General features: G+C 40.7%; 2 protein-coding genes across 3 annotated transcripts; both read left to right on the forward strand.

Moving 5' to 3' along the window:
* Window positions 1–29,198: 29,198 nt before the first annotated feature.
* KPNB1 (karyopherin subunit beta 1) lies at window positions 29,199–57,667 on the forward strand. Its single transcript, XM_074224125.1, has 22 exons — window positions 29,199–29,665; window positions 29,771–29,829; window positions 32,233–32,415; window positions 35,610–35,810; window positions 37,573–37,725; window positions 38,737–38,796; window positions 39,602–39,691; window positions 40,858–40,968; window positions 42,255–42,356; window positions 43,925–44,149; window positions 45,310–45,501; window positions 46,261–46,391; window positions 47,808–47,955; window positions 48,194–48,265; window positions 49,297–49,441; window positions 50,703–50,785; window positions 51,291–51,398; window positions 52,657–52,800; window positions 52,903–53,008; window positions 53,729–53,843; window positions 54,304–54,465; window positions 55,445–57,667. Coding segments are annotated over exons 1-22 (2,631 nt in total). The 5' UTR covers window positions 29,199–29,625; the 3' UTR covers window positions 55,446–57,667.
* A 9,609-nt stretch (window positions 57,668–67,276) lies between these two features.
* TBKBP1 (TBK1 binding protein 1) lies at window positions 67,277–92,396 on the forward strand. Of its 2 annotated transcripts, none has more exons than XM_074224127.1 (10): window positions 67,277–69,622; window positions 69,794–70,056; window positions 70,608–70,730; window positions 71,297–71,401; window positions 71,879–72,059; window positions 72,620–72,807; window positions 73,658–73,719; window positions 87,969–88,087; window positions 88,305–89,041; window positions 89,688–92,396. In XM_074224127.1, the coding sequence occupies exons 2-10, from the start codon at window positions 69,832–69,834 to the stop codon at window positions 89,814–89,816; spliced, it is 1,869 nt and encodes a 622-aa protein (XP_074080228.1). In that variant the 5' UTR covers window positions 67,277–69,622; window positions 69,794–69,831; the 3' UTR covers window positions 89,817–92,396. The 2 variants fall into 2 exon arrangements, with proteins under 2 accessions (XP_074080228.1, XP_074080227.1); XM_074224126.1 differs by having other exon boundaries at window positions 67,277–69,199.
* Window positions 92,397–135,337: the final 42,941 nt, after the last annotated feature.

Raw genomic sequence — 135,337 nt, forward strand, 5'->3', positions numbered from 1 at the left:
TCTGTATGCATTGTGCTTTGTACTGGTTGAATGCTTAATAAATAAATTCTTTTTTTATTCTTTCATCTTCCTAGAGATGATAATTGAACCAAAGTAAGATCACCAAAGGAAAAAGTATAGAAAGAAAATGGGAGGATCAAAGACTTAGGAGATAGATATCAAAGCCTAGTTAAATGGGAAGTGGATTTTGATCTATCCAAGGAAACCAAGAAGGCATGGTCAAAAAGCTGTGAGAACTCTGGTGTGTTGTCACAGAAGGCAAAGGAAGAAAGAGTATTCAGGTGAAAAGACTGATTGACAATGTCAGAGAAGTCAAGTAGAATGAGAACTGAGAAAGCTTCTAAATTTAGCAGTTAATAGATCTTGAAATGAACAATTTTCATGGGATAGTAAGGTCAGAATTTAGATAAAAAGCTAAAAAGTACATGAATTTTCACCCAGGTCATTCTCACTAACCGTGGACTTCTCCCAGGGTTCTTTCTCTCCTGGGTATTCTTCTCTTCTTTTCACTTGGTGATCTCATAAGCTCCTGTGGATAGAATTATCATCTCTTTTCTTATGAGTCTCTGATCTACTTATCCATCCCCATCTCTTTCCTGGCCTCCAATTTTGCATCTCCGACTACATGTTAAACATCTTGAATGGAATAATCTACAAGCATCTTAAACTCAACATGTCCAAAACCGAACTCTGTATCTTCCCCCCCCCCCCAAAAAAAATCTCTCCCCTTCCAAATTTCTCTATTATTATCTAGGGCACCATTTTTCCATTGCTACAGGTTATCAAAGTAGATGGCATCCTTCACTCCTCTTTCTCTCACACTCCCTTTCCCTACATTTCCAATTTATTGCCAAGGAATATAGATTTCACCTTTGCAACAAGCAATGTGCATCCTTCTTGCTACCATCCTGATTCAGAGCTTTATCTCCTCAAGCCTAGATTATTATAATAGCCCCTACTCCAGTCCAGCCTCTTCATTTAACCACCAAAGTGATTGTTCCTAATGTGCAAGTCTGAATATGTCAATAAATTCTATAAATGCCAGTGGCTCCCTGTCACCTCCAGGATCAAATACATGCTCTTCCATTCAGTGGTACTTATCTCCTTGCTTTTCCTCAAACAATACATCTCATCTTTCAGCATTTCCACTACCTGCCCCTTTCCTAAAATGCTCTCCTTCCTCAGCTCCTCATCTTGGCTTACCTGGCTCCCTGAGGTCTCAGCTAAAATTCAGACTTCTCCACTACAGGAAGCCTTTTCTCAATCTTAATTTTAGAGCCTTCCTTCTGTTGATTAGATTTAGATAAAAATATATTTTTAGATATAGTTAGGAATATGGATACTGAAATAAAAATGTTTATAGATATGGATATTGATACAGATATATCCATACAGATATGGATAGATAGAGATATGCACATGGATCTGTGTTTTGCCTTTCTTTGTATCCCAAGAACTTATTTCTCATGACTTACTCCTTCACTTCATCTCAATTATACACAGAGATGGTCAGAAATCTTGCCAATACAAATGCATCATTTCCATGTTCATGAACACTGAATTGAGCACAATCTGTTGTTATTCTTTTCCTTTTGCCTTAAGCCCTCAAACTCTGTCCTTCACCCTCACTGTGATCTCCAACGCCTCTTCCCTCTCAGTTCTTTCCCAGGCCATTACTCCTACATTGAATACACTTTCTTACCTTCCCTAACTTGAACCCCTGATGAACTAGTTCAACTCTACACTATCCTCTTCTCTCAAGTTCTTTGTCCTTGGATCTTATCAAACTTCTTGCTCTGCCAAGTCTAAGCATTGGATTACTCCCACCATCTGCTACATTCAGTCCTACTCACATGCTGCTGAATAAAAGTAAAGAAAATCCCCACATGTACAAAAATATTTAAGGCAGCTCTTTTTGTAGTGGCAAAGAATTGGAAATTGAGGGAACCCCCATCAATTGGGCAAGTTATGATATATGGATGATATGGAATACCATGGTTCTGTAAGAATTTATAATTGGACAGGCTTTAGAAAAGTCTAGAAAGACTTACATGAATTGATACTGCACAGTGAAGCAATTAGAACCAGGAGAACATTGTATACATTAACAACAACACTGTGAGATAATCAACAATGTTGGATACAGCTCCTCTCTGCAGTTCAGTGATCAAGGCTAATCCTCAGAGACTTCCTATGGAAAATGCCATCCACATCACAGAAGAAAAACTATATAATTCGAATGCAGAGCAAAGTATACTATGTTCATTTTTTAAAACTTCTTTTATGTTGTTTCTCTCTCATGATTTTCTCCCCACCTTGGGAGAGTTGGGGTTTTTTTTTTAGTTTTTTCAAGGCAGTGAAGTTAAGAGACTTGCCCAAGGTCATGCAGCTAGGTAATTATTATGTGTCTGACACCAGATTTGAATTTAGATCCTCCTAACTCCAGGGCCAGTGCTCTATCCATTGTGCCACATAGATGCCCCTCTAATTCTTTTTCCACAACATAACTAATATGGAAATATATTAAAAATGATTGTACACGTGCAACCTATATCAGATTGTTCACAGGGTTTGATGTGAGGGAGGGAAAGGTGGTAGAAAGATGGTAGAAAAAGGTGAAATTCAAAAGGTTGCAAAAGGATGAAGGTTGAAAACTATTGTTGCATGTAACTGGAAAAAATTAGAAAGAAGAAAAAAGTAAAAAGAAAATCATGAAACTATATTAATTCAATTGTACTCCCTCCTCCTCCAAATTCTTCTACCTTCAGGATCTTCCTATTACTGTTGAGGGTATGACTCTTTCTGGTCACTTAGGCTGTCAACCATAGGTGTCATCCCTATTCCTTACTCTCTCAATCTGTTGCCAAGTTCTATCAATTTATCTTTGAATATGTCCCTTCTCTCCTCTGATACTGACACCACTCTGGTAGAGCCCCTCATTACCTCATATCTGAACTATTTCTGTAGTCTGACAGTTGGTCTTTCTGCCTCAAGTCTTTCCCTACTTCAATCTATCCATCTTCCATGTAGCTGTCAAATTAATCTTCCTAAAGCTCAGGTTGAACTATGTCACCCCACTCTTTAATTAACTCCACTAGTTCCTCATTACCATCAGGATCAAATATAAAAATCTTCTTTTTTGGTATTCAAAAGCACTTTACAACTTGGTCACATCCTACCTTTCCAGTCTTCTTACACCTTATCTCTCCTCTTACACTCCACCATCCAGTGATACAGTCCTCCTTATTGTTCCTCATAGGAGATAATTTACCTTTCAACTCTGGGCATTTTCACTGAGTGTTTTCCATCCTAAGAATTCTCTCCTCACTTCTGCCTCCAGGCAATCCTACCTCCCACAAGAAGCCTTTCCCAACCCTCCATATTGCTACTGTCTTTCTCCTGTTGATTATCTCCTATATGTATTTTATTTGTACATATTTCTTTTCATGTTGTCTCCCTCACTAGACTGTTGAGCTCTCTGAGAGAAGGAATTATCTTTTGTAGATTGTCTTTTGTGGATGCTTAATAACGTATTTTTATTTTATTGGACTATCTATTCTAAGCTATGGCTACTTTAACCACCCAGATTCACAACTTAAAAAGCAAAAAGAAAAATTTAATAGAATTTAAGATAAAAGCACTATTCCCTTTTCTTCCAGAATTAGCACAGCAGAGGCAGCCGGGGCAGCTAGGTGGCACAGTGGATAGAGCACAGGCCTTGGAATCAGGAGTACATGAGTTCAAATCCAGCCTCAGACACTTAATTACCTAGCTGTGTGGCCTTGGGCAAGCCACTTAACCCCATTGCCTTGCAAAAAAAAAAAAAAAAACTAAAAAAAAATTTAAAAATCATGAAGGCCTTCCCAGGAGGATAGTAAGAGAGTGGATGAAGCTTTGGGTTCAATTTTTCCCAAGGCTAAGCCTCTTAAACTTCATGTAACAAAGGAAAAAACACAAATGGTCTCCTCCATCCCCTTTAAAATGTAGACCCATAACTCTGCTCTTAGCAACGGTTGTTGATTGATAGGTTGCTTAGTTCCTAAAGAGGACCAAACTGCTGTCACTTTGTTGGGGTCAAAATACTGTATGTTCAGCTCTGGCTGATCAGAGCAATACAAGCTTGGATGACTTTGCCAAAGGTCAGGCAAAAATAGTGCATAGGAAGTTTTGGAGTGTAGATGTCTTATAGGCCTAGTAGCAACTTTTCAGTGCATCACTCTTCACTCACACACAAAAAAACACTCACAGAAAAAAATCAGTGGTGCTCAACTACAAAAGGTAAGAAAATAGGAGCACCAAGTATAGAGAACTCATCTAGGAGTTTATCTGTGAATGGAAAAAGGCATAGGGTAACTTGAAATGATAACTTTGAAAGATTGGAGAAGAATTTTATGAAGAATTTTAAATACTAAATAAATGCATTTGTATTTCATACTAGCTACAAGGGCTAGTCAGACCCTGAAGATTCTTAATCAGGAAAGTGACATGCTCAGAGCACATTTTAGGAATATGAATCGGCAATAATGTGGATGATGGATTGGAGAGTGGAAATACCAGTGGTAGGGAGAACAATTAGGAGGAGGTAATTTCAATAGTTCAGGTGAAAAGAAATGAAGGTCTGAATTAGGATAATAGTTAGGAAAGAAGGGAGAAGATAGGAAAAGCAGATAAAATCAATAAGACCTTGCAACTGATTTGGTAAGAGAAATGAGGAAGAGGGAAGAGCAGAGAATGACTCTGAGATTGCTGATCTGGGTGATTGAAAAGATACCATTGTCCTCAGCAGAAACAGGAAAGTTAGGAGGAGGGGAGCATTTAGGGGAAAACATAATGTTTTCTTTTGGACATCTTGAGTTTGATAAACCTGTAGGACATACACTACCAAGAACCAATCTTCCACAATTGCTAAAGTGTTATGGGAGAAGTATTTCTATTGTGAACTTTCATCCAGGATCCATCTGGAACAACATGGAGCAATATTACTAAAAAAGGAGAAAGGATTTTGTAGAGGACTAGAAAAGAGAAGGCTTGGAATAATCTTTATGGAAGTGTGATAATCAGAGAAGAGCACAAGATTTGCTGATAGATGGTGAAGGGTCAGTTGAGAATAGATAAATTGCTTTTTTTTTATCCATCAGGGTTCAGGACCACTTCCTACTTCCCTGACCATTTTCTAAATGGCTTTGCCAGTTGTCTTTCAGTTCTGACCAAAATATTAAGAACCTTAGAGATTTTAAGCATTTCATCTCTGGAACATTTGCCCTCAGACTCCAGTCTCCTTTGGTAATTGATTTCCCTGGTCAAGTGTTTCAAGGAAGTCTCAGTCATGCTTTCCTTTACTCTCAACTCTCCAGTCATCTTCTGGTCAATTTTACCAGATGTTTGCTAAATATCTCCTTTTCTCCTTCCCCTGCCCTCCCCTTTGGGATCCTTTGGAACCAAGGATCAAATCAACTCAGCTATTGTTCCTCTATACAGTTCCACTTACCAAAATTCACAAAATTCTCCCCCTTCAATTAATTACTCTCCTGTGTATATTATCCATCCCTATTACAATATAAGGGGAACTATGAAGTGCAGTGAATAGTGCAATGGACTTAGAGTTAGGAAGACCTGAGTTCAAATCCAGACTCAGATACCAGCTGGGCAATCACTTAAACTTGTTTGCCTCAATTTCTTCATCTGTAAAATGGCCTGAAAATGAAAATTACAAACAAGAACACCTCAAAATGTGATCATGATGTGTCAAATATGACTAAAATGCCTGAACAATAAAAAAAATTGTAAATTCTTTGAAGGTGGAGACTACATTTGCTTTTCTATTTCTACCATGCTTGACAATTAATGCCTTCCCATTTATTTATAATGTAGCCCTGCCTTTTAAGATGAATATGAGTAAAAAAGGCAGGTGATAGTCATTGCCTAGGTTTTGGATTTGGTAAAGTATGAAAAGAGATTGGATTAAGGGCCAGGGATTCAAGACTAGAGGACTGCATAGAATTGATCAAATTAACCATAGCTAATGACTATGGATGGAATGGAGTCAGAACAAGGGTGAAGGATGGACTAGATGAACAGATTAAAGTAGATTTAGTTCTAAAATTTATAATCCTGTGATCAGCAGTAGTTTTAGGAGGAGTGAAGCAAAGGGAAAGTTAGACAAATAGGAAATTATGATCAGAGAACAGAATTTTAGAGTTTTAATTGTGGAACTAGTATAATGAAGAATGATGAAATCAAAGGACTAACAAATTACCTTGGTGTTAATCTAGAGTGGAGATAATATATTATAGATTCAGAACTAGAAAGGACATGCATACCCTTTAATCCAGCAATACCACTATCAAATCTGTGTGCCAAAGAGATCATAAAAAAAGGGAAAAGGATCCATATGTACAAAAATATTTATAGCAGCTCTTTTTTGATGGCAAAGAATTGGAAATTGAAGGGATGCCCATCAAGGGCTGAACAAGTTGTGGAAATGGTAATGGAATACTATTGTTCTGTAAGAAAATCATGTTCTTTAAGAAATGATGGCGCAGCTAGGTGGCGTAGTGGATAAAGCACCAGCCCTGGAGTCAGGAGTACCTGGGTTCAAATTCTGTCTCAGACACTTAATAATTACCTAGCTGTGTGGCCTTGGGCAAGCCACTTAACCCCATTTGCCTTGAAAAAAAACCTAAAAAAGAAAGAAAGAAAGAAAGAAAGAAAGAAAGAAAGAAAGAAAGAAAGAAAGAGAGAGAGAAAGAAAGAAAGAAAGAAAGAAAGAAATGATGAGTCAGCAGTTTCCAGAAAAACTTGGAAAGACTTACACAAATTGATGCTGAGTGAAGGACCAGGAAAACAATGTTCAACTTAACAGCAACACTGTGTGATGACCAACTATGATAGACTTAGTTATTCTAAGCAATACAGTGATCAAAGACAATTCCAAAAGACTTGAGATGGAAAATGCGGTCTACATCTAGAGAAAGACTATGATGTCTGAATGCAGATCAAAGCAAAAGATTTTCGCTTTTTAAAAAATTTTCTTTTGCTTTCTTGTGGTTTTCCCCTTTTGTTCTTTCACAACATGACTAATATGGAAATATGTTTAATATTAGTGTACATGAATAATCTATATCAGATTGCTTACTGTCTTGGGCAGAGGGGAGGGAAGGGAGAAAGAAAAATTTGGAAAAAATACTATTAAGGAAAAAAATTTCATAATTTTTTTTAAAAGGAGTAGAAAGGACCCTAAACACCATCTGATCCAATCACTTCACTTTTACAGATGAGAAAAATAAATCCCACTGAGTATACATAATTTGTTCAATGTCCCCCAGTGAAGGAACTGATGAAGTAAAGGTATTCTACAGGATATTGATATTCATATTCTTGTGAATGCAAAAAAAAAGTTTGGGGTGGTAAAAAGAGACTAAACCAAAACCTGGGCTTCTTTAAGAAAAAGGAAGAATGACCTGGAAGCAGATAAATGACTGTGACAGAGATCTGGCTTCTGTGATAGAGACAGATGGAGTAAAATTCAAAGAAGAAGAGGTGGCTGCATTATAGTGACAAAGAGACACTCTGGAAATGGCAGAGGAAAAAGCAAGAAGTGTGCCTATTTCTCCTACTCAACAATGTGTTTTCAGCACCCAGTGCTAGAGAATAGAGAAGGGTGAAATGTCCTTCAGAGAAAGTGAGGTTTCTATTGAAAATGAGAGTGTGAGGTGAAAAAGATCTAGGATTAAAGCAACAGAACAGAAGGATCTGGATGGAGGATGGTAAAGCTAAAGAGGATATGGACCATGGAAAAGAAGGGCTGAGAGTAGGAGGAGCAGAGAAAGGAATTAGCTTTCTCCTCACTTTATTGTTATTCTAAATAAATTTAAGATATTTAAAATTTTACCCATACTAATTTCTAACATAGAAATATTAATAGATATAATCCATGTTAACAAAAACTGTAGTATCTCATTACTTTTTAATTGAAAAAAGGATCCTGCAATCAAAAAGTTTGAGAACCAGTACTTTAGAGTAATTAGTTTTGGTTCATTCAATTTCCACTTTCTATATACTTTTGGGATTCTTATGTAAATGAAAAGGTGAGAATATAGTCTATGCCCTGGAGCACAGTTTAGTACTGGCTGACTTTTTCATATGCACTTAATGTAATCACCTCCTTTTCAAGGTAAAGAGTTTCTATTTTGCAGACAGTTTTTTTCTGAAACCTTTCTGGGCATGATGAATAAAGCACACTCTTAGTCATTTGGGCACAAGTTTTTTTTTCCTTGTATTTTTCTGTATCAATATTTTCTTCTAACTTCTCTTGTGTATGCATCTTAGAGCCATCCCAAGCTAAGATTGTCAATTCTTGGAAGACTAGGACTGCATGATCTTTTAAAAAATTTTTAATCACCTGGCCATACCTACAATTATTACTATTATTTTTTAAATTTTAATTTTTTTCTCTCCCCTTTACTTTATTGCTCAAGCAAGTCTATATTTATGGGGGGAGGGGGTATTTTGTTTACACTTAAACAAGAATATTTTATTAATGTATAAAAAACATTATTTGTACAAAATGAGAATAAATATTAAATAAAAAAATTACTATAAAAATCTAAAAAAATTTTTCAATCTTCAATTCTGAGAATAGAGCTTTACTTTCTTTTTTAATTAATTTATTTTTCCAAATATATGTAAGAATAATTTTCAACATTCATTTTTGTAAAATTTTCATCCTCCCACCCCTTCCTGTCCTCCACCTTAAGATAGAAAGTAATTTGATATGGATTATATGCATATACAATCTGTTACACATATTACAATATTAATCAAACTGTGAAAGAAGAATCAGAACAAAGAGGAAAAACTACAAGAAGGAAAAAGGAAAAAACAAATTTTAAAAGGTGAAAACAGAATGCTTTGATATGCATTCAGATTCCATAGTTCTTGATTCTGGTCGTGGACGACATATTCCATCACAAGTCTTTTAGAATTCTGATCACCATATTGCTGAGAAGAACCAAGTCTATCAAAGTTGATCATTATACAATAATGTACAATGGCAGCTAGGTGGCTCAATGGGTAGAGCATTGATCTTGGAGTCAGGAAGACAGGAATTCGAATCTAACCTCGGACACTTACTAGCTGTGTGACCTTGAGCAAGTCACTTAACTCTGCCTGCCTCACAACCAGGCCATCTCCAGTAGTCCTGATTCCTATCTGGCTACTGAACTCAAATGGTTCTGGAAGAGAAAGTGAGGCTGGTGACTTAGCTTAGACCTCCCTCACTCAAATATAGTTCAAGTGCTTGTGATGGCATCACCTCCCTGATGTCATAGTCTTCTTCAAGAATGAAGGACAGGGGTGGCAGCTAGGTGATGTACTGGAGAAAGCACCGGCCCTGGAGTCAGGAGTGCCTGGGTTCAAATCCGGTCTCAGACACATAATAATTACCTAGCTGTGTGGCCTTGGGCAAGCCACTTAACCCTGTTTGCCTTGCAAAAAAAAAAACAACCAACCTAATTTAAAAAAAATGAAGGACAAACATTATTATAAGGTGTACTGATGCTCAGTTCAAGTCTTTCCAGGCTTTTCTGAAGACATCCTGCTCATCATTTCTCATAAAGCAATAATATAGCATTGTATTCATATACCAGAACTTGTCCAGCTATTCCTCAATTGATGGGCATCTTCTCAAATTCTAATTCTTTGCCACCACACACACAAAAAAGCTGCTATGAATATTCTTGTATATGTGAGTCTTTTCTCCTTTTCTGTGATCTCTTTGGGATTTAGACCTAGTAGTGGTATTGCTGAATCAAAGGATATGCAGTTATATAGTCCTTTGGGTATAGTTCCAAATTGCTCCCCAGGATGGTTGGATCAATTTGCAACTCCACCAACTGCATTAGTGTCCCAATTTTCCCATAGCCCCACCAACATTTATCATTTCCCTTTTCTGTCATCTTAGTCAATCTGATAGGTGTAAGGTGGTACCTTAAGGGATTTTTTATTTATTTTTTCCAATTATATGCAAAGGTAGTTTTCAACAATCATTTTTTTTACTAGGTTTTGAGTTTTACATTTTCCCCCTTCATCCCTTCCCCCTTCCCTCCCCTTGACAGAAAACAATTTAATATAGGCTATAAATGTATAACATAGAACCATATTTATCATGATGTGAAAGAAGAATCAAATTGAAGTAGAAAAAAATTAGAGAGGGAATAAAAAAAATAATACCTAAGAGACTTTAAAAATTGAAGATAACAGATCTTGGTTTGCATTTAAACTCCACAGTTCTTCTCTGGATATGGATGATATTTTCTATCACAATCTTTTAGAATTGTCTTTGATTATTGTGCTGCTGAAATGAACAAGTCCATCATGGTTGATCATTGCCTAATGTTGCTGTTAGTGGGTGTGATGTTCTTCTGGTTCTGCTCATTTCACTCAGCATCAGTTCATGCAAGTCTTTCCAGGCTATTCTAAAGACCTAACACTTATTAAACAATACTGTTCCATCATATTCATATACCACAATTTGTTCAGTCATTTCTCAATTGATAGGCATTCCCTCAATTTCCACTTATTTGCCACTATGAAAAGAGCTCCTATAAATATTTTTGTGCATGTGGGTTTACCCTTTTTTTTTGTGATCTCTTTGGGATACAGACCTAGTAGTGATATTTCTGGATCAAAGGTTATATACAGTTTTATTACTTTTTGGGCATAATTCCAAATTGCTCTCCAGAAAGGTTGGATTAGTTCACAACTGTATCAACAATGCATTAGTCCCAGTTTTCCCACATCCCCTCCAACACTGATCATTTTCCTTTTTAGTCATGTTGCCCATTCCGTTAGCTATGAGGTAGTACCTCAGAGTTATTTTAATCTGCATTTCTCTAATTAATAGTGACTTAGAGCACTTTTCATATGACTAGATAGCTTAAATTTCTTTATCTAAACACCTCTTAATCATATCCTTTGATCATTTGTCAATTGGAAATGATTTGCATTTTTATAAATACGATTCAGTTCTCTATATAGTTTAGAAATGAGGTCTTTATCAGAAACACTGAGTGTAAAAATTGTTTCCCAGGTTTCTGCTTTCCTTCTAATTTTGGTTGTTGGTTTTGTTTGTGCAAAACCTTTGTATTTTAATGTAATCAAAATGATCCACTTTACATTTCATAATGTTCTCTTCTTTGGTAATACATTCTCCTTTTCTTCATAGAGCTGACAGGTAAACAATTATTTGCTCTTCTAATTGGCTTACAGTATTGCCTATTATGTCTAAATCATGTATTCATTTTGACCTTATCTTTGTATAGGGGTATGAGATGTTGGTCTATTCCTAGTTTCTGCCATACTGGTTTCCAATTTTCCCTGCAGTTTTTATCAAAGAGTGAGTTCTTATCCCAGAAGCTGGAATCTTTGGGTTTATCAAACTGTAGATTACTATAGTCATTTAATGATGTGTCTTGTGAACCTAACCTATTCCACTGATCCACTGCTCTATTTTTTAGCTAATACCAGTTTTGATAACTGCTGCTTTATAATATAATTTTCAATGTGGTATAATGAGCTTTATTTTCAATAAATATTTTTTGTTTTGTTAAATATTGGAAGATAATTATATCTTTACATCCCCAGTACTTAGCATAGTGTCTGACATATATCAAGCACTTAAATATTTATTGATTAATTAAAGAAAGCTTAATGGAAAAGATGAGACATTTGCTAGGCATTGAAAGATGGAAGAGTTCTAATAAGTGTAGGAAAGAGAAAAAGAAATAATGAATTACATGTAGGGACAGTAGCATGAATAAAATATAGAAGCAGAGATGAGCATTTCAGGGAGGTGAATCATATAATTGGATGCATGTTGGGGAGTGGTGAGAATAATGTTGCATTGGCAAAGTAAATTCAAATTATGGAGAGGCTCAAAAGCCAGGCTGGGTTATTTTTATTAGGAAGTATGTAATAAATTTGGGGAGGATACATGATCAAGGCAACAATTTAGGAAGATTAGTATTATATTGAACATGAATAGACAGAAAGCAGGAAATGATATATGTGTGGAGTTTACTACACTGTAAGTCCTTGAGAGTAGACTCTGTCTTCTTTCATCTTTATATCCGCATTACTGGAGCAGGAAAAAAGTTCCCTAGTACCTTGGGTGGAGCCCTTATGTCAGATTTATGAGTCTGAGATTAAGGACCTAATCAAACTACTCCTTACCACTTAAAGTAAAGCAATAGATGCCTTGGTATCTAATGAGGTGAAAACAAGGTGAAATACATCATAGGCTTTAGATTAAGTCTGAAAAGTCCTTAGAACTGGAATGACATTGCACATGGCATTACATAAGAAGACAGAGAAAGCTTGGTCATGCCCAGGAAATCATCTTTTTCAAGCCTGTTGAAAGCTTAAGTCATTTCAGAGATTGGAGCCTGTATAGAGTTGTGATTAAACCTCTTAAAAAGGAAAAGTTTGAAGGGGTGAAATAGAGGATGATGGTAAGGAGATTGTTGGCTGAGGTCCTCTTTTTATTACTCTCTAGTCAGAGAAAGGCATTCTGACCTTTGAAGAGTCCAGGGAATTTTCTATTTCCACCTTCCCATCAATGTCCTAGTGGTACCCCCACACCAATTGATGTCAATATTTGCACTGGGAACCAAAGACAGATTGGATGTAGATTCATGATTGCACAAACAGGCCAGCAAAGAAGTTAGATGATGCCCTAAAATGTTTAGTTAAAAACTCCTAGGAACAGGATCTATTAGTTACACCCTTTGAGATATATGATCTCTAAGCTTGAACCCACTTTCCCTGGACTCTGTATACAGTTGTGGAAGATTATGCCATAGACTTTGGGAAGGGATGTTTCATAACAACTGTTTTTAAAGAAGTTACCTTAGTTACTACCACTCTAAAAACTAATTGAAGGGCAGCTAGGTGGCACAGTGGATAGAGTACTGGCCTTGGAGTCAGGAGTACCTGAGTTCAAATTTGGCCTCAGACACTATTACCTAGCCATGTGGCCTTGGGCAAGCCACCTAACCCCATTGCCTTGGAAAATCTAAAAAAACTGACTAATTGACTCTGACTCTGGAGTAAGGGCTACTCCACTGCCCTTTAGATGTGTCCTAGAACCCTGAAGGGAGATACAATCAGTTTAGCTGTGGGAGAGTGAGTTCAGAAGATTGATACTTGGAAATATATGGGCAACAATTGTACAAGATTAGAATCCTAGACCTAGAACCTGAAAATTCAAGTCAGAGTCAGGGTTGATATAAATTTACAAAGTGCCTGTTATGGACCAGTCATTTTGCTAAGCACTAAGGATGCAAAGATATCAGATAATCAACTGCCCTCTAGTTCACAACTGAAGACAAAATATAAAAAGATGCAGAAAAGGGAGAGAATGAGGGTATGAAGTCCTTCTGCTGGAGTGGACAATAAGGATGAAAGCCCTGGGAACCCTCTTCAAATGGAGGATTCCACTCTCTGCCCTTTCCAGTCAGAGGGGTGAAGGGAGCATCTTATAGCATGATGAATTCCTAGAAATGGTGAAGAACAGGAGAGCCACAGATTGAAAAAATGATCACAGAAGTCACTTAGTCCAGTCCTCTTATTTTACAGACAAATTGTTGGAAAGTCTGGAGTCAGGAAGATCTGAGTTCCAATCTAACCTCAACCATTTACTAGCTATGTAACTTTACCTGTTTGCCTCAGTTTCCTCATGTGTAAAACGGGATAATAATAGCACCTAACTCCCAGGATTGTTGTAAGGCTCAAATTTAGTAGGTGGTGTGTAAATGTTAACTTATTATTATTGGAAAGAAAGTGATGCCTAGGGTGGCTAGGTGGCACAGTGGATAGAGCACAGGCCCTGGAGTCAGGAGTACCTGAGTTCAAATCCGGCCTCAGATACTTAATAATTACCTAGCTGTGTGGCCGTGGGCAAGCCACTTAACCCCATTTGACTTGCAAAAAAAAAACCCTAAAAAAAAAAAAGAAAGTGATGCCTATAAATGTGAAGGGACTTGCCTAAGGTCACACAGGTAAAATCAGACAAGGTTTAGAAGCCAGGCTCTCTAACTCCAGAGCCAGTGCCCTGCCATTCACAAGAGATGGGTGGATTGTAATTGGCATCACAGGAGGGCATGTTCACATCTGAATGACCCATGTATGATGAGATTACAGTTTACTGGAATATATAAGATTCTTGAGTTTGTGAGAAGACACTGGGAGACAGTTGAGGAAATGTGTGTATTTTGTTAATGTTTCTGATACAATCAAGTTTATCAAATTCAATATGAAAATGTATTTAGGTTCTAAAAAATTTATTTACTGTGGAATCTTCCCTCTCTTTTTCCCAAGGAAAAGAGGAACAAGGAAGGAGAGAAGTATATGGCACTAGGACTCAGCAATAATATTTGTCCTTTACTTTTGAAGACCATGACATCAGGGAAGTGATGCCATGACATGTACATGAATTGGATTTGAGTGAGAGGGTGCTGTGCTAAGTCACCAGCCTCACTTTCTTCTCCAGTCATCTGGGTCCAGTGATCAATTTTGAATCAGGAGGACTGGAGATGGCCCTGGAAGTGAAGCAGTAAGGGTTTAGTGACTTGACTAAGGTCACACAGCTAGTAAGAGTCAAGTGTCTAGGGGCGGCTAGGTGGCGTAGTGGATAAAGCACCGGCTCTGGAGTCAGGTGTACCTGGGTTCAAATCCCGTCTCAGATACTTAATAATTACCTAGCTGTGTGGCCTTGGGCAAACCACTTAACCCCATTTGCCTTGCAAAAAAAACAAAAACAAAAACCTAAGAGTCAAGTGTCTGAGGCTGAATTTGAATTCCTGTCCCCTTGACTCCAAGGCCAGTGCTCCAAAATAACCATAGGAAGACTCTAAATTTTACTCATCATGGGGAGGGGTGGTGGTGGTAAAAAAAGTAAGTCATCTCCTAAATATTAGTTTTATGCTTCTTAAACGAAAACTAAGCTTTTTTTCCTTTGTGTCTTGTTAGTTTTGTTCAGTGAATAACTGTGAGGCCATACATTAAATGCCCTTTTAGTCTTTACTACTACCTCAGCAGCATTTACTTCCTTCTTTGACATGAAGGATTAAGAGATTATAGGAGTCTAGACCTGTACCTGACAAATCATCTGAAGCATGTCTTGCTGATGATCAAGAGCTTCCAAAATACACAATCACACACTAAAGTTCATCTAGCCACTACCTCCTTGTTTTGCAGATGAAGAAATTGAAGCACAAGTTATTACCTAATGTCACACATCATATATCATGTAGAGATGGTATCCAAAATCAAAGCGATCCAGTCATATGAAAAATTGCTCTAAATCACTACTTATTAATGCAAATGAAAGTATCTCTGAGGTACCACCTCACACCCCTCAGACTGGCCAATATGACCAGAAAGGATAATGATCAATGTTGGAAGGGATGTGGGAAACCTGGGACACTAATACATTGTTGGTGGAGCTGTGAACTCATTCAGTCTTTCTGGAGAGCAATTTGGATTTACGCCTAAAGGGCAACAAAAATGTGCATACCCTTTGATCCAGCAATACCACTACTACTGGGACTATACACTGAAGAGATGATGAAAAAGGGTAAAAACATCACTTGTACAAAAACATTCATAGCAGCCCTGTTTGTGGTGGCAAAGAATTGGAAATCAAGTAAATGTCCTTCAATTAGGTAATGGCTTAACAAACTGTGGTATATGTATGTCATGGAACACTATTGTTCTATTAGAAACCAGGAGGGATGGATGGGAATTCAGGGAAGTCTGGAAGGATTTGCATGAACTGATGCTGAGTGAGATGAGCAGAACCAGAACATTATACACTCTAACAGCAACATGGGGGTGATGATCAACCTTAATGGACTTGCTCATTCTATCAGTGCAACAATCAGGCACAATTTTGAGGTATCTGCAATGGAGAATACCATGTGTATCCAGAGAAAGAATTGTGAAGTTTGAACAAAGACCAAAGACTATTACCTTTAATTTTAAAAAAACGATTATCTTATTATGTAATTTTGCTATCTCTTATACTTTACTTTTCTTCCTTAAGGATATAATTTCTCTCTCATCACATTCAACTTAGATCAATGTATACCATGGAAATAATGTAGACTAACAGACTGCCTTCTGTGAGCAGTGGGGGGAGGGAAGCAAGATTAGGGAATAAAACTGTAAAATTAAAAAAAATCTTTTATAAACAAACAAAAAAAAGAGATGGTATACAAATACAGGTCTTCTGATTCAACACCTTTAAACTTTGGAAATACCATGGGATGATAATTTTTTTGTTTGTTTTTATAACAGTTACTTCAAGAACATTGTCTTGCTTGGAAGATTTCTTTTATTGATGCTTTTGTTTTTGCATCATGATCTGTTTATATCATGATTTATCACAAACATTTTTAGGAACAGAACCTCTTATGAAATAAGTCTGGTCACAAGTTCAGGGTATGATCAAAGACATGATGACTTACATGGTCTTCAGAACTTCACCAAGTCTGAGAGGCCCTTCTACTTATGACATTTTATGCCTTTCAGTGATCAGGAAGCTATGTAAGAATCAAGTTCAGTTTATCCAAAAGGATTAGAATAGGAAGAAACAAGGTTTCCCCTGTAGGAGGGACTACCTAAGAACTAACAAATATTAGGTCTATCACAAGATCATTCTTTCAGTTAATCCCTAACTCCAAATGAGTCCTCCTTTGTAATAAACAGCAAAACCAATGAACACAATGGCCTTGTCTAATAAGTTATGTGTAAAAGATTAATTTACTCAGAAATCTAATAATAAAATATGACGAGGTTTCTCAATCAATCTGAAATTATTGGACATTTACCATTGGATGAGGGCAAGCTCAGGGTCAGCCATGCCCCAGTGGGTCCTTTAAAAGCAAAAACCAGCTCTGAAGAAAATGTCCACAAGCCAGTCAGCTGCTGTAAGATCCTGCATGGCCCAGGATGTCATTGCACTCCCAACAGGCACCTCTGCTGGTCCAGGAGTTCCAGGGGCTTACTCCTCACCAGGATTGTGATGAATGATGAGTGCAACTCTGGTGGAAGAATACACTTTTTGAGAATTCACTTTTTCCTTTTTCCTAATATCTTTTCCAGATTTCAGCAGAAACTGGAGGGATGGTAGTAGAGATTTTTTTCCTCATCTTCTCCAACCATTGGTAATGGCATCTTGCAGAGTGAAGTCAGCAGAAATAAAGAGTTAGTTTAATCAAAACCTCACAGTTCAGTTGCAGAATCTAGTGAAGTTAGTGAGAAGAGCTGGGAACCCAGTGCCTAGAGTTGGAATCCTGCTCAAATTCCATAGTGGGTCCTAAAGCTGAGAATCTTCCTGATCGCAGGGTAAAATAAAGGTCGCTGTTTTTCCTGAAAGCAAATACTAGCAAAGGAGTTCCACTAAACCAGACACTGAAGTGGTGTACTTCTTGGTGCAGCACCAGAGTAGCAATCATCATTCATCACAATCTTCCTGGTACGGAGTAAGCCCATGGAACTCCTGGGCCAGCAGAGGTGCCCTTTGGGTGTGTAATGAAATCCTGAGCCATGCAGGACCCTATAGGATCCAGGAACTGCAGTTGCCTTGGTCATATATGTCTTTCTATACATTTGTCTCTTTGGTCATGTACACTATGTTTGTTGACACTTTCTAAGTATGTGGTGTGAATTTATGGGAGAGATGGAGTTTGATAAAGAGATTTTATGGGTAAGATGTTTTATAACTGCTTTGCTTACTATGCCATTTCAATATATATCTTTGAACTAATTGTGTCTTCTGGTTGACTATTAAGGATCATACCAGAAGGGGTTTATGAGCTCTATTTTTAAAGTCTAGACTCACAGATTACTTTTAACCTAGGCTAGGGAATACAAGGAAATAAGGGGTTTGTGAGTTTAAGGTTAGCTCTACCAGGAACACTATATATGTATCATTCTACTTGTTTAATTCTGGGTGATAATGAAGGAGGTGCTTCCATATCTTCTCTTGAGAGCCAAAATTGGTCAATATAATTACTCAGTTGAGTTTCATTTTAAGGTTCTTTTTGGAGTAAGCATGTATACAGTTTTCCTTATTTTGCTGACTTCAGTTCATACATCATTTTTTCCCATGTAAAAGGACACAGCCTTTCATTCCCTTCCCTCTTTCCTCTACATGTTATAATATTAGAATACTTTAGCCTGAAGTCCTTAGCCTCACCTGAATAGATAGATAAATGAATAATCAGTATTTACTTAATCAAATATCCTGTCTGAAAGCTCTTAAATCATTTCTTTTTGTTGTTGTTTTTTTTTTTTTGGTAGACAATGGGGTTAACTTCTGCAAGGTTACATAGCAAGTATCTAGTGTCTGAGGTCACATTTGAACTCAGGTCTTCTTGACTCCAGGGTCAGTGCTCTATCCACTGTACTACCTAGCAGCCCTTTATATAATTTCTAAAGTCAAAGTTCAACATAGGACTTTTTCTCATAAGATAGAATTCCAATGGTTACTGAATGAGGACCAATACCCTTGATTAATTCACCTAAATCTCAAACCTTTCTCCATCCTTACCTGGATTAAGGCAATGATCCAACTCAGAGAAGCAAGCAGTTTTCCATTCAATTCTTAAAAATTTTTGGAGTTCCCCTTTGATTAGGCAGAAAGAAGAGTTCTTGATGAAACCAAAGAGCAACTGAATGGTTTTAGGAAAATGATTCTTCAGGTATGCCAAAAGTTAAGGGTGTATCATGCTGTTTGGTGAATCAAAATGTTAACTAAACTTTTACCTGAACGTTGTTGTCTGGGGAATGCTACCTCACTACACACAATAAGAATAGCTCATTTTTTTCTTGTTCAGTCATGTCTAAATTTTTGAGATCCCTTTTGGGGTTTTCTTGGCAAAGATGCTGTAATGGTTTGCCATTGCTGTTCCAACCCTTCTTACAGATGTGGAAACAGAACAGGGTTAAGGGATTTGCCCAGGATCACAAAAGTATGTGACTGAGATCACATTTGAATTCAGGTCCTCCTGACTCCAGGTCCAGTGCTCTATCCAATGCATTACCTAGCTGCTCTTAAGCTCACTTAGAAACATTTAGAAAGCCTGATAAGTTAACACTATTCATGTCTCTGTGACTTCATTTATTCACTTAATGAACTATTGTTGTCTTCAAAGAAGGGTTGCTATGGGGGATAAGACACATACCTGTTTCTTTAAGTTCCCTACTTATACTTATTTCATATTTATTTAATTGCTTAATTTAGAGGACTAAAAATGAGAACATTTATGAAGCCTTTAAAATATCTATTTTAATAATCTTTTTAATATTATTGCTACTTCCTAATTATTTCTACTCACCTGTCTCAGAAATACTCCCTTGCAATAAAGTATAGTTATGCTAAACAACACATTGACTATATCTGATAGAAAATGCCTCATTCTGTACCTATAGTTTTCTAGCTCTCTGCTCAGAAGAGAAATACTTCATTTCCAATCCTGTGAAATCAAAACAGATCCCTATAACTGTAAAGTGGGTATGATAATAACATGTTCTATGACATCTAATATGCTAAGAAGCAGATAGAGTCATGAGAGTCTGGCGAGTGTGTAGATCTTATTGGCTTGCTTAGCTGAAGTAATTCCCCCATATAGAGAACTTGGGAAGCTTGTTTCCAAGGCAGTTGTAATGATGTGTAAAGTGGAAATATCTTGGAGAGACTGGGGAGCACTCTTAGGTATTGTTTCCAGTTGGTTAACCAGGTGGTTGAGAAGAGCTTTTTTATTTCCCTTATCGGCTGTGTATTTGGAACTGTTTGTAACTTGAAGGTCTGAGTCAGTTTTGGCCATCTTTTGTTCCTGAGAGATCATTAGCAACATCATGGTGTCTACTGGTAAAGGGAAGAGTCTTTGGACTTTGGCTTTTAGGCCATAGGAGACTAAGAAATGGGGTTGGATCTTGCCAATTCTAGGTGAAGAGAATTTGAAAGGTTGGAAAAAAAAGCCAGAGGAATCTCTGAATTAAAATTTAGACTACATTTTGCAGTCAGGTTAGTATCAAAACCCTGAAGATGGGAATAACCTTTGGGACCCCAGTCCAGTGGAAGGCTCATGAAGCAGTGATGACAACTTTGTTTTGTTTTTTCTTTATTAAAGATTTTGAGTTTTACAATTTTCCCCCTTAATCTTACTTCCTTCCCACCCCCCACATAAAGCAATTTGTCAGAATTTACTTTGTTTCCATGTTGTACATTGATCTAAATTGAGTATCATTAGAGAGAAATCATAAATGATGGCAACTTTGAACAAGGACTTGGTGAGAACATCATTATATAGGAATTAACCCAAACCTTGTGCCTACTTTCCTAGAGACTGAGGAGGTATAATATCAGAAGATTGGGTGAAACATTTGTATATGTTCATGATATATCTTTGAAGTAAATATTCTTTGTTGCTATATCCTTTGAGGTAAATAACATGTTGAATGGTTAAATAAACTGGTCTACCAATCAACTCATCCTTAACTAATGAAAGGACACAGGCAGTTGGGGTTCAAGCTGATGACAGTAGGGGGAAAACATCTTAATTCCTTAGGGTACCCTAACACCTTGCAGGATGGATATAGTCAGGGAGTGGGGCCAGAATGTAACTGGTTAGAATAAAGCATTTATTAAGCACTATGCTATGTACTGAGGATACAAATGGAAATAAGCAAGTCAGTCCTGACCATAAAGAGTTTATATTTTAATGGGGGAAAAGTGGCATGGAGTTCTAGGCTTCAGAAAGACTTCCACAAATGTAGTCCAGGTTGATGGTAAGACAATGGGAAAAAAAAGTTAGTTATGATTGAGAGAGAGAGAGACAATCAGACAGACAGCATATCAAGAGACCTGAGTAAAAGGCTGGTCTTCTATTGTGCTCTCTACTCACTTTAAACTATCCTTTATACTCTCATCAGATGAATGAAATCCTTGAAAATGTTTCTAATTTCATTGATAAGGGTACTCTCTCTATTGCAGCAGACTATAACCCTTCCTCAACTCATTTAGTAGTCTTATGAGCTGTTGTGCCCCAGATGGTCATCATTTGGTAATTAACCTTCCAGTGATGAGTCTAGCTCAACTCAGGCAGCATGCTTCTTATCTCAGAAGGACTGGGCAGAGTTTGTATTCCACCAAACTATAAAGTCAATACCAGAATTAGGTTTTAGAGGTACTCACCTTACTCCTCTGCTAGAAGTTATTTCTAATCTTGACATTTCTCCTAACATTGTAAAATCTTTACGTTTAAATGGAACCATGATCTCATAGATATAATTACTTCTTCAGCAGTGTGGATGGCAATGCATTCAAACTTTAGGGCCTTTTCTTGTCATGCTTCTATAAATTTCTAGTCTAGACAAAGAACTTAGACTTTTTTGAATTAGAATCATTTATTAATCCAGTGAAGTCTATGAATCCCTGATCAGAATAATGTTTTTAAATGTACAAAATAAAATAAATAGGATTCCAAAGAAGACTAATTATGTTGGCTAGAGTCATAAAAACTTAAAAAAAAATTTTAAATTACATTTAAAAACAATTTTAAACATTCTTTTCAAAAAATTTGAGTACTGGGGCGGCTAGGTGGCCCAGTGGATAGACTGGCCCTGGAGTCAGGAGTACCTGAGTTCAAATCCAGCTTCAGACACTTAATAATTACCCAGTGTGTGGCCTTGGGCAAGTCACTTAACCCCATTGCCTTGCTTAAAAAAACCTAAAAAAAAATTTGAGTACTAAATTTTCTTCCTCCTTCCTTTGAGAAGGCAAGCAATTTGACATAAATTATATATGTGCTATCATGAAAAATATATTTCCATATTAGTCATGTTAGAAATAGATCTAAAAAATGAAAAAATAAAGTAAAAAAATTAGTATACTTTGATTTGTGGTCAGACACCAGTTCTTTCTCTAGAGTGGGGTAAAAATTCTTTCTCTTAAGTCTAAGAATTATTGTGGATCTTTGCATTGAAGAGAATAGCTAAGTCATTCATAGTAATTTATTGAACAATGTTGTTGTTACTATGAATAACATTCTCATGATTCTGCTGACTTCTGGCTGTATAGATTCATGTAAGTCTTTCCAGGTTTTTCTGAAAGCATCTTGCTGGTCATTTCTTACAGCACAGTAGTATTCCATCACAATCATATACAACTTGTTTAGCCATTCCTCAATTGATGGGCATCTCCTCAATTTCCAATTCTTTGCCACCACAAAAACAGCTACCATAAATATTTTTGAACAAATGTGTTCTTTATTCCCTTTTTATAATTTTCCCTTTTATAATTTATTCCCTTTTTATAATCCCTTTGGGATATAGACCTAATAATAGTATTGATAGATCAAAATTGCTTTCCAGAATGTTGGATCAGTTCACTACTTCACCAATGAGGCTTGTTCCTATTTTTCCTCATTACCTCCAACACATTATTTTTCTTTTCTGTCATATTAGCCAATCTGATAAGCATGAGGTAATATCTCAGAATTGTTTTAATTTGCAAATCTATAATCAATAATTATTATAAAGTACTTTTTCATATGACTGTAGTTAGCTTTGATTTCTTCCTTTGACTCTTCATCAATTAGGAAATGACTTGTACTCTTTCTTCCAGTTTTCTATAAAATTAAAAAAACCCCAAACAACCAAGTTCATTGACTCCAGGTTAAGAATCCCTGTTCTACATAGAGAAACTACTCAGTGTGCTGAAATCTTTCAGCCCTAATCTCATTCCAGTCTTCAGCCTTTACCATGGTAGCAATGCTGCCCTAGTTCATCTGTTGTCTCTTGATCTCTATATGACCAGTTTACAACCTTTTATTATACATTAACGAATATCATCTTTTAAGCAAAGCAAAATTTTTTGAAACAATTCCTTAAACTTTATTTCCAAATACCAAATTACTGCACAGGCAAATCTTTAAGACAAAGTTGCAGAAAAGATATCAACAGTAGTGGTAGAAGACATTCCACACTAGGAGCTATCTAAACTGAAAAAAAAAATCCTAGGTCTGATCCATCTTTTAAGTTATTCTTGGTAATATGCTTCATTCAATGTACCCACATCATAATCTCTCTCCAGCATCTTTCAGGTTACTCACAACTTTGATTCTTTGGAGACTGAATATTTTTCAGCTACACCAGAAGAAAAGCATTTAGGAAAAAATTTGTGCTGTACACAAAATGTTTTTGAAAGTTTGCAGAAATTCATTTTCTAGACATCTTAAAAGACTGGAAGATATCTAAGTATTGGGAAAAACATCAGAGGGGTATTATTATCCAAAAAAAAGATTGAGAAGATATCAATAATTATAAAGCTGTGTCTTCTTTCTCATATCATGAGAAAGATATCCATATGCATTGAGAGTATCCTTGACGAAAATGTGACAAAAGAACAGATTAACTTGAACAAATGATATTCTATAGTTAGCAATATCATTACAATCAAGGAAAGTGAACAAACATTTCTTAACTGCTTATTATGTACCAGACACTAAGCAATGGGTGTATACAAATGAAGGTAAAAATAGACTTGGTCCTCAAGGAACTTACAATCTAAGGAGGGAGACAACATATAGACAAGTGAAAATAAGGAGGAAGAAACTAGTATTAAGGAGGACCCATCACAGAGTTGCCTAAAATATATAGAAAATTTAAGATCTCACTATATTTGAGAATGTCCAATGTATCTGCCATGCATATCAAACCTAGATTGCTTGAAATGTGCATAGAAATAATTTTTTTTTAGGTTTTTTGCAAGGCAAATGGGGTTGAGTGGCTTGCACTACACCACCTAGCTGCCCCGAAATAATTTTTTTTAAAAGCAATCTTTTGATTATCATTATTTAAGGTGACAAAAATAAAGAGAGCTAAACTGCAGTGTCTCCTTGCTTTGGACCTATCTGACCTCCATTAAACTTTGATCTATACCCACGACCTTGAGTACTGAAATCAGGGTACAGGTAGACTATAAATCTAGTGTTCACAAACCAGGGGAATTGATGAAGTATGCTATAAAGTTCCCTCTACCTTTTTACCTTCCAACTCAGCTATTCTGTTATCATTATTACTGTTCCATCATTCACATATAATGAACCTTGTGGTGGAAAACAGAAAAGAAGCTATGGCAGACCTGCCCCATTCTGAAGTAATTACTAGTTGTGTAAACTTGGTTAAGTCACTTAATGTTTTTTAGACTCAGTTTCCTAATTTATAAATGGAGTAGAATAACTTTCTAAGTCTATGTGACCTCATGAGCTTCAGTGTTTCTAAAGGCGCTCACCAAAAGTGTTTCACCACTGCCCTGGAGACTGCCTACACACAATCCACATGGAGAAGTGATTTTCTCCATTAATGGACTTCAAATAGCACTGTACAGTGATGCCATAATGTTGGTTTTCTTTAACCACCAGAATACTCCTGAGCATCCTCAATGAGATCCTTAAAAATTGCCTAACAGTTCACATGGGGAAAACCAAATGTATGAAAAATGTTTATTGCTTAGGCACACTAGATGGGCATCCAGTTGGATAGGCAGCTCATTAAATTAGTCCATTAGTAGATATCTCCAGCAGAGTCAGATCCTCTGTATGGACAGTGAGCTGGGGCCTGAACAGAAGGAAGTGTGTAGGCTGGATTGCATTTGAAATATTATACAGTGTTTTCAACAATTTTGAACTGTCTCCTCGAAGCCACCATTCATCTTTTTATTTTGCCTTCATAGGTTGCCTCTAATCTCTCACATCTATTCTTCAGGGTTAAGATTAGTCATTATAATTAATCAGAGTTTGATTGTCTCCTAGTATAATCAATCTATCTATTATCTATCTTTGCCTTCATTTGGCACATTAATTTTTCTGTGAAATCACAGGTCTCTCTCAACCAGTGCAGATCTGCTCTGTAACTTAGTCTTGGAGAACCAGTTGCCTGCAACATTGAAAGGTTAAGGGTGCTGCCTGGAGTGAGACAGTCAATTAAGAGTTAAAAGCAGGGTTTGAACCCAGGCCTCTAACTCATATTTTCATAACATTCTTCTAGTGATGTTCAATATACACGATGCTTAACTACAGTTAAGTGATTAATAAAATATTTATTGAAGTAAATCAAACTATTCTATGGCTTCAATTGCCTACAGGATAAAGATCAAACTTCTTAAGTCTTATCAAGCTTTCCACAATCCAGTGCCAATTTTATCTCAGACTCCTTCCTTTCACAATATTCTGCCCTCCCCTTAAACTAGACTCCTTGATGACCCATACACATCCTGAACTTGCCCATCTCCACATCCTTGCTGCTCCTTGTGGCTAAAGATGAACTCTACCTATCTCCCAGAATCCTAGAAGGTAAATTCCTAGATAATTTTTAAAACCCAATTCATATCACACCTTGTAAATCTTTCTTGATTCATCTCCTTAGTATTAAATATTTCCCACTTGAATCTTACTTAGTTCTTGATTGGTAATCTTATGCATACACTTAAAAGTTTCATAGATATTTTTTTTATTTACATTATAGAATTTCCCAATAGTCTCCCTCTCCCCCAAGAAATCCCTCCCTAGACAAAAATAAAAAAGACTTATCTGTCCCACCCATGTATACTTTAGCAACATTATCTCACCTTTGAATCTCTTTCTATACCTAGCATGTGGCAAAGACTTTTTTGATTACATGGGCTCCAGTCTTAGCTACTCTAATTCATTGGATGATTCTGAGTAATTCTTCCAGTCTTTTCCTACTCTAACATTCTTTGATTCTCCCTACTTCAACAGGGTGGTTGTGAAGCTCAAATAAGACAAAATGATGTTAACTTATTCATATAACTGTTAGCTTCCTCATAATTATTGGATGAATAAGGCAAAGGATATACATCTGGAAGGTATCTTAAAAAACTATCTAGTACAATCCCTTTGACTTACAGACAAGGCAGAAAAAAAATCTCAACAAATAGAATTGTCTAAAAGCAGAATGAATTCCTCATCATTTGTGTGCTTCAAGGGGATTGAATCAACTCCAGTCAGCAAGTCTTAGTCTTTCCAATTTACAAAGGAAGAAATAAAAAGAAAGAACTGTGACTGTACAGTAGAGAGCTTTATAGACTTATGTTTGTTGGTTATGGATGGACCTCCAAAGGCCTCCCAACTCTGGTGGTGGTTTGATGAAACTGAAGGCCAGAGCAGAGCCAGGATTTAAACTGTTTTCAGGTTTGTCTTGTACCCTTCCCAGTCCTGGCAGGCAGCATTAAGTTTTATAATCCCTATTTTACAGATAATGAAACTGAGACCAGAGATGTTTTCTTTTTTTTTAGTTGGTTTTTTTTTTTTTTTTTTGCTAGGCAATGGGGTTAAGTGGCTTGCCCAAGGCCACAAAGACCGGATTTGAACTCAGGTACTCCTGACTTCAGGGCTGGTGCTTTCTCCACTACGCTACCTAGCCGCCCCAGAGATATTTTCTTTCACAATTCCCTTATGTAGAGCTTGTAATTCTCTATCTCTATTAATGTCACTTTCTATGTATTTATTTCCTTCTCATCCTATGCTATACTAGTTCATATACTTCTATAAATTCTCACTCTGGCCAGCTTTACCTCCATATCACCAAAGGATAACTCTATCCTTAGATCCTCATGCTGACTGGTACAGTCTCAAGGTCCAGCCATCCTACTCCTTTTCTGGTCTGCTTCCCCTCCACACTAGTAACTTTGCTGCCCACTGTGTGTACCTTGTCTTATAAGTTACCTGAGAAAATCTTGGGGGTTTGGGGCTTGTTTTTATTCCCTACACTTATCTGCACAAGGCAAAAATGTGCTTTCCCACATTTAAGCTGTATTCAGTATCTACCATATTTCATCTTGTTTCAATTCAGATGTCATTTCTTCCATGGCCTTCCCTGACCCCAATTCAGACATTACCTTGGATTTACTTACTCTTATATCTTATCTTGCCCCCAAAGAATTTTAACTCCTTGGAGAGTCCTTTTTTTCCTTTGTATCTTCAACTTCTAGTCTAGAGCTTTGTACCCATAAAATGTATGTTGAATTTCATCATGAAAGTGAGGGATGACAGATGGACATATCAGTTACTGGTATTCTTAACTGGTTGGGTGGAAAGGAAATTTAAAAAGTTCTAGTACAATTTACAGATGAGGGAACTTCTGGGAGTACTTAACTGGTAGGTCAAATATCAAGATTTGAACCCATGTTTTCTGACACTGATCCCCAGGATCTAGCATTTTTTTTATAGCAGTAAGTATAACATTTCTTTTTCTTTATCACATTGTTTCTCACTTCAAAAAAATACAAATGTTTCCAGAACAATGGGAGACCTTCCAGGCAGTTCTCAGACTGTGTCAAAAAGTTCCACTTTGTGATGACTCTGCTCTGTAACAGAAGAGAGAGCTCTGAGGAGGGAATGGTCCCTTTGGCCCCAATAGCCAGGATGGACCAGAAATATGGGGGGAGCATTCAAGAACATAGCTATGTGACAAGTCACATAGGGAGGTGGTGTTAAGAGAATTTTATGAAATTTGTTTGTCTGGGTCATACAGTTTCCAAACCAAGTGTGATCTACAATAAGAGGGAAGGATGCCAGAAGAAGTCCAAAGAAGTATAATTTTGCCAAAGTAGTCTACTTGATATACTACCCTGACACATTTCTAGCTTCCTATGGAAACTTACAAGATGTAAATTGAAATCTCAAATGTTCTTTCTCCTGAACCCTTGGAATTCCTTCCTGCTTTGTTTTATTTAAGCTAACTTTCCTTACACCCCCAATTATTCATGCTCCACACCTGAAATACTTTGCACATATATTTTGTGTATATATTCTTCTCCTCTTATATTGAAGCCTCAAATGTTCTACTTCTTCACCATCTTTTCAAATATGTGATGATCCAGCTTCATTTAAGCTGCTTTTCCGTATTCCTTCTGCTGTTCGGGGTCCACTCACTACTTTATAGGTGCATATTGTTTTGTGGCTTTTTTTCCCTCCCTCCCCTCGAGGTCGGGGCTAAATTATCCTTGCCTTCCCAGGTCCTAGAACAGTGTCAGCATTTATTCATTGCTGAATGAAACTTTAACACGGTGAATTCCTGCAAGTAATATTAAGTATTTTAGATGCATTGATTTTACATACACCCCCAATCAATACTGGAAGAATCTGTGATTTCTTTTGCAGTGAGGCAACTCCCTTCACCTACTGATAAGCCTCAAGGCTGTGCCTCAATTATGCAGAGATAAAAGCAAGGCTCTGGTTTACAGTTAGTAAATTTAGGAATAAGTATTTGAATATAGATTTTCGAGAAGTAAATTTATTATAAACTCGATACCTCGGGCGTTCAGGGAAAATAGCTGGATGGATGGCCGTTTCCCACAGTTCTGTCTCTGCTCCTCCCTGGGATGTTTGCAGTGAACCTACCTGTTTAGAGCACCACGCCAGCCCCGACGCCCCAAATACGGCCTCCCCGCCTCAACCTTGGGTCACCCACTGGCTGAGCAGAGCCACGGCCTCAGGCCCGCGCCAAAATCAGCGGGGAAGCAGGCCCCAGTACCGCGCCCGCGCCCGGGGCCTAGAGCGACCTCACCAGGCGCAGCTCGGGGGCTGGGCGGAGGCGTCCTGAGCGCCGACTTCGGCGCTAATCTGTCGGCCCGCCTCCTTCCTGAGGTATCCCATGGTGCCCCGCGGCCCCAAAGGCCGCTCAGCGCCTCCCGCCTTTCAGACCGAAGCGACCCCGACCTCCTCTGCTCAGTTTTCTCGGGTGCTCGGCCTCAGTTCATCCAATCGATTCCCAGCACCGCGTCCAATCAGAACCCTCCGGGGTTTCCCCTTCTATTTCCCCCCCCAACCCCAGCCAATGCAAGCACAGCACCCTCATGAGGCGGGGCCAATCGGCGGGCGGCTCCGGGCAACCTCTCGCTCGTCTCCCACTTGGCCAATCCGCGCGTCCTTCCCGGCCGCCAGCCCATCCAACCGGAGCTTCAGAGTCAGCGGGCGAATCGGCACGCGGCTGCCCTCCGGACCCAGCTGGCGGGCCAATAGGGAAGTCCGCGTGGCTTCGGCGGGGGCCAATCGGATTAGAGCGCGGTGCCGCCGCGGCGAGTTCCGGCCCGGATATCCCTCCGCCTCTCCTCTCGCTCTCTCTCCCCGCCTGCGAGCCGCCGTTCACTCACCGACTCCCTCCCACCCTCGCTTCCTTCTTTCTCCCTCCGCCGCCCCAGCATCAGCCGCGCTCCGACTTGCCCCCGGGGTCCCTCCCCCGCCGCCGCCGCCACTGCCACAGCTGGAGGAGCGGGAGCTCCCGAGACAGCGGCACAGGAAGAAAAGGAGACAGGGTGGAAGAGCGAGGCCGGCAGGCAGGGAAGCGGCCAGGGAAGCAGGAGCGACCAGTAGGAGGGAGCCGGTGAATGGGCTTGTGGTGACCCCCGCCCCCCCACCCCAACCCTCCCTTCCCACCCGGCCCCCCAACCCCCCGTCCCCCGTCACAGCCATCGCCGCTGCCGTCGGAGTCTGAGAAGCCGGAGCCGCCCGAGGAGGAGCCCGAGCCCCCGTCGCCGCCATGGAGCTGATCACCATCCTCGAAAAGACCGTGTCGCCCGGTACGAGGCCGGGGCCGGGGCCGGGGGCCGCGGTGATCAGGCGGGGGGGAGGGGAAGCCCCCTCTTCGCGGTTCCTCTGACCCCCTTCCCTCTCCCTCTCCACAGATCGGATTGAACTGGAAGCGGCGCAGAAGTTCCTGGAGCGGGCAGCTGTGGAGAACCTGGTGCGTTTTGCGCCTGGCCCCCTCCCATCCCCCCCAGGCCGGGGCCTTCCCGCCCTCCCCGGGGCCCAGGCCTAGGGAACCCACCCCGCCCCATCTCGCCCCCCCTCCCCCTTCTCCCTCCCTTCCCCCCTTCTCAGACCAACCTAACCCCGCCATCGGGAAGCCGGTGGGTGTGTCCCGCCCCAGGCCCCAGCTGCCGGCCAATAGCGGAGCGCGCCGGGCGAGGGCTGCCCAATCACCGCTCGGCCTGAGGGCGGCGGTGCAGCGAGAGGGAGGGGAGGTTAGGTTGCACGGCGCTGCGTGTTCAGTAGGGTGGGGGTTGGGGCGCCGGGGCCTAGGGACCATGTGGAAGCCCTAGGAGCCGGGCCAATGGCCCCGCCTAAGGGCCTGCTTCTCCTTTCCTGTAGCCCCTCTCATCTTCCGTCCACTTCATTGAACTGGCCTTTCCCAGTCTTCTCTTTCCATAGTCGGGGCTGGCACCCCCAGATATCCCTCCACCTAATGCCAATATTTTACCCCCCTTGAGTGTGGGTCCTCTATTGCCATCATGGAGCTGGATGGCTGTAGAGTTTGAATCGGTTAGGGAATTGCTCTTAGACTAGGCAGTGTGGCCCAGCTTTGAAATGAGGCCTATTTCCTGTTGCAGTTTCAGAGGAAGTATTTTTCAAATTTTAAGAATTAGGAAAAAATTATGCAGTTGACTGATGGGGAGCTGTTTTTTTGGAGCAAAATTTAGGGTAGATTGAATGAAAAACCCATATGCCAGTTATGGTCCCCTTTTGTGTGTTTCTAATGAAACTGAGATTGATATGTCTGTGATATATACGTTTTTTTAAATGGCTGAAGAAACATAAAAATTGGAAAAAATGCATTTTTTTTACCATTTATACTAGGCATAGAATAAACCTTAATGCCAAAAGAAAAAAGTATAAATGATTTTTGGCTGTTGTTTTTAAGCGATTTTGTGTTTTTAGAAGGTCAGTGTTGATTGACACCAAAATTTTAGCTACAAGTAGGGTATTTTTATTCCTTAGCTTGCCAATGTGTGCCCTTCACGTTTTGCAGGCAAGACTTTTTATTGATATAAATGAATCATAATTGTGTTTTATTTTTGTGAAGAATTGTAGGAATTCTGTCTGTTTGACTTGTTACTTAATAATGTCCTGCTGTTGAGAAGATTAATTCTTGCATATCTTGAATTTCAGAGACTAGCTGTGTCCATTTGTGGGTTATCCTATAAACTTAGGGAATAGGGTAAGAGACTTTGGGGGAGGGCATATTTTACTGTTTGTTAAATAAGATATATCTGTGCCTTTATAAATAATTGTGGGTTGATAGAGTAACCTGCAGATTTCTAGATTTCTAGCTTCAGTAGAGTGCTCAGCTCTGGAATGATTAGAGCATTATAATCAACTGAAAAGTATAAATTAGTAATTGACATGAATTTGTTGAAGTCTTGCCCTACAGTTTTTCACTTCCCATTTTTGAAGTTGAATCCTGTGTTTTCCCTTAGTTCTAAAAGTTTGGTTCTTGTCATCAACTTTTTTATCTTTTTCCTTGCAGTCATCCTTTTCATCTTTAATTTTATTGCTCTTAATATTTCTGATTTATTTTTCCCTTACAGTGCATTTTGACAAGAATCCAGTGAGGGTTTGAAGCTGTGGTTTGCTTTGCATTTACATATAAATACAGAATTTCAGAATTAGAAGGAACTTCATTGGCTAGCTAGTCTCTTACTGTATTTGACAAGCATAATTTCACAATGTTTGTTAAGAAAAGTTAAGAAACTTTTCCTTATTTCAAGCCTAAGTTTGTTTCTTCTACTGATTGCTCCTACCTCTTTTCTTTTCCTTCCTGCAAAAATAAAGCTGACTTTGGAGGAAGTTGGGAATCCTGAATCTTCTAAAATTAGCCATGTAATCATGGGCAAGTCTCTTTGCTTATCTGATCTCTTGCATATAATAGCAAAGGATTTCCAAGATATGAAGAACTCCAATATTTAGTGAGTCAAGAACCTAGTCCCATTTTAGATGAACATTCCTAGAAGGCAATTGTGAACTTATTCCCTTCCTTCTGTCGTTGATTACCAGTTCATCAAACAAACTTTGACTTTGGACTTTAATGGGGGGATGAAGACAATTTACAAATCAACTTGGAATGAAAAACTACTATTATTTATCTGGGTATGGGAATTGGGGAGAAGAAAGATGGTAATTACAGTGTATCACAAACATCTTAATACAGTTTAAAAGAATGTCATTAGTGAACGAGCAAGATAAAGTTCTGAAGTTGATATAAGGACCTTTTTCTTGTTCCCCCATGAGTTATTAACCAAGCTGACCTTAATTTGGGAAATTTCCAGAGACTAATTCCATTTATAACTATTTCTCTTCTCCTAACCAGCCCACTTTCCTTGTGGAACTGTCCAGAGTGCTGGCAAATCCAGGAAATAGCCAGGTTGCCAGAGTTGCGGCTGGATTACAGATCAAGAACTCTTTGACATCTAAAGATCCAGACATCAAGGCACAGTATCAACAGAGATGGCTTGCTATCGACGCCAATGCTCGAAGAGAGGTCAAGAACTATGTAAGCAACTTACATACAAAGTGTTTCTTTGACCCGTGTGGGAAAGGGAGTAGGAAGCACCTTTCACAAATTCTCATTTAGCCTTTTGTCATTTGCCAGGTAGTAGAGCTCACAAGGTAAGAGATTACTCAATTCATAGACTCCTTTCAAATCATGGTTTAAGTCTTTGATTTGTTTCAGGGTCCCACCCATTATGTGTAATTGCGCTTTCCTTTCTGATAACTATGTTCAGGACTAAAGCACCATAGTGTTGAAGACTTTTTTTTAGAGAATATTAGTTCTCACATTTATTGACTGAATGAAGTTGAGAAACCAGTCTTATCGATTGATCTTTAGCCTATGTCAGTAAAAGTCTTTTTTAGGTGGTTTTAATGACCACCTTGGGGGGGGGCGGGGGGAGTTGGATGACCCCAAGGACCCTCTCAAATCCAATTTTATAAATTGAAATGTCAAACTTTTTATGTGAATGAACTGACTCAGGATTATCTGAATGATTTTTTTTAGAAATGGTTCTTTTTTTTTTTCATCTTCCCAAAAGAACTTTGGGGATGGGTCTTCTAATATTTTAGGAAAATAGAATTTCATTGGCTAGAACTTGGTTGAAGTTTTCCAATTGGTCTTGATACATGTAGTTCAATAACTGAAGTATGGAGATCCAGATTCCTTGGACATCAAAATACTTTTCATTTTTCTCCCTCTCTGTACAATTCAGCCAGCACTGCTGGTCTTATTTTCCACTGTACAAATTAGTGGTAATGTTTGGGGAAAGGTGAATATGATATTGTTATAGAGTATTTTCCCTTGTGCTCAATGTTACCTATTAAGTTGTAGAAATTGAACAGTTTAGGTGATGCAAAGCTGAGGAGGACCTTGGTAGTAGTAAGTGTATTATTCATATCACTTCCTTAAAGTTCTCACCTGTTATCCAAATTCTTTGAATTGGGTCCTGACTTTAGGTAAGTTAACATTATTCTGGAATATTCCTCTAATTTGATAAAATGAATTGCACTGGTATGGGGCAAGATCCAAGGTTCTTTTAAGTTTGTTATCATCAATCTTGAGAATACAAAAACAAGATTGTCATCTTTGGCCATGAATTCTTTTTAATTCCTTAACAATTTAACAAGTATTATCTTTTGTTGTTGGAAATCATAATGCTGTTTCCTCTCCCCTTCTCATCCCCAATCAATTACAAAGTAATTATAGATAAGATAAAAATATAAGATATAGATAAGGATAAGGTTTTTAAGTGCAAAGTAAGATCATTTAGCATTCATAGTTCAGATGAGGATGATTCTGGTATAGACAATGTTTGATCTCCTTTTTTGTAGATCATAATGAAATTGATTGGTGTTGTCTTTGACCAGATAATTGCTGTATGGTGAAGTAGTATTAATGATAGAGGATTCCTATGACATATCTTCTCAAATCCCAATCTTTGTCTTATGCTTAATGACTTTGTGTCTATGGCCATTTTGTTGGACAATTACAGGACTTTGGTGAATGATATAAGGAATTCATTTTTACCATATTAGGTAGCAGTAATTAGTATTTCCTCTTGGTGGATTGTTTCTTTGAACTAACATGGGTAGCAAAAATTGTGTAGAGGGGACACTGAATTGAGTCAAGAGACTTGAGTTCTAGAACTGAAGACCTTGTGCAAGTCATTTAATTTATGCTTCAGTTTCCTCATCTGTAAGATCCCTTCCAACTAAAAACTCCTATGATTCTAGGCATATCTTTTGTGAATTAAAAGCTAGTTTGTTCTTGGTAGGTCATTGGTACTTTTTAATATTTTTTTTGATCGTATGGATGGAATTTAAGGGTAATTGGAGAGGAAGAAAAGCTTGAGAATATATTGCTAACCACAAAGCAAGATACCTGCTGACGTAAACTAGTCAGCAGAGCTGTCCTGAAAAATCTGACAACTTTCCACTTGTTCTCTGACTAGCACTAGAAACAGTTAACTGTTTATCTTTTGGGTAGCCTGGTGATTTCATTGACAGAATTAGCTTTAATGGTAATGATTAATCTTCCCAGACCCATTGGTATTATTAGTTCCCACTTTGTTACCTTGTATCTTCATACACTCCTGTGCTTTCTCCTTTATATAAACTTTGTAAAGTAAGCATTTAAAGAAGTCCTATTTGACAGTGGGAATAATTCTGGACATTTGCAGTCGGGGTAATCATAACCTTTTTGGGCAAGCAGGAATAACTCTTTCCTTGGAAACACATTACAGGATTAGTAGTTAAAATTTTAAGGTTTTAGACTTAAATTTATTCAAGATAGGATCATCGATTTAAATCTGGGAGAGATCTTTGAAATCTTTTGGTCATTTTTATAGATGAGGAAACTGAGGTTTAGAAAGTGACTTCTCTAATGTCTCCCATTGATAGTAAATGGGAGCCAAGAGGTGAACTAAGTACTTTTTGTAAAATTCAGTGTACTATATCACTGCTTTCTAGGTTATTAGTGAATGAATAAAAAATTAGTGATCCCCCCCCCAATTCATGAATGGCAAGTGTTTCTCTTCACTAGTGGTTTGTCTCTCTTACTGTCTAGACATCTGGCAGTTGATTTTCTTGACTGCATCCTGCTATTTTACTTTTTAGGTTTTTTTGCAAGGCAAATGGGGTTAAGTGGCTTGCCCAAAGCCACACAGCTAGGTAATTATTAAATGTCTGAGACCGGATTTGAACTCAGGTATTCCTGACTCCAGGGCTGGTGCTTTATCCACTGCGCCACCTAGCCTCCCTCTACTATTTTACTTAAATCATATTTTGGGATTCTGGTAATTGGGCAGACTAACTTCATGCCACTGTCCTGGAATTTGGCAATGAGACCTGCTACTACTGCTGTTTTTTATGTATTTTCCTTGAGATTTGTTTTCTAAATACCATCCTATCCTTGTCCAGTGTGGACCCTTGGAATATTGAAAATTATTATCAATTTTAGTTGAACCTGAAGATCACTATTTGAACTGATAGAAGAGATTGCTTAATGCTCTTTCCACTCAGACAAGACTAAAAGATGAACCTTGCCTTTCTCTTAGGAATATGTGTTGCATGCTATTCTTGTAGTTGGATAGTCAAAGGCATCACTCTACTATAGAGAGAGATGTTCATAAGATAGTCTTAATTGTTTTAATGTCTTAAAAGGGATCTCAACATTGTTTTTTCTATCCTGTGAAGGTTTTGCAGACTTTAGGTACGGAAACTTATCGACCAAGCTCTGCCTCACAGTGCGTAGCTGGTATTGCCTGTGCAGAGATCCCAGTAAACCAATGGCCTGAACTCATTCCTCAACTGGTAGCTAACGTCACAAACCCTAACAGCACAGAGCACATGAAAGAGTCAACATTGGAAGCAATTGGTTATATCTGCCAAGACATTGTAAGTATTTGCTAAAGTAGGTATCATCCATACCTCTTCCTTTTTTGTTTCAGAGGCTGGATGATATTATATGATGCTCACAAAAAGTAATTTAAAAAAAACCCCTTAATCATGGGGGGGTAATGGTGGGGATATAGTAGTCATGCCAACTTATACTTATTTCTTTAAAGCTGCTTTAGATAGAAGAGTTCGCTTTTATCTTAAGAGAACCAAGTGTATAAACTTAGAGGTCTTTGTGATAAATTTTAAACTTTATAGTTATGTTGTCATTACATTTCCTAAATGTTAAAAAGAATTTAAAGATGAAATTTGGAGCATTCAAATACCAAGTTTAATGTTTGTTCTTAGAACATCAGGGGTCCTTAGAACTTTAAAATTAATTTTTTTTTAATTTTTTAAATTCAAAAGGATTCAATTAAAATCAAATCAATTCAAGGCTTCACTGCACTGCTAAAAAGGTTTCTGATACCAAAAAGATTAAGAACTCTTAAATTCATCTTAACTTATACTGTCTCCATATGATTTTTGACAGTGACTGATTCTTGAAACTCCTGAGTTTGATATTTTCTTTATTGCAGAATCCCAGATAGCTTCATAATGACTTTATTTCTGCAGGGTTACTATGAATGGAACCTTTTTCTAGCTATCCTTTATCTGCCTTAATTACTAGATTCACATACAATCATTTCCTAAGTGATCCTGTTAAGGAGCATTTAGAGCTGGAAGGGACTTGTACATTTAGAGGCTTTCTAGAAGATCCAACTCTGTTATTTTATAGATAGGCAAACTGAGGTGCAGGATGTCATGCTTCTCTGATATCCTACCTTTGTCATGTTAGCCTGACCTGATAAAAATGAAGTCAGTTTAAGTTAACTATCTCTTAAACTATGGATGATAGATGGTGATTTTTAGCCCTCTGGCATTTCATTTGTTACAGATGGCCTGAAAAGAACACTGAACTGCTGGCCCCATTTACACTAGAAAACTCGTGTAACTATACCAGTAGGGGCTTAAGATGATTTTACATTTTTAGTTTTCTATGAAAACCAAATGATCTTGGGAGGGGTGTGTGTTGGTCTGCAGTACTGTCACCAATTTTTAAATGCATCTATGCATTTAATTGATAGTAGTTCTCTCCATTAGTGCAGGTTTCAATCCAGTATTATCACAAAGTAGTATTTTCACTCTAGAAAATTTTTTTTCCATCACTTTAGTTATCTATTTCTCTCTTATGGTCAGCTTTCCTCCATTTCAGATCATGTATCTTCAGTGATATCTCTTATGTTCTTTCTTGCATCTTTATTGAAAATATATATGCCAAAATTTGATCCATCCACGTAATCTTTGTATACTCAAATTTGATTTGAGATTGGGGAGGGGGAAAGAGGAAGATTAATTGTAGCATTTCAAGATTTGCAACCATACTGCCTTTCTGGGAGAGTATTTGTATTTAAACGATTATTAGGCTTATTAGAAAGGTAGCTAAAGACCAAGGAAAGTCATTTTTTTTTTTTAAATTTTTTGTAAGGCAAAAGGGAGTTAAGTGGCTTGCCCAAGGCCGCACAGCTAGGTAATTATTAAGTGTCTGAGATCGGATTTGAACCCAGGTGCTCCTGACTCCAGGGCCGGTGCTTTATCCACTAAGCCACCTAACCGCCCCAGAAAGTCATTTTCTAATGTACCTCACAATGAATTGAATTCCATAGCTACATTACTGTTGAATTTGTTAATAGCATAGCTCATACTTTATTTCTTATTTCAGGATCCAGAGCAGCTGCAGGATAAATCCAATGAGATCCTGACAGCCATAATCCAGGGGATGCGGAAAGAAGAACCTAGTAATAATGTGAAGCTAGCAGCTACTAATGCACTCCTGAACTCATTGGAGTTCACCAAAGCAAACTTTGACAAAGAGGTAAGATTATTTTGACAAAAAGGTGAGGATAAGGAAACAAAGTGCTTCATTGATCCATCAGTGGTCTATAATCAAAGAAAATGCATCATGCTAGTTTACTTTGTGTGTTGATTGCTATCCTGAGATTTGAATTTGTCTTGATGTAAATCCAAAGATTATGGAATAGATGGGTATAAGTATTTGCCATCTCTCTGGGCCCTGCATCAACTCTGTCCAGATGAGGCTGCACACAACTAGAGACATGTTGACTTAATATGGAAGTTTTTCCTCCTTAAAATTTTTTAAACACTTTTTTTTGTGCAGCAGAATTAGTCAAATCACCTCAAGAAACATGTTTGTTAAAAGTTAACCTACTTCAGAAAATATGACAAAGAAATCCACTATCATTTCTTGGATAGAAGTGAGTTTTGTTGTCTTTCTGGATCTTTGAGGAGGACTAGGAACTCTAAACAAATTGAATTTCTAGTTGTTTAGAAAGGCAGAGACTTTCTTTTGGATCTTAGAAGACACGGTTTTTCACTAAAAATACACTATACTGTTCTCTTGTTCATAACTGATTTATCTGCCATTGTTAACCTTGTTTCTGCCTCCCCAGAGTATAAATTTATACTTCTGAAGCATATTTTGAGAATATATTTCAATTTTGATAATTATATTTACCCAATTGTAGGGAGTTATGCTAAAGTCATGTGAATTTTTTCCCTCCCTCTTTAAAACCAAGTCTTTTTTCCAATCTCACATGACCAGTTTTGAAAATTTTCTTCCTTCCATGAAAGGTCTTCCATTAGGTCTTACTGTGGATGGTTCATCTTAAAGATTAGATCAATACCCTTATGTTATGTAGCAGATTCTAAGCTTAAGTTCCTTGTAATCCTTTATAGGATTACTTTTTCCAAGTTTAGTGAATTGATTTTTATGTTTAGTCACTCAGAAGGTACTCATTGTAGGGGGGGGGTCTTCCCTTACTCTTTTCGTGCTTTCTTTCATTTTCTAAATGTTTTCTTCTTGCAGTCTGAAAGGCACTTTATTATGCAAGTAGTCTGTGAAGCAACCCAGTGTCCAGATACAAGGGTGAGTATGAAATCAAATGGGACATCTCAAATAGTCTTGGTAGTATTTTTAGGATGATCTGCTTGCTTTTAAGATTCTAATTTGGATTGAATGAATTCAAGGTAATAGAGCTGATATTTTGTCTGAGATCTGTAAGATTGCTAAAATATAGTGCTTTGTCCTTTAAAAAGATTAAACAGGTGGCTCGGTGGCACAGTGGACAGAGCAACCACCTGGAGTCAGGAGTACCTGAGTTCAAATCCAGCCTTAGACACTTAATAATTACCTAGCTGTGTGGCCTTGGACAAACCACTTTAACCCTATTGCCTTGCAAAAACCTAAAAACAACAACAACAAAAAAAAAAGATTAAAGAAAGTTACTGTATGACTTGGTAATCGCTCTGCTATGTATGATTGCTTTGAATTTTAGTGCCTAAAAGTTTTAGGGGGGTGCTGCGACTGTAAATTTTTTTCTTTTAAAAAAAGTTTTATTTATACACACCCCTCTATCCCCAAGTTGAACTTTTGGAGGTACTAATTTAAAATCCTGCCTCAGTTGGTAGGGGTAAGCAACTTAATCCAGAACTGTGTTTTTTACCCTTGAATTTGAATAGTTGCATGGGTTTCATTGATGGGTTTCAGATGGGAGAAGAAAGACATGGGAGAGGAAGAGTGGAAAAAAAAGAAAGACATAATACGGTGGACAATGATAATATAATTATTAGCCCATACCATACCCATTTCATCAGTGCTTCAGAATGTGAAGTAACCTACCATTTGTCACTTTGCTATCAGATGAATAACTTTGTATTCTCTTACTTCCTAGGTTCGAGTAGCTGCATTACAAAATTTGGTGAAGATAATGTCTCTCTATTATCAGTACATGGAAACATATATGGGTCCTGCTCTCTTTGCTGTAAGTATTCTTTGATAGATGATTTTAAGCTAATGCCAGATCACAAAACCTCTTACAGTCTGAGATACAACTTATAAGCTGTATCTAGATCTGGCTGTGTTATCAGCCTTCTTTGTTTGGAATTCAAGCCAGCTAGATGATTCAGTAATCTGGAATCAAGATATGAGTTCAGATCAGGCCTAGGACATTTAAATTCACTATTTACTATGGGCAAATCACTTCTGCCTGCCTAGGTTCTCTATTGCTCAGAGTTGTTAAGAGGATTATGTAAGATAATATTTGTAAAAAGTATCTAGGATAGTGCTTGACATACATATAAGGTTAGTTCCTCAAATATAGAAGTTGTAAATATATAGCCTTATAAATAAATTAGCCATTAAAAAATATATATTGCTGTCACTTTCCAGAAACTTCCACTGTTTTCAGAGCTCTCTCCTATAATGAAGTACAGTGAAACAAATCAACACATTGACTGTTTTTGAAAACATATGTCTCATTCTATATCTGTAGTCTTTTTACTTTTCTGTCAAGAGGAAAAACACATTTCGTGATCTTTGTATTTTTGCAAATCTGATATTTTTCAGTTTTTTGCTTTACATATTTATGGTCATTTTTTGGCCCTCTCTGGCCCTATCTTTTAAAATCAAACTAAAAAGCTACTTTCTCTATGAAACCTTCCTTGATCCCCTTAATCAGAATGATTTATTAAAAATAATGTATTTGCTGTACCGTGGAGTAACAGAGCATTGAACTTAAGAGATTGGAAGACCTAGATGTTCTACCACATTTAATAACTGTGTGATCCTTGGCAAATAATTTTATTTCTGAGTCTGTTTCCTCATCTATAAAATGAGAGGGTTGGTCTTTACAGCTCTAAATCTATGCTCCTATTTTGTCATTTAGTTGTCTATCACATTACATTCTCTTCCAGTTTTTTATCTAAATTTGAATGTTTGTTCTTCATATGGTAGGTACTTAATGTTTGTTTAATCAGATTAAAGGCTCCTGAAAGTAAAGGAAATTCCTTGCGCCAGAGCAAGCCATAATGGTGGAAGTTTTAAGTAATGCTTTTATGAACAATTTAATTACTTGTTTATTTTTTCTTGGAGGATAAGGAGAGAACTACTAGATGAATTAATTGGGATGGGGGTATTTCTTTCTTGAAGATCACAATTGAAGCAATGAAAAGTGACATCGATGAAGTAGCCCTTCAGGGGATAGAATTCTGGTCCAATGTGTGTGATGAGGAGATGGATTTGGCCATTGAAGCATCAGAGGTGAGTCAAGGTGGGAGTGGGAGTTCTAACTGGGGATGTCGGTTAGGCTTTGCAGTCCTAGTCCCTGTTGGATTTTCTATTGAAGTTAAAAACCTTAAAATTGAACACCAGGGGGCAGTAGGCCAGTGCTGTTGCAAAACTGGGATCTAATATTATTGTTTACTAGTAGCAAAGGTAATAAAAGGGCAAAGAAACTTGTTCTAATTCAACCTATTTGATCTAAAATCTCAGCTTCTCCATGTGCTTCTGGCATTCCATATATAAGCAAGGAGCTTTAGCAACTTTTCTTTAGACTGCCTTATATAATAATGGAGAAGACAGCTAGGTGGTACAGTAGATAGAGCACCAGACCAGTAGGGAAAACCTGAGTTCAAATGCAGTCTCAGACATTTATTAGCTGTGTGACTTTGGGCATGTCTGGAGAAGAAAATGTCCAGCCAAACCCCAAAAGGGGTAATGAAGAGTCATATACAGCTGAACAATAGCAAAACATGATATTGTGAATTGAGTCAGTGAGAAAGGAGATTTTCAAAATGAGAATCCTTAACAAGAGATTCTTAACCTTTTTTTATGCATTATCATGAACCCCTCTGCTGATCTAGTGAAGCTTATGGACCTTTTCTTAGAATAATACTTTCAAATAAATGCACAAAAAATACATAGACTTAGAAAAGAAAGTTATCTTAGAATGCTGTTATCAGTTTTTCTTCCCAGTTTATAGATCTTGGAGTAAGCATTCTTTCTCTCAAGGGGAGAAGTATTTCAAGCTTCCCTTACCAATAGTTAGCTTTGCATATATGACAACATAATGTAATTACTTTTAATCAGTGTTTTAAGATTTATATGGCATTTTCTTTATAAACGTGTGAGGAGGTGATAGTCTTTATTTTGTAGATAAAGAATTCTTTATATTAAAGCCCACTTTGGATCCAGATCTTGTTCCATTGTCTAGGTTTTATTTTGCATTTTATATATATATACTGTCACTATATGTCATGCTTCCTTGCCCTAGGGGTATCTGCTGTAAGATTCAGTTCTTGATAATATATTTGAGGAGTAGCCTTTTATGATACGGTTGGATACCTTGGAAACTGCATGTGTTTTGGAATCTTGCAGGTCTCCCAAGAATTATTTGATAGTAATATCAATAATAATTAATAAAAAAAAGTGTGAAAACTGCTGTTTTCCCCTCTTTATCTCCATTTATGGTCCATAGTTCTTTTATGTCACAAATTGATTTCTAAATGACTCCCTAATTAAGATTTTCTGATGCATCTTCCCTCCAGGCAGCAGAACAGGGAAGACCCCCAGAGCACACCAGCAAGTTTTATGCCAAGGGAGCACTACAGTATCTGGTCCCAATCCTCACACAGACACTAACAAAGCAGGTGAGTTTGACACAAAGTCATGTAAACAGTGTTTGGCTTGTTGCAAGTTCCACTCTGAAGGATGATATGGTTTTAATGCAAGAAGTTGGCATCTCTTCAAAAGCTTGATGTTCTTACAGATGACTCAGGAACAGCTGAGCTGGCTTAGGGAGATCCCTTAGGCTTTCTGAGTTGTTTTTGAAGGCAAATTGGGTCTGAACCCTTTAAGTGGGCAATGGGTCTTGGTCACCAGATAGGAAACAATATAAATCAATTACTGAGTTTTCCTGGGTGCCTTATCTCACTAGGTTCTTGGAATTTAGGGAGCAAAGTACAAGGTCAGTGATTCACTTTGGTTACTTGTCTTATTAGAGGGATGTAGTAATAACAGATAGTCTTTTTTAATATTCAGGGAATTTTCACCACATAATTTTGAAAGAACATTTATGTTTTTAAATATTGGTAAAATCAGGTACTGTAATTTCTTGAACTCTTAATGAGAATTGCTTATATCTGTATCTGTTCTTCTACACCTTTTGAATTTGCAATAGGAAAAAGGAATATATCACATTCTTTTTTCCTAAAGTCTTGACAGCAATACTGCATGAAGACATAGAATAAGAAGGTTAACCTTTTTTTGATCTTTAGGCTGTTCTGTCACATCTCGTTTTGGATACCTTATGATAATAGAAAAATTCTTTAGCCTCATATTTCTTTATTCTACCCAAAACACTACTGTTAACAAGGAAAATTGAATGGTGATAGGAATAATGCTAGAGATTCTGGTGCCACTGTAGACTTCTTCCTTGTATGTAAGAAAATTTACCTAGAGTCATACATAGAGAGCTAGGAGGGACATCAGAGGCCAGGTATTTCAACTTCTTCCATATATATATATATATACATATATATATGCATACATACATATATATACACACACACACACACACATATGTGAGGAAGGTTTGAACTGATTAAATGGTTGGCTTAAGGTAAATAGAGGTAGTAATTGTTAGAGATGGGATTTGAATTTAAGAACTAGGATTACAGAGCCAGAACTTTTTCTATTGTAACAAAATTGTTTGTTAATGTTAAAATTCTCTAAAGAGGAATAGCAGTGCTTTCCACTTTGTAATTTTAAAAAGCTTATTATGTAGGCAAGTTCTTAATTTTGCTAGTAATTTTTCCTTTGGGTGTTGTTTTCTCTTATTTCTGACTTTTTTTTTTTTCTTTTTTTTTTGGCCTTTTCCTGCTTGAATGATATTAAGCTCCTTGGGTCTACCCATCTGAAACTCTTCAAAGGGAATTGATTTTTTTATCTCAATGTAAAGATTGTGTGGTCTTGTCTCCCTAGAGAATATATAGACTGAATTCCAGTTGGTGGTGCTGAAAAGTTGAAATGGAGTTTTTTGTGAGCCAAGTTAATTGGCTCAGGCCAGCATTATAGAATAAAGTCTTAGAAATGAATATCTTTAAAGTTCACTTAACCATAAAGCAAATCTACAGCCTTTCTGAGGGTGGGGTCAAGGATGATTGAGAATAACTTTTTTGAAGTAGATTATATTTTAAATAGTACAATATTTTGCTAGGATGAAAATGATGATGATGACGACTGGAATCCCTGTAAAGCAGCAGGGGTTTGCCTCATGCTCCTGGCTACCTGCTGTGAAGATGACATTGTCCCTCATGTGTTACCCTTCATAAAAGAACACATTAAGAACCCTGATTGGCGATATCGGGATGCAGCTGTCATGGCTTTTGGCTGCATTTTGGAAGGACCAGAACCTAATCAGCTCAAACCACTAGTTATTCAGGTAAGACTAAGATAAATGTTTTGGAGCATTATTCCTCTTTTAACTTGCTGCTGGGGTTTTAGAAAAGAATGATTTTGAAGCAAGAATTAATTAATGCAAACTATTTAGTTACTAAGAGTTAACTACAAAATGATAAAATACAGACTCCTAGCAAGGGAGATTAGTTTTGGTGCACTCATGAACACTGGGAATGGAAAGATGATAGAATTGGTCTAAGCCCTAAGCAGTTTGATATACAGCCTTTTAGTCCTAGTTCTAAGATAATTATGGCATCAGTTAGAAGTCTTTAATTCCTCTTTCACATGATCCTTCAGGTAGGGTCATGACAACAATTGTGTATTTACCTTCAAGTCTTTTTTTTTTTCCTTTAACCATCTTTTCCCCACAGTTGTGTTCCAAATGTTGATAAATCTTCTAAAATGAGAAAAATCAGAACTGGACTTTAATAATTTAGGAGTAGTATAACTGGTAGAGAATATAGTAGACTATCATATCCTTACATACAGATGCATTTCTCTTGATGCTTCTTAAGTAAAGCCTTGTTCTTTTTTTTCCTTGATTTTTTTTTTGTTTTTACATTGATTATTTTCTGATTACTTTCACCAATTAAATCTCTGAGAATCAGGAGAACCCCATTGAAGCTATGTTAGTGGTTACCCAACATAATGTCCATACTTGGAAATATGTAGCAGCCATCTATATCTAGTCCTTCCATCTCTCCTGAGAGTAAGGTGTATCTTTGGTTCTTTAAGACCAAGATTATTATTATTGAGATAATTTTGATTAATTTTTGTTGGCAGTCATTGCATATTAAGTTTATTCACTCACTCCCTCAATCATTAGGTACCCATTTTGTTTCTAGTGTTTCAATACCACAAAAAATTGCTGCTGTGAATATTATTTTAATGTATGTGGAGTCATTTTTTTTATTTTAACCTTGTGGAGCATGTACCCAGTAGAGGGAAAGGTTTCTCAGATACAGTTCTGTCCTCTGGCATGTTAATTTTATGTCTTCTGTAATGGCATTTACAAATTAATTACCATGAATTTGCCTGAGCCATATTTTAGTTTAAAATGGCATTTGAAGTACTCCTTTTTTGGGCTGGGTGAATAAGTTTTATAGTTCCTTCCTTGCCTGTCAATGCTGTGTTGTATTTCAGGCAATGCCCACTCTCATAGAATTAATGAAAGATCCCAGTGTAGTCGTTCGAGACACAACTGCCTGGACTGTGGGTAGAATCTGTGAGCTGCTCCCTGAGGCTGCCATCAATGATGTCTACCTTGCTCCTCTACTACAATGTCTGATCGAGGGCCTGAGTGCTGAGCCCAGAGTGGCTTCCAACGTGTGCTGGGTGAGAGGTTGGCTTTATAGGGGGTGGGGGTAGGAAGGACAGAAATGGGGGAGGTGCCCCTAGATTGGCTGGCTCATTTGAAAAGATAGCAGAAGTTGAAGATAGATGGATTTTTACAAGGATACTTTTTTGTGAACACCTACATTCTCATTTCTTCAATTAACATGTGGGAGAAATGCCTTAGCTGATGGGAGCTGTTGACTCATGGTGAACCATTAAGAACAGTCATGCTACCTCAGCATGAGATCTATTTGGAGCCAGGCATCTATTCTGAGTTTCTTGGGAACTCAAAATAATGATTGAGGGGTATGAGTTGTTAGGTACAAAGTTTTTAAGGATAGAGGGAGCAAGAAGGAAGAAAGGTATGAACATGGAATGTATTTAGCCTTTTGTTTCCTGGGGTAATTCTAGAATGTAATTCATACATGGAGGCTTAATACTTTGGAGGTATTAAGACTCAGAGTTTTATCTGAATGGAAAGAAAGGTGGTAACTGGTCTTGGTTTAGAGTTGTCAAAGTCTGGTACTATAGACTGTCAGCCATAGTAGAACAACAACAGGAATGCTTTATGCTTATTTTTTTTTTTTGAAATTTGGGAAAGTGGCAAGTTGTCAGTGGCATTTACAGTAGAAATCCAAAAAATTCTTACCCAAAGTCAGTTGAAAAATGCTACTAGTCATGAAAACATGAGTATACCTGAATTAATCGAGCCTAGTAACTTTTCTAACTCTTAACACTTGAAGTGTCTGTGGGTTTCAGGCTTTCTCTAGTCTGGCTGAAGCTGCCTATGAAGCTGCAGATGTAGCTGATGATCAAGAAGAACCAGCTACATACTGTTTATCTACTTCATTTGAACTCATAGTCCAGAAGCTCCTAGAGACTACAGACAGGTAACTGATAGTCTCTGTAGATGATTTTTTTATTTTTTTTTTATTTTTTTTTTTGCATTTCAGTTCCTGGGGCTTTCTATGGTAGATAAGACATATGAAACTTGAGGCAGAATGCCATAGAAATATTTCCTTGTACTGCAAGATGGTGATCATGATCACTTTTATGGAATTTCACAAATCTCATTGATTCAACAAATTCATTTCTTTTTTGCTTGTTTTTGTTTTGTTTTTTTTGCAAAGCAATAGAGTTAAATGACTTGCCCAAAGTCACATAGCTAGGAGTTGAACTTGGGTTCTCCTGGCTCTAGGGCAGGTGCTGTATACACTACGCCACCTAACTACCTCTATAAATACATTTCTTAAGAGGTATAACAAATTGAACTCTTTCAAAATGCCAATGCCTTAGGACCATGTTGAATTTTTTTTCTCCACTTATTTATAAAAGCTAGTGAATCAGTATGAGGCAAATACATGATGTTATAGTTGATGATCATTAAGAAGCTTACTGCTTCTCTTTGTTTTGAACTATGTTTTTGCTTCTTAAAATATATGGGACATTAGACTACATGGTGCTTCCTGAACCTGTTACCTAGCCCACTTCCATTTCCCAGAAGGGGAATAGATTTCTGATCTGTTGAAAGTATGGAAATGAATTTCTTACAGAAACAATGTTATTAATGATGTTACATAAAGCATTTATAGCCGTATTAAATCTAAACCTTCAGGGTATTACCCATAAATGATGTGCAAATTCCTTTTTTGATTTTTCCTTGATTTATGAAACTTAGGTTTTCTATGATAATTTGTCTAGGGCAAAGTTAGAAATGAACTAGTAGGGGTCTTAGTGATCAGTTAAAATGATCTATCCTCTTCAGTCTTGTTTCTGATGCCATTATGAGCAGAGTGAGATTTTGTTATCTTCTGAAACTTTTCAGGGAAACATTGTAGAATTTTAGAATATCAAATATTGAGGTTACTTTAATTTGAATGAATGAATCCAGTCCAGTAGAAAGGTATGGTAACATCCAAGTCCCATAGCTAGATAGAGGAAGCCATGACATTAAACTCCTCACTCTTCAGGTCAGCACCTTTTCCTCCTTTATGTTTATTCCTAACTCATTATTTCTGTGAGATTTTAGCTCATTTCCCAAAGGGCTAGTTGAAGGTTTGACTGGTCTAAAGGCCATAATAAATATGGTTTTAAGCTTGATGAACCTTAGAGAATTTGAAAGTTTGGTTGCTTGTGGCCAAATCCAGATGTTTCTTCATTGTCTTCTGGAATCATTTTCAGTGGAAAAATAGGTCACAAAATCAGCTATTTCGCATCTCAAATCATTTTTTGTTCAAGGGAGTGGAGGGAGAGTCTTTGAGCTTTGTTAAAAAAACAGAAGGCTAATCTATTTTGTTCTTGATCAGACCTGATGGACACCAGAACAACCTGAGGAGTGCTGCATATGAAGCCTTGATGGAAATAGTGAAAAACAGTGCCAAGGACTGTTATCCTGCAGTCCAGAAAACAACTTTGGTCATTATGGAACGACTGCAGCAAGTGCTGCAGATGGAGGTGAGGCTTAGGGACTCAGTAGTATAGTAAGAGACAAGTAGGCAGGAGGAAGAGGGGCAAGACACCATACTGTATACAATTCATCAAATCCTGAAGATTGTATTTAATGACAGAGCTACATTTTGAGGACCAGAGCTCTGGGGTTTCTTGGGAAGTTAGTCAATGGCATCAAACTGCTGTTAAGTAAGGAAGGGTCTTGAGTCAACCCATGGTGATTTTTCCTTTGTCTCCTTACCAGTCTCACATCCAGAGCACATCAGACAGAATCCAATTCAATGACCTTCAGTCTTTGCTCTGTGCTACTCTTCAGGTATGGATTTGGCTTTTCTACTTAACATACATTTGGGGGAGGTAGGAGAAGAGTGAAAAAGGAGAGCTACTGTCTTGGGATGAAAAGTTATTGCACCATACTGAGCAAAGTTGTGTTGATGAAGCTGATCTGAAGCCATTCATTGGAGGCAGGCAGCCCCCTTTCTGCCCTGTGACTAATTAGGAGGTTAGAATTTGCTAGAGCCAGATCATACCCTGAAAGATATTTGCTTTATTTGGTGAATTGTGCATTTGAGGGCAAGCCAAACCCATCCCGTTCACCTTTTCCTTTTGCTAAAACTTCAGACTAGTGATTCAACCATTATCTTTTGAAATAATCTTGACTTTGTCATTCTTCTATAAAACCAGAAAGTCAGTGACAAGAATCCATCATGAGGCTTCTTTTTCTGGGCATTAATTCTCCAAAGTTCAGATCACCTGTTAGAAATGATTGAACAGCTGGAAAGTAAAATAATTTTCAAGGGGTAACTGTTAAGGCAGTGTCTGACAGCAAACAGACAAATTAGAAAGATTCAGAGATCCACTGGGGAACATGGGAAAGATTAGGGTTGGGAAAAGTGGATAAAGAAGTCAAGCCCTGCTTCCATTTGTAATAGACTAATGGTGATAGTGGATTTGGAGTGATAGAATTCAGTTGTCTGGGATAGGAACCTGGACTGTGTGGTACCATTTCTTCTACAAATTGTAAAAACAGCAACCATTGTCACATGAGAGTTTTAACAATAAAGATTTGCTACAGCTAATTTTAATTTCAGTCACAAATAAAATACAGAGAATAGTTTTTTGAACCTAGTTGGATAAATTGTGTTTGGTTTGCAAAACAGGAATAAGATGAAAACAAAGGGTATTTTAGTGAAGATGTTAACTCTGCAGGTTGGGCTAAAATAAACCCCCCAAAATAGAAATCCAAAGAGTTCATTTGAAGAGATGAGTGTGTTTAAAATAACTGAGACTTTTTTGTGTTATCAAGCTTGGAACCAGTGAAACATTAAAACTATTACCATTTCATAGAATGTTCTCCGGAAAGTGCAGCACCAGGACGCTTTGCAGATTTCTGATGTGGTCATGGCATCCTTGCTGAGGATGTTCCAGAGCACAGCTGGGTCTGGGGTGGTTCAAGAAGATGCCCTGATGGCTGTGAGCACATTGGTAGAAGGTCAGTGAGCTGACTGATCAGTGAATTTGCATGACTTGAGACAAATTTGAAGAAATTTTTTTTCTTGAATTTTGACTTATTCCTTTAATCTGTTTTTATTGGTAGATCTTTAGTCAGGTCCAAAGTCCAACTTCACTTAATGTTACATTTTAAGTGTCTATGTAACTTTACAACTGTATTTCTGGAAGTCATCAGGAAACTAATTTGAGATAAAGGTATAAGATGGCATTGGCAGCTTGCATCAGGTCAGCATGGTATTCTGAATAATGAGGTACTTTTTTTCCTCAGTTTTCATAAGGGTTGATTTCATTCACCCTAAAGTGTGCCTATGGTAATAGGCAGACTGGAGAAGTGTAGCAAAAGGATCTAGGGTCATAGAAGGAAATGCTCTTCTCCAACTCTTACTGTAATCTTACTGTAATTCTGATTTGTAAAATTGAGGTGACACATAGTGATGATTGGCATGGAGTTAGTTTAGGAATGATTTTTCTGATCTCAAAGTTAATTACGTATTATTTCATGACTGCATTCAAACACTGAAAGATCAGTGAGAATTCTTGAAGAACATTTAAGAAGCAAGAAATAGTTTTAGGGGACAGCTTTAGTGAGCCTTGACTGAGGATCTTTCTATTTCCAAGACCATTATCACCCTGAGGGGCTTATTCTCTGGAGGATCAGATATGCTTCAGACATAAGAAAATAATATGCTGGAATATTCTGGGAGCATGTGATAGCCCTGAGGAGAGAGAGAGTTTCATTTTGGATCCTAAGTAGCTTACTGGAAGGTGAAAGCCAGTTGTTGCTCTCCTGATATAGTTTGTTACAAAACCTTGGAGGCTTGCCTGTTTAAAAACTTGTCTCCAGGGCACCCTGGATGAGAAGGTAGACAAGAGGCAGAATTGCTGGCTCAGCCAGTCCAAAAATCAACTGGGACATTTCCTGAGGGCCATGCCCCTCTCTTGTCCAGACCAGAGTAAGATGCTTTCTACTGTGGAGAGTTGGCATTTTTAGGTCATTGGAACATAATCCCCAAATTCCCCTCTAGCAGTTGCAGGAATTTGGCTTGTCCTCTTAAAACCAGCATTGTTAATGTCTTTGTGTTTTAAGTTCTTTCAGTTAATTCATTTTACTTTGCAACAATTTGTATAATATACTGTAATTGATTTAAATATATATATATGAAGAATCCAAATGCTTATCTCTATGTCTAGAGCTTTCTTCTCAGTACTGGTGTAAGCTAACAGATTTTGTCTCTGTGCAGTGCTGGGTGGTGAATTCCTGAAATACATGGATGCCTTTAAACCCTTCTTGGGGATTGGTTTGAAGAATTATGCTGAGTACCAGGTGGGACATAACACTTGATAGCAACATAATACATTGAATTTTTGTGTGCCTGGCAGATGTTAGAATGCACTAGGTAAAAATTTACCACTTCATTCTCCCTATCCCCAAATCATAGTAGCAAAATAATTAACTAAATTATATTTTCAGGTTATTCCCTATATCAGTTATTCTTTCATTACACCAAGATTAGTACTTCTATGTCCTGGTACAATGGCATCCTTAGAGGTGTTGGACTTGTCGTCATCTCAGAACTACTTTTGTTTCAGTTCCTATAATGCTTGGTGAAGTGGAGATTTCCTTTCTAGCTGATATCTTTCATCCTTCATCTCCCATAGTCCCTAATTGTATCTCTTCCTACCACATTAGTTTCAAAGACATGTTTCTTTCTAAGGAGAATAATTTCTTGACTTTGGATTTTCTGAGCCTTTAATAATAAAGCAGCAGGGGTGTTTTAGTTTTGTAGGTAGTCTCCTTTGCAACTGTTATTTTATATCTTCCTCTTTAGGTTTGTTTGGCAGCTGTGGGCCTGGTGGGAGACTTGTGCCGAGCCCTACAGTCCAACATTTTACCTTTCTGTGATGAGGTGATGCAGCTGCTATTGGAGAACTTGGGAGTAAGTATTAATAATCCATCAATTCTGTATGATAGTCACTGAGGGCATAAAGACAAAAAGGAAGTAGTCTTGAGCTTATAAGTATGCAAAAAAAACTAATTTGGGGAAGAGACAGGGTTAAGAAAATCCTTATTTAGAATACAGTTCTTGAGCTGACCTAAGTTCATCTCTAAGAGGCAGAGGTGAGGCAGGAACTCCATTTCAGGATTGGGGGAGGAGGAGTAGGCTGGGAATGGTATAGATGAAAAGGTATAGAACCAGGAGATGCAGTATTATGTGGGAGTAACAAGATGACCAGTATGGCTAGAGTGTGTGAAGGATAATAATGTATATATAAACCTGAAATGGTAAATTGGGGAGTAGACTGAAAGGCTTTTAATGTTAAAGGAAGGGCTTTGTATTTGATTCCAATGGTAATATGGAACCATTGGAAGGGCATAACAGTCACTTTGGAGGATGGATTAGAGAGAGGAGAATGATGTTGTGAGGGTAGAATGACATAATTTGAAACTGATTAGATAGCTGGAAGAAGGGAAAGTGAGGACTTGAGGATGACTGAGGTTTTGAACTGAATAACTAAAAGTATGATGGTGTCTGACAAATCGGGAGGCTTGGAAAAAGGGTAAATTAGTGGGGAAAGAAAAAAAGTGAACTGTTAAGAACATAGTGAAATTGAGATCCCTTATAGAATATCTAATTTGAAATGTCTGGTAAGCAGTTGATGATAATGGCTTTAGAGCTCAAAGGAGGAAGAGACTAGGGTAGTAGCCTACTAGTTTAAGAAATGTAGGAATGCAGTTAAAGTTATACCAACTTGGGGCAGCTAGGTGGTGCAGTGGATAGAGCACCTGCCCTGGAGTCAAGAGGGACCCGAGTTCAAATTTGGCCTCAGACACTTAATAATTACCTAGCTGTGTGGCCTTGGGCAAGCCACTTAACCCCATTTGCCTTGCAAAAAAACCTTAAAAAAATAATAACAAAGTTAAACCAACTTATGGCAAATTGTATTTCAAAAACAAAGTCTTCAAAGATATTGAATGGGGTAGGGACATAAGGGACATAGAAAAAAGCATAGTATAAAATTTTGTAAAAGGACCCATTAAACTTAGTCTAGGTATTGAAAATTGGCATAAATTATGAGCTGCAGTTCTTTTTTGAAAAGGAATTCTTGAACAAAGCAAGTAATTGAAACTTTTTCTTAGTAAAACTAGGTTTATAAATTCTGACTTGTATTAATCTTTTCTTTCTTGTTCATCAGAATGAAAATGTCCACAGGTCTGTCAAACCACAGATTCTGTCAGTATTTGGTGATATTGCCCTTGCAATTGGGGGAGAGTTTAAGAAGTACCTTGAGGTGGTATTGAATACTCTTCAGCAGGCCTCCCAAGCCCAGGTGGACAAGGTAAATCAGTCATAGACTAGTTGTGTCTCCAAGCTGGGTGAGGAGATGTTGCTTTGGATGTGTCAGACCTACCTGGTGATGTCTGTTATTTGTCTCCTGTAGTCGGACTATGACATGGTGGATTATCTGAATGAGCTAAGGGAAGGGTGCTTGGAAGCCTACACCGGAATCATCCAGGGATTAAAGGGAGACCAGGAGAATGTGCACCGTTGAGTATACGTTATAATTTACTTGGTCCACTAGCCAATTTCTACAGTTGGGACAAAAAGAATCTGCTTAGATTTTTCTTTTGGAACTTTCCTTTTGTGGAGTTTATATGCTAATGAAAGGGAAAGCTTTGGAGGAAGTAGAAAAGGGGAATTGGGTTCTTTATAATCATCTCTCTTACCCTTAATCTTAGAATTAGTTCATCTAGAAAGTTGTCCCAAGACAATGGTAGAAAAGATTTGTTGTAAGAAATGCTGGCATCCTGACAGTAGTCAGCTTTGAACTACTAACATTGAGCCTTTGGTCATGAAGAGAGAAGGGTAGCAATTTAACCCCAACATAATTAGCTGTGAAGAGGGGGTAACCTCACTTGCCAGGATTTACTTTTATCTGGAACACCCTCTCTATCCCCATCCTGATCTAACAGAAGACTTTGTACCAAGCTACTTTCTTATGTGAGGTATTAGTATTGCTTTTTGGGAATTTCTTCTGTTAGAAGAGGAATATTTGAGATACAAACATCCCTTTGTCTTGGGAAATGCATGTTGTGGCTTATCTCAATATATTAGTTCATCCAATCAAGCCTTAGCTGACAACTTAGCCTCCTTTCACTTCCCTGCTTGGAGAGTTATATATAATACACTTGGAATTGTGGAAAGGAATATTGGGCTTTTTCTAATTGAGAAAAATCCAGGAAAACTCTTTTTTTTTTTTTAAATAGCTGATGTGATGCTGGTACAACCTCGAGTAGAATTTATTCTTTCCTTCATTGATCACATTGCTGGAGATGAGGATCACACAGATGTAGTAGTAGCTTGTGCTGCTGGACTGATAGGGTAAGTTTTACCTCTTGGCATTAATAATTATAAATCACTTCTATAGAACTCATAGAAGCTGACTTGTGAATCAAAAAGTGTATGTGTCTCCATTCACCATTGAATCTCATTAAGTAAAATCTTCAAGGGAAGATTAGATTCATTGGTCTGGTATCATGTCCTAGTTCTTCCCCTCTATAAAAGACATAGCATGAATTGAGGAGCTTCTTGTTTGATTTCTTGAACTTGAATATTCTTTTTTTCTTTCAAGTTTTTGCAAGGCAATGGGGTTAAGTGGCTTGCCCAAGGTCACACAGCTAGGCAATTATTAAGTGTCTGAGGCCAGATTTGAACTCAGGTACTCCTGACTCCAGGGCCAGTGCTCTATCCACTGAGCCACCTAGCTGCCCCCTTGTTTGATTTCTTAAAGGAAATAACGTAACCTGGTTTTTGGTTTCTCTTTTGTGTTTGTTCTTCTTAGAGACTTATGTACAGCTTTTGGGAAGGATGTACTGAAATTAGTAGAGGCCAGACCCCTGATCCATGAACTGTTAACTGAAGGTCGAAGATCCAAGACGAACAAAACAAAAACCCTTGCTACCTGGGCAACAAAAGAACTGAGGAAATTGAAGAACCAAGCTTGGTGAGATCTGTTTACTTTGAACCATGGTCTTGAACTCTTGTAAAACTAGTTAAACCCAGACAATCTTTGGTGGTAAAGAATAGGGTATAGCTTAGATAAGTGGTAAATTGTCTAGCTTTTCAAATTCCATTCAGGGTCAGGTATAGACTCCTTAGACTGCCCACTTGGGGCTTTTTGAAGCTATTTTTTATAGTCTTCCATTTCAAAACAGTCTGATCTCCTTGAATGTTACTCTTAACCACTTTAAACAGATGGGGTGTTTTTTTGTTTTGTTTTGGGGGTTTTTTTTTTTTGGCAAGGCAGTGGGGTTAAGTGACTTGCCCAAGGCCACACAGCTAGGTAATTAGTAAGTGTCAGAGGCCAGATTTAAACTCAGGTACTCCTGACTCCTGGACCGGTGCTCTATCTACCCCTAAAAAATATTTTCTTTAAAGACTTTTGTCTTTTGCACCCCAATCACTTTGCAGGGATCTCTGTCTCCCTCACCTCCACCCCAAATAATACTAAATTCCTCAAAACAAAACAGAAAGCTTTAAAGAAAAATTTCTTAAGTAACAGCTGATTTTGCTGACAACATTGCTGTCTTAAAGATCCTGCTTCCTTTCTTACCTTTTTAATACTCTTGGGCCTTTATTATTAACCTTGATAATGGAACTTGGAGTTGGGGTTCCCCTACCTGCTTTGTATAGTAAATTAAATTTCTTCTTAACCATTTAAAACTTATTCACTAATACTTTTCACCCTCAGCAAAATTAATAATTTGGTGTGAATTTTATTCCCCCTCTTCCCTTTATAGTTTTTAATGAATAAAGCAAGAAGGTAGAATAGTCAAAAGTAAAAAGAGAGAGAACTAGCTACCAAATAGTTAAAAGAATCTTGTGGAATTGAAGAGGACTGAATTTCTGCTAATGCACATGAGTGTACTACATTTAGTTAAGGGACAAAGCTATGTATGTTGATTCTTTTCCCCTGTTTTCAGATCTGTTACCATTGGGATGATACCCGAGACCCCCACTGGAAATCTCCAATCTTTTGAAAAACCCGGAAGTGAGGAGTGTGCACGGATGCTGAATGTTTGGGAATGAGAGGATGAGTGAGTGAGGCTTGAAAACACACCACATTGAAAATCCTGCCACGGCAGCAGCAGCAGCCAACAGCAGCGCTGTTAGTGAGCTAAGCACTGACTTCCGTAGAAAACCATAACATCGGCCGTCTTGGAAAAGAGAAAAAAAGTGACGGGATTTATGTGCTTTAAAAAAAGAGAAAGCAAGAGAGAGAGAGCTATCTCTTCCCAAGAGAGGCTAGAACTAGCTTTTCTGTCTTTCGGCCAGTGCTGAGCGGAATGACTAGTGTGGGAGAAAAGGGACTGGGTTCAGCTGTGGTGCTTTGTTGTTAAAGGCCTGGCCTTTGCTACTGATGAGAGAGATGGAGCCTGGGTCTCGAGCCCACCTTCGGTGTACCTTTGCCACACGGTACTGTACGCGTGCGGGCTTAAAGGAGGGTGAGGGATTTTTTCAGTCTAAGAGTGAGTGTGTGTGAATGAGGCGGTATCCACATTCTCAACTTCAAGTCATTGCAGTTTATCTTTTTCCCAGAAAAAAAAAGGGGTTAGACGTTACATTTCATAAAACTAACCGAAGTTCTGTCTACTGATGCAGCACAAGAGATGTAAAAAGGAAAAAAAAAAGAGGAAAGCCGCTCTTTAGGGTCTTTTTTTATTTTTAATGTTTAGGGAAAACACTGACACGTTCAGTTCCCATCCCAAGTGACGCTTTTCATGATCTCTTTTCATCAAGGCGCCTTTCCTAATATGGTTCAACTGTGAATGTAGAAGGGGGAATTGGGGGGGAGGGGAGGGGAAAAGACAACTCTGGTTTAGAGGATATAGGAAAAATGAGATTGTCAAAAACAGACTTTAAAAGACACCCACAACCCAAACCAAAATTTCAATGCTCAGAATTGGCAGCACAAAGGGAAAGCTCTCTCCTGACTTGTACTGTGACAGTCTGAACGCCCCAAAAATTGTGCCAAAGAGTTAAAAAAAAATATAAACTCAAGAAAAAACCCATAACAAACTTCAGGTAACTATTTTGGATTGCAAAATGAGGATAAATTTAATGTTCAAACAAAATCTGATAAAATAACCATTTGGAAACTGCTTGGCCTTCTGTTCTTTATTTAATTGACTCCAATGTAGTAATGGTCTCTTGCTGCACTTCAGAAACCAACCAACCGACAAAACAAAAAAGGAAAAAAAAAGAATTTATATAAATATATATATTATATATAGACATACTGACAAGCTCTCATGATGAAAATGGCACTTGTAAAAGGTTATATTTTTCCACTGCAGTTGAAGATTAATAAAAGTGTCAAACATTCCCTGAAATTTACTTTTTTGTATATTTGGTCTTTCCAATTAAGATCCCACTCACTGATCTTTTTAATTTAAAAGTATTAACAACAACAAAAAAAGATTCAGAAGCCCAATGGACAGTTTAATCTGACTGGACAGGGTGTTGCTGCTTCCCTAATTAGCCACTTGAAATTTTTTTTAAAGGTGTGATGCATCATACTATTTTCATAAATCAAGACTATTATTTCTTAGTTGGGAAAGGAGCAACCTTAATTTTCCATTTTGGCATCAGCAATAAGAAGGCATATAGGGAGCTTAATTCCCTTTATTTGTTAAAACAGTTGTGGTTTTTTACCAGCATCTTTATTGTGCTGCTTTGAAATAATGAAAGATGGTCTTTGGGTTTGGCAGGTAAAAACAGGATTCCTCTTCCCTTCTGAAATAACCTTTAATCCCTATGGCTTCCAAGTAAAGGGTCTTAATTTTTCTATCCTTTTCTCTTGACATCCTTTTTTCCACCAACCTGATTTTTTTTTCATCCATGAGAGGGATTGGCTAAATTTTGCCCATCTGCACTGCAGCATTTCTAATAGCTCTTGTACAGGGTATCAGATATTGTGCCTTTTTGGTGCCAGGTTCAGAGTCAAAAGTGCCGATCTAGGAACCAGTGTGCAAAACAAAGCAAACCCAGGTGTTAGAAGGAGAGAAGCTCCATATGTGAAAAGAGCTTCACAGTCTCCTGAACCCTGCTCAGAAAGAGGCCTGGCTCTTAATGCCTTTTTTTTTTAAATTAGAGGGGGTGATGTTACTTACAAACCATTCCTGAAAATAAGGGGAGGGTGGGATAGAGCTTAAGATGTGGGGGGAGCAGGGGGAATGGGGAGAGAGATCTGATCATTCCTCAGTGCTACCCATTTCTGTCCCCTGTGTGGGCTGCTCAGCTGTAGACAGCAGGAGAATAAAGTACACTGAGAACCATAGTGAAAACAAAAGCTTCCGTGTGTTTGTCATGTTTTGTTCCAGGGAAGCAGTTCTGAAAGCTGCTGTTAAAGCTCTCCCAGACCCAGTCAGTTATGGAGAGAGGAACGGGTGGGGTGGGGTGGGTGGATGGGAGGCTCACTCGGGAAATTACAGTGATTGGGTTTTGGTTTTAGGCTTGGCACCTATAGGTTTATGTATTGAATTCTGCTTTCTGCCCTTGGTTGGTGGATTTCCACATTATTTAGTATCTTTTAATTATGCTATCTTGAGAATAGGATGCAGAATAAATTTTTAGCAGAGCATCCTGTCCACTTGCTGCCTGGGCCCTCCCTATGGCCAAATCTTGGCATGAGAGTGTAGTTACTTCCTATTGGGAAAGACAGTATTGCATAAGACCTAAGAAAGCAGTTTCCGGACTGGTCTTTGGTTACCTATGTGGGGCAAGCTGCATCATACCCTGTATCAGTTATTTCTGTCACTTTTCATCTATTATCCCAAGTAATTGACCATTGTGATGGCTGTCAAAGGCACCTATGTTGCCCTAAGAACCAAATTATTTTGTGTGTGGGCTGGGGGGGGGTTGGGGAGGGGTGGGTCGGGGAAACCTGTGTCAGTGTACTCTTTGGGAGTGTCCATTTTATGCAGCTCTTAGCATTTTAACTTTGAACCCAGCAACTGTCTTAACTTTTGTCACTCTGTCAGATGAGTGTTAGTCCAGCATAAAGAGGAACCCAAAGTCCAGACATTCTGAGCTTACGATTGCATCTTACTTTGGGTCCAGCTTCTGTAATCTCACTGGGGGGTGCTTACCCCTAGTGTGCCATTTCCCTATGATGGCATTAGTGACGTGTTATAATTGAGCCCTACTTTACTAACCAAAACTGGTACCATCATCTTTATCTTCAAAATAAAGTCTGCTTTATTTTTATTTTCAATATTTTGCTGCTTCTTTTTTGTCTCATTATTCCAGATATTGACATTATTTCTTTGAGGATAAAATTGGTTAGGAATGTCATGCTTCATTTAGGGTTTGGTGAATATTTTGAAATCTATTTCAGTATGATTAGTTTGTAGTACTACATATATTGTGAATTTAAAAATCAGGAGAGATCCATAGACCTCATAATACAAAAGAGTATGATACAAAAATGCTCAAAAGTGAAGTAGGAATTATGTTTGTGACTTTTAAGTAATAATAGTATAAGCAAGAATAAGCTAGTCAGAAATGATTGCCTATTATCGATTATTAAAATGGGTAGCATGTGACTTGTTTTGAAGCAAATCCTACCAGGAATTCAACCTAAGTCAATGTGGTTAAGAGACTTGGCCAAGGTCACGTAGCTAGGCAATTAAGTGTCTGTGACTGGATTTGAACCCAGGTCCTCCTGGCTCTAGGGTTGGTGCCCTTTCTGCTACACCACCTAACTGCTCCCTGAATTCATTCTGTTTTGAGGAGATGTTGCTGATGACTTTATTGCCTAGATGCAGAAACGATTCCCTATCCAATACTAGGAACTTGTTTCCAAAGAAACCATAAGGGAACTTGGTCAATATTAGTGGCTTTTGAGCAGCTTAATATCTTCCAACAATAGTGAGCAACTCTTGTAGTGAAGAGGCCTACCCTGGATTTCCATAGACCTGGGTTCTGATTTCCAGTTTTAATGCTGAGAAAATTGCTCAGAACTAAAGTTGAGCAAGTCAACTTTTCCTCTTTGGGCTTTAGTTTCTCCTCCCTCTCCTGACTTCCTATAAGGCCAATACCTTTTCCTTTTTGGGGGGATGGAATGACCTAAGTTCTGTAAAATTCTTATATAAGGAACAGAGAGTAGACTTAATGATGATTTAGTCTTCTGTTAGTCTCTCCCTCTAGCCTTAGATACTTCCTTTGTGACTCTGGGCAAGTACTTAGGCTCTGCCTATTTTTTACCTATAAAATGGTGATAATAGTACCTGCCTCCCATTGCTGTAAGAATCAAATGTGATGATTGTAAAGGCCTTAGCCCAGGTCCAGGTCCTGTGTAAATATTTCCAGTCTTTCATGCTGATGACTTAAATCAAGAACCAATTTGAAATTTAAGCTGGGAAAAGATGAGAATCTCAGCCTTAACTGTTTTTTTGTGTCTACCACAGATCACTTCTTACCCACCCCCAGTGTCATTTTAGTCCGCACCTTGTTTTTGTTAATATTTAATAGATGCAGATGGAGTTACACATTGCCCAAAAAATGACCCCCTGCTGAGAGGAACACCAATAAAGGGGAACATGGACAGGACAAGTCCCAGATAAGACAGAAGCATGTAGGGCCCTTAGAGGTTTATGTGTACTGACTGACCTTTCTTCTGCCATTAGAATACAACTATCCATTTGGTCATCTTAAAACATCTGACATTGTAACCTCTTCCTCAAAATTCTCAGTACCTCCCTATTGCTTCTAGTTTAAGATGTAGAAACTCAAGGGTGCCATTTAAAACAATCTTACAACCTCTCCACTCTTAATTCCTTTTTCCACTGAGGAATTTTCTGTCCCACTAAGATCTGTCCATTCTACTCATCAGCATCCAGTCTTGCCCAAGTGATCCCTCATATTTGAATTGCACTCAAACCTAACTTTGTAGAATTTCCTCCTATCCTCTGCTAAAGCACAACTCCCATACCAGCTACTATTCTGATTTCCCCACCCCCAGGTTTAACTTTTTCCCCTCTTGGAATTACTATGTGTCCACTTTGTATTGTGTCTTGTCAATAAGTATTTTCATAAATGCCTGCAATGTGCTCGCTACTTTGCTGAATTCTGAAGATTCAAAAAAGGCAACCATCCCCTAAACAAAAAAACCCCAGAGATAATATAGACAACTGTCGAAACCGATTAAATTGGAGATAATCTCAGATACAATTGGAAACTCCTTTAGTTTAGAGCTTTTTTGTCCTTTAATCTCCAGCATCTAGGTTGGCTTGCACATAGTAGATTCAGTTTAAAAAATCCATTTATATAGTTTTCCAGCATCCTTCCTAGAAAGCTTTTCTTTATAACAAAGTTGATCTTTAAAACAAAGTTGAAGGGGCAGCTAGGTGGCACAGTGGTTAGAGCACTGGCCCTGGAGTCAGGAGTACCTGAGTTCAAATCTGGCCTTAGACACTACCTAGCTGTGTGGCCTTGGGCAAGTTACTGATTTGCCTTGCAAAAACAAAAAACAAGAAGTTGACCTTATAACCATTAAATTGATCAACTAAGAAACACGTGGAATTCCATACCTGTAGTCTCCCACCTCTGCAAAGAATAGAAGGAGGTGCCTTCTTGGACCAAGCTCTGGGGCTGGCCTTGGTTATTAAAAATTTCAAAGAACTCAGTTTTAGTTATTTTGTTGATCTTTTCACTTATATTAGAGTCATCTATTGCTTATCTGACTATTTCACTTTTCACCAATTTATATTGTCTTCCCAAGTTTCTGATTATATTTATTGTCACAGCCTAAGGGTAGAAGATACTTGATTGGGAAGTGGCCTGTCCTTGGTCCCATAGAAGACTCAGTTCTGATGCTCAGTCTTTTTCTCTGCTACCCTACACTCTCCCATGGATTTATTGTTCATACATTTATTTGAAACATTGGAAGTTGTTTCTATCCTCAATATCCTTAATAGGTCTGTGGTCCTAGGTAAGTCACTTAACCCCATTTGTCTCTACAAAATGAGAGACACTAGTGAAAGAACTAGTCGATATAGTATAGTTTGGCTAGTTACCAAACCTCCTAGTGCCTTGGAAGGGATATCTGTAAGACAGAAAAATGAGTTTATGGCTGTAGAACTATCTGCTCACAGGGAGAGCAGTAAGAATGAGAACATGCTGGATGAAATACACACACACACACACACACACACACACACACATATACACACGAGTAGTGTGCAGGGTGAAATTTTTCACACACGCATATATATATACACAAACCACAATGCTATTATAAGATAAGGTGCCATATCCAAGCTCTAGATTTCAAGATCAACTCAGCAGAGAGGATGGAGGGAGAAGAAAATCCATGAAAAGAGCTTCAAATCCTCTTGGAAATCAATCAAGCCCTGCCTCCCACCCACCATTCACTCCAGCTAGTAATTTAGTCTTAGTCTCTCCAGAAACAGAAATCTTCATTTTGGAAGTTAGCACGGGTAGTCAGAAGAGTTTAACTGCATTGCTACACAGAGGTGTGAAGGAAAGTGAAGGAGAAAGTATAACTTCTGATAGGTCCCAAGATTGGGTTGTTTGGTAGCAGAACTAGATCTGGTTTCTGCCATGTGAATATTGTATTTGAAAAGTACATAGGAGTATATGTCTTCCGCATATGTCTTCCATATCTGGAACCCAATATCTCAAATCTATTCAGGGAGAGAGTATATGAAACTTCTGACATGTTTTCATAGCTGGACATGTTTATTTTGTTTATTTATTTTTAGGTTTTTTCAAGGCAATGGGGTTAAGTGGCTTGCCCAAGGCTGCACAGCTAGCTAATTATTAAGAGTTTGAGACTGGATTTGAACTCAGGTACTCCTGACTCCAGGGCCGGTGCTCCATCCACTGCACCACCTAGCCACCCCCGGACATGTTCATTTTGGAAACCTTTTCTGGACTTTTGCTGCCTCCTCTTTCTGGCAGTGAGACTGAGGTCCTGCTCAGTTCCAAACTAATTGTAACCTCAGGACCATGTGTCTCACACCCCCTAGAGGAAACAGAGATGCAGTGATCACTTCTAAATTAACTCCTGCCCAGATGTAGCTGCCTTCATCAGCATTGCCATTTGCTGAGTGCCCAGGAAGCCCATTATGATATCAAACTTTCCATTTACTCTGAGTTGGGTATAGGTTATTGTAGACCTTGATTCATTTTATTGTTACAAATGTTTTCTGGATTGAAATGATTTCCATATTGCCAATGATAGATAGATTCAAATACTGCCTGCAGGGTCTGCAGTTCTTCCTTTTAATTTTAGTTCCTCATTGTCCTATGGTACAGGGGGAAGGGAAGGAGAATTAGGTCTCCATGACCAACTTCTCCATAGCAATGAGTAATGCTTTGCCATTGTCTAAGCACTGTTCTAGACATTTTCTCATCATTCATCTACCTATCCTTCTGGGCAGAGAGAGTAGGGCTACAGAAGGATTTTGTGAAGAAGGGGGCTCAGGAGCAGAGAAGACTGGTTGATTTCAGGTTTTCCAACAATTCGCATCCAATTAAGAATTGAAGAAATTACCTCAGGAGCAAAAGCTCTACCAGAAACTACAATGCCCTGCTTAGGAAAAAAAGTTAGCCCCTTGAGGAATTTGGTTGAAAGAAACACATCATTTCTGCCTTGGTTTTCACAGAAGGCTGACCTGCAGCTCCACATATATATTCTCAAAATGGTTCAGCTGCAAAACCTCCTTCTTCAAGGTCTCAGAAGGCAGAGCTAAGGTAGCACCCTGCTCCCCATACTGCCACATGTGTCTAATGAGTTTTCCTGCTTGGCTGTTTCTATTTAAGTCATCTGGATTTTATTTGGATTCAATCTTTCTACCAGCTGCTGATGTCACCTACTCCTACTGCTTTCAGGCAGGAGCAGGGCAGAAAAGGATAAGTCTGTCTCCAGAGCAAGAGTCAGTAGGAGAAAATCTCTCCCTGGGCAGCTTTTTAAAAAATTCAATTTGGTTTTTCTCACTTAACAAAAAATCTATTTTCTCTTTTTTCCAACCTCCCCCAATATGGGGGAAAAAACAAACTAACAAAAAAAAATACACCTGGAAACAAAAGCTTGTAACCTGAATGCAGAATTGAACAAAAACAAATTCTGGACAGTTTTTGAGGGAGAACTGGGTAGATTCTCTTAGCTACAAGAGAATGTTCTCCTCCACCCCCTCTCCAAATACCCACAACTGTCTGCTTTTTTTTGCCATTTTCCTTTTCCTGTATTCTTCCCCCCACCCCTTCCCCTCTTCAAATCTTTTGCAGGGCATTTGCCTTTTCTTTTCCTCCTTCAATGCACTTTTGGTCTTTTTTTGGTCTCCACTATCTTCACTCTCTTTCTATTCTACCCTTCCTTTGGAAACTGCTCAGAGCAAGACTGTTTTACTTAGTCCAGTCACCCCAGGAGAACCTTCTAGACTAGAGCAAGGGCTAATGATGACTACAAGGTTGTCTTGTGCTCTGGAGGTAACCCATGACTTTGACATTTGGAGGACGAGGAGGGGACTGGAGTGGTATGACTGAGTAGCTTGTGGTGGCTTTCCCATCTGACTTGGTGGAGGTTGTTCCAACTTGTGGCACAACCTAATGTGTGACACAATTTAATGAGTGATGACAACATGAAAGGTTGGGAGAACTCTTCCTCTTCCCCTAATAAGATTCCAAAGTTGTTTCTAGAAGCTTAGAGAAAGTCATTGCCATTCATATCAATGCCATTTATAACAGCAAGAATGGAGATGACCTAGTGAATGGAGATCACCTTCATTTTAGGAATAGAAGCCAAAAGAGGCAGGCGATGGAAGCCACCTGCTGGTTTTCTGAGAGAAGAAATTCAACCCTGGGTCCTATTTTCTCAAAGGACAAACTAAGGGCAGCAGCTCTTTTGTCCCTCAGCTTTACTTCCTGAAAATTGTAGGAACCTCCTTCCTATCCCCTTGCTTGTTTTTGTTTCCCTTAATCCCAACTCTTTATACACAAAATGACAACATGTAAACATGTTTAACACAAATGAACATGTACAACTTTTACTAGATTGTTTGCCACTGAGAGGGAGGGGTGGGAAGGGAAGATGGAAGAAAAATATGTAACAAATATATGCAAGTATATGAATATTAAAAACCTTTCATAACATGTAATTGGAAAAATAAAATTTTAAAAAGTTGTAGGAATCCCAAGGAAAAACCAAGAATAATTATTGAAACCTTTTACCTTTCCCAATTTTACCCTCCCAAATTTATTCCTCCTCAGGGACTCAGTTCAAAGCATCATGTCAGAGCTGGAATGGACCTTAGATATGTTTAATTCATTCCTTTATTTTACAGGGGGAATGTGTATATACTCTTTCCTTTTCTGTGTATGTGTCAGCTCTTCATCCTCTGAGAAGGGAGCTCTGGATTGAAAGACAGGGCTCCCAGCATCTATCCATTAGCAGTTACTCTCCCTCTCCTCAATTCCCATCCCCCCCAAAAGCCAAGAGTACATTTCTTTTCTGTTTCCTGGTGTTTTCCATGTCCCTCAGTGATTTCTTTTTAGATTCCTAGCTATTGACACACAAGGGTATACTTGAGTTTACTGTGTTCATCTCATTTACCTCCAGTTAGGACTATCTTCACACACAGGGGTTAGGTGGATATGGCTGTATTCTAACTATTCTTTTTTTTTTTTAGGACTATTTTATTTATTTTAAGTTTTAAATTTTTCCCTTATTCTTGCTTCCCTCCCCCATCCCCCACCCCCACAGAAGGCAGTCTGTTAGTCTTTACATTGTTTCCATGGTATACATTGATCCAAGTTGAGTGTGATGAGAGAAAAATCATCCTTAAGGAAGAAAAATGAAGTATAAGAAATATCAAAATTACATAATGAGATGATAATGGTTCTTCCCCCCCCCCAAATTAAAGGTAATAGTCTTTGGTCTTTGTTCAAACTCCACAATTCTTTCTCTGGATACAGATGGTATTCTCCATCACAGATAGCCCCAAATTATACTTGATTGTTGCACTGATTGAATGAGCAAGTCCATCAAGGTTGATCATCGCCCCCATGTTGCTGTTAGGGTGTACAATGTTTTTCTGGTTCTGCTCGTCTTGATCATCATCAGTTCCTGCAAATCCCTCCAGGTTTTCCTGAATTCCCATCTCTCCTGGTTTCTAATAGAACAATAGTGTTAACAAACTGTGGTATATGTATGTCATGGAACACTATTGCCATTCCCCAGTTGAAGGACATTCACTCAGTTTCCATTTCTTTGCCACCACAAACAGGGCTGCTATGAATATTCTTGTACAAGTGATGTTTTTACCCTTTTTCATCATCTCTTCAGGGTATATATAGACCCAGTAGTGGCAATACTGGATCAAAGGGTATGTGATTCCAAATTGCTCTTCAAGAAAGGTTAGACAAGTTCACAGTTCCATCAACAACGTATTAGTGTCCCAGATTTCCCCGCATCCCTTTCAACATTGGTCATTGTCCTTTCTGGTCATATTGGCCAGTCTGAGAGGTGTGAGGTGGTACCTCAAGAGATGCTTTAATTTGCATTTCTCTAATAAGTAGTGATTTAGAGCATCTATTTTTTTTAGGGTTTTTTCTTTTTTTTTGCAAGGCAATGGGGCTAACAATGGGGTTAAGTGGCTTGCCCAAGGCCACACAGCTAGGTAATTATTAAGTGTCTGAGGCCGGATCTGAACTCAGGTCCTCCTGACTCCAGGGCCGGTGCTCTATCCACCTCGCCGCCCCGTCTAACTATTCTTAATAGAGACCTTTCCAGAAGCCAAGGGCCGACCCACTCAGCTTCCTGAGACCTCCGTTCCTAAGTTTCAGGCAACAACTTTAAGGAAGTTCCGTGTCTGACAGCTTCTGCAGTGCATCGTTCAGGCCATGGGCAAAAAGGGGCCACCGTTCCAGAAGCCATGGCCCGCTCGCCTCTCTCCCTCCTGCCCCCCTCAAAGACAGTGAAGCCCCCGACTTTCCAGCCCCCCGCCCCGCCCCTGGGAGACCCTGGGAGGTCGGGGCGCCCCAGGGCTGGCCCCAGGTAGCTGGGGGGGCGCGGGCGCTGTGCCAGGTCTGAGCAGCCGCGGGGGCTGGCGGCCCGTGCCACGTGGTGGCCGCGCCGGGGTCTGGGGCGCCTTTCCAGCTGAAGGAACAGGGAGCAGCCGGGGAGGAGGCGGCGGCGGCGCTGGCGGCGGCGGAGGAGGAGGAGGAGGAGGAAGAGGAGGAAGAGGAGGAGGAGGAGCGGGGCGAGAGGGAGGGAAGGGGCAGGGGGAGGGGTGAGGGTGGGGGGGTGGGGAGAGGCCCGGCGGCAGCCACAGGGCGAGGAGCGGAGCGCGGTGCCGGGGTGGGGGCCGCGGTGCCAGTCTGGGAGGGCGCCGGCGGCGGGGGGAGCTGCGATGCCGAGCGGAGCCGGCGGCTGATGTGAGTCCGGGGCCGGGGCCGGGGAAGGGGGCGGTGCTGGGGGAGCGGCGCCGGGCGGGGGGCGGGGGGCAGGGTCTCCCCCGGGGCCGCCGCAGCGGCCCTCCCGCCCCTCCCCCGCTCCTCGGGGCCCCGCAGCCCCCGGCCCCGGCCCCGGCCCCGCGAGCCCCAGGGCCAGGCCGGCCGGGCCAGGGGGGGGGGGGGGGCTGCGCGCCCCGGGGCCGCGGGAGGGGCCGAGGCTGGGGCCCCCTCCCCACCTCCCCTCCCCCAGCCCCGCCCCTCCTCCGCCTAGGCCGCGGGCAAGACGCGGACAGGGCCGGCCCCGGGCCAGGCCGGAGCGCTAGCGGGCCCAGGGAGCGGGCGGAGCGGGCCGGGCCTCGGCCCCTCCCGGGGTCAGCGTGAGTCGGGGCAGAACGGGCTCAAGGTGGGGCCCGGCAAACACACCCACCGCCGGGGCGCGCGAGCAGACCCACGGACACAGACAGACACGCACACGCGCGCGGTCCAGCACGTTTCCCTGACACACTTAGACCGGGGCTGCTCGTGGGAGGGGATTCGGGGTCTTGGGTCCTAACCCCTGCCGCCCAGCTTTAGGGGCAGCACGCCCCTCCTGCCTGCCCGCCTTCCCACCATCCTCACACTCTGCCACACACACACACACACACACACACACACACACACACAACTCTGACATTCCCCCTACGTGCCTTACGTGACACAAACCCACCCAGCCCCCACATCCACACCGACAACACAGAGCAACACACACACACACACACACACACACACACACACACACAAAGAGCCTCAACCACTCTCATCTTGGTCCCTTTTTCACCAGCACCCCGAAGCCAGGCTCTCTCATTGAGGTGCCAGTTCTGACACCCACACTCATTCAGAGACACACAATACTTTCCCCCTACACACACTCAAAATTACACAGATACCCACATTCATAAACTGGTCTCTTGAGAATTCATTCACACACACACACACACACACACACACACACACACAAACACCCCTACTCTTTAAGGAGCCTTGAATCACAACCTGCTCCTCATGTCCGGTTTCCCTTTGTGGAATGGTAAATCAGCACTGGGTTCCATCCTATGTAAACCAGGCCTTTATCACTAACACTGAACCTGCACTTCTAACCCTAAGACACTCCCTCAGACCTGAGGATTAGCCTCTTATCCTCCCAAATGAATATCTATCGTTCATGCTGAAATTCTATATCTGACCCTGAAATCCCCCCTCCATTTTTTTTTAGATTTTTCAAGGCAATGGGGTTAAATGGCTTGGCCAAGGCCACAGGGCTAGGTGTCTAAGTGTCTGAGGTCGGATTTGAACTTGGGTATTCCTGACTCTAAGGCCAGTGCTCTATCCACTGTGCCACCTAGCCGCCCCCAAATCCCTTATTTCTAACCCTAACCTCTAACCCTGATACCAGCTTCCCAGTCTTTCCCCGACACATCCTTCAGACCCTAAGGTCCAGGACCCCATCTCTGATGTGAACCCCTCTCTGACATTGGACCATAATGACCAACACTGGACCTCTCATCTTTGACACTGACCCCATACTTGCCTGATTTTAACAACCCTCTCAGCAGCTCCTCTCCCCTCCTATATCCAATACTGAATACTGATGTCCCCACATCCTTGACACTGACCTTTCCCATCCCTTCCTGACAATGGCTCCCTCCCCCCCATCCTTACAATGTATTCCTTTACCCAGCACTGAAACTTCCCCCTCCCAAATCCCTGTCTTACACCCTCAACCTTGAAACCTAGCTGATATCCAACCCTGAATCCCTCATCACTGAAACTGAGCCCCTCATCCCTGACAGTGTCTTTGATAAAGAAACCCCTTCATTGTTAACATGGGGCTTCTCATTCCAGACTCTGAACCCTCTGTCCTCCATACCAAATTCTCCATCATTGTTGCTGAGCCTTTGCCACCCCTGACAATGAATCTCCATCTCTGACACTGGAGCTTCTGGCCTTCCTCTCCCCTGGACTCTAGACATAGGCAGAATATGAGTAATGACTACATCCACACTTCAGTGAGGGCTTGAAAAGAGTAGAAGGGGGAAAGGGAGGGCATTTCCTTTTCCTGAGCTCTGGAATCCTTTGGGAGGAAATAGGGTGGAGGGACAGGCTGAAGAGGATATGATGCTAGGAGTTCAGGAGAACTAATACTGTGGGAGGCCCTTGTTGCTCCTTTGGGGAAGAGGCCAGGAGGCAGGACGAACTTGGGATCAGGAGCATGCTGCAAGGTATTTGAGACTTCTTGGGGAACTGTGAGAAGGGAATTGAGTTAAGTTAAGATGGGGCACCAGAAGCTTGAATGTTGGCATCATTGATTTCTAGTAGGATTTCTTCCTACCAGGCCCTTCCTATTGGGGGGGGGGGGGACTCAGTTTCCTTATCACTCTTGGGAAGAGAAACAAACCTGAGAACCCTAGTTACTTTAAGGGAAATGGTTTTTAATAGTCCTTGGGGTGGGGATGGGAGTGTTGTATATGATGAATAGATTGGCTTTAGCTTTGCTAGAATTATAGGGTTGGATACTCTCTATCCAGTCTACCAAGGGCTTCCAAAAAAGGAGGATTGAGGTCTTTAGTTCTTAACCTGGCTGGACCTTATCTAGACTCTGCTCCCCCTCTGATCTAGTGTCTCTCTCTCTCATAGTAAAACTGGTAAGTCCTCTGTCCTCATATCCCAAAAGGATTTAAACCTGAGACACAAGGAATGTGGATGAGCCATGTGGTAGAGACACACCCACCCACATTCCCACTTGGGGTGGGGGGAGGTTTTGGTATTAGGCGCCCTTGGCAGACCTTGGCTCCCCCTTCCCCCCAACCCCCCAGGTGGCTCCACCAGGGCCCCTGACCCTCACCTGAGTGCCATGGAATCCATGTTTGAGGACGACATCAGCATCTTGACCCAGGAGGCGCTGGGGTCCGGCGAGGTGTGGCTGGATGGGCCGGGGGGCCCTGTGCTGGGCAGTGACATGTGCTCTGCCTCCCACTTCGCACTCATCACAGCCTACGGGGACATCAAGGAACGGCTGGGGGGGCTGGAGCGGGAGAATGCCACCCTACGGCGCCGACTCAAGGTGTATGAGATCAAGGTCAGGGGTCTCCCTCCACCCCCACTGTTTCAGGGAGGGAAGGGTCCTGGTGGAAGAATCAGGTTCTTGGTCCTATTGGTTTTCAGGGGTCTCCCAGGAGGGATCTAATACTGTGTTTTATTTGTGGGGTAGTGTGGAGAGATCAGTCGATCACTTAATCTTCCAGAAGGGTTATCAAGGAATGATGTATCTCATAGGACATGGGAAGCTTAGCCTAGAGAATACAAAGATCTGATTCACAGATCCTCACTGGGAACACCCCTTGGTGGGTTCTCCATCTGGGGATGAGTTGGGAAGTCTGGTAGGAGGATCAAGCCAGGACCACCTGAGAGACATCTGAGAATGGTATCCAGCAAGGTGTGCATGCCCGAGGCATGAGAAGGATTTGGGAGTAGATTGATTAGGAATCCAGAGAAGGGATCTGCTGTGGCATTCTGGCAGAAGAAGCAAACCTTAGGGATGGTACTAGTGGGTTAAAGGTCTGGAGGGTATGGGTAGGGGGTCCAGGGAACTGTCCCTTTTGAGAACCCTCCCTTCTACCTCTCCTTTAGTATCCAGTGATTGGTGACTTTGGAGATGAGCACAACTTCTCTTTGTATGAAATTAAGGAGGGCTCCCTCCTGGAGGTTGAGAAGTCCAGTCTACAGCAACGCCTCAATCAGTTCCAGCATGAGGTGAGCCCCTTTCCCCAGGTACCCCATCCATGTAGGAATTTTCCATCACCCCTCTGCTCCATGTCCCAGGGTGGGGATCAGAAGGGATCATACTCACTCCTTTCCTTTTGCCCCTACTCCTTTGCAAGGTGCTTCTGACTGGGGAGGAAGGGCAGGAATGACAAATTAGGACAATGAGAAACCCTCAACCACCGATGAGGTCTTTGAATTAGAGCTATTAGCTCTAACCAGGACTGAGCAAATAGGTCCCCCCACCCCAAATCCCCCAACTGTTGACCCCCAATTTCTTTACTGAAGGTCATACTATCCCTAGCTTTGGCACAGTATGAATTACACTATTACTAGCTATGTGAAGCTAGTGCAATTGCTGTGCCTCAGTTTCCTCGAGAAAGGGAGATGATAACTGGCATTATTTCTGATATTTCCTAGTGAGGAAATCACGTTGTAAATCTTAAGAAGATAAAAACAATAAGAATGATGTTTCTGTCTGCCTCTGACCCTGCTGTTCCCTGCTTCCTCCCCCCCACCCCCATTGCCTTTCCATTCCCCTCACTGTTCCGGATCAGCTCCAGAAGAACAAGGAACAGGAAGAACAACTGGGAGAGATGATCCAGGCATATGAGAAGCTGTGCGTAGAAAAAAATGACCTGGAAAATGAACTGGGGGAGATGGTGAGACCAGGGTGTGGGGAGTGTGTGTATGTGGGGGGGGGGAGATAGATAGATAGATAGAGAGAGAGAGAGAGAGAGAGAGACAGACAGAGAGAGAGAGAGAGACAGACAGAGAGAAAGAGAGACAGAAGAGAAAAGGAGAGGCAGACAGATAGACTCTGGGTTCCTGTGTTACTTTTTATGTGAATAAGGGAGGTAGCTGTGATGCCAGCTGTAGCTGTATTTGTGTGTCCTGATATCTGCCTGTGTCTCAATGTGTTTGGGATGGGGCAGGGTGACTGATGTTTTGGAGCAAGGAAGAGAGAGCTTGCTATGGAGTCTGACTGCTGCTCAGAACCTGTTCATAACTGGGTGGCTGTCCCTGGGTGGGCTCACCTGTTCCCCAGATTCCTGTCAGGGGTGTGGATTTTGTGGAGCCCTGAGGAAGAGAAAGAAGGAGCTCTGGTTCAGAACTGAATTCCTCCCACTCCCTTCTAGCGGGCTTTGGTGGAGACTCACCTGAGGCAGATCTGTGGTCTGCAGCAGCAGCTTCGGCAGCAACAGGGAGGTGGGGACAGCACCTTCCAAAGCCTGAGCCCTCCAGCAGCTCCTGCCCCCACGGACCCTGACCTTGACCTCCACTACCTGGCTCTACGAGGAGGGCCTGGGCTTGGCCATGGTGAGATCCCCCTGAGGGCTCTACCTCACACTTTTCCTACTTCCTGATCCCATGGGAACTGTACCCCTTTCATTACCATATAGACACACTCTCCTACCCACCAGGAATCCTCTCCTAGCCCCTTCTATTGCCAAAGTAAAGGGCCCCAAGCATATCATTTCTAAGATGACCAGCAGAGGGCACTGTCCACCTAAACAGTAATAGCAACCCTGTGGTTCATTGGGCTGGGGAGCAGAAGGTGAGGAGTTGGTTGAGCTATAGAATAGTAGAGAGGACCTTGGAGAGGTCATTTGTCAGACTGGAAAGAGACAGTCTAACCTGTCCCAGCACCTCCCACCCTCTTCAGTTACCCTTCTTGAAGTGTGATTTGACTACCTTGGGCTGTAGATCCAGCCACAGGGAGATCTCTCCAATTGCCCTTTAGATCATATTACAGAGGTTGGTGAAGACTGGGGGTGGGGAGTGGGCAAACCTAAGACTGGGCCAGCACTGACCTTGAACCTGCCATGCCCCCCTTCCTCTCTCTGCTCTCTTTCTTGATTCCTACCTGCCCCATAAAGTGCTAGAGCCTTCCCTGGGCTGGCCCAGCCCACCTAGTATTGGGGAGCTGGAGAGGAGGCGACTGGAAGAGGCTTTGGAAGCAGCTAGAGGGGAGGCAAGGGGGGCCCAGCTCCGGGAAGAGCAGCTCCAGGCTGAGTGTGAGCGGCTACAGGGAGAGCTGAAGCAGCTCCAGGAGAACAGGGCTCAGGTATGCCTCCCGGCACCTCATCTGACCCTGCATCTGTCTCCTCTTTTTCAGTTCCTTGGGATCCAGGTCTGGGGGAGGTGGTCCAAGACAAAGATACAAGGGTCCTAAGAAGGTTGGAGGTTGGGGGGGGGGGACTGGGAAAGCTCTTTTGAAGTCACCTGGAAGAGAGCTGCCCTTCATCTACATGAGTCATATCCATCTCCAGAGGACATTTGGTAGGCAATATGGTTGTGGTAGGTGTCCCAGAGGGGATCTGATGTAGAGTTCAGACCTGATGTCTCATTTTTTTGTTTATTTTTAATTTAATTTATATTCAATTAATGAAAAGTCCATCTTCTCTCTCTCTTTTTTTTTTGGCAAGGCAGTAGGGTTAAATGACTTGCCCAAGGTCACACAGCTAGGTAATTATTATATGTCTAAGGCTGGACTTGAATGCAGGTCCTCCTGACTCCAAGACTGGTGCTCTATTCACTGCACCACCTAGCTGCCCCAAGTCCATCTTCTCTTTTTTTCCTGCCTTCCCTACCCTATCTCACCCCCTATTTAAAAAGAAAGAAAAACTAAACCCTTTCAATTATTATGAATACTTAAGCAAAAAAAAATGTCCACATTGGCCTTGTCCCAAGAAAAGCATGCCTCAATATGTACCCTGAGTCTACTAAGGCTCTGTCAGGAGATGGGCAATATGTTTCGCCATCAGTCTTCTGGAATTATATTTGATCACTGCATGGATTGGAGGCTCTTTAACTCTTCCAAAGTTGTTTGCCTTTGCAATGTAGTTAATTTTGGATAAGATGTTCTCCTACTCTGCTTTAGGGTCTCTCACTTTTCAACCTCTTCTCTGTCTTAGGATTTGGCTTCCAACCAATCAGAGAGGGATATGGCATGGGTGAAGAGAGTTGGAGATGACCAGTAAGTCTTATGGTTCCTAGCCTACTTATCTTTCCTTTTTTTTTTATTCCCTGTCATCTACCAGATGACATCTACCAGAACCCCCCCATTTTTGATTTCTTAATAATAATGATAAATAATAATGATAAAGAACCTGCCATGCCCCCCTTCCTCTCTCTGCTCTCTTTCTTGATTCCTACCTGCCCCATAAAGTGCTAGAGCATTGGGCAGTGACTGGTCCTATGATTTTATTGATACAGAGAATTTCCAAGAGGAACCTCTATTACCAAGGATGATGACACTTGCTCTTCAGTGTCTTAAAGAATTGCTTGGAGGAGGCAGGGGGAACACTGAAGAATTAAGTAAAAAATAAAATGACCTGTCCAGAATCACAAGGGTATCATTGAGTCAGAGGTGAATTCATATTCAGATCTCTCCTGAGTCCTTAAGGCCCATGATTTTTTTTAGTACTCACTCTGCCTTTACTCACAGGGTTAAACTCCACCCCCCCAACTTTTGTCCCCGAGCCCGGCTGTCAGGGAGATGTTTGGATTTCCTGGGGTGCCTCTTTCTCCAACTGTGGTTTCTCTATGGTGGGGTGGGAAGGAGGTGAAAGCAGGGGTGGAGTTCAGGGTTGGGGAAGTTCTCTTAATTCTCCTTTCATACCCAACCCCCTGCTCCTCTGGGGGTGGGATTGAGCTGTGTTTTCTTGGTCGGATTCAGTTGCTTTGCTGCCTCCAATGAGCTGGTGCCACTGGGTGAGTCTTTTGCCTACTCTGGTCCTCCATTTCTCATAGTACCAGGGCAAGTCATCCCAATCCTTTCTTCCTTCTTGGGCAAGCAGAGAGGGGATGGGACCAGGCAGGTTTGATCATTCTTAAGGTTCTTTTCTGCTTCTTTGGGTTTTTCTGCTTCTTTGAAGGATCTCCCTCCTGAAAGAGGGTTGGTTTAAAAATGGGAAGCACAGAAAAAGGTAGAAGCTTCCCTTGAGTCTCACAGCTATTATAGGGCTAGGATTTCAATCTGTAGGGTGCATATTAAGAATAAAATTAAGACTGAGGCCAAGATGGGAACAGGAAGAGTTTGGTGTGTAGTAGGATCAGGGCCTTTAGAGGAGACATGTTTATAGGATGAGGACTTCCCTGTGGGCTGTGAACAACAGCCAGTTTACCTTCTGAAAAGCTTAGAGCTATTCTTGTTCAAACACTTCAAATCCTGTTTCCCTTGGATGAGTTGGGTAGCAATGGTTTCCCTCTTTTTGGGCAGGAGAATTGTGGCTCAGAGAGAATAAGGAACTTGGCCCACATCACACAGTATGCCAAGGTTTTGGACATCAGAGTTCTTTCCAGACACCCAAAGGCAACCTTTTATCTATATAGAATGGGCCCTGGACTGGTCTGAGATTCCTTATACATACATATCTATTGGGCAAGATGATGAACTTCTTCTCAGGGATTGGGGAAAAGGGATCAAGACTCAGAAGCAGCTTTAGAAGACTTCCCTCCTCAATACACACACACACACACACACACACTCTGGAAATTCATTCTTTTTTTTGCAAGGCATTGGGGTTAAGTTACTTGCCTAAGGTTACACTGAAGAATAAATATTAAATGTCTGAGGTTGGATTTGAACTCAGGTCCCATACTAACACCAGGACCAGTGTTCTATCCACTGTGCCACCTAGCTACTCCAGGAAGTCCACTCTGACTTACCATTTCTATCCAAGTAATGTAGCCTTTACCCAGAAAGAGAAAGATTGTTGGGATGGGAATCCTAAGACCTGGGTTCCTGATACCAACTAACCATATGTCCTTGGGTCAGTCATTCTCCTCTCTCTAAGTTTCCTCATCTGTAGAATGAAGGATCTAGAACAGATAACTTCTAAATTCTTTTTCAGCTCTGATGTTTTGTTCTAAGAGTTTTTGTCTCTATTACTGGAGTATATGCAGTTACTTAAGGAAAAGGAGCATGATGATTCTAGGAAGAGTTTAGCTGTGAAGATCCCTTCCTTCTTCCCATACTTTTGCTTCCTTAAGTCACCCTATCAGAGTAGAAGTTCTCTACTTTGTCTAGTACTAAGGACTGGGAGGTCTTGGGAGCTGATCTTGGCTTTGATACTGAGATGTTGAATGTTGATCCATTTACTTATCTTTTTGAGCCAACTTCAAGGAGTGAGGTCAGTGATCTAGAAGTACATACAGCTCTAAGCATGTCAAATTTCTAGTGGCTACTAGAATGTGTCTGTGAGAGAGGAAATTCATTCCTTAATTGTACAGGCAGAGGGAAGATTCAGGAAGCCTTTTAAAGAACAATGCTTTTAAGAAATACCATTCTGGAACAGAATTTTTTTAGTTTTTGCAAGGCAACGGGGTTATAAGTGGCTTGCCCAAGGCCACACAGCCAGGTAATTATTAAGTGTCTGAGGCTGGATTTGAACTCAGGTACTCCTGACTCCAGGGCTGGTGCTCTATCCACTGTGCCGCCTAGCTGCCCCTTGGAACAGAATTTTTCAAAGAGCTATTATATATGTTTTATACATATTCCCTGATTTTCTGATCTAACAGTTCTTCAACTGTAGAATGCTGGGGTTAAACTAGATAGTCACTGAAGCCCCTTCCTGCTTTGGCCTATATTCTAATGTCTGTGACATTAGTTGTGACATTTCATGATGCCAGTTCCCTCATAACTGATATCTTATAATCCTCTAAATAAATATAACATGATAGGAAGTAAAAATAATAGTTATGTTTTGTTTCTGGAAAGCACTTATATGTATGGTCTGTCTAGGAACTAGAATGAGGGCCCTAAGGAGCTTAACTCCTATCCAGTCTTTTTTTTTTTTATGGTGTGCAAAGAAGTTTATCTGAGTAGCTAATTGTTCTCCTAGTAAGAGAGCTTGGGGTTGTATGGGACCTGAGAAAAGAAGGAGGAGTAAGAGGAACAGAAGGAGGGGGAAGGAGGAGGAAGGAGAGGACGAAAAGAGGGAAGAGAGAGGAGGAGGAGGAAAGGAGAAAAAGGAGAAGGGAAAGGGGCGGGGGAAAGAAGAGAAGGAGGGAGAGAGGGAAGGAGAAGAAGGGGAAGATGAAGAGGAGGAGAAGGAAGTTGCTCTTGGAACATCTATGACGGTGTCAGGGATGCTGCTGATTAATAATTAACAGTGTTGCCAACCAGCTTGGCTGTTATTTTATTGCCAAAGATGATTTCTGGGAAGGACCACTGATGATTAGATTGTTTTTGTGAGGAGGTTCATAGTTAGAAAACCTGAATTTAAATCCCAGCTCTTTTACTCACTAGTGGTGTGACCTGGGCAGGCTATTCCTCCTCTGTGGGTCTTAGAAATTAGAAATTCCCTTCCAGCTCAAAATTCTATGATACTTAAGTAGAGTATCTGATCAGGTTGGGGGAGGGGGGTGAAGAAGATGCTCACTCAGGGTCTCTTGGGTGTTTTACAGACTTATGCCCATTTCCTTTTTCTTATGATTTTGCTGACTATTGCAAAGACTAAGGAAGGAGAAAGGGCCCCACTAAGGGCTCTGGGTCTGACACTGCAACTGGGTTCTGAGCCACTTAAACTTTAGGTCTGAGCCTTATTACCCAGTCATTATCCCCAGTTTTCATAATAATGAGCCAAGGGCATGGGTAAGACTATTTAGGGGTTTATTTTATCTAAAAGAGCCCAGCATACGGATCTCATGACTTGAGATTCTGGTTATCAAACCCTGGACTGGATGGTTCCTAAGGACAAGCATCATGCATTGTGATAATGTAAGAAAAACCACAAGATCAAGAATCAAGAATGGCTTTCTAGTCTAGTGGATAGAGTACTAGCCTTGGAGTCAGGACCTGAGTTCATATCCAACTTCAGAGACTTACAAACTGTGTCACCCTGGGCAAGTCACTTGACCCCTATTGCCTCAAAAGAAGAAAAAGAATAGGTTTGTGGTTAACTTCCAGTGTGATCTTTGGCAAATCACTTCCTTTTCAGGACCTCAGTTTCCTCATTTGTGATATCCGACAGAGGCCCCTCCTTAACCCAAGGAGACAACTCCTCACCTCCTCCCCACCCACACAGAAACCACATATTCCCCTGTCTTGCTACCCTATACAGTCACTAACTTCTTTATAGCTAACTGCTGTTCTGTTTTGTTGGGTTCAGTGGGGGCAGAGAGACTCCTGAGTCATGAAGACCATTCATTGTTCAGGCCCACTTTCTCCTCCTCAGTTCTTGGCCAACCTCCCTCCTTCCCTTTCCACTCTTAACAACTCAGTTGCTTTTGGTAATATACCCTTCCCCTTGCCCTCATCTCTCCTTACTGACTTTACCCTTTTTCATCACTTGGGGACTTTAGGAGCCTGAACCTAAGCCCTTTTTCTCCCTTCTTATCCTTTACCTCCCAGCTCCCATCTTCAAGCACATTTAATCTTACCAACCTAAAATACAACCTGAGAGATGGAAGGTACTTCCAGGTCACCAAATTCAGCCTGCCAGAAGATGGGGGAATCCCCTTTACTGCCAGCCTTACTCTCCATTCCATTGTTGGAGGACTCTGATATGAGAAACACTTTCTATTTATGGAGCCCAAATATGCCAAATTGAATTTATATTGATATTGTTCTTGCATCATCTTCATTACCAAATAGGTCAGTTCCCTACCCATCAAGGCTTCCCTTAGAACAAAGATAAAAAAGTAAAGAGAAAAAAAAAGGCAGGTCAACCAGAGATGCTGTTCCACATCCATAGTCCTACACCTCTACAAAGAGTTGAGGATTCATTCTCTTATGACAAACTTGGTCATTAGAATTACACAGAATTCAGATTGGGTTTTTGGTTTATTCCATTTATATTGTAATCATTCTACATTATTTTCTAAACTGTCCTGGACTTTTCTGAATTCTTCATATTTTTTGTTTCTTGTGGTGCCATATTTGCTTAGGATTTCCCCCAGTGAACAGGCACCAATTTTGTTTTCAGTTCTATGAGACCACAAAAAAGTTTATTTCACCTTATAGCCTTTTAAACATGGCAAATGGGCTATTGTGAACCTCCTTAGGTCCTCTCATCTCCACATTAAATCATAATTTCTGCTGAACTCATAAAGACCTGAGTTTGAATCCTAACTCAGATACTTTCTTGGGCAAGTCATTTAATTTGCTTCAGATTCTTCAACTGTAAAATGGGAATAATAAGCATGCCCACCCTCCTGTCCTGGCAAGCTCCATCTGTTGTCAATATCCCACCTTAAAATGTAAGCTCCAGTATTGAACGAAGCACTCCACATGGGTCTAATCGAAAGAGTTGATATTTATAAACCACTAATCACAGTGCCTTATATGTAGTGGATTAATGAATGTTTGTTTCCTTCTTTTCACCCTCTGATCAGGATAGTGGACTATAGAAAGCTCATGTCCCCTTTCTCATGACCTTCTGCTTCTATTCATGAAGCCTAAGGAGGAATTCACTATTTTTTTTTTTTTTTTTTTTTTTGCCTAGCAGGTTTTGGATTATAGAAATGGTGGGTTATTTAGAGTGTAAATGATCTCCCAGGTGAATTTTTTTTTAAGTTTAAGAGCCATTAGTCAATGAAAGCAAGCCCCTGAGAGGATGAGCGGGCCTATCAATGTTACTCAATACATTGAAGGTTAGGAGCCCCAAATTTCTGTAGTTTGATACTTTAGGAGACAGAACCATAGAGAGGATTTCTTCTTTGCTCCCTGAAGAACAGGTTACTCCTATCTTAAGGAATGAGGTGGGAGGGGACTCAAGACTAGAGATGGAGGCTGATGTGAATTGACTGCCTTTGTCCTGTCCCTGTAGTTGGAGTGCAGGGGTTTGATCTCTGCCCCCCTTTTTTGCCCACTCCTTGTCTTAGGCTTCACCCCCTCCCTCTTTACCCACAAGTCTCTGCATGGGCTGTGGTTGTTCATCGGGGAGAAGTGTGAAGTCCATTAGAGAAGATGGAAACTCTGTCTCAGATAGTGGTCAAGGGACAGCATAGCGTCAAGTCTGGACTGAGCTCAGATACTCTTCCTTCCATCTGTGTCCTACCCTCTATTCCTAAAACTCCTCTTAGGGGTCCAAAGCCCTTTCTCCTTCATTCCTCCTTCCAGTGTCTTCACTATATTAGCAGTGAGGGTATCTGGGGTTAAGTTGACACCTTATGGTTTGAGTTGTAGCGAATCGGGGGGACTTTTAGAATCTTAGTTATTATAATCCTTTTCCTACTTCTAAATAAAAGGGAAGATGTCACACAAGGCTATCTCCCCAGGTGGAAAATTCCCTGAAGGATCTCCTTCTGCTTCACATCAAATGACTGAGCAATTGATTTTTTAATAGCAGTTGATTTTTGTAAACTTATTAGCCAACAGTGCCAAAATGGGCTTCTTCCACTTTTTCCTTAGGGTCCCTTTCAATTTTTTTCTCCCTTCCTCTAACCCAGGCTGGAAAAGAGAGCAATTGGACTCTTAGAAGTAGGCAAGCCTGTCTTTGGGGGTCTCTCAGCTCCTAAGGACTCCTCTATGAAATTTCTTAGTTTGGCCATAACTGATAAGGTTTTCTGAAGGGGAGGTAGGGAGAATTATATTGGGCTGGAAGAAAGAGAGAAGTCACTCCTTAGTCTAACACTGGAACTATCTGCTGGAGTTGAAGGGGGGAGAAGGTGGGAAGGGGGAAGGTGTAGAGGGGGAAGTACCCCAGAGGAAGTGGTAGATCATTTGGTTGCTGTACTTTGACTTCCTCCTCCTCCTCCTCCTCGTCTTCCTCCTGGCCCTATAACCTCAAAGTCCGCTCCACAGCCTTGGTGGCCCGGTGCTCCCTCCCCCCTTTGGGGCTAGAGGTGGGAAGGGCAAGGATGGGTGTGGCTTTATTAGTGGTAGAAAGTTTAGTCTACTGCTCCTCCATACCCAGGGTGGGGGTGACCCTAGGACAGCTGTGGTGAAGGGCTGACTGTAGAATTGGGTATTGAGTTAATCACTTCAATTCTTGAATTTGACCTTGAACACAATTCTGAGAACAACCTTTAATTTGAACTTGACTCTTACCTTACTCTTGACACTGACCCAGACACTAATTCTGAGCCTTACCCTAATCTTGACCCTAACTCTAATTTTGACCTTGACCATTGGGGTTAAATGACTTGTCCAGGGTCACATGGCTAGTATGTGAATAAGGCATTTTAACTCAGGTCCTCTGGACTCCAGGGAACTGTGCCACTTAGCAGCTCCTGCCGATATAAATTCTTGATCCTGACACTAGTCCTTCTCCTGACCTTCTCCTTACTCCTAACAACTGGTTCTAATCCTAACCTTTATCCTGAGATTGACTGACTCAATATTATTCCTAACTGTGACTTTAATAACAGCAAAAAGATCTAGTTCAGGTTTCTGAGTAGAGCACAAGTGCCCAGTGGTACAGCCTGGTGAAGTAGAAAGGCACTAGAATGTAAATAGACCTGAATTTTAGTCCATTGCTGGCATTTGATAACTGTGTGAATTTGGGCAAGACATGTCCCCTTCCATAAACCTCAGTTTCCTCTTCTGTGTAGTGAGGATAATAATGCAGAATGTTGCAAATTAAAGCTGAGAAAACTGAATCTATTAGGAGTCTCTGAGGTTCTTTCCAGGTTTATGCCCACAGTTTTCTGAAAGTAACTTATCTAAGGTCACGTAGCTATCTTTGGCAGAGACCCCACTGGCATGATATTCTGATTCCCATTTCAGAATGTTCTTCTTTGTCAGTGTTCCAACAAGTAATTGGGCCAGATCACCTCTTGATGTCCTGTCCATTGCTAAGATCTACAATTTTGTGATTTGATGAAATATTGATTGAATCAATGAATGATGAATGGTTCATTTATTCATTCAATGGCTCAAATATCTGTATTTGGAGCCTCTTAGCAAACTCTGTCTTTTGGCCTCTAGGTTCTTTTGGAGCTGTTGACTCAACAAATTGAATCTGCAGATCCAATGTGCTTGAATCCTTTTTTTTTTTTTTACCAAAAGTAACCAAAATGAACTAGTTACCATCTCTGTAGGTCTCCACATACACATCTATTTGACATCTTTTCTCTCTCTCTCATATGTATGCAAACCCAGCTGGGTCTGTGGATACAAAGTCCTTTAAGGTCTTTTTTTGTTGTTGTTTTTTGTTTTTTAGGTTTTTGCAATGCAATGGGGTTAAGTGGCTTGCCCAAGGCCACACAGCTAGGTAATTATTAAGTGTCTGAGGCTGGATTTAAACTCAGGTACTCCTGACTCCAGGGCTGGTGCTCTATTCACTGCGCCACCTAGCTACCCCCTTTAAGGTCTTTCTAACCCTGGAATTCTTCATCCATCCATCCACCTGCCCACCCATCTATCCATCTATCCATCCATACAAACATCCAACTATTCGTCTGCTGCTCCTCTTCTTCCTACAGCTTCTACTTGTTTTCCTTTATTTCTCTGCTCTCCCCTGAACTAGTTCTTTGCTTTTAGGGTTCCTCCTAGATATAGAAAAACAATGTGTGAGTAATATTGATGTTGCATATTTTCAGGAGAGCCCTAGTCTTGTAATGAGGAGAACCTGTATTTGAGTGAAATTTCTGACACTTATTAACTGTATGTGTATAATCTTTCACTTGTAAAATGAGATGAATAATTGTGCCAATCTTATATTAAGTGCTTGGCACTTCTTTGACATGCGGTGTAAGTGGTAGCTATTATGATTATCAATAGCAGTTAGATGGCAAAGTAGATAAAGTACTAGGTCTGAAGTCAGAATGATCAGAATTCTAATCTGGCCTCAAACATTTACTAGCTGTTGTGATTCTGGACATGTTGTTTAATCCTGTTTACCTCAGTTTCCTCATCTGTAAAATAAGCTGGAGAAAGAAATGGCAAACCACTCCAGTATCACTGCCAAGAAAATTCCAAATGGGATCACAAAGAGTCAGATGCTATTGAAATGACTCAACAACAATTGTCATTTTTCATTATCATTTTCATTATTATACCAAACAGAAGCTGGTTTGGTAATATGAATTTGGAGTTTGAGGTCCTTGAGTTGGAATCTATCACTGATCAGCTGTATATACTTAGGCAATTCACTTTACCATCATCAATTACATCATCTATGAAATCAGAACCCAAAGTAGATGTCTTCCAAGGTCCCTCCCAGGTCTAAATGCATGATCCTGGGATCTTTCATTTCTGCCCCTTTCTTTCCCAATTTAATTTATAAACTTATTAAGTACATACTATGTAGAAGGCCAGATGGCCATTCCTGTCCTCAGGGAGCTTGCATTTCAGAAGGAATCACATGTAACGATATGTAACTATCTTTGGAGAAAATGTGATAAAAGCAAACAAGAGGATTAAACAGAGCATAGAAAGAAATTTAAAGAAGTAGATAACTTTTATGAGGGGGAAAGAAAAACTATTCAAATATAGGCCAGAACCTCAGGAAATGGTGTGTTTGTGTACACTTTTCTGTGTTTGTGGATTTAAGTTCTCCCCCCCCCCCCATTGAATTTGCAGGGTTTCCAACATGAATCCTGTTGCTTTGAGGCTTCTCCTAGTGGGCACAGTGTGGCTTGTCTTGTCTGGGCACTGTCCTGTGGGGAGGAAATCCAAGAATGCTCAGGAACCTCTACTTTTGGGAAAGTAGTTTTGAGCATGGAAAAGATGGTTATTTGGACATAAATATGATAGCATTTAGGGGAGGACATCCTCTGAAGGCACTAGGACCTATTTTGGGAAGGCCTATGATAACTAGCACTTTGGACAGAGAACAGCAATGGACCTTAAGTCTCATGTCAGCTCCTATTAGCCTGGTATACCCAGAAATACTGTAGACTCTAGAGGAGGGCTGTCTCTCTTCCCTACTTTCTCCCCCTTAAAGCTCCTCTTTCCCAATCCATTTTCCATCCACATTTCACCCCAGCTAGGATTTCTGGTTTCATGTTTTTCTTTCTCTTTTCCTCTTGTCTGACCCAGAAGAGGTGACAGTACTCAGCCCCACTCTTAGGTTGTGTTGTGACTGGCAGGAGCTAGGGTGATGATGGCGGAAGCAATGCTGGGAGGGAATGGAAAGGAAGGGGAAGGTGATAGGAACCCGGGAATCAAGACTGTCAGGTGAAGAAAAGAGGTACATTGGGAGATTGCCAAGACCCTGGGGTGGGTGGTGGGTGTGAAGGCTCCGACCTGTATCTGTCACCTGAAATCTAAGCAAGCAGGATAGAGGCAGAGAGGACCATAGAGTGTTTGGCCTGTAAAGGGGATGTAAGATATAATTTAGTCCAATCCTTTTATTTTGCTAAAGAGGAAACTGAGGCTCATTGTGAGCTTGTTGAGAATAGTCTTTTACCTTACCTTTTTCTGTATCCTACTGCTTAGCAGAGGACCTAGGCATCATAAATGTTTATGGACTGACTAAATGACAGAAGGAAAGTAACTTTACCTGAGTTTTCAAAAGTAGTTAGAATTGAGTTGGAGGATCCTGACTTCTTGGGAGTCCAGGGCTTTTTTTTTTTTTTAAAACTACACCTCAGCTGCCTCTTTAGGGCTGATGGATGAATCAATCAATACCTTAGACAGAGTATATCCCCTGTGGCAGAGCTACACTGAACTCTGGGGCAAGGAAGAGTAACAGTTCCTATCCTGTGGGAATCTGACTTGGGAGACAAGGCAGGTACTCAGGATATCAGATCTGAAACCAGAATTCAGAGCATGTCCTGAGAGGGCTGAGGGGAGGAGGTGGACCCCAGGGACAAAGAAGGAGTACTATTTCCTTCCTGCCAGCCCTCCCCTCCATCACCAAAATCACAGGAGAGAGATGGAAGGGATCTTTGAGTTCATCTCATCTATCATTTTCATTCCTCCTCCCCTTTTATTTTTATTTATTTTTAATGTTCATTTAAAAAATTAAGTCCCAAATTCCCCCCCACACACACACATACACCTATTATAAAAAGTAATTGGTAGGATATCAAATATACATGTGAAGTCATACAAAACCTACATCTCTTTAATTTTTTAATTAAAAAAATGATAGCCAGCAGGGAAGAGGAGAAATTGAATGGTTTGCCTAAGGTCACAAAGGTCATAGATAGTGGAGACAAGATTGGAACTGGGGTTTTTCAAAAGAAACCCAACTTTCTTTACAATACTCTACATGCTTCTTTGGATTAGGACATAGCATGGGTAGACTCTTTCTGGCAACAAAATTCCCTGTGGGCAGGGCTGGTTTCCTTTGGGGGCCCAGTCCCCTTGTTTCCCCTTCCCCTGCAGGAAAATAAATTGAATGAGTTAAAAATAACTGCTCAGGGAGGGGGTGTTGTCCCTAACCACCCCAAGGCTCCTCCACCAACCCAGCCTGGTGTTCAAAGGAGTGAGCAGCTCAGTCATTCTTTGTCTCTGGTAGCCCAGCTTTTCCTGCCCTCTGAAGCCTTAACCTCATCCTCTTCCCCTCCGCTGTCCCTGCACCCCTAACTGTTTATTGAAAATAGTTCAGGAGGGGCTCTGATCTTTGAGTTTATAAATCACTTTATATATGTGATCTTATGTTTGCCTCAACAGCCCTGTGAGGCAAGCTTTGTAGTTGTTATTATTAGATCCATTTTATAGATGAGAAAACAGGGATTCAGGGAAGTGCCACACATGGAAGAAGTGCCAATCCAATCTTCTTGACTCAAGTCCAGTGGTCTATCCCCATCACTGCTTTCCCTCCCTTCTTCCCTCCCCACCCCCACACACATTCTTACCCCTGCCCACTTGAGATAATATGTTTGGTTTGTTTTCTCCCCTAGGGCTTATTCACAAAGCAAAGCAAATTCACCAAGAATACACCAGGCTGAGAGCATTAGAAGTGAATCAAGATCGCTCTGTCTGGATGGTGCCTAAGCTCTTTATTCTTATGTAGCAACAGTTCCCCTGGCTGAGTTTGTAGCTATTCAGAAGCAATGTCCTACAGTGGAAATCACACTTGTCTTGGGATCATAGATTGAGAAATGGAGGCCTTTGGGTCTCACTTCTTCATTTTGTAGCTGAGATCACGGAAGGCACAGAGAGTATAAGTGACATGCAGAAGGTCACCCAGTGCGGTAAGTGTCTAAGGCAGGATTTGAACCCAGGTTAAAAGCCCTATCCATTGAAAATTTGCATTCAAGTCTTTATTTTTATTACTGATGTGATTCTGGTTCAGAGACAGTAAGGTAGAGTGAATAGAAGACTGGACTTAGAATCAGGAAGACTTGGATACAAATTCTGTCTCAGGAATTTAGGAGCTGTGTGACTAGGAGTGTCACTTAAATCAATGACACCTGCTGCTATAGGTGGGTCACAGGTGAGATTCTTGGCTTATTGATATGATCCTAAGTTAAATTATTTGAGTCTCAGTTTCTATAAAATGGATATAAGAATATTCACTGCTTTTGAGAAAAGTAAAATATAAACCTTGAAAAGAACCATAGAAATGTATGCAGTTATTTATTAAATGATTCTCTTGACCTCTAGAAATTTTTTTTAATTTTTATTTGCAAGGCAGCAGGGTTAAGTGATTTGTGTAAGGTCACACAGCTAGATTATTAAGTGTCTAAGGCTGGATTTGAACTCAGGTCCTCCTGACTCCAGAGCCAGTGCTCTATCCACTCTTCTACCTAGCTGTCCCTACCTCTAGAACTTTTTGACCCTATCTGAGAATACTGATTTATAAAACCTCATAAGGCTATTTGCTTGTCCTTTCTACTAATTCCTCCTTCCAACAGCACCGCCCCCCCACCTCCCAACCTGATTTCTGTCTTCCCAGAGCTAAACTGTACTTGTATACTGGGTAAAAAGTTCAGACCTCTTAGATTTCAAAGAGACTTAAGCTTCCTCAACTGGTCTCCCCATAGTTTTTTAGTTTATTATTTTTTTCAAATAAGTATCTTTTAAAATTATCTATTTCTCTACCCCATAAACAAGTTATATTAAAAAAAAAAGAAAGCCTTCAATATATAGAAGTATATAGTTGGGGCGGGGGGAACTCTCACATTAGCTACCTTGGAAAATGTGTCTCTGCATAGTAAGTTCATCACCTTGCTGAGAGGAGGTGGATGATAGGTTTCATCTTAATTCTTTTGGACTCATGGGTTGCTGATTGTGGTCAGAGTTTAAAGTCTTTCAAATTTTCTTTTCTCTATAATGTTGTTGTCCTGGGATAAATATTCTCATTTTGATCACTTTTTTCTTTGTCAGTTCTTAGGGATCTTTCTAGTTTTTTTCTGAAGCTATCCATTTCATCCTTTCTTGTGGCAAAATAATATTCCATTCATTCTTGTGCTATGTTTTTTTTAGTCATTCTCAATAGAAGGACCCACCTTTCATTGCCAATTTTTGACTACTATGAAAAGAACAGCTATAAATATTTTTGTACATATAGATCCATTTCCTCTTTCTATGACTTCTTTGTAGTCCTAGTAGAGGTATAGCTGGTTCAAAGGGTATATACAGGCTTTGGTAATGTTCTGGGCAGAGTTCCAAATTACTTTGTAGAATGGCTGAGGCAATTCACAGGTGTGTCTGCTTTCCTACAACTCCTCTAGCCTTTCCGATTGTCCTCTTTTGTCAACTTTCCCACTGATAGGTATGAGGTGAAACCTCAAATTTGCTCTAATAGGTATTTCTCTAATTATTAGTGATTTAGAGCATTTTTATATGATTGTAGATAGCTCAGATTGCTTCTTTTGAAAATTGTTCTTTGACTATGTATCTATTAGGGATCCCCATAATTTTTCCAAGTTCTTTTGCTTAAACGTTTATATATATATATATATATATATATATATATATATATATATATATATATATCAACCATCATTTCTCTCTGAACTTCAGTTTTCTAATTGATAAAAGGAGGGAGTTGGACTAAGTGATTTTTTATGTATGATCCTTTCTAGCCAAGGTGTGTGGAAACTTCTGGGGCAAACATTGGGGCTTAAGAGGGTAATCCAATGGGGAATCATGAGCAGAGTACAGAGGATAGTCCACTTAAGCTTACAGGATGTACAGGACCCAGCTCTCTTCCTCTCTCTTGATGCCCCTCATGGGGGCTGTGGCCAACCAGAGATTAAGAGTTAAGATTAAGAAAGATCTCTAGACCACTCCGGGGTGGATATACCTGTTGAGACCCGAGTCTACCCTTTGCTAATTACAACTTTCCCCTACAACTCTAAATCCTAATCATCCTATGAACCTAAGGTTTATGCCATGCCTTGGCAGGGCTGTTCCCCTCATTTTTGCATATTCCACAGGGTTAACTTGGCTCTGGCTTACACAGAACTGACAGAGGAACTGGGCCGGCTCCGGGAGCTAAGTTCTCTCCAGGGAAGGATTCTTCGGACATTGCTGCAGGAACAAGCTCAGAGGAGCGGTGAGCAGGGCCTGGGGGAGGGAAGAAGGGGGTGGAATTAGAATCTGTGAGAGGTTCTGAAGGCTCCTGGCAAACATCCAAAGCCACAGACCTACTGTCGCATTTTTCCTTGTTTGCTGGGGTCCTTCCATCCCCCAAGGGTGGGAAGGCTATCTCAAGTTTTCCTGAGGTCTGCCTTCCACCTTATGCTCCCATTCCGTCCTGTTTTCCCTTCCAGGCCAAAGACACTCCCCTCTGTCCCCTCTTTCCCAACGCCACACCCCATCTCCGCAGTGCCCTTCGCCATCCCCCCCAGCCCGGGCTCCCCCACCCGGCCCCCAGTGTCAGTCTCCGGTCCCCCAGCGTCGCTCCCCGGGCCCCCCTGTTCCACCATGCCACTCACCCCAGCAGCGCCGCTCCCCCGCCTCGCCATCCTGCCCCTCGCCCGCCCACCAGCGCCGTTCCCCCGTGCCCCTGCCGCCCCCACCGCCATGCCAGTCTCCTGCCCCCCAGCGCCGCTCGCCCGTGCATCCCCCCTGCCCAGCTCCCCAGCCTCGGCCCCCGCCCGGGGAGAGGACTCTGGTGGAGTTGGCCTATGCCAAGCCCCCCAGCCACCACGTGAAGGCGGGCTTCCAGGGGCGCCGCAGCTACTCGGAGATGGCCGACGGGGCGGGCTATGCCGGAGCTGCGCCCTGGCTGCAGGCTGAGGCCTCCACGCTGCCCAAGCCCCGACCCTACGGCGCCGAGCTCTACAGCCCCGGCCGGCCTCTCAGCCCCCGGAGCACCTTTGAAGGCCTCCGGCTTCGCTTTGAGAAGCAGTCTTCCGAAGAGGAGGAGTGGGCCATGCCCAGTCCCCCCAGCCCCGAGTCCGGCACCATCCGATGCGCCTCGTTCTGCGCCGGCTTCCCCATCCCCGAGACGCCCACTGCCGCCTATACCCACGCGGATCACGCCCAGTCCTGGCCCTCCATCAATGTGAGTGCGGGCGGGGGGTGGGCGCAGGGACAACATATGGCTGAATGCCAGCCGAGTGCCAGTCACTGTTCTGGGCGTGTCAAAGAACAAAGATAGGACATGCCTTAGCCCCTGCCCTCAAGGACCTTACAGTCCATGAAGGCTGCCAACATTCATCCCTCATTCATCAATTAGAAAAATACAGATGATACAGCAAAGGGAAAAAATCCAGACCAGCTCTAGGGAGAATGTTCAGAGGGAACCACCACTTTCAGCTGAAGAGGAATCAGGGCAGGCTTGATGGAGGCTTCTGAGTGGACCTTGAACAGAGGAAGGAAGCAAGAGTTTGTTAAGTGCTTTCTGTATGCTAAAAAAATGAAAAACTATATTTTACATATATTTATTTTATTTATTAATACTTATTACAATTCAAAATGTCTATTTATATAGTACATACATCATATAGCATATAAATTATTTTATATTCATATGTATATATTTATATACCATGAAGTTTTTATTTTAGTATATGGATGTGTAAGTTAAGGGCTGGGGTGGAGCCCAGGACTAAGGAATAGGGAAAAGATGGGGAAAAGAGTGATGATTGCAGCTAGTACAGGGAAAGACCTCAGGAATGACTCCCTTTTTTTCCCTCCTCTCCCTCCAGTTATTAATGGAGACTGTGGGCTCAGACATCCGAAGTTGCCCTCTCTGCCAGCTGGGATTTCCTGTTGGGTACCCAGACGATGCCCTCATCAAACACATTGACTCACACCTGGAGAACAGCAAGATATAGGGCACCCCCACCCTCCCCTCATTGCCCATTCATTCTCTCCCTCCTCACCATACAACCATTCTCTCCTACTTTGAATGCTGCATGATTCTCGCAGGGTCCGTCCCCCTTACCTCAGCTGATCCCAGATACCTCCACTAGCTACCCCCACAGATCTCGCCGTGTGTGCTGTCTCCCTCCTGTACTGCAGGTCACCGTTTAGCTCTGGTTCACCCCAGGAGAAGGTACCAAGATCTCCCTACCCTGAATACTTCCTCCCTGGTTCCTTCCCAGGAAGTAGGAGACTGGGGTGGGATGGGTCAAGACTGTCAATCCCCCTCTGAGTCTCTTTGCCCTCCTTCCTGTTCTCAAAGTGTGTTGGGTGCAGTGAAGTGTCCAGTATCATTGGGCCAGTGGGGGGAAGGTAAGAGAAGGGAATATATGGACTCCAGGAGGCCCTACCCCACCTTGGAAATGTGTCTGTGATGTGTCCTAGCTTTGCCACACCCCACCCCAACCCATCTTAGTCCTCTTTCCATTTCAAACCTCAGCCCTACCAGGGATTGATGTCAGATGCCAACTCTTCCCTATGCACTGAGTCTCCTGGAGTGGGGTTCCCAGGGGAGAAAATACTATATATTGTCACCTCCTCATCCCTCTCTTCCCACACACATTTGACTGTCCATTCATCCCAGGGCTACCTCTCCTTATACCATTCCTAGAAAGCCCTCCCTCCCCTACTGCCCCAGCAGGAACTGGATGTTTAATTTTAGACTGAGTGAGTGTTCTATTCCCTTCCTACCACACTTGCTAGCCTTCCTGGACTTGAGCAGAACATGGATCTGCCCTGCCCTTTCCTTTTCCTGGTCTCTTCTTCATTTCCCAACCAAGCTTAACTCCCAGTATGAAAGCCTCAGTGCAAGGTTCCGTGTGTGTGTGTGTGTGTGTGTGTGTGTGTGTGTGTGTGTGTGTGTGTGTTTGATAGAGAGAAAGAGATTAAGTAGTGATAGGTTTGTAGTAGGAAGATTCCCTGGATTCTCCAGCCTGGGGTGGCAGATTCCTCCTTGCCCCGCATTGGGTACCATCTGTGTCAACTTGCTGACTCCAGGGGCTTATCTGTCTACCTGATTGAGTTCCTGGTACTGTCACCTCACATAGTGATGGGGCAGATCCTCCTCTCCTCTTTCCCAATCCCACTACCACAAGTGCCCCTGGGAACCCAGAAAGGGCTGGTGCCAGATCAGGCATGGGCATTGGCATTGCTTCCTGGGTGTCAGACCGGATTCCTGTAAAGTGGGTGGGTTGGTAGGCAGCCCAAACTGTTCCCCAGTGCCCAGGTGGGAGTGGGCAAGGATGGGCACCTGAACCCAATCCAACCCTGAGAATTGACCAAGGGCAGGCCACTGAGATCTGCTTCAAAAAGAGCTAACTCCCTTTACTGCTCCTCCTCCTCCCTACCTCCCACCCACACTCCCTCTGTAAAATCTACCTCAGAGTTGATAAATTCCAGAGGATGGTATGAGGGGTCGGGCTGGGGGAAAGGGAAGACCCCATGGCCAAGAAGGGGAATTCCCTACAGTGAGAGCCCGGACCCCCAGTGATTAAACCAACTTCCCCTCTCCCCCCACAACCACCACCTGGCGGTCAGGGGAGGAAGAGCGCTGCTTTCAATGCATGTACAGTTCTGATCCAACTCTTCCAGATCCCCCCTTGACCATCACAGCTCTCCCCAATGCCTGGTTTCCTAACCCTCCACCTCAATTCTGGGGGTATTGGGTATGGATACAGGAGGAAGGTGGGCTGTAAGAACTCCAGAGACACATGGACCTGGTTGGACCTGAAAGTTCCCCTGGAGGAGGGGAAGAGGCATAAGGGAGGAGGAGGTGGGGTCAGGGGGCCTGTGCTCTGTGAACAAAATAAAAGTTACCTGTCACATGTGCATGCCTCTGTTTCTTCCCCTTTGGGAGAAATATTGCTTCCCTCCTCTTTCCTTCTTTCTTCTCCCCACCAGCACAACTTAAAGTAAGCAAACTAGTTCTTGTGGATGAAGAGAGTTTCATGGATAACAATGAGATAATCTCCAAATGTTATGGCTTCCAAAAATTATCTGATCAGATGGCTAGGTGGCGCAGCTGGGGAGTCAGCTAGTCACACTAGCTGTGTGACCTTGGGCAAGTCACTTAACTCCATTGCCTTGTAAAAAAAACAAAAACAAAAACAAAAAAACCCAAAACAAAAATTATCTGATTGACCTTATAGGGGGGAAATGAATGTAAGTAGGGGAATGGTATGGATTTTCTAAAACACTAATAAAGGGGAAAATACCATGAATCCAGATATCCTTAATGCTCCCAGTTCTTATATTTTTCCCATATTGATTTAGAATCTCAATTTTAACAGCTTGTTGACATAGTCATTTACTCATGTGATTCAAATCTTTTGTTGGCATCATGCCCATTATCTGTAACACTTCCTTGGACTCTCCCCTACTTCTCCATATCAATCAAAGGTGAGCAAGAAATGAAATGGAAGACCTGTAACATTCAAATCCCTTTCTCTTCCTCAGCCCCCAAGGGGGGGGTATAAATCAAATAGCAAGTTAAGAGAAAGAGGGTGGGTAGCTTTGCTCAGGATAGAGCTCTGTTAGATTTGAGAGGTCAAACTATTTATACTCAAATTGAAGTGGTAGAAAAGCTAAGAGGACTTTGACCACATAGCCCTTTGAAGCAGCTCACTCCAAGGTAGGTAATCTTTTTGGTCTGAACCAGGGGTGTGGTTCCAGAGTGAAAAATTACATGCACAAATAATTTCAAGTTTAATTTGCTTGAACACTTTCTTAATTCTGGATAACTAACAAATCAAGCAAGCCCTGATTTAGTGTCATGGAAATATTACAACCAGCTTTTGTAAGATGGACCCAGCATATCCTAGGTCTAATTGAGTGTCTTGAATCCCCCAGGACATTGGACCCAACTAAAAACAAATCAAAACTGTATCCCTTGAACAAAAGAAATTGATTTTTGAATCTTGTCTTTTAGACTTATCTGTGAGACAATGCAACTCTATTGGTCCAGACTGGACTGTTAACTTTGTTGTCTACCATTGCCCTCAGAAGATATTGAGGTACACTTAATTTTCTTTGGACCTCATTCCAACCACCTTTGTGCTTAGTCACCTGATTATGATCCAGGACCTAAGATGTGAGTAGTGAGGCTTACCAGATTTCATCCTAATACAGATGTTAGGGAGTTTATTTAGAATGAACAGAGATTCAAGTCAGAGGGATCTATTATCTACTATGTGCCCTGTCACAGAAGCACAGAATTTTAAGAATAGGGAGTGACCTTCTAGAAAAAAACCATTCCTGAAAAGAACCCTAATTATAAGATGCACCACATGTGGGTATCCAGACTTCCAAGGGAAACCACTACATTCCAAACTGCTGTGCTTTAGGAGCAAGAAAAAATTTAAATGTGATATAGTCCTTAGAGTCGAGGATCTATGACAAATAGCTCTCCTACTGGGGCTTCCCATCACACAGAGTCCAAATCACCTTTGGGGATTTTTCTTTGTTTTTCTTGGCTTAGAGTCTCCCCCTCCAATTATTCCTGGAAAAATCAAAGGACTTAGGTTCACTGATTTTAGGCTCTTGGATAAATCACATCCTCTCTGAGCCTCCTCTTCCTCCTTTAACAAATGAAAATATTAATTTTTCCTGGAATATTCTAGGTTTCCTATAACATTCTTCCCAGTTTTAAGTAAATGAACCTATGAATGGTGCATTGGAGGGAACTTTTTTACATGAACAACCTAGAAAGGAGAACCAAAAAAACCCACAAATGGCTTTCTGTGATCCCCAAGACCACAGGATCCTCAAACAAGTGCCCCCTGGGAATCAAAAACTCAATGTTACAGGTCTGGTTATAGCAGAGAATCTGCCTCTCTAGGGTGAAGTTCATTTAAAACGAGTGAGGAACCATTTTCTGTCAAGAGCCATTTGTATAATACCATATTTGGGCTATATTTGATCAAACATGTAATTAATACACCCCTAAAAAGCTAGATTTATTGAATCTCTCCTGTGGTTGCCTTGACAATGCCACACCAAAATGACCTTTGAGCTGGAGGTTTCCTACCCCTGACTTAAAGGTTCACTTTCCTCATCCTTCAGATTCATCAAAGTTTCTCATGGGTTGTTCCCACTCAGGGCCCTGATTCATAACTGCTCTCCCAACCTGCCCTGGACTCTGCATTCTCTAACCCAGTTCAATAAAACCTTTCCCTCTGAATTTCTCCTCTGACATCTGATGCCATAGGAAGACCTCTTTCCCCTTTGCTCCTCTCTTGCAATAGGTTCCTTTTCTCACATCCTATAGTTTTCCTTTTCAGAGAAGGTATGAACCAGCTAATGATCTGAGTTAGGACACAACTAAGTTCTTTTCAGACTGGGGATCTGCATCTATATCTGTCCTTAATTTAGGATATAAGGAAGTATGAAGTTCAGTACATATATGATATGAAAAGTCTGGGTGCAAATCCAAATTCTGACATTGACTAGGTAACGGTACCATAAGTTAGTTCCCCTATTTGGATCTTCATGTCCCTGAAAAATGAGAGTGTTGAATTAGATTAGCTCTAAAATCTTCTCCAGGGTTAAATCTTATGAGCCCATGACAATATCAGGAGTTGCTCAGAGGCCAGATTTGACATCAACATCCTTGGGACATCATATTAAAATAAGCTTGAGGCATCATTTCAAGTAACTCACTTGAATTATATTATTTCTTCCCTTCACCTCTAGCAACAAAAAACATGAAGTTTCTGACAATTAATACCCTTATTATAATTGTCATATTCAGGGTGTGAACAACAAACTTATTGTGCCTAGTTAGGTTCTTCTAAGAGGTGTTCTTGAATAAGGATATGTCTTTGATTGATTGAATAAATGGTTCCATTCTATTAGTCTTTAAGCCTTCAACCTCAATTTATGGCAGTCTGCTAGGGTGAGAGGAGGGAAAGGTGGGAGTGGAAAACTTTACAAAAATGATAGAACTATCTTTAAATATAATTTTTAAAATATTTTTTAAAATGATGGCATATAGTTGGGGGATGAGAAAATGAATAAGAAAGGAAAGAATCTGCAAAATTTTTCCCCAGCTACAACCTAGAGAGGTAAGGAAGGAAGGCAAAGGTTATTTCTCCCATTGCATAGATGAGGAAACTGAATCTCTCAGAAGTGATTTACCCATGATCATACAACTAGAAAATGTCTAAGGTAGGATTCCAACATATATGTCCTCACTAGTCATTCAATTTTTCTATTCATCTTGACAAGTTGCCTCTTGAATCCCTCTTCCATAAGATGCTTTTTCATGAGTATCTGAAATCCTCTTCAGATACTAAAATATAGCTCTCATATCTCTTTTCCACATTAAACATCTCTTGTTCTTTCAAATCAGTTCTCAGATTGCAAATCATGTCATCTCTTCATCCTAGTGACCCTTCTCTGGACAAGTTCCAGTTTCTCAGTGCTTCAGCTTTTCTCACCTATGTTTTCCTATTGCTCTGGGTAGTCAGGGGAGGGAAGAAGGAAGAGCAGAGATAGGAGGCCAAGAAGACAATAACTTCATCCAAAGTCACAAAACCAAGAGGAAACTTGGATAGAATGTTTCAAATCCCAGTTTAGATACTCCTTAAGTGAATGAAGAAACAATCTTTCAGAACATTTTATCATTTGTAAAGTAGAAGTAAACATGGCTTATGGTATAGTAGCTACCTCTGAGGGTTACACTGGTCAATTGGCAAGTTAGTCAATAAATATCAAGTGTCTACTATGTACTAGGTACTATGTTAAGCTATCAGGATACAAAGAAAGGTGAGAGTCCCTGCCCTCAAAGAGCTCAAAATCTAATGGGAGAAGACAAAACCTAAAAGGAAGCTGAAAGGGGAGGGGGTGGAAGGAGGAAGAGAAGGTATCTTGCTTCAAGGCCTGATAGAAAGTCTGCCTTGGATAAAAAACCTGAGAGGGTCTCAGTGATGTTCACTATTTATCTTCTCCAATAAGAATGTGGAAAGAGTTCTAGAGCTAGGGGATACTGAGGAAGTATGAATGTCAGAGCTGACATAATCTTGCAAGAAGATGAGTTTCTAGAAATGGTAATGAAATCCAGGCTAAGGAGCCAGATGAGAAATGATGAGGGCTCCAGTGACATTCATGTAAGGCATTTTATAAATCATTAGGCATCATATTTTCATTATACATGATGACAAAGTAGAGAGAGTATTGGAACTGGAGTCAGAAAGATCCAGCTTCATAGTCTTACTAGCAGTGTGACCTTGGGCAACTCACTTAATCTTTCCCAGCCTCCTATGTTTGAAAAGTGCTACAGACTACATTCTCACCTCTGACCCCTAAGGATCCCTAGTCTTCAAGATTCAAAATTCGAATATGATGCCTTTCTTGATCTCCCCACAAAGTCACTCATATTCTTTCCTTTTTCATGACATTATATCTATTTTCTAACTATAAATTTATAAATTGTCTCTGTAGAATACAGCCATCTGGAGGGTAGGGACTGTTCATTCCGTTTTATGTTTATAGCCCCAAATAGAGTTTGGGCAACTTTTTGATTGACTGATGGATTGAGGGTTGGATTTCAAATGCATCTAAGAAACTAACTAGCCCTATGACCTTAATCTATTTCAGCCTAAGATTTCCCATCTGTTAAATGGGGAAAATAATAAGTATCTACCTCATAGGGTTGTGGTGAAGATCAATCAATTAAACAAGCATTAATTGCTTACTAAACAGTCAAGCATTGTACTAGGTGCTCAGGATATAAAACCAAAAATTAATTAGGTCCTGTCTTAGTAAATCTACTGTAGGAAATAAAATATAAATACAATACTCTGTGTTTGTGTGTGTGTGTGTGTGTGTGTAAAATTAGAGTGGAAGACAGTAGTAATTAGGGGAATCAAAAAAAGGCCTTATGCAGAAATTGGAGCTTGAGCTGAACCAAGGCTTGGATAATGATAAATAAAATAGTATATGTTAAGTGCTTTGCAAGATTTTAAGTCCTCTATAAGAGCTATGCTTATTTTAGCATAATGTCAGCTGTGCTAGAACTAAAAAAACTGGTCTCCTGGCTCCAAGCCCTGGGTTCTCCCCAACAAACTAATCACTGATTATGAAAAGTGTCTGTACTGTTCACTTTATGAGGCCTCTGGGTGAGCTCATTTCCATATTGTGTTTGGGCTGATGCTTTTATGCCAAAGGATACTTTAATCTTACTATAGCCAAAATTTATAAAGTAGTTACATATTACATATTATCCCCATTTTATAGGCGGGGAAACTGAGATATAAAAAAAGTAAAGTGACTTGACTATGGTCACGTAAATATTTAGTGCCAGAACTAGGATTTATATCTAGTTATACTGGCTCCCACTTTTGGACTAAGTTGCTTCTTTTTTTTTTTTTTTAGGTTTTTTTTTTTTTGTTAAGTGGCTTGTTCAAGACCACATAGCTAGGTAATTATTAAGTGTCTGAGGCCAGATTTGAACTCAGGTACTCCTGACTCCGGGGCTGGTGCTCTATCCACTGCACCACCCAGCCGCCCCGACTAAGTTGCTTCTAACATGAACTATGGGAATTGTCCTGGGGACAATTTCATAGAATGAGGCAGTTGTGCTGGATGAAAAGAATCTTGAAATTAGCATTAGACTTCTTGGGGACAAATTCCAGCTCTGGTGTTTATTAGCTGTGTGATTGGGGAAAAATTACTTCACCTTATCTGAGTCTCAGTTGCTTCCTCTATAAAATGGGGATGATCACAGGATTTATTTTATGGGAGGCTGTGAGGAAAACACTTTGTAAACCATAAATCCATATGGAAATGTGAACTCACGTTCAATTCATGAATTCAGTAGCTGGAAAGACCCTTAAAGATGATCTAGGCTAGAGTTTCTTATCTCTTTGTGTATTTCATGGACACACATGGGCAGTGTAAGGAAGACTTAGGGACTCCTCCTTAGAATTGCATTTAAATTTTTTTTTAAATTTAAGGCAAGGGGCTTAAGTGACTTGCCCAAGGCCACACAGCTAGGTAATTATTAAGCATCTGAGGCTGCATTTGAACTCAGATACTCCTGACTCCAGGGTCAGTGTTCTATCTATTCACTGAACTACCTTAGCTGCCCCTCAGAATCACATTTTTAAAGACACAAAATATAGATTACAAAAGAAACAGAATATAGATTGAAACACAGTTGCCAAAATATTTTTGTTTTTGCTTTTTGTAGGTAGGGAGTGACTAGTATCTGAGGTCAAATTTTAAACCAGGACCTCCTGATTCCAGAGATGGTGTTCTATCTGTACCACCTAACTGCCACCAGAAACTCTTCTTCTTCTTCTTGCAAGATGGCATCAGCTCTTAAATCCTTACCTCCTAAGTATCTCCTGTCTTAAGGACCCTATCATCTTATTGAAGAGGATGAAAATTGGACATCAGAGAGATCCTCCCAGTTTCTGTAAGAAGGGGGTCTAGGGCAGACTGTTCATCAGGTCCCCAAACCAAGTATCTTCTCTTCCTCCTTTCTCCCTTTTAGCTTCTTTTTAGTTTTGTCCTCTCCCATTAGGTTATGAGTTCTCTGAGGTCAGGAACCATCTATTGCTTTTCTTTGTATCCTGAAAGCTTAGCATAGTGCCTAGCCCATAGTAGACACAATGTTTACTTGACTAACTTACCAATTGACCACTGTAATTTAGATATAAAATATATATTATATATATAATTTATACCCTAAACCATGTTTATTACTACTTTACAGATAATAAAAGGCCCCAAGAGATTGCTACTTTATATAGTTGTTCAAATATGGGCAAGATACTTGCCAATTTTATCTGTTTTTCTCATCTGTAAAGTAATGATACTAATAGCAATTATTATTGTTTACAGGACTTCAGTTAGGTTCATAATTCTCTATAAATACCATTGTCATTATTACAAGCTTTTGAAAACCAAAAATGGAGACAATCACTTTTCAAAAATCTACTTTGAGCTTAGGTAAAACATGTTTGGTCAAGATTTGGAGGATTATAGAGAAGCAGCATGATGAAAAAAAAGACCTCCATATTTTGAGTCAAATGATTTAGGTTCAATTCCTGATTCTGCTGTTTATTTATTTCTATTTATTAATTGTATGACTTTGGGCAAGTCAATTTCTGGGCTTTGTTTTCCTTATCTGTGAAATCCAGGTATCAGACTAGATGATGATGTTTATGCTTCACTCTCAAAGAAGATCATGATAACAGGGGAGGTGATGCCATGATAAGCACATGAAATGGATTTGAGTGAGGGGGTGCTGTCCTAAGTCACCAGCCTCCCTTTCTCCTCCAGAACCATGTGTATCCAGGGGCCAGATATAAATCAGGATGACTTGAAATGGCCCAAGATGCAAGGAAATCAGGGTTAAGTGACTTGCCCAAGGTCACACAGCTAGTAAGTAACAAGTGTCTGAGGCTGGGTTCAGACTCCTGTCCTCCTGATTCCAGAGTCAGTGCTCTATCCACTGTGCCATTTAAATCAGACTAGATGACACTAAGGAACCAACCAGTGCTAAATATATGAGGATCTTTCTAATCAAAATGCTGACCAAGTTGAGTCAAGTACAGTTTTATTTTCACCCTTTCTAGCATCTGGGAAAGATTGTGGGTTTTTTCCTTAAATTTAAAGATTTTATTAATGTTTTGTTTTTTATATTACCTTAATTTACCAGTGTATCCTCCTCATTACTCCTGCAAGCTCTTTACTTGTAATAAGAATAAAAAAGTGGAGAAAAAACAGTTCAACATGACTAACCAACACATCATCCAAGGTCATCCTAAGCTGTATTTTACCTCCATAGACCTCCACTTTTGAAAAAAGGGAAAAGTACATTTTCTCAACTCTTCTTCAAGGTCACTAGGTAATTATAATTAAAATGACCAAATTATAATTACAGCATTCCATTTTATAATTTGTTTAACTTTCCATTGCATTGTAAGTCATTGTTTTATTTTTCCTGGGTTTGGTTTACTTTACCCACATAAGTTCATATAAGTCTTCCCATTCTTCTCTGAATTTTTCCTATATATTATTTTCTATGTTACAGTAATATTCCATTAAATTTATGTAACATGATTTGTCTAGTAATTCCTGTATCAATCATCTACCTTATTTCCAGCTCTTCACTATGGATATTTTGGTATCTTTGGGACTTTTCTTTTTATCTTTGATCTCTACAGGGGTATGTATATATGCCCAAAATGGAATCTCTGAGTTAGAGATACAACTTCACACAAAAAAAAAACTGTCTCTGAATTTGAGGAGATTACAATTTAATGTATTGGTTGACAACTTTCCATTACAGTCAAAGGTATCTGACTAAAATTTTTGAAAAATGGTGTGATCTCTAATATTAAAAAAATCATTCAAAATTGTTCTCCAGTATAATTAAGTCAATTTATAATTCCACCAATAGTAAATTCCAAATTAGGTAATATTTGTAAAGCTCTTAGCACATGTAGTCTGGCACATTTTAGATTTTCAATAAATGCGTATCCCCTTCCTCTTCCTCCTCCATTAGTGTCCTTTCTATAACCCCACTAACATTGTGGTTTTTACTTTGTTTTTTTGCCTTCTATCATCTTTGCCAATTTGCTGGATGTGAGGTGAGACCTCAGAATTTTGTTTTGTTTTTGTATACTTCCTATTACTAGGAATAGGACAATCTTTCATGTGGTTATATTTCTTCTTTGACTACTATTCTATCATTTATTAATTGAAGAATGACTGAGTCTTCAATTAGTTAGTTTCCAGTAAACTGTATAGCAGACCCTTAGAGACATCTGACAGTCTCTTCTTATTCTTGTTGCACTGATTTTGTTTATGCAAAAGCATATCTAATTCATGTACTTGAAATGAGGGGGAGTCATCTCCAGTGTCCTGACCTACATCTTGCCACTGGACTCAAGTGACCTTAGAGGAGAGAATGAAGCTGATAAGTTTGTACAGCCTTACTTACTTAAATCTTGATATCATTGACCCTCTTCAAGAAAAAAGGACAAGCAACAATAAGTTACAATTGAAATGATGTCTTTTATAGAGGTAACTAGGTGATAAAGTGGATATAATCCTGGATCTGTCCTGAGTTCAAAACTAGATTCATATATTTACTAGCTGAGTGACCTTGGGAAAGTCACTTTGCCTCTGTCTCAGTTTCCTTATCTGTTAAAAAAAATGAAGAAAATAAATATTACCTAGTTTCCAAGGCTGCTGTAAGGATAAAATGAGATATTTACAAAGTATGTTGCAAACCTTAAAAACACCATAAAATGCTATTGATTATTATAATAATAGAATTGTCTCTATCCTTTGATTAGTCAGTCAATAAGCATTTATTAAGCACCTACTATATACTAGGCATTGTGCTAAACACTGGGGATATAAAGAGAGAGGCAGCAGATATTCCTTAGCCTTGAGGAGGTTACAATCTAATGAACTCACTGAAAATTTTCCTTCAGCCATTTTTGTCAAAAATCTATTTTTAAAAATGGCATGACCTTTAAAATTCAGATTATATATCCATTTTGAGATTATTATGGGATATGGTGAAAGAATTCAGTCTAAACTTAATTTCTACCAAATCATATTTCCTCAAGATATTTTCTAGTTTCTCAGCTGGAAGGGAGGGACCTAAGTCCAGTTCATTAGTCCAATTCGTATATGAAAAAATACCACTACCTACCTACAATATGTTCAATAAATGAGAACTTCCAATGCACTTAACTCTCAAGGTATTATATTTTCAGTGAGCTCTGATTGTGAGAGAGCTCTATACTCTCTCTTAAGTCAAACACAAGTCCCACCCATTGATCCTCTTGCTATTAATCACAGTACTCTTTGCCACTTGGAAGTTCACCCCTGATCTTGACCTCTCTTCTCCAAAAGGTGATTAAACTCCCGCATTTCCTTTGAGTTCCCCCTTCAGGATATCCTTTGGGAAGAGGAAAAAAGAAAAAGACTCAATCCTCTCTTGCCTTCTGAACTTTGATGCAAACACCAAAGAAGTTTTTTTTCCAGTTCAGGGTTAGGATTGAGATTATAGCTCTTTAAAGCATTTTTAAATGCTTTAAATGATTAAAACATTTTCTTATAAAAAACTAATGAAGACAGGAAACAGGTTCTTCAAGACACACAGAGAGGCATTTTTTCAAAATGCAGCAGAAGAAGAATAGTTTTCAGGGAATGGGGGAATTGAGTGGAGGCAGAGAGTGGGTGTGATGATCGAAAACAATTTGCCTGCACCTATTCTTTTGTGCCCCACTCTCTCCCACTACATTAGGCTCCCAAACAAACAAGGCTGATTGTAGCTTATCAACATATAATTAATTACAATTAAAAGACAAATAAATACTCTTCTCCCATTCCTCTCTTTCAAAGTTCTTCCCCCTTGTCCTCCCTCCAGTCTGAGCCCTCTCCCCCAGCATTCCCCTAGTCTAAACTACCTAATTTGGGGATCCCTATCTCACTCATGGATCCCTCAAAGAGTGAGAGAGATCAGCTGAGGGGGACAACAGCTCCTCCTTTTAGAAGTTGGAAGGGGGACAAGGTGAGGGTTGTTAACGAAAGGAAGGTGTCACTAAGTGAGTCAGCTGTGCTAATGAGAAGCATTTCATTCAGCTGATTAAAACTAACGAAGAGAAGCTGAAGGAGATAGGGTCACTCCTTTGCAATGACTGTGAAAGTTAGGAGTTGAGGGATGTAGCTTCCATTTTCCTCTTGGCCTGGAAAAGAGCTAGGCATCTAGGGGACATGCAAAAATGAATTTCCTGAAAAATAGATGGGGGGGAGCTGGCTGTAACAGGGACCTGGAGGCAGCAGTAGTTGCATATGATCTGGGCCTAAAAGTATTCATAACATTCTTCAGTTATTGAATCATTCTGGAACCATAATTGTTCAGATTTAAATAGTCTTTTTGGACCTTACAACAGCCCTGTGAGGAAGGTACTGTTATTTCCATTTTTACAGATAAGGAAACAGACTGATAGGGATCATAGGTTCATAGATTTTGAATTGTTAGGACTTTGGAGTCCTTCAAGTCCAACCCCTTTCATTATGCAGAGAAAGAATTTTTGCCCAGGATCATTTAACTAGTATTTTCAACAGGCTTCTAATCAGGTCTCTTTCCCATTCCAAATCCTCAGCTCACAAGGTTCAGAAGTTTCAACACTCCCACCAGAGGTGAACAGGGACCAGCAAATCACAGGTGTATATTTGAGGAGTACTCAGTCCCATTTATGACATCTTCACTGGCATGTTAACTTCCCAAAGCCTTATCTAGATGGAACCTCTTCCCATAACAGATGATTCCAACCTGCTCCTGGATTAACCACATCCTGGTTAGTCTGGGATTGTTCTGGAAGCAGAAAGTTATATCAACCAACTAGCATTTATAAAGTGCCTCCTATATTTCAGTACTGGGGAGGAAATATGCAAATAACTATGCACATAATGATATAAACAGAATAGATGGGTGATAATTTCTGAGGGAAGGTACTAGCAATGGTGGGAATATAAAGGAGGAAAGGGCCCCTGCAGAAGGTGCAGAATGAGACATATGATTTTGGATCTGGTTAATTTGGGAGAAATTATTTTTCTTGACAGTTCAGTATCATTACAAGAAGTTTATTTTTTCTTAGAAGAGAAAAATAAATTATTCTTTTTAGGTTGTACAAGTACAAATGTGTTTAACATATTAATCATGTTGTGAAAGAAGAATTAGAACTAAGGGGAAAAACATGAGAAAGTAAAAATATAAAAGAAGTTTTATATTGAATATATTATGCTTTGCTTTGTATTCAGAATCCATAAGTTTTTTTCCCCTATGGATGTGGATAGCATTTTCCATCACAAGTCTTAGCATTGCCTTTGATCACTGAACTGCTGAGAGCAATTGTGTTCATTTTAGTTGATAATTTCACAATGTTGCTGTTTATGTGTGCAATGTTCTCCTAGTTCTGTTTCACTCAGAATCAATTCTTGCAAATCTTTCCATGCTTATCAGAAGTCATTCCACTCAGGATTTCTTACAGGACAACAGTACTCCATAACATTCATATATCATAGCTAAATCAAACACCATATTAACTGTTCCTCAACCCCTTTCTGAAGCCACATTGGTTCTCAGGGAGGTGACCTCTTTCAGGCAAAGGACTCTGGCATGAATCTTACTATCAATGACTAAAAGAGAAATACCCCTGTGATTGTCACAGGACAATTTATTCCCTTTATTTTTATAGAGATGGGTGATGGAGGCATTCTTGAATTCTTGGGGGATAACCTCTTCATGCCAAAAAACCTGGAAAATTTCAGCCAGTTTTTGAATGAGCCATGGACCACCCCCCCCCCCACCTTGTAGATCTAGCTGGAATAGAATCAGCACCAGGTGCTTTGCTACTTGAAAGGAGCTTAATGACATTCAAAACCTCTTTTTCAGCTGGAACTTCAGCTAAGTACTGATTGACTTCAACTTGAGGTAAATGATCAATGGCTTCTGCATTTGCTTGAAGATGATCTGATAAGAACACTATAGAAGTATTCAACCCATCTCTCTAGGATCATGTTCCTATCGTTAATCAATGTGTATCCATCAACACTGAGTAACTGAGATGCACTGGTCCATAAATAGCCTTCAGGTTAACATAAAAACATTTTGGCTTGTTACTATCTGCATAAAATTGAATTTTATCTGCCTTCTTAATGAGCCAAGAGTCCTGTATCACTCTAAGTTTTGCTTGCACTTTACTTTTGATGGAATTAAATGCTACTTTTTTTGAAATAGATGAACCATCCTACTGGCAAACCCTGTGGAGTTCTCATTTTTTTCATTAGTAGTTTCTGTATTTCCCCATTGTTTTCATTAAACTAGTCTTGGTGTTTGCCAGTGTTCTGGCCCAGATGGCTAATGCAGTGCTGTACACTAGATCTCTGAAAGCTGCCCACTCTTTTTGTACTCCACTGTTGCCAACTATGTGTCGGTTCAGTTTTCCCTCCAAGTTAGCAACAAACTATTCCCACTCATAGAGACACTAATCTCTTGACATTAATTCTTCTAGTGTTTTTTTTTGAATGTGAATATTTAGCTTAGAGAGGATGAGTCTGTGATCAGTCCAGCACTTTGCACACATTATCTTTGTCACTCTCACATCCTGTCTACCTCTTCTTACAATCACATAGTCTATTAGATGCCAATGTTTGTTATGGGGGTGCATAGAGGAATTTTTATAGTGTTTAGGTAAATGGAAGACAGTATTTGTTGTGAGAAGGTCATGATATTCACAAGTTTTCAGTAGTAGGTAACCTTTGCTGCTGTTGTTTCCAACTTCATTCCTCCCAAGGATTCCCTGACAGATCTAGTAATCTGAGCCTAGTCTAGCAATAAAGTCACCCATATTTATAAACTTGTCCTCTTTGGTACAATGATGATAAAGGTCTCCAGGTCTTCATAAAATTTTTCTTTAGCTTCATTAGTGTTCATCATAGTGGAAGCATAGATGATAATGGTGGCATGGCATTTTCCTGGAAGTGGCAATCTCATTGTCACAAGTTTGTCATTCACTATTTTTGGTAGGTATTTGAGAATGCTGACTAGATACGTTTTGATTGCAAAACCTATCCCAACTTCACGGTGTTCCCCTTTACTGTGGCCACTCCAGAAAAATATGTATCCAGTTATGACTTCAGTAAGCTGACCTTCATTTGTCAGGCTTATTTCACTCAGGACTGCTATTTAGATGTGATACCAGCTGAGTTCTCTTGCAACAAGAGCTGTTCATCTTTCATCTTGTGATGTCTATGAGCATGCACATGTTCCATGCACCAATGGTAAGTGGAATCTTCTTTGAAGAAGTTTTTGTAGATTTTTTTGTGTCTTGACCACACTCTGGGATCCCTGCCTGGGTAAATAGACAATTTTTAGGGTGCCTTTTTTTTAGCCCTTCCTCACCTCAGGAGGTAAGTAGCTCAACCTTAAAAGGGCTGTTCAGTCACCAAGGGGGCTTTCGAATCTCATGCTGCTTTTGGTGAGGAAACGACCCCATGGCCTGGGCTACCTGTGTGCTGGGTTGTGGCTCCCAGTGTATCCACACCTGCTGCTTCATCACTTGCCTGTCACCACAAGACTTTGAGGAATGGTTATGAGTGATGCCTTTTGTTGAGTGGGTAAATTGGATTCTAAGTGCACTAGAGTTGCATGAAATCATCTGCCTCACTCTCTTCCAAAGTCATCATGATCCAGCATAGCAAGACAGAGTCAAGGCAACTGGTGATAGCTCTAGATGCAGTGGATGACTTTGGTGTCTTCAATGTCTAACCAATCTCTAAGCACCCCACAGCACCTGCTTCAGCTGACCTCATGGTCATTGAAATGAATGGTTCTCTTCTGCCCATTCCACCAGTGGGAATTTCACATGCTTGGGGTAGACACCCCTCCCTACTCACTGATGAGTTTGAGATTCCCTCTGTTACCCCCAATCTGGTTTAGTTTGCCTGCTGAAATAGTTTCCCAGGGTGTGGCCACTGTGCCTGTTAAAGCTTTTTGGCAGGGCTGCTAGGTGGTGAAGTGGATAAAGCACTGGCCCTGGAGTCAGGAGTACCTGGGTTCAAATCTGATCTCAGACACTTAATAATTATCTAGCTGTGTGGCCTTGGGCAAGCCACTTAACCCCATTTGTCTTGCAAAAACCTAAAAAAAAAAAGCTTCTTGGTGTCACAGGGGAGCATTAGGTGGCTCAGGTGGATATCAAAGGTGGAAAGCAGCCCTGAAAAGGGCTCAGCAGCCCTCAAACCAAGGTACTAGTCTTCCTTGAACACATCTTACACCCCAAGCAAAAAAGGCTGTAAAACTGTGCATACTCTTTGGTCCAGTAATATCATTGCTAGGTCTATATCCCAAATACATAAGAAGAAAAGGAGGGAGGAGAGAAAATCATTTATACAAAAAATATTTGTAGCAGCTCTTTTTGTGTTAACTAAGAATTGGAAGTTGAAGGGATGCTCATCAATTGGGAAATGGCTAAAAAATCTGTGGTATATGATTGTGAAGGAATATTATTGAGTTATAAGAAATGGCAAGCAATATAATTTTAGAAAATCCTGGGAAGGTTTTGCATGAATTGATACAACGTGAAATAAATAGAACTAGGAGAATGTTATACATAGTAACAGCAATATTGTTTGATGAAGAATTGTGAATGACTTAGCTATTCTCTACAATTCAATGATCCAGGAAAATCCCCACGTAATAATGATGAAGCATACTAGCTGACTCCAGAGAAAGAACTGATATTGATTGAATACAGATTGATGCATGCTATTTTTCTTTCTATTTCTTTTCTTCCTTTCTTTTTCTTCCTCTTTCTTTCTTTCTCTTTTATTTGTGTCTTCTTGTACAAAGTGACTAATATGGAAATGTTTTACATGATTGCACATGTATAACCTATATTTGATTGCCTACCATCTCAGGGAAGGGAAGAAGGGAGGAATAGAATTTAGAACTCAAAACATTTTTTAAAATGTTAAAATTTTTTTTAACATATAATTGGGGGAAATATTATTAAAAATTAAAACAGTGAGGTGAAAGGTCTAGTGAATAGATTGTTGAATTTGGAGTCAAGAATTCTGGATTTGAATTATGACTCTGCTACATACTAGTATGATTTAGAACAAATCCCTTTACTTTTCTGGGTGGAACCCTCCAATGAATGAGCTCACCACCTCCCATTTGGGGAAAACTCTAATAACTTCCACCATTTGCTCCTGGTTCTATCCCCTCTGCCCGTTACCTAGTAAGCATTTAAAGAATTTATTGATTAATCAGTTGGGAGCTAAGAAGAACCAATCTAGTTCCTTTTACATTCAGGCCCCAAAATATTTGAAAGTGTCTATCTTGTCCCCCCACTGAAGCAAGTTTTCTTACCTCCTTTCTTTTCATTTCTTCTCTCTTCTTAATATCCTTAGGTATAACTGACTTCCAAACCATTTTTCCACTTCTGTCCCTAAAGTTGCTCACAATGGCAATGTCTCTGACTCCTTAGGTTTCTTGCTCTGATTGGTGAAATCTTGAACCTCCATTTGAGGAAGTACCTAGAACAATCATATTCATTTCTATCTTAGCTCCAGACTTTCCAAAATACTTCTTCACCTTACCCTGAACTTCCTTTTATATTTTAGAAGTCAAGCATCTTGAGGGTAGGGACTATCTTCCTTATTGCTGGTATTTGTATTTCCAGAACCTAGAATAAGGAAAATATTTAATAAAACATTTCTCTAATTTTTACCCTGGGAAGGAATCACCAATTTGAAAATGATAGCTTGGTATGAAAATATATCATAGTGGTTGTTGTTAACTCATTTCAGTGGTGTCCTACTCTTTGTGACCTCATTTGAGGTTTTCTTGGCAAGGAGTGCTTTGCCATTTCCTTCTCTAATTCATTTTACAGATGAAGAAACTGAGGCAAACAAGATTAAATTACTTGCCCAGTATCACACAGTTGAGGTCAGATGTGAATTTAGGCAGATGAGTCTTTCTGACTCTAGGCCTAGAACTCCACCACAATACATGTTAGTGCCCTGGTTGCTACTTGGACCAACTGGAGAAGTGGGATTTAGTTTGTAATGAAGGGTTTTATAGGAATAGTCTAGATACCCTCCTGTGTTTTACAATTTCTGGTAGAGGGGAGAGCCCCTGAGGACTCATTCACAATTCACAGGCAAAAGCAAACCCTTCTTCCAACTCCAATTCAAACCTCCAATTTTAAACCAATTCCTCTGGCATGGTGGTCAAACTACCCTCTTGGAACAGCTGAAGCGTATGTGTTTATAAGGAGGGGGTTACAGGATGGGTGTAGCCCATCACCTCTACCACTTCTTAATTTGCATTTCTGAGAACCAGAAATAACAGAGACAAGGGTTTAGGGGGTGGAGGGGATGACTCTACCATAGCATCAACCCCTCAGCCTGCTGGAGCTAGGAGCTCAGACCCAGGCAGACCTAACACTTAGATGCATTTACAGTGTGATATTGTATTAGACTTCTCAGTGGATATATATCTTGCTCCCACAAAACAAAACAAAACAAAACAACCAAACAAAACCAGCTTCCCATGCTTAATTTGTCATTGTTCTCTTTCCCTTTCTTCCATCTAGGATTCTCCTTCAAGTTGGACCAATTTGCCTTCATTCTCTGCCCATACCTAACCCTTTCATCTCGACCCTTCCATCAGGTCATTTCCTTAGAATAACCTCTGATTTACTTTGTTCTCAGAGTCTCCATTCTTCCAAGAAACTTTTCATTCCCTCTTGACCTGGATCTATTCTCTCAACATTGATGTCTATAGCTCTACTCGGCTTTAAGTCTGCTTTGTCCCTCTATCTCCAGAGAGAAAGGACATAGTTATGACATAGCTATGCCTCTATGTTCTGGATATCTGTGTTGTCTCTCTTATTGGGCAGAGTCTGTGTCTTCCCCATCATAATGGAAGGCCCCACAGCTCCATGACTTTCCATAACCTAATTCTAGCATGATAGAATTTCAGTTAGACTGATGGGCAGGGCCCTGGGCCTCAAGAGAGTATAGGAGTCCTCGAAGTGGAGTGGTTGTAGCAATTTCTGTTCCAGAGAAGGTTGAGAGAAAAGAGAGACCGCAAACTATTCTTTCAGGAGGCAGTACTGAAATGTCCTAAAGACAGGCTTCTTCATCTTCATCCCCAGAAAGAAAAGAGAGCAAATGGATTTTTAGGAGCAAAGGAGGTCTTGGTGATTGGGGAAGGGAGGAGAACAGAACTGAGGAGGTAGATAAAGAAACCAGGTTGAGAGAGAGGGGGACAGAGGGAAAGAGGGGAGAGGGCCTAGAGGTAGAGAGGGAGAGGGAGAGGGGGAGGGAGAAGGAGAGGGAGAGAGAGAGAGAGAGAGAGGGAGGGAGGGAGAGAGAGAGAGAGAGAGAGAGAGAGAGAGAGAGAGAGAGAGAGAGAGAGAGAAAAGAACCGTGAACACACAGCGGGAAGGAGCGAACTACGAACTGAGAACTACCTCCCCTATTCTCATCCCCCAACCAGATGCTATTTTGGGGGGAGTGAATATATGCAGTGATGGGGCAGGGTGGGTGAAGATGTTAGCTCTCACTGGGGCCAACCTGTCCATTCTCTTGCGTCACTATAACATTGCTGTGCCGCTGGGTTTCCAGATTGAAATCACTCCACCCAATGATCTCCAAATCCCTATTTGAATCAGCTTAATGTGTGACTTTTCTCCTGCCATCCATTCCACCACCTACCCCATCCCCCAATCTTTCAACCTCTTTCCCTCTCCCCCCCCCCCCAAAAAAAAAATTGGTTGGAAGCTCTTCTGACTGTCTTCCTTTGAGTTGTGAGAGGCATGAACCGAGCCAGAACCCTGCTTGGAGCCTCTCTCTAGCTCACCAGTCATCGCTTGGTGTTCCAGAGCTGGGATAATAATAATCCCTCATATATGTATGTAAAGCATGAAATGTATAGTATGAAAGAGCTTTCAAAGTAGTCCACATCCATTATCTTACTTGAGAGGCAGCAGAGATAGTAGATAGGAGTCTGTAATGGGAATGAAAGAACCTGGATTTGAATCTTGTCTCTACTACTACGACCTGGGTGATTTCTGGTAAATCATTTCTTTTTCTAAGAACTGGTTTCTTCATCTATAAAATGAAATATGGGGCAGATTTCTTAATCTTTAATATTTATAAAAAACTGAAATATTTTCACCATTTTTCAAATTTTTATTTATTTAAGCCAGTGGGGTTAAGTGACTTGCCCAAGGTCACACAGCTAGGCAATTATTTAATGTCTGAGGTCGGATTTGAACTCAGGTCCTCCTGACTCCAGAGCTGGTGCTCTATCCACTGTGCCTCCTAGCTGCCCCCTGTTTTCACCATTTAAAAAATTTTTTATTATGCTCTTTATTTGCTTAAAGAATTTATATTCTTTATGTACACTAGATTGTTATATTCCTTTGTACTACTTTACAGGGCTACAAAACTTTCATTTTAAATATTTTTCTAATACCATTTATTTTTTAAAATAATTTTTAAATTAAAAATAATTTTTAGTGCTTTGAATTTGACAGACTCCAACACATGAACATTTCTACATACAAAGAACATAAAAACACATATATATATGAAACCTTGAATCTTTTACAAATAGATTGTGCTTTAAAATATGCTTGATAAATTCAACATATTCACTGAAAAATTGTCCTGCTTGTCCTGAATGTCCTATTCTCTTAAATGCATTAAAAAATGTTTAGAAAACCCTGTGTTTTCTTTCTTCTTTCTGTGGCATCTTGACATTGAGCCTTTCCTATCAACCCCTTCCCCATTAAAAAAACAAAAAACAAAAACAAACCCAAATGGTAAACAAATCAGCTTAGTACTACAAAACAACCCACAAAATATGTTTAACATGACTGTATGTATATAAATTATATCACATTGCTATTGTCTTGGGGAGGAGAGAGGAAAAAAATGGAACTCAAAATCTTATAAAATGAATATTGAAAACTATTTTTATATGCAATTGGAAAAATACTATTTAATGTGAAAAAAAGAATGGTTGTACATAAAAAAAATATTTTTAAAAAATGAAAAAACCTCATACCATGGTCATTTCTGATAACATCATAACTCATTCTGAACCTCTATGGACTTGCTGATTTTTCCAGATCTCTTCTTTCTCCCAATAACACCAAGTTAGGTGATTTTTCTACTCTTACTCCACTCAAATTTTTCCCATTGAAACACAGAATGGATTATCCTGAGCACACTGCCCTAGGATGGATAAACACATTGTCTTAGAATAGATAAGCTTTAGCACATAGTCTTAGAATGGATTGGCTTGTTTATATAATTTAGAATGGTTTAGCCTTAGAATATAACCTTAGAATGTGTTAGCCTGAGCATATGCCTTAGAGTGGGTTAGCCTTAACACAGGTCTAAAAATGGGTTAACCTTAGCAAACAGTCTTAGAATTGGGACGGGAAGGGGTCAGAGAGAGAAGATAAGGACAGGATTCTAAGAATCCCTATGATGTCTTCATTTATAAAATAAAGAGGTTGGACCATATAAATCTTTAAGGCTTCTTCCAGCTTTAAAGTCAGGCGTTTCTATTATTCCAAGATATAACTGAATAGCTACCTTGCCCCAGGACAGTCTCTGTGCCCTGTCTCTCTTATGGGTCACTGCCACTGAATAGTCCTTAGACACCCCATTTCTCTCTCCATCTAAAATCATTTTTAGGATATGAGGGTATTAGGAAGGGGATTAGGGTAGCACATCCTTTTCAATACCATTTGGCCCAACCCCCGGCATATCAGATCTTTGTACAGGATGCCCAGGAGCTCAGGTCTTCTGTTACTTCCTTTTTTTCTCTCCCACCAAAAAAAGGATTAACAGATGGTCCCCTCGTATGCCTAATAGTGGTGGTGCTGTTGGAGTACGGATTGAGGGTTAGTTCACCAAATACTGCCCCCACTCCTCTATCCTTGGCATGAAGGGGAAATTCTGTGCCCTCAGTTCAACCTCTTTGAGGAGTATTGACTCATCTTGGGATGAAGGCTCCACTGGCCTGTAGGTCTCTAGGGAGGGGAGAAGACTACTAAGGGAAGGCTTTTACTTTCATTCTCATGAATGTTTGTCCTCCCACGGAGAAGGGAGCTGTCACCTGGAAAGTAGAGTGGTGGGAAAAAGGAGAGGCTCTGTCTTCTCATAGGAAAGCGATACAAGAACACTAACCTGGCCATAGTGGGAAGGAGTTAAGGGAGACTTATGGAAGAACTTTCTGACACTGGAATGATTTTCTAAAAGGGAATCAGATCACCTGATTTTTGGAGAGTTTCCAGGATGATTTCTTTTCCCAAGGCTTACTGTTTTGTCTGTTTTGGAAATAGGCCAGTATAGAGACAAGGTAATGGATACAATGATCCATGATGATCCTTCTGACCTGAAGACTCTAGGATGTGATACACAGTGTCCATGTGAAGAAATGATCCTTCCAACACTAGGGTGGGCAAAAGCCTTGTTGATATTGTAGACTGCCCATGACCTGAGAACACTGACACTTGAAAGTGGTCAAAAGGGAGGTCATCTTTCAATCAATTAATCAATAAACCTTTATTAAATGCCTACTGTATGTTGGGCACTGTACTAAGGGCTAGGGGATATAAAAAGAGACAAAAAATAGTCCTTGCTCTCAAGGAGCTTGCAATCTAATGAGCTAATGAAGGACAAAGGAAGAATAATCAATTTGATGGTTCTACTAGAAGAAGATGCTTTGGCTGCTGCATTTTCTTTGGGTAGTAAGCATGGCAGCATAACTTGGCGGCAGGCTTATGTCCAGTTTTGGAGAATGGTTAGTAGATACAAAGCTTTAAGAAATATCAGTGGTCATCTCTTATCTTACTTACAAAGAAACTGAGGCCAAAAGCGATTAAGATACTTGACCAATGTAAGATTAGGGTTGAAGTCACATCCCATTTGGCACCTACCTTTGACTATTAGAGAATACAACTTAGCTAATGAACTGGAGAAGGAAATGACAAACGCTGCCACTACCTTTGTCAAGAAAACCCCAAATGGAGTTGTGAAGAGTTGTGTACAACTGAACAATAAAATGTCTGCATTAGTGGCATCTTGGAAGAAATTTCTCTTGTTTTGGAGTTCATGGATTTTGGATTCTATAAGCGAGCTTTATTTTATCTTTCTCCTCCAAGTTTAGCAAAGCCCAACCTGCATTAGATGGGAGGAGTCACAAAGGCTCCTAGTTGTTTGTTCCTTGTCTTTATTTTTTAAAAAATTTAAATTTTTATCTATGGTTCTACTTTATTTAATATTTTATCTTATTATTATTTATTTCCCAATTACACATAAAATTTTAATAAACATTTTTTTAAAATTTAGAGTTCCAAATTCTCTCTCTCTTTCCCTCCCCCCATACTTGAGAAGGGAAGCAATTTGATGTCGATTATACATGCAAAGTCATGTAAAACACATTTCCATATTAGCTATGTTGCAAAAGAAAGCACAGACAAAAACTCCAAGAAAAAGAAAAAAACTTGAAAATACCTCATTGTCTTTTAAAGACTCATTTCTCTCATATCAAATGTCTGATTGAACAAATAAATCCCATTGAATTTCTGGAAGTCTTATCTTAATCCATTTTAGTGTCCTAAAGAGCTTGTGGGAGAGTGAAAAAAAGGCCTTAAAGGGAGAACTACCTGCTAGCCTCCATATCCATGATCCATATCCATAGATCTTTGGTTCCAAATCTGAGTATGAGAGATTAATATTAGACCTAGGATTATAAAATTATTGAATGTCAGAAGGGGAAGATATCTTAAAGATCGTCTAGTCCAGGGGTTCTTAATCTGTGGTCCCATGAGCTTGGATGAAATTTAGCATTTCCTTTGCTAATTTTAAACATTATTCCAAGAAGCAGTCCCAAGGCTCTACCAGACCACTAAAGGAGTTTGTGATACTAAAAAGATGTCCCAAGAAGCCCTGGTTTAAATCAGGGCCTTCATTTTATAGGATAAATGGAAGACTTTTCCCCACCCCTCATCCCCAAGTTATTTGCCCAAGATCATGCAGAGAGTTAATGGTAGAACTGAAACTAGAACGAAAAACTCCTGACTTGCAGTCTCATTCTCACCTTTAATGCCCACTTTGACCAAGGGAAGACTACCCAGTGGGGATGGTCAAATATTGCAGGAACCTGATAAGAGAAACTCAGGGCAATAGGCAAACTTTGTCTTTCCTTGTGAGCTTGTTTGGGTTGAAACTTCCTTTATGGAGTTTGGGGATGGATGAGAAGACCTCTCACTGGGATATGATTGGATGAGTATTGCCTTTCCTCTTACTGAAGCCTCCGATCTGTGTGGGTGCTAAAGAAGCTGACCTCCGCCCCCCCAACCTTAAGTTGCATGAGCAAGTTGTGTGAATGAGGGTGGGGGGCAGGGGAAGGAGCGGGCAGATGGTGTGAAGGAGATAGCTCAGAGTCTTTGTGCTGCTAGCAGAGATGAGGCCTCCTTCTCTGCTGCAGGGCCCCTGAGGTTCTGGGAAGTGAGGGGGGAACAGGGGAATGCCCATCTAAGCTCATACTTGAACTGGACACTCACAGCAACCTGCAATTACAAAGGTTGTGGAGAATAGGACTCTGCTCAACTCACCTTTGAGCTGACATCTCCCCCTCCCCCAGGAAAGAAAAGAGGGCCACCCGGCAGGGAACTGTGAGGACTGGTGATTAACAAGGACTTGGTAAGGCTTCCTGGCCTAGGGTAGGAACTTCAAGAATCAAAGGAAAGGGACCTAGGTGGGAAAAAAAGAGTAGATGGAAGAATGGCCCAAGGAAGTATCTGCTTCAGGCCGATCTCTTCTCATTCCATTCCAGTGTTACTTTCCACATATATATCCAGATGTGAGTCCCCCTCCACAGATGACTATATGGTTGCAAAGGCAGTATGAACAGATAGATGCACAGAGGAATGCTGATATGATATACTTCTTACATAGTCCAGCACTCTGCTACACACACACACACACACACACACATACACACACAGGCTTCTCACAAAGTTCAACATGAGACCAACATACCTATTTTCCTCTTACACAGACCAAGGCATACAAATAACACCTCGTATACAAACGTGCAGGGTTTCCACAACACATACAATGACACACAAAGGCTCAGCTCTGGAGTCGATTCTCATTTTTAGAAATCACATGATAAACTTCAAACCCAGCTGGGCAGCCCCGGCCGATGGTGGGCGGACAGGAGGAGGGCATTGTGACTCATCGGGGTGGCTGAGGGGAGAGAGAGCAGCAGCTTCCGCGGGGAGGGGATGAAGCTCCTCCTTCATCCTTGTCCCCCTCAACATCTCATCCTCTACACCCCAAGCCCAAGCCCTAACTAACCCCTTCCTCTTGGTCTTTCCATTTCTTCAACAATCATTTGTTAGATCAGAGAAAAGGGAGTTCCAAAATTTGGAGAAGAACTATTCGATGCCTTCAAGGAGCTTTCAGGATTGTTCTTAAATCTGGAGGGAGTTGGAAAGAAGATATCTTCTTTCTGAATCCCATTGACTGATGGGTCAATAATATGATGGTGCAGGAGCAATAGGGATTCAATGCTCTGGTTTCCCTTTTCTTTACCTTACTCTTATTCTATCTTCTCTTCCAAGGAATCCCAAGTTCTTCAATTGCAAATATGACTTTTCTGTTTTAATGTGCTGCCTTCAAGCTTGTTGTAGTGGACAGAGCCCTGGATTTGGTTTCAAATACTTTAGCCCCATTACTTATTAGGGGAATAACTGTGGACAAGTTATTTAATGTCTCTAACCTTCAGTAAGATGAAGGTGGTTGGATTAAATCATAGGGCAACTAAGTATCAAACTGGACAGAAGAACCAACCTGGAGTCAGGAAGATCTGAGTTCAAATTTGACCTCAGACATTTATTGGCTTTGTGACCCTAGGCAAGTCACTTAACCCTGTTTGTCTCAGTTTTCTGAACTGGAGAAGGAAATGACAAACCACTCCAGTATCTTTGCCAAAAAAGCCTCAAATGCCCATGAAGAATCAGATGTGATGGAAAAAAATGACTGAACATCAATAACAGCAGCAACAACAATAAACAGTAAAGTAACTTCTAGTTCTAAATTATTTGATCCTGTTCACTCCCTAGGCAGGTAGGAATACTGGATAAAGAGCTTAGCCTCAAGTCAGGAAGACCTTGATTCAAGTCAAGTCATACCTTTGATCCATCCTGGCTGTGTGACTCTGAGAAAATCACCAGGACTCTAGACTTCTGAATGTTGCCTGAACCAGAATAATATGTATTTGGAAAATCTTTAACATAGTAAATAAGCATTCAATAAAACATAGATAATGTTAAAATGTGGTTTTCTAAGTCAAAATGCAGCCCACAAGAATCTTTATGTATGGTTTAGTGGCCCCCTTTCTATTTGAGTTTGATATTGATGATATAGTCTAGATAATTCTCTAAGGCCATAAATTGCAGGAAAGCATGTTAACTTTCACTGGTAGATGAGTTCCCTATACCAGTCAAGTCATGGACCAATCTATATCCCCAATCATCTCTAAATCCAAACCTTTATCCCTTAGCTGTAGCCAATGTGCCCTTTTGGAAAGACAGGAGTGGTTTGTCTCAAAACAAATACTCCCAGAGAAAGAAAGAATTTTCACAGTATGTTTTGAAAAAATGAAAATTTCCCAGTCAAGTTGCCATGACCTAGCACATGGAGAGGTGTTTCCTTTTTTTTTCTCAAAGCTGAAAGGCCAACATCAGGTAAGGAGAGAGAGAGAGAGAGAGAGAGAGAGAGAGAGACAAGATTTGTATCTTAGTCCTCAGAAACAAAATCCAGTAACCTTTCATCATCTGAACATAGATTTCAGACTGGAAGGGATTGAAGCTAATCTGAATTTCTTGTTTTACAGACGGGGAAACTGAGAGGTTAAGTGACTTGTCCAAAGTCACATAGTCAGAATGGCAGAACCAGAATTCAAGTCTTTTCTTTCCACTAAACTAATCTTTAAGAGGGTGGATTTTAGTTGCTTCTCGGCATTGAGGTCATGCCAAGTCAGGGCAGAGATGGGCACAACCTCTCCAAACTCTTGAATTTGTCTCTTCCTCTGGGGGTGAGAGAAAAGACCCATGGTTGGAGCTCCTTATTTCTCAGAGACTAGGTATCAATCTATGATGTGTGGGGGTATCTGAGAGTCCCATGTGGTCCCCTTCCCTGCTCCTGTCACACTCTCCATAGCTCCTCCAGAAAACAGCTCAACCACAAATTGGCTTGTGGTTAGTTCTCTATCAGTCAGTGCTATTGGTGGCTTCCCAAGATGACTAAGGGGGCTAGCAACCTCTTCCAACACCTCTTAATTTTGGGGGGGTGACCCATTGTACAAAGATGAAGTGGCTTATTGTCCTTGTCTGAAAGACTTTGCTTGTATTGGAACTCATAACATGGAGCCAATGTGGTGCCTACAGTTCACAGGGGCACCAGTGGTTCTGGAGATGGAGAAGAAGGGGTAGATTTGCAGAGTCAGTAGGTGAATGTACCTCCATTTCCCAGCCCTGGTGACACAGGATCAGTTGGGGATGACCTGGGAATCTTAAGTACTTGGCAACAATGCTAGGTATTACCTCAAAGTGCTCTCATACTTCTCTTCTAAAACTAATAATCCCAGTCACTGTGACACAATGAGAGGGATAGTGACCTCTGGTTCCTCCTTCATAAAACAAAGATGAGGACTAAATGATCTTTAAAGTCCTTTCTGGTTGTGACATTCTGTGATTCTGGGGTAGGGAATAAGCACCTCATATCCCCTTTCCAAAAGTCTCTCTTTCCCCTGACCCCGACCCTGGTTTGCTCTGCCCTCTCTCAGTTTCTCTCTGTCTGACTGTCCCCGTGTCTTGGTTTCTCTATCTCTCTCACCTGCTCTCGTTTTCCATGTCTTGTTCTCTCTTTCTCTTTCGACTCTTTGACTTCGCTGGTCCATCTCACCCCCCTCCAATTAAGCAAAGCAGCTCGGACAAGCTCTATAAAGACTATTGGGGGGGGTACCTTCCTGAGTTCCTGGTTGACCCCTCCCCTAGGGTTCTAGTTTCATCAAAGGAAGAAAACCTCGATGCAGCAATAGCAACCCCTACATTCTGTTTCAGGCAGAACTGTGGTTTCTTCATGCTCTTAAGCATCCTTGAGCCCTTCCATGTGATTCAAGGATGGGAGTTTGCAGGGTGGGCTGCTGAAGCAAAATCATAGCTCTAAAGTAGTGTGTAGGGGGATAATGATAGAAGAAGTGATAAACGATATCTCAAAGATCATTTAGTCCAATCCTCTCACCTTAGAGAAGAGGAAACTAAGGCCAGGGGTGAGGGGATGGGGGAGAGGACTGTGACTTGCCCAAGGTCACATAAGTAGGTTGAAGAAGAATCCAGATTTGAACCCATATCATCTGACTTTGAACTTGGGAATTTCTCTAGAATACCCTACTTCTGCCTCTGCTTTTGGTCACTAACTACCCATGTGACTTTAACCAAATCATTTCCTCTCTTTGGGTCTCAGTTTCCTTTTCTGTAAAATGGGGGAGAGCCTCTCTTGTAACTGCAATCATCTATTCTTTTCTGTTTTTCTTTACCTTATTACATTCCCCTGATTCCAAAGTCCTGGATTTCTTCTCTTCTCCCCCTATCTCACTTCCTTGAGGTGGAGGGAGCAGGAGGGAGAGAGTTCGGCATCATAGCCCAATCAGTTTGGTACAATCTAATACATTTCAAGCTGCATAGTGTGGTGGTTCGGTGTGTCATCGGATTCAATAAGCCTTAAACACCTTCTCTGATACAAAGCCCTGTCCTAGGGTCAGCTAGGTGATGCCCCTGGCCCCTAACCCCGAGGAACTGAGGGGTATAAGCAGGGTCTCCCAGCTGCCTAGGTCATAGCCTCTCATCCTTGCCTCTCAAATGAACCACAGCACAGTCTGCTGCCACAGGAAGGAGCAGCTTCTGAAGCTGAGCTGGGGTGGAACCCAGGACGGTGGCGGCAGCGCTAGCTAGCCTCCTCTCCCGGGGCCAGAGGGGCACGACCCTTGTCTGGCCTCTCAGCCCGGTGCAGTCTCAGCCCCCTTGATTTTTCCCAGCTTCGAGGAAACACCTCCCTTTAGGGGAAATCGACCTTGTCACGGAGGAAGCACTGACTTCGACAGGGGCAGAGGCGGTGAGCCTGATTTTCCAGTCTAATTCGGAGAGGGGGGGGCAGAGAGCAAGAGTGTGGCATGGGGGAGGCCCAAGGGAGGGAGCCCTGACTCAGAGCTAGAGCCCAGAGGAGACCACAGAGCCTGTCTGCCATGTTGTGAGGGAACAAGAAGCCAGGAGGTTTATAAGAAACCCCAGGCTCCTCAATGGTGCCCCAACCCACGCCACCCCCAACTCTATTCCTTCCCCTTGGTGCAGGAAGTTAGTTAGGAAGGATACTAGATTGAAGGCAGCTCTTTAGAAGGAGTGAAGGGTAGATTGAGGGAGAAATGTAAACCCTGGGAGTAGATTTAACTCTGCTTCAAGTTTCCCTTTGTGGAAATCACCTTTAGGGTGGAGTGTGTGTGTTTGTGTGTGTGTGTGTGTGTGTGTGTGTGTGTGTGTGTGTGTGTGTGTGTGTGTATCTGGGGAGGGTTCCTAGGTCTTAAGATGGGGTGAAGGAACTTCTTTAGAACTCCTGCTCCCACCCATTCCCCCTTCCCTTACCCCACCTAGAATGAGTACACTTAGTAGTACCTACTGGAATCCTAGGGCTCTTAGAGATAGATGATTAAGACCTCAGAAAGGGATAGATGGAGGACCCCACCAAATGGGTCAGTCAAGTTGGCACAGGGAGATAAAGACAGCTGCAGTCATAGTTCTCTCCATGCCCACTCACCTCCTCCCTCCTCCCAAGGCCCACCCTGGGCTCACAGCTCCCTCCTTCTCCTCTCTCTGGTTTCTGAGGTGAGAAGCAGGCAAGTGTGGGTCCTATTAGCAAGTTGGCAGAACTGGAGGTGCTGATGAATCTAGCAGCATGGGGGGAGGATGTGGAGAAAGAGAGGAAAGCAGGTATTGCTAGGCCTAGAGCCCAGACAGTGTCCTTCCTAAAATGTCCCCAAGTTTCTCTCCAGCTTCCTTCCAGGCTGCTAATACTATTTGGGTTTGAGGGATGGAGAGGAGTTTAGCCATGTGAGGAGAGGTGATATTCAATGTCTGATAATCCTGTGAAAGCTTCTTCAGGGTCACTGAGTAGAAAAATGTCTCTAAAGCACAGAACAATGATGGGATGAGTGATGCTGAAAACAGGTGACTGAGGGAGGCTCTGAATCCTGGCCAAAGGAGGAGAAAGTGGGAGTGTACATCTTTGAATCTTGAGTGGGCAAGACAGGGAGGTAACCATTTCTTCAAAGAGAATGATATAGCTGATAGTGTCCTGATTTTGTGAAAAGGGCACTGTGTTTAGTAGGGAGTCCTGGGTTTTAGTCTTGGCTATACCATTCCCTTATACATGATTGTAGGCATCACTGGATATCTCAGTCTTAGCTGCTTCCTTTGTAAACAGAGGGCTGACCTCTAAGGGAGTCTTTCAACCCTGTCCCTTTATAACACTTTTATTTACAAGTATATGATTCTAGGGGGCAGCTAGGTGACTTGGTGAATAGAGCATTGGCCTGGAGGCAGGAGGACTTGACCTCAGACATTTGATACTAGCTGTGTGACCTTGGGCAAGTCACTTAACCTCATTGTTCCCCCAACCCCCCACCACATATACATCAAAAAACAAGTTTATGATTCTACATCATTCCTTCCCCTTTTGGGGGAGTTTAGAGACATGGAGGGTATGCATGAAGAAACCTGGTAATTTTAGTTTCTAGTCTGATGGTGGGAACAGAGGTGGGATGAATGAACAGACTTGGTCATTCTGTGCCCTTCTCCCTAAGTAATTCTTGATTTCTGAGACCTTAGTGATATACCAGGATAGAACACCAAGGAATCCAAGCTCCTAATCATCTATAATATCTATAATAAAGTTCCCCCCCCCTGATAATGTCTTCTTTTTTTCAGGTACCAGTGGCCTGAATGAAGAGGGAAGGGAGAGAAAGGAAGCAAATTGATTGCCATCCCATGAACCCCTGGCTATTAGAGACAAAAACCAAAATGACACCTCCCCAGGCATCAGGGAATGAGCTAAGTTGCCCGTGGCATTAACAGATGGGGGCTGGCAAACTTCCTGTGACATCTCAATGGGTGAAGGTGTAGGAGGAGGGGTGCACCTCAGGGGAAGCAGAGGAGAGGCTGGGAAAACATCTCAGACTCTAGTGTCAGAGCTGATTTATGTTTGGTGTAGTTAAGTGGGGTTAAACTTTGGGTCAGGACAAACCAATCAGTCTCCCTTGTCAATATGCCCTCCGGCATCTTGCCCATTGCTGTGGTTGGGACCCAGGTGCCTACTCCAGTTGGGGATGGCACTGCTGGAAGCAGGAAACACAAGACCTCCTGTCTGCCTTATCTTTTCACCTTTGGCATTGAATATCTCATGCCTGTCTGGTATTGGTGAAGAAAGGTATCATTTGTATTGGACTCCAAGCCACAATTTCCCCTAAACTCCAAGGCCTACCTTCTTAGTGTTAGCCACAACTCACCCCCTCCACATAACAGATGGATGGAATTGGACTTGCAACAAAGCTTGTGGTAAGACTGTGGGAAGAATTTCTTGACTTTTGGGACACGATGGGAAACAATATTTAAGTTATCTGGCAGGACAACTAGGTAGTGCAATGAATAGAGAGCACAGGTCCTGGAGTCAGGAGGACCTGAGTTCAAATCCATCTTCAAACACTGTGTGACCCTGGGAAAGTCACAACTCCAAATGTTTCCAGTGAGAGAGAGAGAGAGAGAGAGAGATATCTGGGTGAAGGGGCACCACCTGATCTCAGAGTGGGATCAGATTGTGAATTTTTTTTCCTCATGTTAAATGCTTATAAATCACAAAGATATTGTTTGTATTCATGTAAAATTCTACACACTGTGGCTCCTGATAGCTTTCCAATACTGAGTTCATATTATTTTTTTCACATTTTAGACCAACTTGCTATTACTAAATTCAATGATCCAACTCCTGTCTGTCTCCATGACTTTGCACAGACTGAAATGTATTCAATGCCTAGAATGTTCTCTCCGACTCACCTCCACCTCTTGGAATCCCAAGTTCAGACTTAACTCAGGTGCCTCCTCCTACCTCTTGGTTAGTTATTCCTTCCTTATGAGATCAGAAGAGATCCCCTCCAGTAGAATTGCTGAGGGGTACCATGACTTTCTCTTAGTATGCTTAGTACCCAGAGGCAGGTAATTTATAAATGTTCATTGAATCTAGATTTGGAAGTAGAGGCTATCATCCTCCCCTTGCCCCAAACTAAATATATGGAACTCCAGCTACCTTCCCAACCCTACTTCTTACCCAAATAATAATTAGGAGCAATCCAGGAAGATAGGCATTATTATTATTCTCATTTCACAGATGAGAAAGGTTAAGGCTAAGTTTATGTGAATCATCTTGCTCAGGGTCACCCAGCTAAGTAATCATCTGAGATAAGATCTCTATTGAGTTATACATTAGGATAACTTGCTCCATCACTTTCTCTCCTATGCTGTCCAGCTACCTACACCACCCAAAGAGGAATAAAAGAGAGAAAGAAGCAGATCCTGCTCTTCTTGTAGCCTGGAGAGTCTGTCTGGACTACAGGCTGGTTGAAAAGTCAGCAGTATTATTGATTAAGAGAGAGGAATGTGAGGCAGAGCATGTTTTATGTGAATCTAGCTCAATGGTTTAACAGTAAGTGGAAAAATTCATCCGCTCCCCTCTTAGAGACAAAGAAAGTGGGCTCTCTATGCAGCAAGAAGGCTCAAGCGTAGAGAGAAAGAGGCATTTGCCAATGAAACAGTCTCTAAAATAGTTTGTGCCAAGTGGGTTAGGATGAGGAGGAAGGAAAAGAAACTTCTCCAAGGAGAAATATGGTAGCAAAGTACATTAGGAGAGTCTGAATCTAGATTCTAGGAAGGAATCCTCAAGGATCTAGAGAGGTGAAGCATGGGAGGAGAGAGGAGTGGAGAATAGGGGACAGGCAGCAAAGACCTCAGACCCCTCCCCCCTTTTCTGTCATTTCTTCCTATTTCTCCATTCTGAGGCTGTTTAAGTTTCTTTGTTTCTGTCTCTCTCCCTCTCCTTTTTTCTTTCCATCTCTCTCTCCTCTTTGTCTCTTCCTTTCTGTGTCTGTCTCTGTCTGTCTCTGTTTCTCTCTCTTCCTTGTACTCTTCCTCTTCTTCCATGTCATAGTTCTCCCTCCCTCCTTCCCTCTTTCCATTCTTCTGCACCACACCCCCTCCTTGACGGTGAGGTCGGCAGCCCCCAGGGGAGCCACATGAAGTTCTCACCACAGACCCAGTGCCGGCTGCGGCTCCTTCCCTCTGACCTATTTTTAAATCATTTGCTGGGATATTTCCCCCGAAACCCAAGCCCTAGCTCCCCAGCCCGTCAGCTCCACCGAGTGTCAAAACCACCCCTGTCACTTTGCGTCGGTCTCCTAGCCCACCCGACCCTTCTCCCTGGGGCCTGGGGGATCGCCAGCTAATTATCCAGCTGCTGAAGTCATTGAGCCCAGCCCCCACCCTCTATCTTTAATCTCTGCCTTCCCACCTCCACTGTTTTTCAAAAGGAGAAGGAGATTGAGGGGCTCTCTCTCCCTATAGATTAGGTGTCAATCTTTCACCCTTCCTTCTCTCTGAACTGTCCCAAGTAGGATTGGGAAAGAGTATTGTCACCCTGAGTTTGGAGATAGTTTCTCTGTATTAGAGAATGTCAGAGGTGGGAAGGTCATCAAGGGTTAGGTAATCCAATTCTCTCATGTTTCCTTGGAGAAACTGAGGCTGAGAGAGGAGTAATGACTTGCTTAAGATATAAATTGTGGCAGAATTGGAACTCTGGGTCCAGAACTCTTTCCATTTCTCTTAACTGAATCATAATAACTCTGATCTGGAAGAATTCTTGGGAAAGAGAACCAACTAAGCAAGGGAATCCCGGTTAAAAGTTTCCTTTATCTTCTCTGATGCCTGGACTTCCCTTCTCCCTATCCTTCTCCCAGTTTTGGAAAAGGTTGGGAATTAATAACTCTTTTCAGTTCAGTTCACTTATTAAATATCTCTAATGAGTCAGGTATTAGAAATAAAAATGGAAATAATGATCTTGATTGGGTCCCTGATTCCTGCCAAGACACACTCAATTCTGGGTCTGTCAGACCTGCCAACATTTCTTTGATTTTGCCAGAACCCAGGTAAACCTGAATACCTGACTTAGAGCATCAGACCTTAGAAAGAATTCTGGTCTTTTTATGATGAGTACTACCTGTATGATCTTGAACTTGGGCAAATTACAACCTTCTTGGATGTTATTTCCTTAATCTGAAAATTTAGATTGACCTAGATGGCTTCTAAATTCTTTTCCCTCTCTAAATCTAGGCTTATGATCCCTTACAAGCAATGAGGCTAAAACAACATTGAAGAGAGGGAAAGTTTTATTTACATAACAAAAATACATAGAGGGTTGTATTTAAGCCCATGGCCAGTTGAAAAAAAGTTCTTCTATTTTTCTCATCTAGAAAGAACTCAGAAACATTAAAGAGTCTAATTTAACCTTACCCACATATGCCTATATGGTCAACATGACTCATAGTAAGGACAAAAGAACAAGCCTGTGGTCTTCCCTCATGTAAGCAACTCCCTGATGTTTCCTCTTGCCTTCTTCCCAAGCCCTCCACTGATTTGTTGTTTGTTACAGGTTCCATCTCCCTTACTATTTTCTTCATTGAGGTTTTCTAGGTACTCACAGATGCATCAGAATGCAGGACTTCCTTAATCCATTTGACCTTCTGTCCTTTGCTTCCAAGTCTACAAAGTTCGATTGTCCTCTTCTTGTGTCCCTTTCACCATTTTAATGTTTTCAGTTGGCATCAGTTTCCATTGTGCCTTAAAGAGGACAGGCACAGAACTCTCTCTAGTTCCTCCTGTGACCCAGATTCTCCTGGACTAGCCACCTATGTGACCTTGATTATCCCTAGCATGACAACTCAATGATCCTTACTACTAGAATCAGAGCTAGAAGAACAACTGCTTCAGTGAGGGCAGGAAGGACTCAGCATGAATGCATGCTTATCCACAGAGTGTTCCAGAAGATATTAGAGTAGAAATTTCTGACTTCAAATAATATACTCCCTCCTATCAAGGAATAATCAATCTGGAGGAAATGTTACTGGGCTCCTGTTCTAGACATAATAACAGGAGAATGTGCATGTATAGTGTCCATTACAGTTTCCATATTCTCATTTTATCTTCTAAAAGTTTTGCAGGGAGGGCCTTTTTTATTTCTTTGCCTCAGCTTATCTGTTAGACAAGACCCAAAGTGGATCTAGAAACATTGGGATTAATTAGAAACAAGCCTAAAGAACATTGTAGAAAACTTCTGGAAGAGGGAAGTGCCAATGTGTCAAACACATAGGGAAATAAAAAAGAACAAAGAGGTATTAGGACTTTGTCACCTTTTCTGTTTTGATTTCTACAATAACTGGTCGTTCTTCTATTTGAAATCTTATATCCATTTCTTTGAAAATCCATATTGTTCCCTTCTATTCATATTGCCCTTCTTCCCAAATCCCATGGGATCTTCTAGACATTCCTATACTTGCATCCAAGATCACCTTTTTTCAAGTTTTGTCACCTACAGGTTTTGTTGGATCTCTGATGCTAGAGCCAGAGGACTTTGGAAACCAGAGAAATCTGTCCTCTTTATCCCTTTGTGAGATAGGGATGGTCCATAGTTGTGGAATATTAAATATAAATAAAATGTAAGGTTTTTCAGTGTTGATTAGTTTTACTGAAATTTTTTTCCTCTTTTAAAAGAATTTCATTATAAGGATTGGTTTTCTGAGATACAGGAGGAGGGGATTTAAGAGAAAATGAAGGTGATATAAAAACAAAAGCTATCAGTTAAAAACCATTTAAAAACCAGCATCTAACTTTATTTCACAAAAGAAATGAGGTGCAAAGAGAGAGAAAGCAACATGCTTGAGCTCTTATAATGAGTTGTAGTGGCAAAACTAGTATTAGAACTCAGGTCTTTTGATGCTCTTCTCTCTCCATCTGTTTGTATCTATCAGTTTCGTTCTATTAATATCTTTGTCTCTTTTTCTGTGTTTCTCTTTGTCGTACTCTATCTAAAGACAGCATACTGTATTTGGAATTAGGGAGACCTGAGTTTGTTTCCCTTTGGATATTAATTCATTTAACCTCTCTAAGTTTCAGTTCCTTATCAGGAAAATGAAGCAATTAGGCTTGATGACCATCCTGCTCTAAATCTATGATCTATCATCCATCTCTTTACTGGTTGCTGTGTGTCCTCCTCTACCTCTATGTCCTCCTCGTGGCAATCAGGCTATCATAGTTGTGTGGATGTTGAGATAACCATATCCCAGGACCCCGCCCCCTCAACCTTTTCATTCTCCTGTTTTTCTCTGATCCTTTTTTTTTTTGTGAGACTCAATGCTCCCCTCAACCCACATCCATCATCCCTCCATCTTTCTTCCATTCCTGATGCTAACTTGGTTGGACAAACCCAAGAGACCCTTGGGCCCCATAATAGAGCTTTTGTTTCTGCCTAACAAAATAAATGTAGACATGGAGACACACAGAGAGGCAAAGGAGAAAGAAGAGCGACAAATAGAACAGAAATACAGATGTTTAGATAGAAACAGAAAAAGGAAGAGAACAAAAAAGACAGAAAAGCTAAACAATACAGAGACCGAGCAAGTAAGACAAAGAGAAAGATAGCAATGAAACAGACTCAGAGAGACAATCCAAAATACGTTTATGAAGTATGGATAACCATTTGTCCTTCATTTACAAAGACATGAAATCAGAGAGATGATGTCAAGACAAGCACATAAACTGAATTTGAGTTTGGGGGTGCTGTGCAAAGTCACCAGCCTCATTTTCTCCTTCAGAGTCATTTGGGTCCAGTGACCAGATATGAACAGGACTACTGGAGAGGCAATCAGGGTTAACTTGCTAGGTCACACAGCTAATAAGTGTCTAAATTCAGATATGAATTCAAGTCCTCCAGACTTCAGGGCCAGCATTCTACCCAATGTGCCATCTAGCTGCCCCCATGAAGAGTTTACAAAATGACACATTATTCTTCTGATACAAAGAGAAAAGGAAATAGTGTTTGCCTTCAAGGAACTTGCATTCTATTGACAGAAGTGCAGAGTCAGAAACAGAGACCTAAGGAGACACAGTGAGGAGCAGACAGCCAGAGACAAAGGCAGAGAAGCATAAACGGGCAGAAACTAATACAGAAATATTGCATACACATAAGCATAAGGCAGCTAGAGACAGAACCTGTTCTTTCCAGAACAGTTGACAGACAGGACAAAGGTGCAGGAGGAGAATTGGGACCAGGAGGGGGAATCAGTCTTCGGAACATGTTGCCACCTCCAAACTTCTCACAACTAAGAGAATCAAAAACCCCCGAGTTGGGACAGCCACACCCCCTTGCCAAGTGGTATATGACAAAACCTCGTGGTTCTAAGAAGCAGTATCTGTCCCAAAAAGGGTAGGAGAGAGGGGGCAAAGAAACGCTTGACTGGGAAAGATTTAACTCCTTGGCACGTCCGGTTCCCCCCCCCCCCCCCATGACTGTCCTTCCTCTTCCTCTCTCCCCTTCCCTCCCCACCAGCTCTCTTTACTTTTGCCCTGGGTATTCCCCCCCTCCTTTCCCTTCCCCTCCCTTCTCTGGTAACTAGACTCCACTTCCTGCCTGAGATTAAGCTGCTGAGATTCCCACTGGGGCACTGGGGCCGGAGGGGGGGGAGGGAAAAAAAGCATAGTACCGCCACCCATGGGCTCCCTGGAGCTCAGGTTTGCCCTCTCCTCTCATGACCCCCTCTTCGGTTCCTCCCTCTCCCTCTCGGAAGAATTTCTGAACATAATCTAGGATCCTTTGGGAGGGGCTAGGATTTAAACCCAAAAGTCTAGCAAGAGGAGGGGGCAGATAGCGGGTGTGGGGGCTACTGGGCTAGAGTTTTGAATGAAGATTGGAGCAAAGTGAGAGGTAAGAAACAAAGGAGAAATGCCTGCTAGCCCGGCCTTAGTTTGCCCTTTCCACTTCACACCAGATACCAGAAAGATAGAAAAAAAAAGATCAAAGACCAAGGGGTTCATTTACTCCCTTTCCTGAAGAAATTTATTGACCCCTGAAAAGTTTGGTGTTGGACTCTGGGCATACAAAGACAAAAAAATCAAACAGTTCCTGCCCTCAAGGGGAATGAATTTCTTGAGGAAAATCCAAATGCTGGGTGGGCTCTAAATGAGGGCAAAGGGTGAGATTTTTTACCTTGGGGGTTTTTTAATTTTTTTTTTTTTAATATTAGGACAAAAGCGTTTCAATGGAATTGGTTTCCTTTGTAATCTTATATATTTTCTTTTATGCATTTAAAAATATTCTGAGAAGGGTTTCATTAGACTTCACCAGATTGCCCAAATGGCTCTGTAACATAGACAAAACAAAGATGAGGAGTTACCTGGGCAAGAGGAGGGAGAAAAGATGAGGAGAGACCATAACAAGATTAGAATGGTTAGACTGAAGCCTAGGTCTTGGCTTTAACCCTGCCTATTGTCCCTTCCCATCTGGGGAGTGAAAATTATAACTTCTTATCTGCAGTCTTACTACGCATCTGAAACTTTCTAGGGAGGAGAGAAATGAGAATATATAAGTTTATTCCTTTCTATTTCTTTCTTCCTCCCCTAGGCCCCTGGCCCCATCCCTTATCTTATTCTCTTATGGTTAATTGAGTTAGATTCTTTCTGAGCAGGTCTTCTCTGGAAAGAGGGAAGTGGGAGGTCAGAACAATTAGGCAATTTTCTAACAAAGCTGGGGATGAGGGGACCTGATCCAGGGTAGAGAGCAGCAACTTTCAAAAAATCTTTAGCTAGTATATACTTGTGGGTTTCACTGCACATGTGCTTGTGGGTGCTAACATTTTTCTGTGAATACACAAGTGTGAGTATATTTAGTCATTTGTATTCGTGTACATGTATTTTGGGATGTGGGATGTGGATACCCAGGCATGGATAAAGTATGCAGATCTAGATATATGAGTGAATCTACCCTTTGGAGTTTGGATTTCAGGCCACCTAAGTTATCTCTTTACAATCACTATGGTGTCTCCTTTGGTAATCGGGACTCAAAAAGAAGGGAGGAGGATCCAGTAATCTGCTCAGAGAACAAGTCTAAGTGAACCTTCATCTCCTATCTCCACAATGAGAAATAGGAAAGAAATATGGGGGTTTCAGCATGGGAGATTTTGGTGTGCCTGTCAAAGGACTTTCTGATAAAGTGATGTATAAAACACTGAGACTAGAAAGGAGAAGTTTCACTCACAGGGGAGAGTGATTGGGATAGTAGTTGTGATGTTGATGGCCATCAATACACTTCAGCAAGCACTTATTAAACACCGATTATCTGCTAGCACAAGTACTGTGATAGTCTTTATTTTCATAAAGACAAACAGGAAATAGTCCCTGACCTCAAGGAACTTACATTCTACTGGTGAAGAAACAAACATTTTGGTTATTCAGATAAGAAAATACATGATTCACAGATAATAAATATGAAATAAATTCAAAGTACGTATAATCAAAGTAATTTTTGGAGGGAACTTATAACATTGGAAGGTATCAAGCTTAAAGGAAGCAAAAGGGTCCACAGGCAAAGATCAGAAAATATGCAAAAAACATGGAATGTTTGCTCATTTCTCTGCTTCTCACTTTATTTCTTATTCACTTTCCTTTCTCTACCTCCCCTTCTCTCACATTATTTCTGCTTCATTCTCCCTTCCAGTCAACCAATCAATCACCAAACATTTAATAAATAAATACACACTAATTACCAGGCCCAGTGCTGTGATGGAGACCCTTTTCTCTCCCCCCCCCCAGTTTCTTTCTTTGCCTCCTTCTGACACCAGACTTCTTCCTGAACTTCTCTCAATGTCCCTCTGAGGCCCTGACTATCTCTACCTGATTATATCTGTTTCAATCCATCATTTGATGTCTCTTTTTTTTCTTCTCCATCCAATCCTCCCCATATTTCTTTCTTGCAGGCTGTTCAGTCTTGTGACTAAAAGACCATGGAGTAGACTAGGAGCCAGGATTCTTGTGTATCAATACTCTTTTTCCTCTGATCTTCAGTTATTTGCTTCATCAGTCTAAGACTCTATTAAAATCTAAGCTTATCATCAAGTCCTTTCTTCTAAAGACAAAAGAATGTATTGGAGAGTCCCATCTTTAGACATATTTGGAGGTAGGAGGTGGTGGTGGTGGGAGGGAAGATAAAGGCCCTTAAGAGCATAAGACAATCAGGAAGAGCTCAGTCTTCTGTTTAAGAAGCCCAATAGTATATATATATATATATATGTATATATATATATATACATATATATATATATATATATATATATGTATATATTCCTGGTCATTCCCTTTCCAGGCTAGCTCTACTTTGCTAATAATTCAAACCACTCAACTCAGACCATTCAGCCACAAAGGAGAGCAAGAATAATCTTATAACATATTCATAAAAAAGTATTTATTAAGGTTTCATTATGTGCCAGACACTACGCTGAGCTAGAGATAAAACTACAAGCAAGGAAGACGGTCCCACCCTTGAAGAGTTAATATTCTGATAGAAGAAAATAGAACATAGGAGTGGTGACTACAGAAGAGACTTTTGGATAGGTAATTGTAATGATAAAAATGTACATTTTGTGTATTGATATTTGCAATATTTTGCTATTATTTTATCTTACTTGATCTTAGGGGGATGAAGGTGAAAGTCTGCTTTTTGACACCCAAGTAACTCACCATTCCTTCTAGGCCTCAGCCTTCCTCTTTGTAAAATTCAGAGATTAGTCACCTACAACATCAGAAAAGGCAATATTTCATCAACAGAGAATTAAGAGGAATTCCAGGGAACCTGAAGATCCCAAGAGATATCTGCTCTTCTTTATCCCTTTTATTTTTTCTTTATTTCCCTTCAGGGTGGGGAGCCCAAAGTGGCAGCAGGAGAAGGTGTGGATGCCCTGTCTCTTCTCACCCAAGCTAGCATAGGGGAGGGGACTGGCATAAGTGACATCAGGGCCAACACAACCCAGCCTCCACTTTTCACACCAGATTTCTTTTTTGGGTGGAAGAATCTTGGGAAGAAAGAGAGAGAGGGGAGGGGAGAAGATGATCAGTGATTAGAGAATCTTGGCAGATGTGGTGAGGGGTCAGGCTGGAAAACCCTCAAAGCAATCATCAACACCAACAGAAGATACTAATGGGTAGGAATAAAAGTTCAGTTGAAAGCATTCTTTTGACAAATGTTCCCAATACAGTCCTAACTGAATTCACATTCAAGATCCTCTTGTAGACAGTTTGGCAGGTGGCAGGGGGGATGGATGTGAAACTTAGGCTTGAAAATGGTGGGGCAACCCCATTTATGAAAATTCTAAAGGGGAGCTACCACTTCCCTTCTAGCTGAGAAAATCAGTACTGGATTGAGTGCTGAATTAAAAAACAAACAAACAAACCCCAAACCAAACCAAGTCGACAACAATAAACACAAAATGCTCTTTCTCCAACCAGGTAGAGTTTTAAGTGAAGGCTCAATTCTTCCTAGTTTTTCTTTCCCCTTGTCTCCAGGAAGGCCTCCTCTAGACAGGCAGATACTGTTTTCCCCTCTTTTTTTTTGCAAGGCAATGGGGTTAAATGACTTGCTCAAGGTCACACAGCTAGGTAATTATTGTCTGAGGTCATATTGAACTCAGCAGGTCCTCCTGACTCCAAGGCTGGTTCTCTATCCATTGTGCCACCTAAGCTGCCCCTTTTTTCCTCTTTTCTTGAGAAATAAGAAGGAAGAAATGAATTAATGTATTGGGATGGGAAACTGAAGTTGAGCTAAGACTACAATAGAGTTTTGGATCTCATTTGTTTGGTTTCTTTCCCAGCAGAGACACTTTCCCTTCCTATCCAGTCCTGCTTCTGCCCCCATCAGGATGGAGTCATCCCAGCCTCCTGGGGGTCCCCTACCTCCCACTTCATATTCTGCTTTCCTGCCTCTGTTCAGCTCTAGTTGGGAGTAGAGGGTCCCCATGGAGTCATAAGGGGGAAATCCTGTAGGGCTGGGGAGTTAATGAAGAGATAGGGAGTTAGGGCCAGCCCCCAGGGGAGAGATGGGGCAGTGTTGCAAGGGAAGTATAGAGGTTTAGGAAAGCAAAGAGAGTTAGTGAAGAGGGAGGCAGGAAGGTACTTCAGTGCAATGAGGGAAGAAGGAGAGATGCAGAGTAGAGAAGGGAGAAGACATACCAATGAACTCAATGCAGATGCTGTGCATGTGTGTACAGGTGTGTCTGTATTTGCAGTTTTTCCTAGGAAGTGGCATCTTGTCCAGCCCCATTACTCCAGGGAGAATGGAGCCATTTCCAATTCTGTCAAGGATACTTTTGGACATTAAGAAAGAGAGTAAGAGATAAGCTTCCTCCCTTGCTTTGAAATTTTAGAGATGTTTTTCTTTTCTGCTCTATCCAGTGATGGTAGGTGGCATATAAAGTCCAAGAATCTTCAGGGTAAATTGGTTCTTGGAACTACTTCCTCCTTCCTCAAGAACCTATTATTCTCTCCCCTCCATAGCTGAGATGTTCTTCCTAACCCCCAAGTAGATTTTTTAAAACAGTTCAATTCCAAATGTTCAGGGTTCATTTGTTATTATAGTAATCTTAATTTTTTTTTTTGAGTTTTTGCAAGGCAATGGGGTTAAGTGGCTTGCCCAAGGTCACACAGTTGGGTAATTACTAAGTGTCTGAGACCGAATTTGAACTCAGGTCCTCCTGAGGCCAGTGCTCTATCCACTGCACTACCTAGCTTCCCTGTAATCTTAAATTTTTTAAAGAGTAATTGGAAGGTGACAATTAGGTGGCACAGTGGATAGAGTGCCAGCCCTGAAGTCAGGAGGACCTGAGTTCAAATCCAGCCTCAGACACTATAGCAGTGTGATTGTAGGCTAATCACTTAACTATAATTGCTTCCTCCCCCCCCCATCCAAAAAGGAATAATTAAACCTTGACCTGATAGAAGAGTTAAAAAAAATCTCTATTTTTGGCAGTGGTGGCAACTTATAGGTGAGAAATATTGTATATTCTGTCAATCTGTTAAACCCAATGGATTTGTCCATTAGTTTTGCTGAAGAATTCTCTCACAATCCCATTATTTTCAAAAATCAGCTACAGAGAGTAGTTCCAGGGAGGTAGGAAAGTGGAGAAGAATACATTTGGAAATGATGCCAGTGTGAAAACAAAAGGAATAAATTTAAAATAAGATTTTAAAAAAGTGATTAGGACTGGGGAGGCTTCTGCCCTAGAAAAATCTATTTCAGATTTTTCTTTGTACCTTCACTAATTAGTAAATGCTTGCTGCTTGACTGAGAGATTCGTCCTCCCCAAAGTGTTGATTTCCTATTGTGATATATTAACTTTCCCATCAACCAACAAGTATTTCTTAAACACCTACTATGTGTTAGGTAGGGCAGCTAGGTGTTGCATTGGATGGAGTGCCAGGCCTAGAGTCAGGAAATCTTATCTTCTGAGTTCAAAGCTAGCCTCAGATACTCACTAGTTGTGTGATCCTGGATAAGTCACTAAATTCTATTTCCTCTGTTTCCTCATCTGTAAAAGGAACTGGAGAAGGAAATGGCAAATCACTACAGTATGGTGGTCAAGAAAACCTCAAATGGAATCATGAAGATTTGGACATGAATGAATTACAAAATGTGTTAGGTATTGTGTGGAGAGGGAAATGGGTAGGAAGAACAGAGAAATTACCAGTCAGGGAGATAAGAACTGGCATATGTCAGAGGCAGATCTTGAGCTGGGCTTGAAGGAAACTAGGAATTCTAAGAGAAGAGATGAGGAAGGTATGTGGATGTCAGGCAAAGCCTTTATAAAGGCAGGTGAATTGGAATGCTTCTGGGTACTCCCTCTTCTCCTTTTCAACTTCTTTTTCTGTGCTGTCTTCTCCTGATTCTGAATTCCTATAGGGGCAGGGGTTATCTTTTTGTCTTCTTCAGGAAAGACTTTATTGTTTTACTGTCTATTCATTTAGGCATGTCTGACTCTCTGTGACTCTACTTGGGGCTCTCTTGGCAGAGATAATGGAATGGTATGCTATTTTCTTTCTCCAGCCCATTTTACAGATGAGGAAACTGAAACAAAGTGAAGTGACTTACCCAGGATCATACAGCTGGGAACTATCTGAGGCTGGATCTGAACTCAGGTCCTCCTGACTTCAGGGTTGGCACTCTATCCACCAGACCACCTAGCTGCTGGCACATATGTAGGTACTTAATATTTAGTAGGTGCTTAATCAGTGCTTATTACCTGACCATCAAGTTCAGCAAGAAGACCAGTTTGAGTATGTGAAAGGGGGTCATGTGTAATAAGACTGGAAAGATAGCCTAAAGTCTTATTGGAAATATCTTTATATGTCATATGAGGTCATATTTAATCCTAGGAGCAACAGTGAGCTATTGCAGGTTCTTCAGTGGAGAAGTGACATGGTCAGACTTGTGTTTTAGGAAGATATCACTTTGGTAGCCTTGTGTTGTGATTAGCTAGGTATTGGTTCTAGAAGTCAAAAGAGTTGAATTCTGACTTAGTAGCTGTATGATCGTGGCTGAATGACACCCTTTCCTTAAGTAAATAACATCTAATGTCCTGTACACAATAGAGCATCACTATTCACTATCA

The sequence above is a fragment of the Macrotis lagotis genome, chromosome 2, assembly GCF_037893015.1.
Source record: "Macrotis lagotis isolate mMagLag1 chromosome 2, bilby.v1.9.chrom.fasta, whole genome shotgun sequence".
In the NCBI taxonomy this organism is placed as follows: domain Eukaryota; kingdom Metazoa; phylum Chordata; class Mammalia; order Peramelemorphia; family Peramelidae; genus Macrotis; species Macrotis lagotis.

What these genes read in the sequence shown, in the direction of transcription:
- KPNB1 (XM_074224125.1), top strand. Translation starts at nt 29,626, where the DNA reads ATGGAGCTGATCACCATCCTCGAAAAGACCGTGTCGCCCG. An exon ending in CACAGACACTAACAAAGCAG is followed by an intron (nt 42,357 to 43,924) that starts GTGAGTTTGACA and finishes ATATTTTGCTAG; the next exon opens with GATGAAAATGATGATGATGA. An exon ending in AGCAAGTGCTGCAGATGGAG is followed by an intron (nt 47,956 to 48,193) that starts GTGAGGCTTAGG and finishes TCTCCTTACCAG; the next exon opens with TCTCACATCCAGAGCACATC.
- TBKBP1 (XM_074224126.1), top strand. An exon ending in AGGGCCTGGGCTTGGCCATG is followed by an intron (nt 72,060 to 72,619) that starts GTGAGATCCCCC and finishes TGCCCCATAAAG; the next exon opens with TGCTAGAGCCTTCCCTGGGC. An exon ending in AGTCCTGGCCCTCCATCAAT is followed by an intron (nt 89,042 to 89,687) that starts GTGAGTGCGGGC and finishes CTCTCCCTCCAG; the next exon opens with TTATTAATGGAGACTGTGGG.